Here is a 101,554-nt window from a genome sequence, read left to right as displayed (position 1 = left end):
ATTTATACATACATACATACATATACATATATATACATACATATACATATATATATATATATATATATATATATATATATATATATATATATATATATATATATTAGTGCTGTCAATCGATTAAAAAAATTAACTAATTAATCGCACCTTTTTTTTAATTATCGCGATTAATCACATTTAAAATAGTGAAACTTGTAATTTTGGCTATTCAAATGTAAAGTTAATGTAAACGAAAGACAAAAACTATTTAAATTCAAAATATAATTGTTATTAGAATTTTTGTAACATAATTTGATAGATTTCTTCATGTAAACAACATACATACAATAAACCATTAAGATCCTGGCTTGACAGCCATATTTATTACAGAAATTAAAACACAAGCATGTTAATGCCATTTGAATTTCAAAACCAATAAAAATGCCAATTTCAATGCCAATAAAAAAAAACATTGATTTCCATGTTGGATTCTAAGTGGACTGCAAAAAAAATGCCAAAATTATAATAATAAACTACTGAATACAAACTGTTGCACTCATTGTAAAGTTTTATTGCTGTGAGTTGAGAACATTAATTATAAAGTAGAAACAATTTTGCTTAATCCTCCTTTACATTCATCCAGTTGCCAAGACTAGGAGTATCCCGCATATGCACAGAGACTCCCGTGCGACTCCCTTCAAATTCAACACGCATGATCGCGTTCATCAAATTTGCTTAAACTAAGCGTCCTAAAGTATTACTGTATTTCACAAGGATTCTGACACAACAACAAGAAGCACACGCTTTCGTTGCGTTTAATGAGGAAGCACGCTAAACTTGGAGGGCTCATGCTGAAAGGCAGAGTAATGCCCTGTCTGGGACAGCTCGCAACTTCACCAGAGGCTTTCTGAGTACAAGTACATAAGACACCAACACTCCAATTTTAATATGATTAAGATTATACTCTTATTAAAATTCTACCATGTAGCCTAAGCAGTGATTTTATTACCTTAAAGGAACAACGAGTCACGAAATGTGGAGGATTTTCTTTCTGTTCGCCATGCGGTATCAACTTAAAACAGAAGTCGAAAGTTAAAAATGAAACACCCGAAATTGCATGAAACTCTGGATAACCTGTGATGCAACTAATTGTTTTATACTGGAACTTGTCAATGACTGTAAAAAATATGGACGACGTGACAGCTCCTTTTCCCATTGAACGCCTTGAGGGCAAAACGCCTGCTTGACGGGCACAAACTGTGGCAAAAGACTGCTGAAATTGGAGCCTGAACATGCGCAGAAGGACTGTCTGATGGAGCCAGAGGAGGAGCCGCGAAAATGAGCGGAGTCGAGCTTCCAACCAAACGCTTTATGTAAAATCAACCACGCCCCCCAAACTGCTCACTCGACTGCCGTTGTCTGCACTATAACAAACGCTCGCTGATGTAAATAGAAGCACTTACATTTAAAAACACAGAATAATATACGGTTTAAAACGCTGCGATGTAAGCTGTTAAACTTTAATAAACGCAATACATGCTGGACTGCAGAAATAAACAATCTTTGATACACTCTAGCCTGAACATGAGCACAAATAACATATTCTCTTATAACAGGGTTGTTGGTATTTGTTATCTTCAAAGGGGTAGAAATAACACTTGTAAAATATAAACAATAACATATAAACAACACGTACATTTTAGGAAAGGATTTTATTTTTAATTACCCAAAATAGCCTACACACCATAACGATTTACCAGGCGGGAACAATCGTGCCTTTAGAAGAAAAATACAGCAAGATTACTTAACATTAACAGGATATTTACACATCCCAACCCTGCAATTTGACAATTTGTGCAAAAAAAAAAAACTTTTTGCCTCTGTTTTCATTTGGTTTATTCGATGCCTTCATTATATCTGGCAACGAGGAATTTACATTCATTTTAATGTTTAGTTGGAGTTTTCAAATAAAACGCCAACAGTATGTAAATAAATAATGTCTAACATTTACAGCTCTAATAGACTATATAAGTATCAGTTTCAATAATGTTCAATAACAGCAAATTTAGTAGATTACTCAATAACATGCCAAAACTTAAAATGCAGAGACGTCCTGCAAAGCAAGTTCAAATAACCTTACAGGAGATCAACGTGGAGATTATTATTTTAGACACATAGAGAATTACTGCTAACGATCTCCTGTATTTTCCCCGTACTTAAATTAGTTTATTTGTCATTTATTGTGCAGTTTTATTGTCATATTTAGCCTATATTGAATTTCTTTATTCTTGTGCACTACAAAAATTATTCATTTTTATTTTTATTTAATATTTGTGCAATCGATACAGGTTTATTGTTATTTATTTTGTTCTTTATTTAAATATATGTTGTTTGCATCTTTATTCAAAGGTTAAACTAAGTGCTACACTTTGCGTTTACATAGTAGTCTGCGTTTGCTGTCATATCAACACAAATGGTTGTAATAACGTTAACAAAGGTGAGGGTTTATATAATGAAGATTCAATCGCGCCAGCTCCGGGCCCCAGCGCACATAACCTACTCGCAGCGTCGCAGGCTGATTCCGGCTCGCATGCGGCAGCGTCGGCTCGCTCGGCCGCCGAATCTGGCTTGATTGACTCGGGCTGGAATCGGGCAGTGAGTCCATAGGCATCCGGAGTAGGTCCAGCAGAGGTAGTCAGTTAGAGGTGTAAGTTTCCGGCAGGCGAGAACTGGCCCAAGTGAATTTTGCTATCTGGGTGGCTAGGCGTACGTGTATCAGCAAAATAATAAAGCCAGAAAAAAAGCCCTGACCTTAGCGAATAAACAGTGTTCCACCAGGATCATGTATGTCAGAAACTGTAGTTTACTGCTGAACTCATTTTGTCATGGTAAAATAACACAAAAATCGAATAATAACACTTCAGTCTTCTGCCGAAGCTCAGACGCGCTGCTTTGAGAAACTGTCAAACACAACTGTCAATCACGATGACATGCCCAGCATTAAATTACTGCTAAAAACAAACAAAAACATTTTACAAAAATGAAGATCTGCACCTATTTCAGCACAATAATCAGTGCCTTAATCCAGGGGTTTTCAAACTGGGGGCCGCCAGATGGCGCTAGGGGGGCCGCAAAAAAAAATTAGATAAGGGGTAATCAATGGGCCCACATGGATGAATTTTGTGACCCGCATTATTCTGAAGGTTAAAATATTTTTTATTATAATTTGAGCTCAAAAGTACTGCAAAATTTAAGCTTTATGCTTATGTCATTTAAATGCAGTTGACACTTTCGTGAAACAGGAAAAGAAGCGCAGCGGCCCGCCTCTGTGCACGGGGACTTTTATTGAATAAGCGCTTCTGGCCGGCCGCTTCCTGTGATTTTTGGCGCTTGTCTGCTGCACCTGACGGCGTTTACCTTTCACTTATGCTTACTTCTTTTACGCTAAACAACTAAATGAATGCTCAGGTCTATTTAACCGACTATATTTCAGTTAAAATACATGATCAATAAGAACATTATCGGTGGCTGAAATCACTTCCCTGTATATGGCTTGCGTTCCTAAGTAACCGATCAGCTGGGTGCTGCGGAGTGCGCACCTCTCTGCGCAGGCTTCACTCATAGGGAACAAATAGCATTTTAAAGACACGTCACAACAATGCACCTCGTCCAAAGCGTGACAGGCTTTACGCTTTGCATTGTACAAATATCAGACGGTCCTCTTTGCAGCATGGCAAACAAACATATTAAAATTGTAAAGCAAAAAGTGCTGCAATAACAATGAATGGAGCTGTCATCACATCAGCGAGTTCTCAGAGTTTCACTCCTGTTACACTAATGACAGCTGGATGAGCTCTGCAGTGGACCTTTTACTCACATTGGTTCATAACTGGATCATTAAAAAAAAACTAAATTGTATACACCCTGAGTAAAACCACTATAGCCTATAAAAATTATAATGTATCTGTTTGTGTTATGTTATAGGGCTAATTAATTATTAAAAATTAAAATGTATTAGTGCTCTATATTTAATGGAGCTCAACATATCTGATCAAACTTTAATACTCTGAATATAAATGCATTTTTTTTAAGATATTCCACTTTTTCCCATATTTATTTGTGTAATTTAAATGTAATGTTCAGTATTATTATTAATAGAACAAACTGGTATGAACATTTTAAAGTCAGCAAAGCTTCTAAAATTATGCAAAGTAAAATTTGTGGCTCTTTGAACTTGAATACCCAATTCTAGATTGCATTTAGGAAATTATTTTTTATCAGTGTAAGTCAGGATTGTCGACCTGAGTAAATTATGATGTGCACAAAAAAAAGGAATAAAAATAAACAAAACACACTGAACCACTACAGCCTCTATTGTAGTATTGCTAGTTACAACAGTACAGTTAACTGTTAACAGGCTGATGAATGACAAAACTCTTTAAAACTTTAAATCTTTAGATACATTTAGACTCTCAGCTGTAAGGGTAAATACAGAAGAGTCTAGCTGTGCATAGGCAAAAAAAGCATAAAAATGGCATAAAAAACTGTGTAAACGTGATGACTCGAACACAAAATATGGCTTGATGGAATCCAGTGAGAGCAGACCACAATAAACACTGCGCATGAAGATTTGATCAATAGATTGAAGCACTGAAACCATGTCAACTTAACTAAATTCTTACAAAAATTAATCCAGATAGTGAATAATATAAATTTATTGAATAATATATAATAATATAAATGTATTGAATAATACAATTTTAAAAAATTAAGTACAGTTGTTAATTTGACGGGGTGGCGTCATTTTTATTTTTTGGGGGTCCCCGAAAGAATTCGCCCTACACAAAGGGGCCCTCAGCTGAAAAAGTTTGAAAACCCCTGCCTTAATCGACCAGAACCATCTTTCGGGACATTTTATTGCAAGTGTAATTAATTTTTTTATTTGGGCTCAAGTCTTCTTCATTAACACGGAGGAGTTAGCCAGCCAGCCCCCAGGGGGCGATCTAACGGCCGAGACCTTCACTCAAACGCAGGCTTGCGGCACACTTGGAACTTGCCTTCAAAAAGTGCTTCCTTGGTCTTATCCACATTTCTTGCATGTTAAACACACGTCCACCACAATAGGAAATAAAAAAACCTGCAACTCTGTTAATTGCGTTAATTATTTTTAAATTTTTAACGTGTTAATTATTTAAAATTAATCGCATGCGTTAACACACTAATTTTGACAGCGCTAATATATATATTCATTTATTTTTATATATTTATTTATTTATTTTATTATTTATTTTTTATTTATATATATATATATATATATATATATATATATATATATATATATATATATATATATATATATATATATATGTATGTATTTATTTATTTTATTATTATGTAAACAATAATGGCCATGTTATTTTACATTTCATTGTTCAATTTCTGTTCTTGGATACTTGGATTTTTCCAAGATCAAGCATTCATTTATTTATTTTTTAAATTAAGAAATGAACAATATGCTGACTATAAAAGAGGTGTACTCCATTTAAAATAGTAGCAATTATTAATTTTTTCATAAAGTTTCTGCAGAAACTGAGTTCAGGCTTGTTTTTTTATTGTGGAGACTTGCTTCAGCATAAACAAAACTTTAAAGCAACTGCACTTTCCCTGAGGTGAACTATGAACAAAATGCATTTTAAAACGTACAATGCAATACGCTCCAGCTATAGTAATAGACAGAAAAAAATTTGTTCTGTGGCATCATACATCAAGTATGTTCACTTGGCCAGGCGCAGGGCGAACACCCGCACCGAGTGGACACAAATTAGAGATGGCGAACACCTGGCAAAGCTCCTCAAACACAGTACATCATCTCAAGCTCACTGTGTCCTCTCCACTGGCTCACATTTCTCATGCATGGCTCCAAAAACTCAGGGCTGACCCATTCCTAAGATCGCCACCCCTTGCAATGTGATTCAGCCCGTTTCCATCATTTCTCTGGCTGATCATGGTGGTCTGTTTTGAATTTTTTTTCTCCCTCTGATTTTCTTGGCACATTTATTCTACGCTGGAGTCTAGGAGAAGCCTCCCTTCTGGGAGAAGAAAAGAGAGCCAGAGAAAAGCCGTTAGCTCAATGAGAGAGAATTCAGGCCGGCTATACCTTCTCCATCAAGTGTGTGAGGGAGGACAAAGGAGTAAGGGAACGCTAGGGCTTTGTTTCTTCCTCACGGGGCATTGTTTTATCCATTATGGCTCTGCTTCCAAATTCAATACCCTCAAAAACAACGATTATATTGGAGCTGCCACGAGATTTCGTATCGGGGAAGGTATCTGGGGTGCTTTAATGAAATCCAAATGATAGTTGTGCCGCATTTCGATAATCAGCTATTAGTACGGCTGCGCTTAGTGTAGGGTGCACAGCAGAGGTCTGAACACGGAGGTGTAAAATTGTGCAAAACTGGCAACGTTCCAGACCGAGGTTGGTCAATGTGCTTCTTTTGGTGTACGCTAGAGCGATGAGAGAATAAGAGAAATGAAGAGCGAGTGAGCGAGCGCAGGAGATGTCGATATGTATCAGGTGATGCAGTAGCCAGAGGTGTAAAGGCCCTTGGAGACTCTCTGCTGGATGGAGCGCCCGGGGCCATTTTCAGCCTCAGCAGCCAAAGATGTTGCAAACACGGGGAGGAGCGTGTAACAGAGTAACAGAGATTTGCGCAATGATCTTAAAGTCCTGAACGAACGCATTCACAAACCTGTGATTCATCTCTGTACAGGATATCCAGTGAGAGTAGGGACCGTTCAGAGTTTGCTAACTGCATACAAAATAGCACAGAGCTGTCAAAATGTGAAAAAGTACACATTTTCATAAAAATAAAAGTATCTTACACTGTTAAAACATGGGAACGAAAGAAATAGGGCTGGGCGATTTTGCCTAAAAAACTACATTTTTATTATTTAACTTGGATTACGATTAATAAATGAATATATTATTTATTTATTTTGCCCTCATAGTTTACTGACAGGTTTTGTACAGTAAATTAGCTCACAGATTACAAGAGAGAGATGTTTGAATAAAGGGTGCATTACTTGATTTAAAAATAATTAAAGGAAACACACACTATCCACTATCTATGATTAGTTATTGAACATCAATGCTGAACAACTGAAATTAAAACACATATTGCCTAAAACTAACAGTCTTTGTTTTTCTTATTAAAAAAAAGTGAAAGTAATTGACTTGCACTTTTGGAAAAATATATATTTTCAATGTTTTTCATATTAAAAGTAGATAATAAGCAGTATCTATCTATTTTAAATAAAATAACTCTTGTATATCCAGTAAATCATATTTTAAACAGTACATTTCTTACATTTTCTGTATAGGTTTTAATTTGAAAAATTATCTTAATGTAATGGAAAGTACGCCCTCTCAAGTAATCTCTAGCGCAGCTTCTTCAATCTTCAATGTATTGCAAAGTAACACAATGGTAACAAACAAAGCAGGGTCCCATAACTCCACACACGGTAGGGCAAGTAATTGAAACTAACAGACCTGGAAAAATTTGATTGATTATTGGTTCTGAATGTTTTGATTACTTTTTTTATTAATGCATTTATGTGCATAAAAAACGGTTGATGGAAACGGCATGAAGTGCATACATTTTGAAAAGGTGCATACAAATGTACGCGGATAACTGAGTAGAATAAACTTTTTATTCAATAAGAAAAGATGAGCATAAACTACGATGGAAACACTTTTACCAAACTTTGATATACCAAATTCCAGTATGTGCATTAAAAAAGGTCATGTGATTTTGTTACAAAAGATCATGTGTTGATAAAAATGCGTGAGAATTGTCAAACCAGCAGGCTGAGCACATTGTAAAACATCTGAAATTTTGTTTTGGTTATTCTAAAATGCATGAATCATTTCAGTATTAGTGTTATTGTATTATTAATTCCCTCCATAATTGTCAAGAGCGTCTGTGCTCAGCATCTCAACTGTCTTCTGAGGTAATTCAATTTGCTGAGTAATTTATTAAATAAAGAAAAGATTCACACAGCTTCTCCTACCACAGCAAATTCCATTTTACTTTTGATATTTAGCCCCAGTTAATCAGGAAGTGACAATTTTGTTCTCTTAGACTCATTGGATGGAAACGCTGCTTTATTTGCATGTTCTACATGCGATATTCCAGATTTGCGCATAAATTTAATTTGCACCTTTGCATGGAAACTTAGCTATTTACTCAGCTTTGAGGTATTTAAAATAGGTTTGTTAAGCTTTAAGGTTTACAGATATTTCAATCAAGACATCAGAGATCTCTTCAGGATTCAGAGATTCCCTTTCAAAACTCATAAAACATTTTCAGAACAGAAAGTGATCCATTTTTCAGTATCTCTTCTCTCAATATTTTTGCTCATCCACTGAAAGTTCAAGCAAGCAAAACTTGGACATTTCAGAGCATTCAAGTGATGAGAAACTTCTTCAATTGACTTAGATTAAATTGTTTAATGATTCATGATATTGATTACTTTTGATAAATGTAAAACTTTCTGAAAAGTTTTGCTTGCCTGAACTTTCAGTGGATGAGCAAAAATACTGAGAGAAGAGATACTGAAAATAGATCACTTTTTGCTCTCAAATTGTTTTAGGAGTATGGAATGGGAATTTTAAAGTATAGCTCACCCAAAATGTTTTATTCTGTCATCGTTTACTCACCCATACACTTGTCAAACCTGTTTTTCTTTTTTGTATTTGTTGACTTCAAAAGGATGTTTTCCCTATTATAGAATTCAAAGATTGCAGGTTTCTAACATTTTTCTAAATATTCGTTTTGAAAAAAGAAACTCATAAAAGAATGGAACCACTTGAGAGTGAGTAAATATAGATTTTTTGGTCAACTATGCCTTAAACCCTTCAAAATAAATTCCACCATTTATACCAGTTCATCTGTATCATTAGCTTTTGGGATGGATATACTGCATGCATCCACATTGCACCTTTTCATAAATATAGCAGATATATCAAGAGCGCTTTAAAAAAAAATAAAAAATAAAAAACATATCAATTAGTGCTGCACAATACATCATTTTAGGAACGATATCGCAATGTGTGCATCCACAATAGTCACATCTCAAAGATATGCAATGTTGAGTTGACTTTGCAGTGTAATTTTTACATTTACATATACAAAACCATAATGTATGCACTGTTTATTTCACTTTAATCATTCTTTTGTTGCATTTATCTCTGCTTGTAGTTTGTTTATTGTATGTTCTGATTCAGTCGCCTACAGAATCATCCCAGTCAATCAAAATGAATACATTAGGTAACACTTTAGGGACCAATTCTCACTATTAACTACCAGTAGTTGCTTATTAGCATGCATGGTATTGAGATACTGGCTGCACATTAGTTCTTACAAAGCACATCTTCTGAATGATATTATTCTACCCAACACCTAAACTACCTTAATAACTATTAGTAAGGAGTTTATTAAAGCAAAAGTCAAAAGGGTTTGCAAAGAACAAGAACTGAACCTTAAAATAAAGTGGACCCTAATTCTTTTCAAGTATAACGAAGTAAATCACAATATATATTGCAATGTCAGATTTTTCCAATATCGTACAGCCCTAATCTGAATACCATATACTTGATTCACAAACACTAGTCACATCTATGCAGAGCACTAAGAATTATAACGCATTAGAACATATGTAAATTCACTCATAATGCTCCTGATAAAAGTTCATATTGTCTTCATGTTCAAGCAGCTCTCCTACATCAACAGCAAACTTTCTAGTCCAAATACTCTCATTAAACCAATAATTACACACCGGACACTGTAAGCACACATTCATTGCCTGAAAATCAACAGCAGAGATCCTAATGGATAATTGATACCAACAGAGAATCAGTTCCTGAGCCAAGCGCAATCAGGATAACCCGAAAACTGCGCAAAACTACTGACGTCGTTCAGTCACACACATGTTGTTTCAAACCTGTATGACTTTCTTTCTTCCACTGAACACAAAAGGAGATGTTAGGCACAATGACAGCCTCGGTAACCATTCGCTTTTCATTGTATGGAAGAAGCAATGAAAGCGAACAGTGACTGAGGCTGTCATTCTGCCTAACATCTCCTTTTGTGTTCCGTGGAACAGTGGGCACATTTTGGGGTTAACTAGGCTATTCCTTTAACTGTGTATCTGAGCTTCAGATAATTACACATAATTGTGAACAATTTTTATGTGTGACCCAAATTAGGGGTGGAAAAAAGCAGTGTGTTTTGACAAATTTGTAAAAACACATCCCAAATAAGTTTATTCTTTAACACCAAGCGTTATATAGTCTATATTTGGTATTTTTTCATACACCACAGCTTCTCACTGAGACGGACTTCAAGTATTAGCTTTACCTCTATATGCCAAAACTTTCTCTGTTCATATTACATAAAATATACTTTAAAATACTGAGGTAAAGTTGGTTTTATATTCGCACATTCATTCAGTGACATCTCCATACATTGTTTACCATGGTACTTTGAATATTCCGGCTGAAATCACACGTAGGCATGACTTTAAAACAACATTAGCACTATCTAATTGACTGTGAGCAATGTTGTACTTTGATAGTCTTTGGCTGCTAATATAATTTCACTATTTAGAATTTGCAATTAATATTTTTCTGAAATCATATTATTAAAGATAAAGTCTGAATGTAGAAATATTTTAAAAACTTTACATTAATTTTAAAGTCAACGGTTTGAACATCAACCATCATCTACCTTCAAAACAGTGTTTCTAACTACTGAGGTGACGTTTTTATATTTACATGAGGTTTTATATTTACATATTCAGTGGACTTGTGAGATGCTTCATATAGTGTTTCCCATGATACTTTAAATATCTGGTCTGAAATATGACTTCAAACAATATTAGCACTATTTATTGACTGGGAGCAATGTTGTACTTTGATAGTCAATAGCTGCTAATGTTTTGCCTATTTAGAAATTGCAAATACTGTTATGAATTTATATTTTTAAGGAGAAAGTCCGAAAGTGCAAATCTACAACCAACTTTAACTAAATTCTCCAAGCAGCCAGAGTCCCTAAAGTGAGGCGTGCTCCTCAAACTTTAACTTTAAAAGCTCAAACGCGTTTCTTCGGTGTAAATTTGAGAGTTGCCCGCTTGTTACTAACACTCAATGACACTTGCACACGCTACATCATGCTAACGGCAGTAAATGTTGCGCCAGTTTGTAGTAGCGTAAAACATTCTCGGGGTCCCGAAACGAGAGAGTGCCCCTCTTCATCTCGCATTCACCATCCTCATCCTCCTCTCTCACTGTAGTCCCACAGTACTTTAAAAAATAAAAGAGGAAGGACAAACCTAAAACTGCTAAGCCCTGTTGCGAAAAAGCATGAACGAGAGCGACACACATAAAAGGGGCACGACATTTTTTTCAGCCAACCATGATCTCTTACCTCCGACCCGGTACATGTTGGCTGCCATGACTCTGCCCCCGGTCCTGCCTGGCGTCTCCAGGTAGGGCTTTCTCTCTCTGCCGCCGCCGCTCAGTGCTGTGCGCTGGAAAATGGTGGATTGATCAATACGAAGCGGACCAGAGAAGGGATCTTAAAGAGACAGTGCACATATTTTGATGAAGCCGCGTTCCACGGGCCGGTGTGCGTGTTCGCGTTCGGATTCGCCCGCGTGTTTTGGAACACCTTCTCAACAAAGCGGGATCCTTCACTCCGGAGCAGAGCACAGAGTCGGGCCACGGAGCTGGAGCGCGCGCGAGAGGGAGGGGAAGGGGCTCTGTGTGGCAGCATCACTCGCCTTTCCCCGCCTACTTCCAATGGCTGAACCACTGCTGTACTACTTTGGACCCGCTAGAGGCGGAACGAAAGAAATAAACAACTGTTGCTTTTACAGGAGTTTGAAACAAAGATATAAACAAGTGATGGAACGCAGGAGCAAAAAAATAACTACATAATGTCTAATGAAACTGTGAGGCGAGCATCAGACATGTTGGACTTGCTTTCAGAGAACAAAGAGTCCATCTTTGATTTATTCAAGTGCTGATATTTTGTAATGCTGTAAGGTTGCTAGGGTAATGTGGTTGGTTGTGAGGGTGCGAGTAGAAAGTTGTTATATATTTGTAACTATAATGCACTTGTGGTGATAGGTGGTTCAGTGGTTAGCACTGTCGCCTCACAACAAGAAGGTTGCTAATTCGAGTCCCGGCTGGGTCAGTTGGCGTTTCTGTGTGGAGTTTGCCTCTCCGTGTTCGCTTGGGTTTCCTCTGGGTGCTCCGGTTTCCCCCACAGTTCTTGCGGTATAGGTAAATTGAATAAACGAAATTGGCTGTAGTATATGGTCTGATCCCAATTCTATTTTGTGCCCCTTAACAAAGACTTTTTATTTAAATTTTGTAGGGAGAAAATTAATGGGGAAATTTCTTCCAGAACCAGCAGTGTTGGCAATTGGGTTGGCCCTGATGCATTCTTTAGTGTTGCTGAATGGTTGCTTGTCGGCAGAGTCAAAAGAGCACCATCCAACATCTCTGATATGGCTATTTTCAGTTTTAAAGGGCACCTATTATACCCATTTTTCAAGATTTAAGATACATCTTTTGTATCTCCACAGTTATCTGTAAAGTTTCAGCTCAAAACACCCATCAGATTATTTATTATACCATTCAGATTATTGGGATTTTCTGCTCTGAACACTATGTAGCTGTTTTTGTTGCCTGTGCCTTTAATGCTAGTTCTCCCCGCCCACCATTCCCACATGCCTGTTAGAGTGTGCGTTAATCTCCACCTTGGCTGCGTCAGATAAACAGCACAGTGACTGACATGAAGAAAGCAGATCTCACGTAACGTTTGTAAGAAATACTACAGTAAGAACTTTTCCAATGATTATTTGATGCATTTGTTGTGAAGTTAATTCACACCTTTCTGCAATGATGAGTCAGATTTTTTAATCCTGGTTGCTTTGCGGATGTAGTGTCTTGATGATATGATTATACGCGTTACTACAGGGACATGTTACAGTTTTTCTCAGTCGCTTTGGTGCATTTCTCACAACACTATTTACATTTGCACAATAGTTAATGCAGTTCTCAAAACAATTAGTCATTTGTGCACATCATAGTAGCAGTTTCTCATTCCTTCCAACAAATGATGCTTTTGGACATGCATCAATTGCTTTCATACAACTCTCTATTTTTTTAACATTATCATTTGCTTATGTCATGTCGTTTAAAATTAACTAAACTTGTAAATGCTGAATAGTCATCCCATATAAAGCTAATAGTCCTCATTTCATTACTTGAGTGATTACATAAAAAAATGTTGAACAAGCTGTCAAAAATATGTCAAGCAAATTTAAAAAAAAATTAATCTTTATTTTCTTGAAAATGTCTTCTAAATTGAACAATTTCATGAATTATTTACAGACCTGTGTATGTTGTAGGCTCAGTTCCAATATGTCCTGCAATATAGTTTACAGTTGTGCCCAGCTTTAACCAAAGAAAGCTTATGCTTGTTGTAAATAAGGGTGTGTTTACTTTTGCACAATGCTGTGAACAAATTAGAATTGCAACGAGCAAATGCAGTAAACATGTGAAACATACATATTCAGTGTCTTGTACTCAGATACCCCACTAAATGCAGTGATGTCTAACTTTGCTGCAGTTTTCAAATGGCTGTGCTAATAGTATATAGTGCTGTCTTGAGCATTTTCAGCAAGTGTCACCACAAACTGACTTTTTTGCATGTGAAAACATGACTATTGACTAGCCATTTGACTATCTTGTTCATAAATGATGGTGACAGGACTTTTCACTTTGATGATACTGACACTTTGATTGACATCAATACTTGCTTTTGAGGATTGAACTATCCATTCTGAGCATGTGACGCGCTTTTGCAGGTTATCAGCAAGGTTTTGCAGTTTGTACTAATTGTTTTGAGAAATGCATAAACTTTTGTGCAGAAATGCACTGGTGTTGTGAGAAACGCACCAAAGCGGCTGAGGAAAAACTGTAATACATGGCTGTCAATCAATTCAGTGGCTGGGAAAACTGCACCCCTATGTCATGTTGCGGTGGGCCTCAAAATGGGAGGGATTTGGATCCTATTTTAACGTCAGGAAATTTAAAAAAGAGACTTATTGTGTTTCTATCACTCCAATATGACTGTGGACACATTATACCTACACACCGTTCTGTCCAAACAGCTTACAGAAGATGATTTTAATCATAGGTGCCCTGTAAATCAGTTAAATCAGTTATTTTTCTTCACTTTGTTTTCTGTTTAGTTTTGTTTACTTTGCTCTGCTTTGTTTCCATTTTTTTATCCATCCATCCATTTTTGTTTCCATCAGGTTTTATCTAGAAAATGAACATTACATTTATGAAATTCCAAAAATACCCTATATGCCAAACAATATTATTGTTCATATGTTTGCATCCCTATACAGTAAGGCAAGGCAAGGTAATTTATTTATATAGCAGATTTCATACACAGTGGCAAATCAAAGTTCTTTACGTAAACAGGAATAAAAGAGACAAGTATAAAAAAATCATAAAAATGATAAAAAAATGATAAAACAAATTAAAAAATGTGTTAAAACAGGTTATAAAAGAATGAAAAAGAAGAAAAAAAATGAAAGTTAATAAAAAATGAAAAAGGCCTATGTTAATATTATTCACTAATCTCTAAGCAAATATTTAGGATCGAATTATGCATCAGAAAAAAATATTCTTAAAAATATCTCCACTATCTCCACAAGTTGACCACAGATATTTCACGCTTGACATATTAACCCACAGTCCTTTTAAACTTGAGCTAAAATAATCCTATAAACTAGAAGATCATGCACAACTTAAATTCTGCGTGAACCTGCTGCTGACTTGTTTCTGTAAGGTGACACATTTAAAGCTGAAACAATATAATTATTGAGCTGAATTTTATTCTTTCACTTCTCCACTCATGCTTCATTCACAGCAAACTATTGGTTTAAGGTGTGTGGCTAAGCATTTTTATCGCATTTTTTTATAGCATGTTATCAGAGAAGGGCTGCCATTCCAGAGCAAAAGAACACGGTCAGATTGTGATTAAAGATTACCTAAACAAACTTTTAAATCAGTGGATTAACTTGGATTGATTTATTGTTCACCTTCAGACTAACAATGTGTGCTAAATTAACATTCTTAGTTTTACTTTCATGCAAACTTTAAAGTTTTGTTCACACATTAGACATTTGTTTTGAGCTTTACTCAGCATTTTAAAAACATGAAGCTCAGGCAAAAAAAAATCTTGAGTTTTCTCTCATTCCCAGCCCATGTCATTGTGCATTTTAAAAGCTTATTTTGTGTGACAGCTCCCCTGGTGATGCGAAAAGGGTGCCTCTGTGCTTTCTGGGACACCTGGACAGTATGAACAGACCATATGTGCAAAATGGCACACCTTATATCTCTTTCAGTAAAGTTCTGCTTCAGGCCCCATTATAGATTAAGTTGTACCCCCTTTTTAATCAGGACCCTTAAAACTAGTACCACAAAAATTTCACTCATAGAATATAAAGTATATAGACCATTTTCTTAGAATGCAAAATTACCCATTATGCTTTGCGTGTATGTGCAAGGAGAATGCTAGGAACTTCCAGTCGGCAGCTGATGCGTATAAACATTCACATTTGGACAGCTTTGAAACTATAGTTTTAATCTATTTTCCCTGCTTTTATCATCTTTGAACTAATACTGCTGTTGATCAGCACCACCTCCTGGACTGATCATTTAAGAAATGTAATCTAATGGGATGGAAAACAGCTGCTGTTAGGCGTTTTCCCCTCGTTGTCAGACGGCATCTTCTGCAGTTTAAATGGAGCCCCGTCATCGCTGAAGTAAACATTATCTCTTATTTTCAAATATATAACCAGCCTAAACACATTTACTTCACCAAAATGTTTGACACACACAGCCTACTGTACTGTCCCACTGACACACAGATTTAATAACTGTGGCAATGTGAAAATATAGGCTATAGTCATTTTGAATTGACAAAAAAACAAACCGTCGTAAAAACAACACACAAAATGAAACATAAACGGCTCGCGATTAGAATGAACAGCAAATCAGCAGCAGAGTATCAGTAACAGACTTTTATTGGTCATTTTTGTAAATTGCATGACTTATACACCTGTTAAGTTTCATGCCAGTAATCTGGTTTGCTCTATAATGCAGTGTGTGTGTGTGTGTGTGTGTGTGTGTGTGTGTGTGTGTGTGTGTGCGTGCGTGCGTGCGTGCGTGCGTGCGTGCGTGCGTGCGTGTGTGTGTTGAAGAGCCGCTGACAGGCTGGGGAAACACACACTGTATTTCTGAACTAGAAGAATGTTTTTCTCTCGTGCTTGAACCACATCTGACAGATTATAACGGCTTTAACACACACCTTTCTAAGTTGTATGTCACAAAACAACTCTGTAATCCATTCAAAACGCTATTGAAACCCATTTTTGGTGCGCAAATTACCTATTGTAAACGATGTAAAAGGAAGTTCTAACTATTCTACCGCAAGACGCTCGTCGCTATGGCAACCTCCATGCAGCAGCCAAGAAAAAAGTCTATATAATTTCAAACACAGGTTTTTAATGGTCAAAAAGCAACTTCATATTCAAGAGGCAGTTCACCCAAAAATGAATCTTCTGGCATGATCTACTCATCCTCCACTAGTTTTAAACATGTTTGAGTTCGTTTATTCTGATATACTGAATAAATGTTGGGGAAAAAACAGCATTGAATTGTAGTTTTTGTTAATTCTATGGATGTCAATGGCTGTTTTTTCCCCCAACGTTCTTCAGAATATCTTGTTTTGCGTTCAAAAGAAGAAAGAAATCAATACAAGTTTCGAATCACTTGAGTGAGAGTAAATTGTTAGCATTTTTGAGTGAACTATCCCTTTAAAACATTTTCAGACCAAGCTTATTCATTCATTCATTCATTTTCCTTCGGTGTAGTCACTTACTAATCAAGGGTAGACCAAGCTAAACAATGTATTAATCATATGTTATGCATGATAATATTTTTTATAATGAATAGTTAAGTGTTTATAACGTCAGGCAGTTAGCCCATTGTAATCACTTTCAGGGACAATTCCCAGAGAACCTGTGAGAATGTGAGAATAGAGGAAAAACTCAAGGCCTCAAGATTATCTTAGAGCTCCATGTTCATAGAATGCTTTATCTTTTGTCAGATGCTGCAAGATACTCGGGATCTCAGTGTAAAGCAGCCGCAAAGCAACAAGCGACCGCTCATTTCAACAGAGAGTGAACGACTTCCGGCGATCTCCATCTACGTGATCGACAGCGACCTTTGGCAACCAGGTGGATGTGTCGAGCAATATGTCAAAGTTGATAATTCTTCAACATTATGCAAATGAAGAGCAACTTTCTTGAGCGACTGCCAATAGAGTTCCAGGACTCTTCCTCAGCTTGCTCGGGTGCCAGTTGTATTCTCTGTGATGTAGACCTACACAGACCTGCGTTTGCAGTAGATCGCCACCCTGAGCGACAGGCAGATACAAGGTCACTGCCATTGTGAATGAGGCATAAAAGTCAAACAAGTCAATCCAGCAAGTGTTAAATGGGACGTATTATGCCCTTTTTTAAAATAAGTCTCTGATGTCCATAGAGTGTGTATGTAAAGTTTCAATATACTACACAAATAATGTTTCATAACTCTTTAAAACTGCCCTTTTAAGGCTTTAAAGACTGTTGCTTTAAATTCAAATCAGATTGATTCAATCTTTTTAAAAGAGGGCGAAGCTACAAATGCCCATGTGTCAGCATAGCGACAAATCAAAAATCAAAGCTAACGTCCCATGCTAATGAGGGAGAGATCATCACTAATGGGTGGGGCTTTCCCCCTCTTATGACATCATACAATGGGAGAATGTCAATCAAAGTGTTTTTGCAGACTGTTTTTATTATGTGTGATTATAAAAATAGAATTAATAAATCTTTACTATTAGAAGCTGGTAATATTCACAGACTGTTGCCACAGAACTGTGTTAAAACCCCTTATAAAAGTGATTTTTGCATAATATGTCCCCTTTAAAAAGCAATGGGAAAGTACCATCATGGATTGAAAAAAATGTGTTGTGTGCTTGAACTTAAAAAGTGTTCATGTGATATGTGTGGAACTAGACAATCTATATGATTATGTCAGCCCAGAAAGGACACTGGGTTAAAATGTCTAATGTAAAAGCCTATTGGTCATTTTGTGGACCTAGCAAAGATGTTTTTAATGACTACACCAAAAGATTATACAAAAGCTGCCTTTCAGCCTGAAGTGTCTTGTGCTACATAATAAAGAAATGTGGTAGTTTTTCGGTGTCTGTTTAAGTTCTGAGCGAGCAGTCTAAACACTGGTTGACAGTTACTAAACCAGATTTTTATAAACTGAAGTCTAAATCCTGTTTTATTTATTTGTTCACTTGCCTTGGAATAAGCTCAAAGTCTCAAAGGCCAGTTTATAATTATACTTTCCCCGCATACACAACTACAAAGATTTAGCCTCTTCTAAGTTTGGTCTGAGGGAAACGTGAAACACTGCGCTTCAGAAAGGCATTGTGGGTGGCACGTTACAGTATTTTTATGCTCTGAGTGAGTCAACATGCAAAAAAACATGAGCGATAGACACTTAAATCAGCAGGAGACTGTGAGAACTTTAAGCATTCTGATGCTAAGGATGGTGTCACATGAAGTATAACTATTTGGAAACCAATTGCTCTTTCTCTCACTCTATTATACACATTTACCAGCCACTTTATTAGGCACACCTGTCCAACTGTTTGTTAACGTAATTGTCTATTCAGCCAATCACATGGCAGCAGCTCAATGCATTTAGGCGTGTAGACATGATCAAGATGATCTGCTGCAGTTCAAACCGAGCATCAGAATGGGGAAGAAATGTGACTTAAGAGACTTTGAACATGGCATGGTTGTTGGTGCCAGATAGGCTATTCTGAGCATTTCAGAAACTGCTGATCAACTGAGATTTTCAGGCACAATCATGCTAGGATATAAAGAATGGTCCGAAAAAAAGAAAACCAGTGAGCGGCAGTTCTGTGGATGCAAATTTCTTGTTGATGCCAGAGGTCAGAGGAGAATGGCCAGACTGGTTCAAGATAATAGAAAGGCAACAGTAATGCAAATAAACACTCATTACAACCGAGGAGTGCAGATGAGCATCTCTGAATGCACACCACATCCAACCTTGAGGCAGATGGGCTACAGCAACAGAAAACCACACAGAGTGCCACTCCTGTCAGCTAAGAAGAGGAAACTGAGGCTACAATTCCCATAGGCTCAACAAAATTATACAATAGAAGATTAGAAAAACGATGCCTGGTCTGATGAGTCTCGATTTCTGCTGCGACATTCAGATGGTAGGATCAGAATTTGGCATCAACACCATGAAAGCATGGATCCATCCTGCCTTGTATCAGCAATTCTGGGGGATGGTGTGGGGGATATTTTCTTGGCACTTTGGGCCAATTGAGCATTGTTTCAATGCCACAGCCTACCTGAGTATTGTTGAATCGTCTCAGACTGGTTTCTCCAACATGACTGTGAGTTCACTGTATTAAAATGGCCTCCACAGTCACCAGGGGCCTCATGTACGAAGACTTGCGTGGAAATCTTACTAAAACATTGCGTACGCACAAAGCTGTAAATGTGCGTACGCAGAAAAAAATTCAGATGTATGAAACACTGCGTACGCCGAATCTCACGCATATTCTTTTGTACATCTGAATGAACGTGAAACTGAGCGCAACATGCACGAGCACAAAAACCCCTCCCTGCCTCCTCTCCCGTATGAATATGCTAATGACTATGCTAATGGGAAAACCCAACAAAAAAGCAATGGCAAAATCAAGCAAAAAGAGAAACTTTGAACAGAATGTGAATTGGAGGTGCTGCTTTCGGAGGTAGACCGGAGAAAAGCGGTGTTATTTGCAAGTTTGTTCTCCGGAATTAACAACAAAAGAAAAAAATAGAGCGGGAGAGTTTAGCTGATGCGGTTAACACAGTTGGGTCTGAACATCGCACTGTGCATTAAAGATAGAAATAGTGTGGTTTATATCTGTAAAATGTTGCAGTACCCTTAGCAGTCTCAGTGGCGCACCTTGTGAGACGCATGTGATCATGAATTGATTCGTTCGAGCATGAACTCGGCTCGAATCCAGCGTCTGATGAATTCTTTCTTGTTTTTTCCCCCGCTACATATCAGATTTTGCCAACTATTTATCACGAGAAAGACAAGTAGGAATCATCAATAAGTTCATATCAATAAGCATTATATTTTATTTGCACATTTATTGAATGGAAATGTTTCTGATTCACGTATGCAAATTCATCTTCAGATAGTGTCTTTATAGCAATGTGCGTGCGGTAGATTGCTCAGATTACATTGGGAAAACAGGCGACTGCTGCAAATTGTGCTTTAATGTTTAGCTGGTCAACTGTATGGTATGGAAACCTTATATACCTGCTGAACCCGTCTCATACAGCTGCCATTGCAAGGCTCAGACACTTTGTAGAGAGGAATTTAACACAACTGCCTCTAGGAGTCGCCAATGGAAATAAAACAGACACGCACAAAAAATGTGCGTACGCCTGCCAGAAAGCTGCCGTGAAGCTGCGCACATTCCCACGTTCAGTTCATTGTTAGTAAATCCAAACGTGAGCGATTCTGAGCGTGAAACCTGGCGTACGCAAAGTTTTTGTGCATACGCAGCGTTGATACTTGAGGCCCCAGATCTGAATCCAATAGAGCACCTTTGGGATGTGGTGGAACGGGAGATTCGCATCATGGATGTGCAGCCGACAAATCTGCAGCAACTGCATGATGCTTCGGACCAAAATCTCAAAAGAATACTTCCTGTACCTTTATAAATCTATGCCATGAATGATTGAGGCAAGGGTAAAGTGGGTCCAAACCGGTACTACTAAAGTGTACCTAATAAAGTGGCGGTGAGTGTATATTTATATATAATAAAAAATCAGAACATAACCGAATAAATACTGGCAGCTTATTCAATACGCAGGTTTTGAACCCTAATGACCAACCCATAATGTTATTTTAAACTCTAAATGTGTCAATAAAAGTCATTTTGTTAAACTGAAAACTTACATGGCAGTTCATCCCACCGTGGCGACCCTTGATAAATAAGGAACTAAGCCAAAGAATAATGAATGAATGAATGAACGAATTAAAATTTAAGTTTTCAACATTAAAAATAAAATCAAATACATAAGTCTAAAGTTATTTAGACTTATTTGTTATCAGGTCCCATAATGTTATTTAAAACCATAAATAAACACAACTGGGTCTGAACATAGCACTGTGAACAAATAAAAAAAGAGATGGTCTAATGTAAAGGTACAGGTTAAGAGGATAACAGCGGCGCATCGTCAAAGTGTGGAGCGAAATGGCGGGGGAACAGGGCATGCTGAACTAACACCCAATCACAAACTATGGACTATGCTAAAATACACTAGGGCTGGGCGATATGGCAAAAATGTAATCTCGATAATTATTTTCCACACTGAACGATAACAATATATATATTTTGATATCAGTGGTTAATGTTTCCAGATTTAAAAGAGTACCCCAGCAATGACTGAAGCCACAAAAATTAGGGGTTCTTTAAATAGCATTATATTTTCTGCAGATAAATTTTCGGTGGACGATTTGCACGAATTGTTGCACATTTCTGTGGTGTGATTGGCTCTTAGATCAATATAGAGTAAAACATTTCCAGAGCTTAAAAAAATATTGTTTATCGGCCCAGCCATAAAATACACATAGTATCCATTGCCTTAATTTAATTTAATTTAATTTAATTTAATTTAATTTAATTTAATTTAATTTAATTTAATTTAATTTAATTTAATTTAATTTAATTTAATTTATTTTTAATTAATTATGTTTAATTTTAACATTTTTGCTTCATGTCTTTTATTTTATGTAGAGTTTCTTGTATTCTTAATATTTTATTATCGCTACAATCAATACAGGATTTATAAAAAAAATGTAATCTCTGTATAAATAAGAATGTTTCTACTTGACATAAAAATCAAGCACAATGAGCATTTACACAACTGGTACGGTACATTAAACCCAGTTGATTGCTGCTGATCATGATTAACTGATATGTTTTAGTCAAAACAAAAAAATTGCCAAAATAAATTTATAACGTGAAACGAATAATTGAACAAATAATGTAAAACACAAAAAAATCATATTAATTCATATTAAAATAAGATAGAGATTAAATTAATCAATTTGTTTGTGCAAATATCAATATATTGAATTAGATATCACATGTTTACAGGACATCCATTTAAATCCATTTCATTTTTACTTCAACATAAATTAGTTTAAATTTTTTCTAAATCAGCACTTTGTTGCCTGTTGTTATTGTCACAAAATTTACAAACAAAACATTTAACCAAATCACTCCATTCAAATCTCTGTTCAAAGAATATAAACTCACATTAGTACACAGATATGTGACATACAAAAAAAGGTCATTGTTTGGAGGCGAGCGCCCATAGTAAATCACATAACCCACTCACTGGGCCAGTCTAAAAGAGGGGAAACCCCATAAACATAACCAAACCAAGATACAATATCCATCAAATGCCCACACTCCAGACTATTTAGACAATATGTGACGCATTACAAAGTCTTAATAATGTATTTTGGATCTAGAAGATAGAGTGGGCTTTCGTGAGCGCTGGTTTTGGTAAAGCACCTCATGTTTGGTGCGTGTTGTTAGTGAAGGCAGAGAGGAATGCTGTGGTGAGCAGCTGATTTACACCATATGAAAACCTTACAAACTGAGCTCTGCCTCGAGCTGTAATCTGCAGTCACCTGACCGGCCTCAACCAATGGCAGGCTTCGACTTACCCTCGGTGGGGACACACAACAAAAGCAAGTCCGTACTGCTGATTTGTGTGTTTCTATAAGTATTTGTTCACAAATATGCTGGTTTTTGTGTGTCTGAGTCTAAAATAAAGCAATCAGATGAATATTTACATAGTGAGGCTGAAGCAGTTGTAATGTGATGATGATGTGTAATGAAGTTGTAGTGTTAATTTGCTTTAGTGTGTCTTTTACCCAGCATTAAAAGCCTCTGACAGTCAGTCGTACAGGCTTCGAGATTCTTGTACTCAGTCTCTGGATCTTCCTGGTTTTCGGCAGAGCCCCAGCTGGCCCTCTCCCAGGGCCTTTGCTCCAGCACAGCAGGCGACTGCTAGAGAAACAGAGGAAATCAATTAAGGCGTGTGGCCCGATCAAGCCTAGTCTTTTCTTGTGTTCTTTTTTATTACAGACTTAATTACAGCTAAACACGGCCCACAAATAATGTCACCATTGTCTTGCTTTCGTGGATGGGACTGGAGTTCTTAGAATATGGAGAAATAGTATGTAGAAACAAAGCCCATAGGACTATATATATATATATATATATATATATATATATATATATATATATATATATATATATATATATATATATATATATATATATATATATATATATATATATATATAGTGTATAAAATATCTATTAAATATATGCAAAATACATTTGTTACTTTGATGCTCAATAAAATTTAGCAATGTATTTCAGGGTCAAGAATATATATTTACAACCACAACAGAGATAAAATGGAGATCTAAAGTATTGCTTAAAAAAAAAAAATATATATATATATATATATATATATATATATATATATATATATATATATATATATATATATATATATATATATATACACACACACACACACACACACACACACACACACACACACACACACCACACACCACCGATCAAAGTTTGGGGTCAGTAGGATTTTAAATGTTTTAAAATAAGCTTCTCCTGCTCACAAATGCTGCCTTTATTTCATCAAAAATACAGTTCACATTGTGAAAGTTATTGCACTATAAAATAACTGTTCAAAATTACTGTATAATTTAATTTGATAATTTATTTCAGTGATTTTAATGATGAATTTTCAGCTTCAATATTTCAGTCTTCAGAGTCAGATGATCCTTCAGAAATCACTGTATCATCATCATAATAATAATAAAAATAATACAAAATAATAGTGACTGGAGTTAAAATTTTGTTTTGAAACTACATACAAAATGAAAGCAGTTATTTAAAACTGTAATAAATATTAAACTTTTTTTATTTTATTTAATAAATGCCGCTTTGATAAACAAAATATTTTCCTAAAAAATGTATATACAAATTTTATAATATTTATATATTATACATATATATTATAATATATATAATATTATAATATACATATATTTTTTAATATTAAAGTGATTTCTGAAGGATCTGAAGGAAGGATCTGTAATGAAACTGAAATTTCATCATTGAAATTGCTGGAATAAATGATTAAATTAAATTATAAACTAATTTTGATAAACTAAGTTATTTTATAGTGCAATAATATTTCACAATTTTACAATTTGTACTGTATTTTTGATTAAATAAATGCAGCCTTGGTGAGCAGGAGAAGCTTATTTTATAACATTTAAAAATCGTACTGAACCCAAACTTTTGACCGGTAGTGTTTAAATAAATAAATATATATATATATATATATATATATATATATATATATATATATATATATATATATATATATATATATATATATATATATATATATATATATATATATACACACACACACACACAAACACACACACAGTTTAGGTCAGAATTATAAGCCCCCTTTGATGATGTTTAACAAAGGAAGGAAATTTTCACAGTATGTCTAATAATATTTTTTCTTCTGCAGAAAGTCTTATTTGTTTTATTTCGGCTAGAATAGAATCCGTTTTTAATAATAATAATAATAAAGAAACATTTTAAGGTCAATAATAGTCTATGTAACAAACCATCATTATACAATAACTTGCCTAATTACCCTAACCTGCCTAGTTAATGTAATTAACCTAGATAAACCTTTAAATGTCACTTTAAGCTGTATAGAAGTGTCCTAAAAATATCTAGTCAAAAATTATTTACTGACATCATGGCAAAGATAAAAGTAATCAGTTATTAGAGATGAGTTATGAAAACTATTATGTTTAGAAATGTGTTGAAGAAATCTTATTTTCTATTAAGCAATTTCTTAAAATGTATATAAAATATCTTAACAAACCTATTTTTGTATCTTTTTTGCATATTTTTGAACATTTCTTAAAGCTGATTTAAAATGCATTTTTTAAACCATATGAAAATCACTCAAAGTAATGAAATCTCTACATGGATCAATTGTAATAGGGGCTTTTATAAAAACAACCAGAAAATATCATTCAAAGGCACAAGTGCTTCTATAATAGACATCAAACCAAAGTCGGAAAAATCTAATCAAAACAAAAACACTTGAGCAGATCAAATGAAAAGACATCTGATCTTAAAAGTCATGCTCCACATAAAACAGGAAATGACATGGGACACTCACATTATTGTCTATTTGTCTGAAAGCCATCAAAGCAGAAGTAGCATTCATCAGTACGATCAGTCTGAGGCCATTCATTTGCCCTATTTTGTTCTTAATAAATATCAGTGTACAAATATATCTAAAGCATTGGGATGAACAAAATTCTAAAAAGTTAGGAATTAATTAATTAATTCTCAAAGGCTGAATGATGCTTGGGCAGCACGGAGGCTCAGTGTTTAGCACTGTCACAATTCTGTGTGTTCATGTTCTCTCTGTGTTCACCTGGGTTTCCTCTGGGTGTTCCGGTTTCCCTCACAGTCCAAAGACGTGGCATAAGTGAATTGGGTAAACTAAACTGTATGAATGTGTGTAAATGTGAAAGTGTATGGGTGTTTCCCAGTACTGGATAGCGGTTTTAAAGGGCATCTGCTGTGTAAAACATATGCTGGAAGAGTTGGTGGTTCATTCCGCTGTGGCAACCCCTGATAAATAAGGGACTAAGCCGAAGAAAAATGAATGAATGAATGATGCTTGTGAACATCTGTCTTTTGAATTGTGTCTTATGGTGTTAATTAAAAAAACAGGCGAAGCAGTGGCGCAGTAGGTAGTGCTGTCCCCTCACAGCAAGAAGGTCGCTGGTTCGAGCCTCGGCTCAGTTGGCATTTCTGTGAGGAGTTTGCATGTTCTCCCTGCGTTCGCGTGGGTTTCCTCCGGGTGCTCCGGTTTCCCCCACAGTCCAAAGACATGCTACATTGGGTAGGCTAAATTGTCCGTAGTGTATGAGTGTATGAGGGTGACAGGCCCAGACGACAGGCCGGCCGGAAGGTGTAAAAAAGTCGTTTTTTTTACTTGACTAAGGCCAAAGAAGAAGAAGAAGAAGAGTGTAAATTAAAAAGACAGTTCACCAGAAACAAAAAAATCTGTCCTCATTTACTCACCCTCCACTTCTTCCAAACCTATTCAGCTTCTTTCTTTTGCTCAAGATAAATGAAGATATTTTGAAAAATGCTGAAAACCTGTAACCATTGACTTGTACAGTATTAGTTTTTTCCTACAATGGAAGTAAATGGTTATTAATTTCTGATGATGTCTAACATTTTTAAGAATATGTTATTTTGTGTTCAACATAAAAGAATAACTCATTCGAGACTGGAACCATTTGAGGATGGGTAAGTAACGAGGACATTGACTCTACTGTGCCTTTAAGAAATATCAAATAATAAGTTTACACTTAAACTGCAATCGAAAAAAATTTTTTTGTAGAAATAGAAAAATCATTAGGGTTACCCAAAGAGCAGTTCTTAAATGAACCATTTTATTACTTAATGTGAAGAACATTTTAAAAATCTTAATAACCTTTTGTGCAATGGAAACAATCTTTGGATGTTTAAGGTTGTTCATGGAATCACCAATGCCAGTAAAGAAACTTTATTCTTAAGAATCTTAGTATTTTAGTAGTATAGTGGTAATTTACAGAAGTTTTGCATTATAAAATAGGCAGTGCAGGGTAGTTTAGTGAAAATTGTACTCTGTTACTGATTACAAATTACATGCTGAATATTCTAATTGGTAGGCTAATATAATGTTTTTTGGTATATCATTCATTCATTCATTTATTTATTCATTTTCCTTTCGGCTTAGTCCCTTTATTTATCCAGTATCGCCACAGCGGAATGAACCACCAACTTATCCAGCACATGTTTTACGCAGCGGATGCCCTTCCAGCTGCGACCCATCTCTGGGAAACATTCATACACACTTATTCACACTCATACAGTATGGACATTTTAGCTTACCCAATTCGCATGTCTTTGGACTGTGGGGCAAACCGGAGCACCCGGAGGAAACCCATGCGAACCAGCGACCTTCTTACTGTGAGGCGTCAGCACTACCTACTGTGCCACTGTGTTGCCCTTTTTTGGTATAATGTAATATAATTTTGTAATACTTTAGTTACTTTCGACTTTACTTGCCTATAACACTTATTAAATCTCATAGGGACAAATATAGTCAATCAAATAACTAAATATTGTCAGCAAAATAGCTTTAAAAAGATTTGGAATCAAAAATGAATAGCAGCTTTAAGGTTATCGATGTCATGTATTAATAGGCAGTTAGTTTAGTACATTAGATTGACGTACTGGCAAAGTGGGCGACACAGTGGCTCAGTGGTTAGCACTGTTGTCTCACAGCAAGAAAGTTGCTGGTTCAATTCCAGGCTGGTTCAGTTTGCATTTCTGTGTGGAGTTTGCATGTTCTCCCCATGTTCGTGTGGGTTTCCTCCAGGTGCTTCAGTTTCCCCCACAGTCCAAAGACATGCAGTAAATGTTAACATAGGTGAATTGAATAAACTAAATTGTTCGTAGTGTATGTCTGTGTATATGTATGTAGGACTAAGCTGAAGGAAAATGAATAAATGCTGGCAAAGTTAGCCTATCGCTTGAAGCATTATTGTTTCTAGTCCAAATATCTAAAAAAAATCCTAAATGAAAAGCATTTTCTGGACATGTAAAAAATATTGTTTTGTTTTCAGAATTAATAAGTCGAAATTAAGTGAGTTTTTTCTTGAAACAAAACAAAATATATATTTTTTTTAAAATCTGCAAATTGAATTAAGTAAACAATCTTATTTCAAACATAAAACAAGATAACTTACTCCTTTGGCAGCTTATATTGTTGTTGTTTTTTTGTGATCAATTTTTTTTTTTAATTTACATGTGAGTGGTCACAGCATCTTTAAAATTTTCTTTCCAATAATAATTCAACTCCCCCAGCCCACTCAGAAAAAACACCCACCCCACCCCCCAATATATGTATGTATTGTATATATATATATATATATATATATATATATATATATATATATATATATATATATATATATATATATATATATATATATATATATATTTATGCTTAGATATGTATATACATATATAAACATAATATACACATATCTTAAACATAAACATAATAAATACAGGGTATATGTACAATATACTATATTATTTATAATAGCTAATATTTATAATATAGAATATTATAGAAATAATACATATATACACATACATGTATGTATATATACCTGCCCATACATATACATATCTCTACAATTATATCTACATACATGCACATACATGTACATACATCCATACACACATGGTAATACACTAACAAAAGTAAGTAGAAATCCATAGTCTATAAGAGATTCATAAATGCAGGTTGTTGCACATTAAACTTAAACCCACTTAATTTTGATGTGTATTTTTCTAAAAACAAAGCAATACATTTGCTTGTCTAGAAAATTCTTCTTGAAGTTTTTTACTTGTATTTGGACTAGGAACAAGACTCAAAAATCATGTAAAAGTGTAGTTAGATAGGTAGTTAGTTCAGTGAGATAATGAAATCTCTTTCATTTATATAATATGTAAAAATATAAGGTATAAGGGCACAGCGTGGTTGATTTAAAGTTGCTAGTAGTCACCATGTCTAAAGGATACCATAAAAAGTGTTACTTACCCATCCGAAAAACGATAATGAGCTTTAAAATGTCACATTAACATTTGCGTTCGTGTCTAGGAGGACAATACTTCAGTTTTATTCATCAGTACAGATTGTTTCCGAGTTCATCGTGTCTCTGGTGCACATTGTACTACTGACCAACAGGGGCCGCTGGTTACCCATCTTTAACCTCATGTCTTTGTCCTCAACGCTTTCACTACAGAACAAAGTGTACAATGAGGGTCGTCAGAAGAGCAGCGCTCGCTCGCACCGCAGACTGAGGAAATGACACCCAATTAATTGGCCCATCTCACCACTTTCATAACACATCTGTAGATTAGATTCGAGACTGATGACAGAAATGTTGTCACAGCAACCCCGACTCTGACCTCATCGCATGCATTTTCTGATACAAAGATTTTCTTTCCAGAACTATCGTTTTCCTCTTCCTGCTCTCCGTGTTGTGGCGGATTAGATTAGAAGAGAAAATTGTGTGGTGGAGGAGAAGTGATAAGTGTGTTCGTGTTTAACTGTGTATTTGTGTGTCGGGCCACATTCATAGTTTACAATCAGAGTCATGGCTACTGAAGAAATAGCTCGATAAACGTGACAGAAGTTTAAGTATAAGCCAGAGATTTATTGTTTCTTTTTCCCATAGTTTTTGTTTATTTTTTTAGTCCATGTCAATCGAATTAAACTAAAAGAAAACAATTTTACTTTTTTCTTTCTATTTGTTTTTGTTTTTTCATTTTAATTTTGTTAGGAAAAAACTTCCATACTTAGTCATTTTCTCTCCTTTTTAAAAATGTCCTTTTTATATACAAAAGTTGGCACAGTATGGAAAACGAAAATAAAAAAAGAAAGTGATTTCTAAATATACTTTGACTTGTATTTCATTACAGGCAACTGAACAAACATTATTAAAATTTGTTCCTCATGATTTTTTTATTGCTTTTATTTTTAAAATCACATGTTCCAATTTTGAATCTTGAGATATGTTTAAAAAAAAAAAAGTCAAACAATAAAGCATTTACCACTTTGTAATGTTGCCATTCCTTTACACAACACTTACAAGACGTTCGGAGACTGAAGACATCATTTTTGTCCCATTCCTCCCGCAATCAAGTCAACAATACAGGGTCTTCATTGTTGCATTTTGCGGTTCAAAATGCGCCCCACATTCTCTATTGGAGACAGGTCGGGACTGCAGGCAGGCCAGTCAAGTACCTGTATCCTCTTCCTCCACAGCCAGAATTTAATTTTGCATTGTCTTGTTGAAATATGCATGCGCGTCCCTGTAAAAGAAGGCAGCATATTGTGCTCCAAAATCTCTATGTACTTTTCAGCATTAATGGAGCCATTACAGAAGTGCAAGTTACCTTTGCCAGGGGCACTGACACAGCTCCATACCATGACAGACCCTGGCTTTCAGAGTTGTTGCTGGTAACAGTCTGGATCATTGTTTTCTTCTTTGGTCCGGAGTACACGGCGTTCATTTCTCCCCAAAAACACCTGAAACGCTACTATTGTGTGATGGTTCATCCCAGATGCTTCATTTAATCTCTCTTTGTGCTTTCGTTTTGTATTGTTCTCTCATGTTTATTGTTAGACCTGCTGTATTTATGCAAAACCATTTCCTGTCATTTTGTAGTCATTTTGTCTTTTCTTTTCTCTTGTCCTACTTTTGTCTTTGTTGAAAAGCAAAATAAAATCCTTTTCAATGGAAGTTTCTCAAACCATGATTTAAAATGTAGTAGTCACATGCAGGAAAAGGTGGCTATACCCCAGTATTTTCTTGAGTATGTACATGTTAACTACACACACTGTATATTCATTCATTCAATTTTTTTTCCTTCGGCTTAGTTCCTTATTTATCAGGGGTCACCACAGTGAAATGAACCGCCAACTTATCCAGCATGTTTTACATAGCGGATGCCCTTCCAGCCACAACCCAGTACTGGGAAACATCCATACACTCTCACATTCACACTCATGCACTACGGCCAATTTTAGTTCATCCAATTCACCTACAGAGCATGTCTTTGGACTGTGGGGGACACCGGAGCATGGAGGAAACCCACGCCAACACAGAGAGAACATGTAAACTCCACACTGGGCCACCACTGAGCCACCACATCACTCGTTTATTTACTGTAATAAAGTAAACAAAAATAAAAGTAACTGAAACAGTTATGACAAAGTGAATGAAAGAAAGATGAAAATAAAAAACACTATAGTCAGCTCTGGCCAGAAACAACAGTATTTTCACTCCGTCAGCTGCTCTGGATTGGCATGAGCGGCGTCTCCATCTGCCCTGCCCTGCTGGAGAATCACACCAGCCTCTTTCACCGAAACCCACAGAACGCCAGACATCAAGGATCGAAGGCCTGCAAGAGGCCAGCTGTCCATGTTTCAGCCTGCTATCTGTCCAACAGGCCGTGGACATTTGGCAAGAGAAGAAAAGTCATCAGTATGCCAAATATCTTGAGAAAAGAAGCAGCTGACCATCAGTATTGAGACCAGGTTACTGGCCCCATGCGTAGATGTATGTATGCAAATAGACAATATCTGAATGTTTAGGTGTCTGTTTTAATAATGTGTCACTCATTGCCATCGATTGCAAGGTGTTATCTAGCAATATATTATATGAAGGGTTTAGATGCAAAAACCTCTACATGCCGACTGAAATTTTATTCTAAAAGGAGCATTTTCAGCAGACTCCTGTGTGTGTTTAGTAATATCACTTTTATGGCAAAGGATAAGTTCTTGTCACGGTCTTTAAAGTGAAATAACTCAACATAAACAAAGAAGGCTGAGAAAAATGTTAATTTTCTATGGAAATTTCAGACGGCACTAAGAGGTTTTTGTATCTGCACTCCTCATTTTCTATCTTTCATGTTTTTTAAATTGATAAAAATCCTGATTTATTTGGTATGAGCTTATGTGATTTTCAGCCTAATGTATTATTAAAATATTTTATTTAATATATTATTTATAAAAGTCCAAATGGCAATTTTAAAACATTAAATAGTAAAAAAAAATGGTTTTATCTCATAAAAATGTGTCTTCATAAATTGTGTATCAATTTTGTTACAAAACAAAAACAAAGATTTGAAATTGCTTTAAAAATGCGAGAAGATCTATTGCTTTTAAAGCAATAGTTACCTTAGAAAAAAAATGAGACTGTGAATAAACCTGTTGCCTTAAAATTCTGAAATAAATGTTGCATAATTATAAGTAGGTTAAGCAAACTGTTGACCAGTTGCAACGGGTTTACTAATTTTTTAAGTGACTAATCGCTTTTTTGCAGAGAAGCATTTTTTTTTTTAACTAAGCGAATTATCTCACAACTATGTTAAATACAGGAACCGTTGTCAACTCTGTTAATGCCAATATCTTAAACAGAACAGAGTTGACAATACTAAAAAGTCCCTTTTTAAAGTTATAATTAAAAAAAGGAACACTGCAAAATGCTTTTCTTACCTAGATTGTTTGTCTTGTTTCTAGTCCAAATATCTATAAAATCTTAAATCAAGAAGCATTTTCTAAAAATTTTCCAAAAATGAATGTCTTGTTTTAAGAAATAATATGCCAGAATTAAAGGAGTTTTTTCCCTAAAACAAGCAAAATAGTCTGCCAATAGGGTAAACAAAATAATTTTGTTTTTCCTTTTGACATAAGATTTTTTTTACCCCATTAGCAGATTATTTTGCTTGTTTTAAGGAAAAACTCACTTTATTTTGGCATGTTATTTCTTAAAACAAGAAATTATGTTTTGTTTGTCTAAAAAATTCTTCTTGATTTAATCATGTTTAGGTATTTAGACTAGAAACAAGACAAAAAATCTAAGTAATTTTTTGCAGTGAAGTGACTTGTGTTGGCAAACATTGAATTATTAGAACTGAATGGGTTTTTACTAAGATTCTTGAAAAATAATATTTTTTAAATCCAAAAATATATCTTCAGTTATAGAATCATCCATGTACATATGCTGATTGAAAATGTTCAAGTGTTTCCTGTTCAGAGTGATATACACACTGCAAAAAATGCTTTTCTAAAAAACTATCATTTGATGGGACACTGACAGCAGGGGTGCGGATCCAAATGCAGTTTTTTTAGCAGAATGGTCAGGCAAGCAACGGTTAACACAGGAACAAACAGTTATACAGGCAAATCCAGATTCATAGTCAAAATAACAGGCGAGTAGTCAGAAGGCAGGCAACAAACAGGGATAAACAATAAAACAAACAAAAAAGCAAGGCTCAAAACCGGCGAGACAAGGCAAGGAAAACGCATTGTAATGTCACAGAAACAGATAACAAGACTCAGCAACAATGTGTGTGTTTGTGCTGTATAAATAGTCCAACTTATCAGTCTTTGGCTATTCTCTGGCTGTGTGTTGGCAATTAGTCAGGATCAGGAACTGGTGTATGTGAGTGTGTGTGGTGCATGACTGGATCTTGTAGTCCATATAATGATGGATTTGTAGTTTTATGTGATCTGTGCGTTTGAACATAACAAAGATTTTTATTTTACCCTTCACAAAAGACTTGAATTACTAGCCGATGGACGATTATATTAATAGATGGCTGTATTATCGTATATGATGGCATGAGACATCCATCCACTGTTTTGTCATTGCAAATCTTTAAAAACATGTTTTAAAATAAATTAATAAAATAAGTTAAAACAACATAAAAAAAGCTTTTTTTTTACTTTAATATTTGTCTTGTGATCACCAGCTGTGTTTTCGGTATCCCTACCAAACTACAATTCCCAGAACTCTGCACCAATCAACCCCTGCCACAGCTGACGATGATCCAGACTCTCACACACAGGCGCAACAGTAGCCAATCTCCATTGAATAAATGGACCATACAGTATATACCACTCACTTTCACTAACACTTGACTGAGTCTTGTTTCTCCCACATATATTATGAAGCAGTTTTCCTTGTTTGTTTTCGCATGCTTTAATTATTGCCTTGTTTTGATTCTTTGCATCCTAACCTGACCGCTTGCCTGTATTTTTGACCACTTTTTTTGGATTACCTTTAAGCTCCTTTTTGACCACTGCCTGCAGATCTTGCCTGTACTGCCTGTACTGCATGTAAACTGCATTGCTAGTTCAAATATTTAAACAATCTTAAATCAAGAAGCATTTCCTAGAAAAGCAAAAATATTTTCTTGTTTTAAGAAATAAAATGGTAAAATTAAGCGAATTAGATAGCAAAATATCTAAAATGTCACAACGAATAACATGATTATTTTGCTTACCCCATTGGCAGATTATTTAGCTTGTTTTAAGGAAGAACCCACTTAATTTTGCCATATTGTTACTTAAAATAACACATTCTAGATCGTACTGCACGGCAAAAAAATTATTTTCTTACTTAGATTTTTAGATATTTGGACTAGAAACATCTACAAATCTAAATAAGAAAAGCATTTTTGCAGTGCAGTTTGATCTAGCTAAAAGTAGGGCAGTGAGAGCTATGAGTGACGCTTTTCCCCAGGCCAGACTGTCAGTTTAACAGGACTAGACAGCTTTATGCATCATTTTTATATGGTACATGCATGAACTCTCATGTATGCTCGGATACACACATGTACAAATTGTTAATCTTGTCATTTACGATCACCGTGGTTGTGGTTGGTTATATAATGTTGTAAATGAGAGCCTACATGTTCTTATAACCTTTAAATCAATCACAGCATCTTTCTTAAAACTCATTTGGTTCCCTGAATACTGCAAAACCCTTCATTCCGCGCCAGGCAAAATTACAAGCATGTAGGTCGTAACCTTCATTTAGAGCACCCAAATTATATTGTAGGGAGAATTACTTGCTTTATTTAGTTAAAAAGATTTTACAGCTTAAAAAGAACGTTTTATGTATGCCTGTATATTACCTACATGGAAGCTTATGTAAAAATAAAATAAAATAAAATAAAATAAAATAAAATAAAATAAAATAAAATAAAACAAAACAAAACAAAATAAAATAAAATAAAATAAAACAAAATAAAACAAAATAAAATAAAATAAAGTAAAATAAAATAGTGATTGAATTGTTGATTAATATTAATAAAATAATTTAAATAATTGTACACTCACCGGCCACTTTATTAGGTGTACCTGAAGGTGATTTAAGTGTCTTTGCATGTGGCATGGCCTCCACAGTCACCAGAGCTCATTCCAATAAAGCACCTTTGGGAAGTGGTGAAATGGTGATTCCCATCATGGATGTACAGCCGACAAATCTGCAGCAACAGCGTGATGCTATCATATCAATCTGGACCAAAATCTCAGGAATATTTCCAGCACCTTGTTGAATCTATGATCTTAATTAGATTAAGGCAGTTCTGAAGGCAAAAGGGGGTCCCACCCGGTAGTAGTAAGGTGTACCTAATAAAGTGGGCAGTGTTTGTGTATATATATATAAATATATATATATATATATATATATATATATATATATATATATATATATATATATATATATATATATATATATATATACATACATACAGTATATATATACAGTATATATATATATATATATATATATATATATATATATATATATATATATATATATATATATATATATATATATATAGTTTTTTATTGTTAGTACTTTTTCTTTTGCTGTACTGGTCTATTCAAACTTTTTCCCACTGAGTTAAATGCTTCTGTATGTTTCTGAGTTCTGTGAGTTATATGTTTCTTCAAAGGCAAAATTACAGATGTGAACCGTGATGTACTCTCTTAAACCAAACCCGAAGACTGTACACTGTTTGTCCTGCGTAGAGACAAATGTGACTCTGGCGTCTGTGTGTTTGAGGGAAAGACCTGTTATTCCTCTGTTTGGTTTGAATATGTCTAGTTTCGGGACTCTTGTGTAGGCGTTCGCATGCTTCTTTGACAAAGTGCATCTCTGGACAGGTTCAGTCTGAGACATGGTGGAAGTGATCTCATATCCCGTATGAGAAGAAAGAACAGTTGCCTCAACTGTGGAAAAAAGCAATATTGTTCTTAGTTATCTCTGCGGGAAGCTTTTTAGCCAAAGTCTCATTTGGAAAAGAAAAAATCAGAACTGGCATCTAAAGAGGAAAAAGGTCATTTGCCATTTTATTTCATTTACTTTATGGATGGTAGGATGGATGGATAGATATATTTTTTTAAATACTTCAAGTTATGGAAGTGAACAGGTTTTTGACAGCATGCATGCACTTGCATTTAAAGAATGAAAATGGTAACAGTAGCTTTTTTGAAACTCTCATAATTCTGACTTTTTCTTGCAATTATTAAAAAAACAAGTCAGAAGTGTGACATATAAATTCTGATTTGGAACATACAACTTCTGAGGAAATACTGTAAACATGGAATTGAAAGAAAAGTCAGTATTCTAAGTGTATCTTATAGAATTTATTCTTTGTAATTCTAAGTTTTGACTCTCACTGTCTGATTTCTTTCCTCAGAAGAATCAATACCATTGATTACTGGCAGATACAACCATGCAATTTTTGAGGGGAAAACTGAAAGGCAGAATGTTACCACATAATTTTAAGACATACTTTTGTTTTATAATTCCAACAAACTTTTAATGACCCATTTTGATGGCCGGAGGGCACATGAAAAAGAGTAACAAGTTGCATTTTATTTGAATCTATCATTTTATTACTCAGTAGGTGTTCCTTTTCATTTCAGAAACCAATGGTTTCACATAAAGTGTACACTATAACAACAGCTAAAACATACTGAATAGCTGCTTACTACGCAAATAATACGATTTGTACCATTCATTAGAGAAATGCCAAAACTTACCACAATTTCAAAAAAGAAAAAAAATTATCTCTGATCATACAGTGGCTCGTTTTTATAGTCGTTTAATCATAATGCCATTAGTGTCATGTTCTCTTAGTATTTAAAGATAAAACATTTCAACTCTGTAACTCTGGTAAAATATTACTCTGTTATCCTGTTAAATGTAACAGAGTTTACAAACGATACCATACAGCTGCTTTTTTTAAGAAAGAAAGTGTATAACAAAGCAAACAGACAGACAGACAGACAGACAGACAGACAGACAGACAGACAGACAGACAGACAGACAGACAGACAGACAGACAGACAGACAGACAGACAGACAGACAGACAGACAGATAGATAGATAGATAGATAGATAGATAGATAGATAGATAGATAGATAGATAGATAGATAGATAGATAGATAGATAGATAGAGATGATATAAAGATGATAGATAGATAATAATATTCCAATAAATAAATAAATATACTGTGCTATGTAGAATAAAAAAATTAATTGAGCTAGGAATGAATTGTGTGTAATCTGCCTTTTTAAGCATGTGTTATAACTAACCCCCTGTCTGTTACAACTTGCCCCACAGGTGGGGTAAATAGTAACATTTTACTCCTGGCACTTTTGGCAAGACTGCACAGAAACCATAGGTCTGGCGATCATACTTTTAGGGCCTACTCACACTATGTCATCCGTACCGTGCCCAAGCCCGTTTCCCAGATCATTTTAGAAGTGTGAGTGCGCTGAATCGGGCTCAAGCACGGTTCACTTGGCCGGCCCTGGCCCGGTTGGAAGAGGTGGGCCTGAGCGCAGTTTATTTGGGCTTTGGCGCGGTTTGTTTGCAGTGTGAGTGCAAAACGCGCCTAAGCCCGAAACTGAAAGCGAGACGTGACTTTTAAGGGACTGTTTCATATGGATTTATTAATCATTCTTACTGTTCAGTGAACGCAAACTGCCGTAGCTTATTAAAGACGAAAACCCCTCACTGCATGACAGCTGCGCGCCTTCAGCAGACCTCCTTATTCCTGCAGCACGAGGGCTTCATGATTGTTTATGAGCGCCAAAAGTGGCGGATCTGTTCGGCGAAATATCTGACTGTGTGTCCCCGCATTCCTACTGTTTCCTGGACTGTTTGGCGAAATATTATTAAGGTGTTATTAAATGTTTCGGATTGGGCTACTGACCAGCCGCCGTTGTCTCAATAAATACATACTCCTTAGTTCAAGGTAAAGATGGAAAAGAAAAAGGGAAGGTGAATGAAAGATGGAGGAAACGAGCGAGAGGCGCCGCGATAGGACGCAAAGACAGGAAAGGGAAAGAGAAAACTAGCTCTCACAATTACAAAAACCAGCATATGAACTGTGACAATCCACATATTGCATCGTCAAAATAAAAATCAAAATTGCACCTGCTCAGAGAATGTTATTGTGATTTAGACAGATCGCCAGCTTCAGCTCATAGCATTAAATACACACTGTCAACAAAAATAACATTCTACACTATAACAAATAGTTTTTACATCAGTAAATACAACAAATGATTAAACTTAAATATGTATTTGTTTGTGTTAATTATGACCGGTGCTATGTTCAAAATGGAACAGGTAGAGCATACCTCCTTAGTTCAGGGTAAAGGTGGAAAAGACCGCTCAAACAATAGTGGAACAGGTATGGCTGCTTGGACTATACCACCTTGAAGTTAACCCAAAGGGGGAAAGAGGTGAAATCACTGTTACTTTACAGACTCTTTTTACATTTATATTGTAAACACATAACTATTTTAAATGAACAGTAATTAAACAGGAGGAAAATATAGTGAAATCAATAAGCTTGAAATAATCCTGTTACACTTGCATACATATGTTTGCTCCTGATTGTGACCGTTGCTTGTCAGACCATTCTGTTAAATAAACCTGCATTTGGATCAGCACTCCTTTGTCAGCCCGTTCACAACACACACACACAGACACACAAACCAAATAAAAAAATTTAGTCAAAGAATTCCCTCTTAAACACAGTTTGAAGGCTTATATTATCTTGTTAGTTGCTGGAAAATACTTTTGATCATCAAAATAAGATGAGGATCTTTTCCTAACTCTTCTCCTTTGACTTTTTGCATTAATACTACCCATTCAGTTGACCGAAAGCATTCATTTTCCACTTGAACTTAGAAAAACAATGATTTAGCAAAGGCCTGAACAATGCGTAAGCACACCGGCTAAATAAAGTAGCTCTGATTAGATAAAACAAATATACTTCAGAGAGGAGGAAAGTCTCTGAGGAGGAGCGCTGGAAAACTGAGCACATCTTCCCATCACTGCGCTCTGTGTGTGTGTATGTGTGTGTGGAGGTCAGTGCTCTGTTATCTTAGGCCGAAAGTCAAGTCAGATACCAAGGGATGATTTTGACATTCCTCACAATCCATTTCGAGTGAAGCTGAAGTATGACAAGTGGCTTTTGCGGTTACGCTCTTTCTTAATTTGGCATCTGTGAAGAAGGAAATACCATCCATCAGATTTTTCCAGAGCACAAAAGGTTCTTGGGATAAAGGCTGTAATAACTGCCACTGTGGACAAGTTTTATTTTGTTTTTACTTATTCCTCGATATTTGGTATTTGTGATGCTGTGTTTGTTGTTAGGACGTCGTTCATTCATTTCCTTCAACTTAGTCCCTTTATTCATCAGTGGTCACCAAAGTGGAATGAACCGTCAACTTATCCAGCATATGTTTTACGCAGCAAATGCCCTTCCAGCTGCAACCCAGAGGAAACCCATGTAAACACGGGGAGAACATGCAAACTCCACACAGAAATGCCAACTGGCCCAGTCGGGATTTGAACCAGCGACTTTTATTCTGTGAGGTGACAGTGCTAATCACTGAGCCACCGGTTCGCCCTGTTAGGATGTCAAATTTTTTTTTAAGTCACATTTTTTGTCTGTTCTGCTTTTAGGTAGTTTAACTACACTCAGTGAATGAAATGACCAATCAAATCAAAGAAAGAAGGTGACTGTTCTCCGGCACCAAACATAAAGTGCAGCATGAAGATTAGTTTTTAATGGAGAGAACGTTAATGTAGTGTGAATGAGGAGGCTAACAAGGGAGTGCAGATCCAAATGCAGGTTTAATGAGAATGATCAAGTGAGCAACGATCACAATCATGAAAATATACATGAAATATACAAACACGTTTGTAAATCTTGGATGAGTTACAATGTAATCACAATGTAATTACAAGGTATTGACACAGTAATTACATCCAAAAGAAAAGTTTGCAGTTACATATGTACTCCGTATATTTACGTATAAACACAAAAATACTGTAGATGAAATATTCACCTTATTCTTCGCCGACGAGCGGGCGCAGCCATTTGAATCTTTTTGGCACGAGACTTCCAGTCTCATTCACTTCCATTCATTTTTAGACATTAAAAACTGCTCGTTTCGCTGTTTGATGTTGCAAACTGATATTTCCTTGTTATATTATTCTACTTGGTCTGTATAGTCATGCAAACGTTTGTTTGTAGAGCAAGTAGTTTGACCGTTTTTTACCGTTTATTATTCCTAGTAATTTCTTCCATAGGCGACTGAAACGGAAGTTCTATGACAATCGCGAAAACAGGCGCACTTCCGCATTTTAGAATAAGGTCAATACAAAGTAATTATACACAGTACGCATGCAATTATAAACCTAATTACTATGTTATTACATTGTTATTACATTGCTATTTCATAGTATTTACATCCTAGATAATATTTATAAACTTAAATGTTTCTTTGTATATTTTATCTACAGTATTTGTGTATTTATTCGCAAGTACACGGAGTACATATGTAACTACAACATTTTATTTTGGATGTAATTACTATGTCATTACATTGTTGTTACTATGTAACAATACTGTAATTACATTGTTAAAACATTGTAATTACATCCATGATGATATTGTAAATGTGTTTTCAGATATTTCATATACTGTATTTGTGTGTTATAGTTATATACATATTCACAGTACACATTCAATATGTAATTATAAACTTTAAATTTGGATGTATATACTATGTCATTACATCATATGTGCAATGTAATAACATTGTATTAACATTGTAATTACATTGTATTTACATTGTAGTTACACTGTTTAAACATCTTTATAACATTTATGCGTATTTCAAGTATTCAAACTACTTGTTTAAAATCAACTGAAACACAGTTATTGAGGTATTTTGAGACAACTTTATCTTTTTATGTTCAATCAAATCAGCAATAGTTAACAAGTTAATTTTATTCCTTTAAGTTATCCCAACACAAATCAATTGTGTGGAAACAGCATTTTTTTACAGTGAATAAACTGCTGGGTTCCGCACAATTCCTTCATGTTGTACCAACACAAATCAATTACATTAACTTTATAGTTTTCTTTTTTCAGCAGATACAGCATAAAACAATTAAGTTGTCCCAAAAATACCTTAAGAATTGGGTCGATTCAGCTCTTTTAAATAAGTAGTTTGAACAAGCAGCAAAAATCAGTATAGGGTATGCAGTACATAGATTGTTCAAAACGTGGCAAATTTACAAGACCACAATCCAATAAAAGTTCAGACGGGAGTGGAAAGTTCTGAAAGTGATCGACTGACAATAAAAAAACACGAAAATGCACAAGCTGCAGCTCATTTCCATAATGAATTGTGTAAATCTGGTTGCAAACAGAGATGATGATAATCAAGCGCAGGTGATCTGTTAACAACACAGCCACAAAATGAGTCAACACTTTTTCTTGTAAATAATGGCGCTAATGCCAGTAAACTGACTACAGCAAACTTTAATAAATCTTTAAGACTTTCCTCCCATTAATTTAGCGTGTGAAAGAGAAGCATGTTAAGGTCAGCCACAAAAATAACTGTCCACACCTTTTCAGTGCTAATGTTTCACTGTGTTTCTTTAGTAAATCCTTACAATAAATTGCTAAAAGAGTGTTTTGTCTAACATGTGCTGTTAGAAAACATTTTGTATTTTTGACATTTTTAATTTAAACATTTTCACACAAATTGACAAAGGTTTCACAATTTCAGATTAGCAAAAAAATACAAGAAGAAGAATATGTAAACTCAAAATAACTTAATACACTTTGAAAGAAAAACAAATTATAATAATAAATAATACAGCAACAACTGGACAAATTTCTGTGTGGAGTTTGCATGTTCTCCGTGTCCGTGTGGGTTTCCTCCAGGTGCTCCAGTTTTCCCCACAGTCCAAAGACATGCGCTATAGGTAAATTGAGTAAACTAAATTGGCCATAGTATATGTGTGTGAATGAGTGTGTATGGATGTTTTCCAGTACTGGGTTGCAGCTAGAAGGGCATACGCTGTGTTAAACATGTGCTGGATAAGTTAGAGGTTCATTCTGCTGTAGCAACCCGTGATCAATACTGGGACTAAGCTGAATGAAAATGAATAAATGAATAACATCAATAACATATTTGTCTAATCTATATACTTGTCCAGCAGTGCAGTTAGTAATTTTTTCTTTATTTGCCATTTGTGTATGAAAGTTCGAGTTCATCTCTTGCTCCTGTTCTGGCCTGCAAATGTCTGATAGTAAAGTTTGGTTGAGTCGCTTGGAGACTAATGGGAGATAATATAGAGTCTGTTTTCTTGTCTGCCTTATCGGTCACCGCAGACACCTGCAGTTCTTTTCCCTGTTTAACTGTAGACACTGTTTAAGAGGCCTGATATCCAGCGCTCTCCTTCGGTCTAAGGGACCAGCAGTCAATGATATCCACAACCACTTTAATACAATAATAGACAAGTTCTGCTTCAGTACTTCCAGATTTTTATTCGCATTTGCATATGCTATAGTAGTTATGCCAGTGGTTGCACTTAAGTCTTGAATTTGCTCTCAGGATATATTGCATTTGCTGTGGAATTACACCATATTAAGAACCAGTTATTTTTTTAGCTAGATATGCAGGAGAAGAGACTCATTTCATTCATTCATTTTTTTTCCTTCAGCTTAGTCCCTTTATTGATCACGGGTCGCAACAGAGGAATACACCGCCAATTTATCTAGCATTTGTTTTGCACAGCTGATGCCCTTCCAGCTGCAGTTACTTGGAAACATCCATACAATGTTAAACCCAACAGTCAACTTTATCAAATGAAATGAGTGTAGTTAACTCAAAATTGACTGAAAGTTAATTCCAATCATTTGAAAAAAAAATTGAATTCAGTGTCGAAGGTACCTATAAATACCTCATTATTTCAACTTAAATAGAGTAAGTTGACAGTACTCATATAGATTAGTTTTTTAACTCAAATGGTTTGTAGCAATCGGTTTCCTCAAATAGTTTGAGTTGCCTTAACTTATTGGGTTTTACAGTACTCAGTTGGTTTGAGTTTTTTTTCATTTATTGGGTTTTACTGTGCTCAAATTGCTTCGTTTACTCAAATTGATTAAGTTCACAGTACTCATTAGGTACAGTTTGGAACTTAACTGATTTGTTGCAATCGGTTTTCCCAAATGGTTTGAGTTAACTTCACACCTCTAAGAGACTAATTTAAACAAGCTAATACCAGAAAACCAGCTTACAATGTAAAAAAAATGCTATTTATTTATTTAATTAAATTAAGTTACAGTAACTATTAACGATTAAGTGGATTGAGCATAAAACAATTAAGTTGTCTCAAAAGAAATCTTAAGAATCGTGCTGCTTTAGCTCATTTTAAATAAGTAATTTAAATGAGCAGCAAACATCTCATTTTTTGTGTAGATTTTAGTTGTTGTTTATGGGCAGATTTTTAAAGGAGAATACCATCGAGTTTTTCTTTACTAGCCACCCTGAAATAGCAACCACCTTTAAAAAAACAAATAACCAGCAGTATTTTAGCATTGTTTTTCACTATACAATATATATTTTAATTGACAGTTGTACATATGGGATGCATGATTATTTTCATTATTAAATGTTTAAATTCATTATGAAACCTTGAACCGACAATAATCTCAAAGTACTAAAAATGCTAAGAATAAATAAATAAAAAAAAAAAATTTTTTTTTAGGAAGTGTTTTTATTAGTTTTACATTTTTCAATAATTACCAAACAACACAACAACAATAAAAATACACGATATAAGCATGGCAATACAAAGAAAATAATGGTAATAAGAATAATTAAAATAAAAACTATATATAAAAATTAAGTTACCGTATTATTAAAAAACCAATTGAGGCATATAAATGGTGTCAATGAAAATACAAAGAGGCAGTCAGTAGAAGTAGTGAGCACTACACTGCTGCTCAGAATTAGCAATATATTGATCCAGGTGATCGGGGAATGGTTGCCATATATTGTAAAACTTATCAAGATTATTAATAACTCTATACCGGACTCTATACCAGACTCTTTTGATGTGCAATATTTAAGTGAGATAAGTTAACCATGTCTTAAATTGAGGAATATAATCTGATTCCCACAGTTTTAGAATGACACTCTTAGCATTAAACAATCCATAAATTATGTTGCTTTGTATGAAATATAAAAAGTTTTTTTTTTTTTTATCAAAGATCAAGGTCCCAAGAATTCAAGAGCGTAAATAAAAGAGAAACAGATGTGAATAATAAAATTACAATACACTTTTAATTAGTTGTTTTCAATATTCGGCATTAGCTTACATTGTTTACTTAATCATTTTATTTTGGAAAAGGCTTTAGTTAATTTAATTTAATTTTAAAATATTTACTATATTAAAATATATACTTTCATGTTTTTAATAACAATCATTTATATTTCAATTACTAATAAAAGTATATTTTAGCTTTTTGCCAAGCAAGTTCTTAATCCAATGTTAATTCTAATTTCATTTTAGATTTATTTTTGTTAAAAAAACATATCAAATGTTTTCAGCAACTATATGGTGGTGACATAGAGGTGAAACAGCATTCATATTTTATTCATAAATATACATTTTCAAGGAAAATCCTCTAATCTCCTAATTAGGAGCATAAATGCTTCACCACACCTAGAATATGTCATGAAAATCCGCAGTCATCTTGAAAAAGCGTTTAATAATGCAGATGTTCCCACATGAATCACTCAAGCACGTGTTTGATGGCCTGGTTTGGGCGTGTTTGATGGGTGGAGTGTGGACTGAGGGTGACACACGTGCTTTTGGGCCAACATGCGGCTCTGAATTCATCCTTTGGGAGACGGGTGTGAATGGGAGACGGGATATTTATGGATGGCGAGCCCCTTGAGCACCTGTTTACCACTTGCCTGCTGGATTAGCACAGACCTGAGGTAAAAGGAATTTAAAAGATTAAAGAGTTACAAGATTGGGGTTGGTTTTTGATCAAAAACACATTTAAAAGATGTCCCTTTATTAAAATGGGGGTTTGCCACAGTGGAATGAACCGCCAACTTATCCAGCATATATTTTATGCAGCACGACATGTACTCACATCAGCGCATTCTAGATATGAACACGCTCTTTCTGGCAATTTTCCTTCTGCGTTCACACAGAGCAACATTCCGCCAAATTACTGGTAATGCTACAACTTCTCTTTCCAAAAATTTGCCAGAACAAATTTGCCGGTATTTTCAAAAAGGGCCTGTTCACAGATTCAGACCTTCTGGCAATTTTCCGGTGAGGTTTGTATGTGTGATAGGGGCTAAAGTCTCTTTAAGGTAAGTCATTTTTGTCAGCGGTCATCTTTGAAATGCCTCTTGAGCAGTATGCGTTCTGTTTGAAAGGGGAAACATTAAATTCTCCAAAATTGCTTGCCAAGCCTATGATTAAATTTCATATTATTGAATAATAACATTAAACAACAATAGTCTCTTTAGTTTCATTTCTAAAAATTCAAATCACAAAATCTGCAGAAACTCACATCTAGGCCGAGCTCCTTCCCCAGAGAATTGTCGGTCTATATCGATCAATAATTGACTCCTTTACTAAAAGATGGGGCTTCATTCGCCATATTGACGTTACACTTTTCCCCTTTCAAAATATATACGAGTGACATGTCTTGTGTATTATATGTGATTTCAGACGCAGCCTCCTTCTCTTCTTTGAATTGAAGTTTGATGTGTTGCCGTGGAACCTAAAACCAAATACAGTGTACAAATTATATATATTATAGCAAAACAGGCTAGGAACAAATATTTTCTGCCATCATTTAAAAAGTACGATTCAAATATAATAAATACATGCATACAGTTTACTCACAGCAGGAAGGTTGCTGGTTTGAGCCTCGGCTGGGTCAGTTGGCATTTCTGTGTGGAGTTTGCATGTTCTCCTCGTGTTCGAGTGGGTTTCCTCATGGTGCTCTGGTTTCGCTTACAGTCCAAAAACATGTGCTATGGGGGAATTGAATAAACTAAATTGGCCGTAGTGTATGAGTGTGTGTGAATGAGTGTGTATGGATGTTTCCCAGTTCTGGGTTGCTGTTGGAAGGACATCCGCTGTTTTAAATATATGCTGGATAAGTTGACGGTTCATTCTGCTGTGGCGACCCCTTATTAATAAAGGAACTAAGCCAAAGGAAAATTAATGAAATATTACTCACCCCAAACAGTAGTTAAGCCTATGTAAGAAGAGTTTGGGGATTTTGTCATTCATTCATTCAATAATTTTTTTTTGGCTTAGTCCCTTTATTAATCTTGGGTCGCCACAGCGGAATGAACCGCCAACTTATCCAGCACGTTTTTACGCAACGGATGCCCTTCCAGCCGCAACTCATCAATGGGAAAAGCTTGTTGTCATACTTTTAACAAATAAAAAGTTAAAACAAATATTTTTAATACATCTCAGGTTGAGATTATTTGTGAAATTGCATCTCTTACAATTATGTACAACACAAGGGTGAGAAATTAATGAGAGAATAAAATTTTTTGGTGAACTTTCCTTTTAAATCCTTGTATACAAAAAGATACTGGATATTTTCTCTGTACCGTCAAAGAAAAACTGAGGGATTATTTACAAATAATGATTAGAAATATATTTGTTAAATTCACTTTTAGCAGCATAAAATGTCTTTATTCTATACACAAATGCTTATAAATTACAGAATAGAAACACATAAAGATGATAAAAAAAATAGTCGGTATGGCACCGAAAAGATTTAAAACTCCAGATTTACAAGACAGAATAAGTAAAAAGTACATTTAAATCATTTTAAAAGGCTCTAAAACTTTTTAAATTTCACTCTTGACACTAAAACAAAAGCCAACTACCATCATCATGTATTGTAAAGACAACTGAACCAATCACAGCAGTCTCACCTACAGTGTGCAGGTTTTTAATGCGATGACTCTTCATTATTCCCCACTTTTAAGTAGTTAAAAGCATCACTTTACAGCAAGTGAACACAGCAAGTCCCTGCAATGCAGCTGTGTAAATGTGCAAATACAGCAAACACATGAAGCTGAATAAACCTGACCCTGCAAGACTCACATTCCTCTCTCTGAAATCAGATAGACTGGCAAAAAGAGTCAATATTCAGTTAGGTATCGGGAGTCACTTTCACGACACTACTAGCCAGGGCTCTGTTTGACTAGTTGACTAAGCAGATTGAGAGATTTATGGAGGACAGCAGGACTTGGTGGTTGTGCCGACTGTGGAAAAAGGCACATTTGCTCTGCTGACTGATCAAAATGAGGGTGAAATGGCGTGAAGGCAACACAGGATTGAGTCTAAAATAAAAGACGCGGTGACAGACATTTTTGGGTGAGTGGAACAGTGACGTAAGGGACAAAAAATAGTCAAAAACCTAATTCCGCTGCCAATGCCATAGAGTGACCTCAACACAAACAAAAAGAGAAGTGTTGTAAGCATGACTGGGACCTGCCAATATCATTCTCCCTCTGATTTCTCCACTAGTAACGGTCTGGCAAGGGCTGAAAAATCTCTATTCATGAGAACTGAAAGGAGCTTTTGTTGGACGCCTTTCACATTCCCAGTGAAGGATGTAAAAAGGAAGAGCCAGTGGCAGTAAGTAAGCAGACAGAAGCCGCTGCTGCTAGCAGACGGACACGCCTACTTGATGACTGGCATGTAGGCTGACCAATGAAAGGAGCGAAAGAGCGAAGCCGTCTAAAAATGACCCACGAGAGAAGGCGGGGTTATGCAAATCAGGAGCGACGCTTTGAGCAGGATGCGCTCCCGCTCTCAGCCATTCATTGGTCGGCTTGCGCGCGTGAAAGACAAACCTGACGCTGAGTGAGTGAGAGGGGATCCCGTTTGAATTCAAATACAAGGCTTCACGATGGCTTCAAAGTGTCCCAAATGCGAAAAGACAGTTTATTTTGGTAAGTTTGCGTTTAGTTTTTGTCTTATATTGTAGTCTACCTCTGTTTAAAGGAACGTTATGTTTTGATATAGTGCATGAGCACATCCATGCTGTGTTATGAAGGAAAGCAGTGATTTGTTTACACAGGTGCTGATAAAACTGATTTAAACAACTGAGGGATTCGTAAAAGTCGTACAATTCATTTAAATGCAGATATATTACTCACTTTATCGCTAGAAACCCAGTTATACTTTCTTGTGTCTTTTTTCCCCTGCAAAATATAAGCAGCTTACTTGATTGTATTTATTGAATAATGCACCAGTTTTATAGTTTCATTAAGCATTGGAGAGATGCATTCAAATAAAAAATGCAATAGAAAAAGAATTATTGTTACATAAAATTATTTGTATGTATAAAAAGTAACTACTTATAACTACAAGGCAAGTTTATTTATATTATAGCACATTTCATGCACAATGATAATTCAAAGGGCTTTACATAAACAAGAATAAAGAGACAAGTATAAGAACATAGAATAAAATTACTAAAACAGATTAAAAAGTTTAAAACAGGTTTTTAAAAAAGAAAAAAAGAAAATAAATTAATAAATTGGTAAATAAACTATGATGAAATGTCTGTATTTGCTCTCCTTAAACTGGTGATTGGCATTTCCACTTCAGAGGTCATGATCTTCTTGATTGTTTAAATGTCATAATTTATTCAACTGATATTCAGTTCAAAGCAGTAACACTGTTAAATTATTAACTCATTTTAATGATCAGTCGAACAATTAAACTGTTACCTTTTTGTTGCATTAGTGTTGTAGGAAAATTATAAACACATTTAGTATTTGCACTTATTTTTTATTATATTTGGAAAATAGTCTTTTTAAACATTTTAAATAATGTATGCTAAATTATGAATTAGACTTTTTTTGTTTTATTAATTTAATGTTGATATTTTTATTTTATGTCTTCAGTTTATGCAGAAAATGGCAAAACTTTTCAAATAATAGATTTGAACTATATTTAGAGACTTTCATTTATAAAGTTTAGTTTATTATTATTATTATATTTTTTTTACAGGGTTCATGGAAAACCTGGAAAAGTCATGAAATTTTGACATGGCATTTTCCAGGCCTGGAAAAGTTTTGAAAAAACTTTTTTAAAAGGTTTTGGAAAAGTCATGGAAATTACATTTACATTTAGTTATTTAGCAGTTGTTTCTGTCCAAAGCGACTTAAGCAGCGGTCACACTAGAGCTTGTTTTTGCGAAATTCTGTCGTATGTTGCTGTGAAAAGGGGTGGAATTTTGAATTAACTTCTATTCAAAACATGCTTGCGTTTTTGGTCTGCCGTATTTACATGCCTATGAATGGAAGTCTATAGAGCGAAAAGTGCAGCGTGATCGTGGCTTTACAATAGAAGTAGTTTTACCTACTATTACTAGTTTAAATAACTATTAAGATTATCTCAAATTAGACTAAATTATCTCAAATTTAAAACTAAAGAGATTGTTGCATGTTTTATGATATGCTGTTATCAAATTAAATGTTCATTGTTTTTCTTATGATTTACCTTGTATATGTAGACATTACATGAAACATTAGGTCATAAAAATTGACTTCAACGTTCTGGAAAAGTCATAAAATTTTGGTAGCAAAAATGAACGGTTTTTAACTTTTGATCAAAGTTTGCTGAAATCCATGCACATCATTTCCTTCAGCATTTGTTAAGAAAAGAAAACAATTTAAAAGCTAGTCTGCCTCTATTTTGCATTGCATTTTCGGAAAGTACCATACGCAGAAATAAATATGTAAAGATGCATTTTGAATGTCAGCATTTTAATTTCAGACTGCTGGGTGCAATGACAGCCGGTTTACATTCGCAGAATTTTATTGCCCACTTCTGTAACACTAATAATAAACAGTTGTGTCTAAGTCTTGTCTGTAGTTACATTACAATCACCCTTTTCTCTTATATTTTAACATAAACAATATGCTCCACTCTCTCTCGACCAGCTATTTTTATAATCTCTCAAATGAAAGAAACTTCCTGCACTTTGCTTTCATGGACATGACTGTTTTCTTTAATAATACAGCATGTGGCTCTTGGTGTGGACGTTTTGTGAGCTGAAAGATCACAGCGAACGCTTTACCTCTTCTCTTCATTTATATCCATTCTCTGGCCAGCACAGATATACTTCTCAAGCCATCAAACAGTTGAATAGGCTTTCTGCCACTTGACCTTATCATCCCTGCTCTCATATTTATAATGCTATTCATCAGTGCATCAGAGACCCTGTGCTTGAAACCGAGATGATTATTCAGCTCTTATTTATGTTGTATTATTCTGTATGTCAACTGACAAGCTATAATATACAACTAATAATGCTGTTGGGTGCTTTTAAATCAATGGTGTGAGCGAGGGGCTGTTATATAAAAGCAAGTGCAGCTCTTTGCATGACTGTGTGTCTAGTGGGTGGGCAGAAATATCTCTTGCTTGAGTGTTTTCAGCTTGTTCACATTCATTTTTGGCACAGCAATATCCAAACAGAACATACAAATTGATGCAGTATTTGCTACATTATAGCCTTATTAACTAGGGATGGGCACTGTTATTTTCAATATAGCGATAAAAGTTCTTAGTCAGCTGCAATAATATTTACACCTACAATAAGTCTGTGTGATGAATAAATGTACAACAGCAACATATGTGCGAGATGTATTTTGTGTGCGTATGAGCCTGTTTATAGATTGCCTACGATTATAGATTTTGGTTGTACGATTAAAGTCTGAGGAATAATTACGGTTATCATGATTTTTATGCATTTATTGATTTTAAAACACTAATAGTTTAGAAAATCACATGAAAACTCCTTATATTTTAAAGTGTTATTTATTGCTGCACAGAAACCAAATATTATAGCACACAAAAAAAAACCAATAATAATAAAATAATAATAATTATAAACAATAAGTCAATTTCTCTTTGGACTTAAAAATAAGTGAAAAGTTTTTGACATTTAAACAATAATTTTATACTGAAAATAAATGACAGAACAATGAATAAATAAATAAAAATAAGAATATTTTTAAAAACTTGCAGAGCGTGTCGTGTCACTTCGCTCTGAATATGGACGCTTTGTCTCCATTGGAAATAACGAACTTGCACACACAAAATATGCAAACGGCCCTTATTTAATAGCCTCAGCCATAGTTAATCCAGTTTGCATATTAGCCTTGGTGTACAAACTCGGAACTTTAAACTAGCGGACATTTTACTTAAACTTTAAACTAGCACGCATAACCTCAGTCGAGTGTTTGAAACAAATTTTTGGGACCAGACGTGGTTTCATATCACAGAATGAGTTAAGGTCGCAAGTTCTGTTGTTACAAACATAGTTGGTTGATTTGGTGTTTCCCTAATCTATCGTGGCAACAAACATTCGCAAACTGCGTTGCAAACTTGTATGCATGCAATTACACCTTTGGAGCTGTAGTTAGAAACAGTTCTTGGCAGTGTTCTATTTCCAGTTATCCCACCTATTCCCTATTCCCTTAAAACATTCTAACATTTAAATTTGGAATAATTTAAAAAGCACTGAAGTCATCACTCTTAGGTGTCATTTGCTTTCAAAGTATTTTTACCGTTCTGTTTTAGCGATCTTCATATTGACAATCGTGCTCCCTTAGCAGTGCACTTTGAAAACACTGATGTCATTTTGAACACAGCCATGGCTCATGACGAAAGCTATAGTTGACTATTTTTTAAAAGCGGAATTAATGTTACGTCTCTAAAGCTTGTGAAAACATAAAATTTTAATTTTAATTTATAATAGTTATTTAGTTATTTAAGTATCTGTACTGTATATGACACGAGCCTGCTGGTTATAACATTTCTGCAGTGGATTGCATGTATCAAATTGTAAATGTAGACTTTTCAAAATAAATAAACAATATCCTACTTAATAAAAATAATCGTCATAATCATCATCATAATCATCATTAACATTAACCTAATTATGTATTTATTTATATGATTTATATATGAGATTAGAATACGTGTTAGCTTTTGTAAGGGATTTTATTTTTTAGAATATAATATGTAATGTTCTCAATATTATTTGTAAAGGAAACACAAAACCCTGTGTTCCATTTACATATATTTCAATTAATATGGAAAACGAGTGCATGTTACCATTAGTTACCAAAACTAATATTGGATTTTTTAGATGCATGTGTGTGTAAAACAATATAATTTGCACAAAGAAATTATGAGGCTCTTCTCTAAAGAAGTAGTTACTCCACCATGTTTAGAGCATCATTATGGGCATTTTGCGTTATAACTAACGTGGTTCAAACAATGAATCTGCGACAGAGAAACTACGGGTTTTGGGAAACACTTGTCATCACATCGTTCTTTTGCTAAACGATGCATCGTACTAGTTCAGCCGCGAGTTACGTCATTGTTCGGGAAACGCATCCCAGATTATTTATTTACTTTTGTAATACGCAGATGTGGAGTTTATGCGTGAGGGTGCCCTGTAGTGTCCAGTATGAATTAAACATTTTGATTTTGTAAAAATGAATAAATAAATAAATAAAAATCAGCAAAGTAATAAAAATTGTTTTTGTCACTGATATTATAACACATTTTTACGTCCATGTCACCAGTCCTTACTGTTTATTTCTGACATTTAAGAGGCTTTTTGGATGACCAAATTTCATAAATTATTTTATGTACACAGACATTCCAACACAATCTCTCAGTTATTCGTAACTTTTTGATTCAGTGGCTAATTCGTATGAATTTGTACAATTTCATTCATACAATTTAGTACAATTTGCTCATCCCCCAATGGGTTTAGGGGTGGGGTTGGATGCCACGCCTCATATTTTAAATTGTACATTTTCATACAACTAAACTGGTACAAATTTGTGCGAACTAGCAACTAAACTGACAAAACGCTAAATAGTTATATAGATGGGTCTGTGAGTTGTTTTTTTCAGATTTTTCAAATTGCAAATTATGTTTTAGCTGTTTTACATATGAACGTGAAACGATCGAAAATTATTACATTAAGCTTTTTGCTTTTAAGCCAAATCTTGCTATTTCAGATGGCAAAGTTTAACTCTCATCTGGCCGAAGAGCTTCAACAACACTAATTAAATCTAATTTAATCTAATTTAATTATTACACCTGAGCATATAGACTATAAAAGTAATCTAAATACCCCATTTAGACCCACATTTGGCATTTTCCACTTGATCAGAGTTGACCACTACAGTGATCAGATTGACAAGTGTAATTTTTAATATCAAGTGTAGACAAGAAACAAGTTGGTGGTGTCACGGCAAGTGTTATTGGATTATGATGCAATAGTGCAGAATAAAGGACAATGCAGGGTTTCACCAATACGTCATGAGGGTGTTGGTCGAGATGGTCACTGAGCTTTTAATAGACTCAAGTTGAGGTTGAGAAATTCCATACAGCTGTGGAAGAACAGGGGTGCGGTTGGTCCTCAGAGTCACTGCTTTCCTCTGAATATGAAAATGTCACCAAGTGGAATATTTGAGGGTGAATTTGTGTGTTGCATCTACAGCACAGTCTAGACAAAAAACCTGAGTGGATCATAATGGAACTTAAAATTGTTAATATTTATATATTTTACATTTTATCATATACATCTATTATTTCATTTATATTTTCTGCTATATAATATAGAATACAGTTAAGATAATAAATTATCAAAACAGCAAAATATGAACAAATAGTTTTTTGGTTCTGGCTTCTCCAGATGGCATTTCCAAATTGAGTTTGTGGGAGTTGTGTGTTCCTGTAAATTCCTTTCTGACTATATCCTGTTTCAGACTTAAGTGGTAAGCCACCGCATTCAGTGGAAACTTATCAAACTTTTGGCTGAAGCTTTTATGCATTTATTGAACAGCTGTTAGCAGATGCTGTGTATTTCTTGCCCACAAGCAAACATAAAAGCTTCTTCCACAAGCGTGAAAACTCTAAACGTGGAATCAGTGCTTTTATGATTTATTTATAGTTTGTTTCTATTTCAGATCAGTTGGACATCCAATTTTGAGCTTTTTGCGTATAAACAGAAAATGTTTTATGTGTTCTGACTGCTCATTTGAACAACATAAACGTTTTGTGGACATGGAAATTCAAACATTTGAGAAGCAATACATTTTCAACTCTGTACAAACTACTAAAACTAAAAATTAGTCATGTCGCATAAATAGTGCTGGACTACAGGATCACAGAATGCCTGTAAATGCTAAACTGACATGTGTAGTACAACTTTATTGTCATTTTCATTTGACAATGTTGTCATGTATATGTCAATGTTTTTAAAAATGCAAAAAAAAGAGAGAACAAATGTGTTTTAATCTGAAAAAGATTATGTATGCAATATTATAATTTCATAAGCAATATTTGCACTTCAAAACATCATTATTGTTTATAAAAATGAACATAAACAAATAGTGTCAGTCAAAACTTGCTTCTTTCTTCAAAATTGAGAGATGCTTAAGAATAATTCGGAAAAACAGATTATTTTGCCATCACTTTCCTTTTTCACTGCTCTCCCTTCAAGGCACACACTCATTCCTGAATAGTAGGATTTTCTTTCTTAGATGTCCCACCACAATCAGATGTCGTCATGTCATCCTTTGGTTTCAGATGCAGACAGAAGTCATTGTTCTTTCTGCTGCTCTACCTGAGGGTTCTCCAAAATCTCTCTCTCTGTCCTCTTCTCAAATGTACTTTTCTTGTCTGTAACCATTATAAAAGTCCATATCTTCTACATGGCTGCTCTGCAAGCTGTTTGATTGTGTAGTATCTGTTATATAATGCCACTTCTTGATTTTTTTTTTTTTCGTACTACTGTTCACGGGCATTGCGTAACCCTGGGAGTCAAAATGGGGATGATTCCCCTTGTGTGTCAAGATTCTCAGCAGGCATGAACCTCCACCATAGTTACAAGATGTTTTTTTTTTTTGCTCTTGTTGCAAGGTTAGCATTAAAACAGGCCTGGCCAATCATGTAAGTACTTGTGTTTTATAAGACTTGTCTTTAAAGTAACATTATTCTAATTCGACCTGAAGCCCTGGAGACATTGTCTCCACAAATTTGTTCTACTTGGAAATACATTAAGGACAAATTAATGCTGCATTTATTATAGTCTATTAAAATAAAAATTCTGAATTCTGTCGTATTGCATTTAACAGAAATGCATGACTAGTTTACATTTCAGAATAAATAAATGTGCATCGTAATTAAGATGCCTGTTATTTTAGAAACAATAAAGTTTATTATATAGAGATTTTTTTCATCACTATATAATAATGTGTGTGGGGATGGCAGCATAATAATAATTGAACCTTCTATAAATCTGCTTTAAAGCTGAATTACTTTAATTATTTATTGTCCAATTTTCCAACAGTAACTGTTATTTTCCCGGTTATAAATGTGAAGCTGCTTTAAATCAAGTATAAAGTGGTATATAAATAACAGGAAAACAGATTCTTTATAGTATCACATTAAAAATGAATAATAATAATTGATTATTTAATCAGCATAAAAGTTAGTACATCAAAGAATAGATACTGTGGACAGACAGACAGATAGACAGACAGACAGACATGGATGGATGGATGGATGGATGGATGGATGGATGGATGGACGGACAGACAGACAGACAGACAGACACAGATAGATGGACAGAGATAGACAGACAGACAGACAGACAGACAGACAGCATGATAGATAGATACACAGACAGATTGTGTGATGGATGGATGGATAGATAGATAGACAGACAGGCACACAGATAGATAGACAGAGGTAGATGGATGGATGATAGATAGATAGACAGACAGACAGACACAGATAGATAGACAGACATACTGCATGATAGATAGATAGACAGACAGATTGTGTGATGGATGGATAGATAGACAGACAGGCACACAGGTAGATAGACAGAGGGAGATGGATGATAGATAGATAGATAGATAGATAGATAGATGGATGGATGGATGGATGGATGGATGGATGGATGGATGGATGGATGGATGGATGGACAGATAAACTTAAATTACAGATACAACTCTTAAATTGATATTTCAGTTTTTATTTGTGTTGTTATCAAATAATGGTAATTATAGTTATATGAATAGGAGGACAAAATACATCAATCTCACAGTTTGGTTTTTAAAGACACATGATCACGTTGTGATTTGCAATAGGTTTCATGATATTTGCCCAAGCGCTGAAATCTGTGGACCAGTAAATGCTCAAATTGACTACTGGGAGGCTGAGCTCCATGCGGCAGCATTGATTTATACTGACAGCCGCGGGCACAGCAGAAGCAGCCCACAGCGCACATGCACATGCAGCTCTCATTCAAGCCAGACAACTGACAATCACGTGGATGCTTAATTTATATCAAGAGGAAGCTGCTCTAGACTGAACAGACAGACATCTTGCCGTGCCTTGCATCAGCAGAGCCACATCTGTGCAGCACAGGCCTGCACCACACCCAGGCTTTTTCCGCACAACTGGAAGGAAATTCACAAGCCATTGCAAATTGGAAAACCAAGCTCACAATCAGACGCCTGCTTGAGATTTGTTTTGAGAAGGAACTGCCACACAGTCTCGTAGAAAGGCAGCGCTTGCCATATTGAAGAGCAGGGTCATTAACAGAACTACTGCAGAGCCTGTGCGCTATTTATAGTCTGAAAAAGCTGAGGATCATGGGAACTAACCACCGCAATCATCTCCCTCTACTTATTGGAGGCAGGAAGTGCATGTAATGATTTTGTGTACGTTATTTCACCCTGTTTTTAACTTGGTTTGTGATTTGTCCATGTTTTGCTATGGCCTGCGGGTACTCAGGTGCAAAGCTAGTAGGTCAGTGTAATCAGTGACTTGAAGCAACGTGCCATGTTGGGCCCAGATGGTGTGCATATTGCTTTTGCGGTATGTGAAGATACAGTCAGCCAGAGAACAGTATCACAGTAGCGCTCTGAACAGATGGGGTCACATTAATGGTTGCTGAAGTGGAAGCAAATCTGTCCTTGCTTTTTAAATTAATTTGCATGTGCACGATTACAGAGAGTGGACGAATATATAACATGTTTTTTGGATACCTGATTTGTTAGGGACATGCATAACTAATATAATCTTAATGCCAAGTCAGTGCCACTCAATAAGGTAATAGGTTTTGTGAATTCCTTTTTAACTTGCAGAAAGTATGCCATGAGGATAATGGAGTAGGTATCAGAACACATTCCTGCTGCTGTGCTTTAGGGTGTTCAGCTGTGTAAATGTTGGTGAGGCCTAGTGTTGTTTATTTGTGATTACATCTCAGTCAGGGTCAGCGTAAAGCAGACCTTACTTATCATTTTCTTGTTGTTGTTAGCGCAGGATTGAGCAGCATCAGATATAAAATTACATGAAACCTGAATCTGTTTACACAGCATTTTAAAGGAAATGTAATCATAAGCCTTAATCCTGCACATAGGTAAACTTGCTTTCATATAGAAGAAAACCAGAAACCTGAAAGTCATTTTAATTACTAGCCAAACAGTTATTGAGTTATTCATTGTTTAGGTGATTCAACTTTTCTGATACTTAAAGGGTTGCATTTTGTAACAATTTAACATTATGTTAAATAAATCACATTTACCAAGAATGTGTCTTTGATGTTCCAGCTCAGGATTACTTAAGGATCATTTATTTTACCATGGTTTGAATTCCCCTTTTTGGCTGAACAATAAAACGTGCTGTTTTTGTGTCTTTTTAAATCAAATAAGCTGCTTCTTTCCGCCCCTTTTCAGAAGAGGGTGGGGCCTTTACAGCCTTTACTCTCAGTTAGGTATAAATGGAAGTTGGAGTCTCCGAGTAAGTCGGGTAAAAAATGGGTGGGACTTGAATTCCAAGTTGTACATCCTGGAGCTTTTGACTAATTTATTTAAAGGGCCACGAAACCCCCCTGCTTCAGTAGGGTGTTTTCACACCTCTAGTTTAGAAAAAGTCAGGAAAGTGGGCATGTCCAGCTCTGTTTAGGGGGTGTGTCAGGGGAGGGAAAAAGGGAAGGTGCATAAAAATGGGAGTTTCTGTTTGGGCACACACTGATTTTTACAGAGGCAAAACAAACACACAGGCGCAGGGCAGAAAGACAGTGACTGTGTTTACATGGACATCAGTAATTGAAATATTTGACAAATTATTGAATGGACTTTAACTGCAGTTTGGCACTTTCATTCAGGAATTTCATTCATGCCTCCTGTGACAAACAAGATATTTAATCAGTGGAACTGCTGTAAGCCTGTATTTTTTGATGCAATGTTTGATACCGCACAGCGAATGAGAGAAAAAAACCCTCCGCATTTCTCTGTAACTTAGATGCACTCGGTAGGTATCGTCAGAAAGCAGTGTATGTTATTCCGATCACAAAATGCGGGGAAATCCTACACGACGCCGGTAATAGTTTGATTGCGATGTTTACACTTGGAGAGCCGCATTTACAGCGGATCTTTCAGTCTATCATATTGTAGTGATATTAACATACTGTAAACTTTAGTAACTTAGAAATCATTTGACTAAGGTCTGTCTTTAAACACTGAAAGAGTTCTGCTGATCATACAAACTAACTTTGCCATCTGAATAAACGAATACCACTGATTGCTTACTTACCAAATCTTTAAAGACAGGACAATTAACACCAACTGGAACCGCGTCTTTATTTAAAGGAGAAGAGCTGCAAATCCAGATTTCACCATTTTCAGATGAGAAAAGCTCTCGGGTAAAAACTGTTCCTTACACACATAATTTGAGTGTTGCGTGCACTAATCCACATATGAGTCCAGCTGCGCTCTTATAGCAGCAAAAGGAAAACAAAAACCTTTCTTGCAGCAAATTAAAAACTGACTGGTTTGAACCAAGTCTTTCTCATAATTCAATGCAGCACACTCTGAGACGTCACAAAGTACTCCCAGGTACAGACAGCTAGTCTACATGCTGGTATACACACAAGTACCTTATCGGCATGACGCAGCTTCAAAAATTCGTTTCAAACCGAAAGAGTGAATTTGCTCAAAATAACGCAAAAACAACCAACTTTCACTTTTTTGTGTAATAAATGTGTCCTAATAGTGTTTTTAGCAGCGTGGGACACATATATGACTGTCAACAGGCAAAAAAATGTGTTTTGGTCTTTCGTGACCTTTTAAGGTCATGTATTTGACATGGAGTTTGACCTGTTGTGTTTAATTAATGTCTATACCTTCTTCAATCCTCAATTTACACCTTACAGAAACCTACTCTTTATTAACGTTCACGCTTACCCCAAACTTCGAGTCTTCTGTACTCTTCTGTTCGACTTTACTGTAGCCTATTGTGTTTTATTAACATCTACACCTACTCCAACCCTAAACCTACACCTCACAGTAATATACTGTTTTTTTATTGCCCACATGTACCCTGTCTTCTTAAACCCACACTGTACAGTAACCTATTGTGTTTTATTAACATCTACACCTACCCCAACCCTAAACCTGCATCTTGCAGTAACCTACTGCTTCACCTACCCTAACCCTAGACCTACCCTTTACAGTAACCTACTGGGTTTTAGTAACCTCTACACTTACCCCAACCTAACCATAACCCAACCTATTAGTAGCGGAAGTCCCTGCTACTTGGAGGTGTCTTGGAGGTCTCTGAGCTGCAGTGAAATATACTCCGCACAAAAAGTCTCTAATTGTTGCCATGTACGTTTCAATAGTGAAAAACATTAAAAAGCCTTGTTTTTGTTTATCCTACAGCTCTTTTTATAGTAGAGTGATGATTTGTAAAGCTTGTCTGAATTGGCAGCAGTGACCTTGGGTGTGTAAAGAAGCCTCAAACATAAACCATGTTAGAGAGTTAGGTACAAATGGAGGTCTGAGCAAGTCAAACTTCGACCTACACGTTACAGTATTAACGTCAACACCTACCCCAACCCTAAACCTACACCTTGCAGTAACTTAGTTTTTTTTTAATCGTCTACTTGTACCCTGACCCTAGACCTACTTTTTAAAGTAGGCTTTTGTTTCATTACATCTACACCTACCCCAACCTTAAACTTACACTTCACAGTAACCTACTGTGTTTTATTAGTCTAAACCTACCCCAACCTTAAACCTACACCTCGCAGTAGCCTACTGTTTTATAAGTCTACAGCTACCCCTACTCTAAACCTACACCTCACAGTATTGTACTGCTTTTTTTATACCGTCTACACCTACCCCTACCCTAAACATACCCTTTACAATAGACTATTGTTTTATTAGCATCTACACCTAAACCTACACCTCACATTAACCTACTGTGTGTTATTAAAATCTACATCCACCCTAACCCTAGACCTACGCTTTACAGTAACCCGTTGTGTTTTATTTACCTCTACACTTGCCCCAACCTAGCCATAACCCAACCCAACCGACTTGTGGTGGAAGTCCCTCCTACTTGGAGGTCTCTGAGCTGCAGTGATGTATACTTTGCACAAAATGTCTCCCACTGTTGCCAGGTACGATTTAATAGTGACAAACGATAAAAGCCTTATTTTAGTTTATCTTACAGCTCTTTTTACAGTAGAGAGATTATTTGTAATATGTGTCTGAATTGGCAGCAGTGACCTTGTGAGTGGAGCTTAGAGAAGCCTCAAAAATAAACCATGTTAGAGAAACACTTGAATAATTAAATACCCAAAGTTCCAGAGTGATGGATGATTTTGTTGTGCCATGACAAACTTGATAAGAGCGATTATACATCTTTCTTGTGGCTTGAGTTTTTTTGGCACAGTTTGACTCTTTGAGAGACTCTTGTATTCTGGGACAACCCTAGGATATTGTGCATGACATGTTTACAGAGAAACTTATTTATGCAATATCAGGTTGATAAATCTTGTTTTGTAATGTTGACATTAAATCTTCTGACTCTTGTTGGATAGAGAGAGTCGTTTGTTGTGACTGAAATTAGAGTTCATAGTCCATTAGCCCACATCCAGAGCTGCATCAGTTCTGCTGAGATGGCCCATGCTCATTCATGTGAAGGTGCTGAGGGTTTCATTTACCCTCCCATCACACCTAAACCAGAATGCATTAAACACGCATCTGTGTTGCTCACGGATCAGTTGACCCGGTGTTTGTGGTGTTATTGTCTGATTTAATTGTGGGGTTAACTGAGGGGAAAACACACCGGCGAAACCTAATGGCTGATTGGAGATGTTACCTCTAAAGACAGCACCAGCAAGACTTAAGGGATTATCTCCACAGCTCAAAACAAAGTGCTAAGCTGCTTATCTGCGATCAGGTGTACGTATTGCACTCTTACTTCTATGTGTGCTCATTAGAGCCAGACATTGGGAGGTATTGCAACCTCTCATATAATCTTTCACAATCATCCATTGCAGCTATGCAGCAGGTAACCTGACTCCCTAATGAAACCCTCTCTCATCTCCCTTGTTTTCCCTCTCCAGTCGAATGGATCCCCTTAGGGACATACAAGATGACAGTCCTGTTAGGAGATCGCTATAGCTGCACCATTTCTATTGGAAACAAGAAACCGAGCTTGCAATTTTGTCTGCAGACAAAGCTGCTTGTAAATATACCACCCAAGACTGATTTTCTTTGGCTGCTGTAAAAGAATGTGTGTTAGAGTGTGATTGGAGGTCATCCAGGGGTCTATTCAGCTTGATGAGCGATTAGCGATTCCCTCCTCCCACGCAAAACAACACCAATAACTGAAACGGCTCCCCAGCAACCTACACTGGGCAACAACAGATCCCCTTTTAATGGAGGCTCTGTTCATCTGCACTTTGTCAACTACCATGTATACACACTTACCGCTTTATAGTACACTCCGGCATTGGCATCTTCCCTCGCATACACAGTTGGGCCATTGACTGTGAAATCACACTTATCTTGGATTAGCCTCTTGCATTAATACTGACGATTTATGCTGTCTGGGTCTTTATGTCTCTCCAGTGTGGGATAATAATTCATTTGGATATGATGCCTGTGTTACTAATAGGGCTGCGTTTATAGAACTGGTCACATTTTCTTTTCTTTTTTTTCTGCAAAGCTAATCGTCGTATGTTACATTTCTGCATGAAACCATTCTGCATTATTTCAGAGATGTAAAATCATGTGTCTGGGTAAACAGGGCCTTTTCCCAGAGGGCCACTTTCCTGCAGAGTTGAGCTTTTTCTGTAATTAAACATAGCTTAACCAACTAATTAAGGTCTTCATTGGAGCTAAAATTGTCCAGACAGTGGCCATCCAGGAGCAGGATTGAATGTTCCTTGGGATAAAGGCAGTTGTATTAAAGTTTATTTAAATTACAATAAAATGTAAAAGATGGCATGGTGGCGCAGTCGTTAGCGCTGTCATCTCATGGCAAGATGGTTGCTGGTTCGAGTCTCGGCTGGGTCAGTTGGCATTTCCCGGTGGAGTTTGCATGGTCTCCCCATGTTGGCATGGGTTTACTCTGGGGGCTCTGGTTTCCCCCACAGTAAGGAGAAACCACAGTTAGGAGAACGATCATGTTGCCTTAGTTTATTGTATCACCTGGCTGATCATAACATGGGCAAATTTGTAATTTGTCTCACTGATTGCAAAGATAAGTTAATAATTAATGTAACCATGTACATTTTGCATGCTAACTGATCACTTGCCTTTATTTCCTATAATGTATAAACTTATTGTACATTTATATTTTTATAATGGCCATTAATGATTATTAAAACTGATATTCAGCAAAAGGGCGGCACAGCTCGGCTTGACTCAGTTGGCGTTTCTGTGTGGAGTTTGCATATTCTCCCTGCGTTCGCGTGGGTGTCCTCAAAGGTGCTCCAGTTTCCCCCACAGTCCAAAGACGTGGTACAGACGTGGTACGTGGTACAGGGTCGGCTGAATTATCCGTGGTGTATGTTTCCCAGAGATGGGTTGCGGCTGGAAGGGCATCCGCTGTGTAAAAATGTGCTGGATAAGTTGCCGGTTCATTCCGCTGTGGCGACCCCAGATTAATAAAGGGACTACGCCAACAAGAAAATGAATGAATGAATAATCAGCTAAGGAGAGGGTCTGTTTTGTATTTTCAATGAAAATGAAAGGAGGCATTAATGTTTTAGTTTTGTTATAAAATATCCAATACAGTGAAGATGACGCTAATAAATGCAGCACTCTGTTAGGTTGTTAATATCAAAATGAAAATAGCAGTTCTTTAAATCATGTTTTCATTTTATTGTTGAGAAAGTTAAACAACATAGCCTGGGTGATTAGAATGAGCTTATAAAGTACACGGTCCCCTTTGGAGATTTACGAACATGTTTGGAAGTCTGTTTTTTCATATCAAATTTATGTAGTCTGAAGTTACAAGGAGAGGATGCAGGACAGAACTGTGTGTAGGCTACCTAATATAATGAGGTAAAGGCCCAATCAGAGAGGTGAATGTCTGCAGCCCTGCCTCCATTTTTAGATGTCTCCGTTTTCCCCCATCCACACTGAGACGGAGCAGCAGCATTTTAGAATGAAAACGGCCTCTCCAGCATTTCCAAAATGCTCCATTTTTGCCGCTTGAAAACTCCGGCATAGTGTGGATGGATGGCATAACTGTAGCAAAACTTGTGCGTTTTAAAATGAAAACACAGTGTAAACACAGCCTGAGAGTATATGGGTGTTTCCCTAATAATGGGTCACAGCTGGAAGAGAATCCCCTGCATAAATGTATGCTGGGTGAATTGGCGGCTCATTCCGCTGTGGTTACCCCTTGTTTATAAAGGGAGTAAATTGAAAAGAAAATGAATGAAAGAATAAAATATAAAAAGATTTAAAAGCCATTATATATTATGTGGGATGATAGGGTTTGGCATGGTTTTGCTCAGCTTGGATTGCATTTCCATGGGATTCTCACTTTAGTTATACCATCTATACTGCCATGACAAAAATTCCATTTTGGTTAATCTTTTCTAGCTCTCACTGAATTCTTTGTTTGGATCCAACGAGCAGAACATCTTGACACTGGTAATGACAAGAGCTGAAGAGGGTAGACTCTTTACTATTTGTGTCAGTAAGCAACCATTTAAAGCCCATAACCATGTAACTATGCTTTAAAATCTACACCAACATAGCTTCCATACAACCATAGCTTCGCCCTTGACAAGCATCAACAGTACCCCTGCATTGTGTTTTTGTTTGAGAAAGCAGAGAACACCTTTCCTAACATTTAAAAATGTAGTTATGCCCAACTGTTTAAACATTCATCCCTAAAGATTGTCATACTTTTTAAACATTTATGCCCACACACCTAAAATCGTTCCTTCGCCTCCGTGTTTGATTATAGTTGTGTCTCAGTGGCATAACAGTCTTTCCTTAATTAAGCAATATAAATTCTCCTCATCTGGTTGTGAAACTGATTTCTGCTGTACTGACCTCTAGATACCCTGGGAGACAAACTAAAAGGGCTCCAAAACTGACAAAACGAAAACAATACTTCTTCAAGCTGGAAAGCAAGGAAGTAGGGGAGAGCAGAAGGAAATGGATTGTTCTCTAGCTGATTGTGCCGTTTTGATAAGCAAAGGTGCTTCCTCCAGAGTAAGAGAGTTGTCCCAGCAGGCCTGTGTTATGCATTGTTTTGAGTGTGAGGTATATAAATGGAAAGAGTAATATTAGGACTGGGGATGTCTCTTGAGACCTCCTGAAGAAACAGGACCGAAGGGGAAATAAAGAAGTGGGTCTCTGTACTGGACGTAGCTTTGCGGCTGTAATTAGTCTCTGCCACTGCATTTCCTTGTGTTGTATGTCAACACATCCCTGCTATGAACCACTGTGACCCCTCACCATTGGCAGGTCTTCTTCATTTTTGGGGGGGGTAATACAGTCTCACATTGATTGTCAAAAGGAAAATGCACAAACTATATCACTTCCTCAGAACATTAAGCAAGACTGCATTTGTAAACTGCAAATCAATAAAGTTATGCAGTAACTAGCACACTGTTGCCTTCATCGTCTTATGACAGAGAGGAGTCTCTTTGTTTTTAACCTCTTGAGGAAATGCAATGCATACTTTGGTTACCCTCTCAGGATCTTGGATTCTCAGATAGGAAGTTTCCATGGTGCATTCATAATTAATCAGGAGGTGCAGGCATCAAGATTTGAGTGAAAGGGAAACTTGGGGTGTCAAACTGCAATCAAAATCTCCCATATTTAAAGTTTTTGGCATGTGTATTATGGGAAGGTCCAATACTGGCAGCTTCACTATTGTTGGACTTAGAGAATGCATCTTGAATTCACTTTGTGCCTCATTCACTCACCGTTCTAAAGAACAAATTTGTTCTTTAACCCCATTTGTGTACTTTTCACAAAGATTGTGACATCTGCGAACACTCCAGACCAGTTGTACACATGTGTGTGATGATGTTTTACCCAGAATGATCAATTATTGCAGATTAAGTCATTATTCATTTGCATGTTCAATAAAATATATAGTTTCTGTTAACGAAATATGATTTGCACATTGATCTATTTAACATCACAACTCTCCTCTATGCTAATTTGGAAAAACTGGCAGTTTCAATTAAGGACACTTTCAACCTGGAACCTTTGCAAACCATTCTGCTGTTTAAGAACATGTCATGATTTCAGTATAGTATGTTTCTGAGGAACAAATTAAGAGTATATTGATGAATGGAGTCCTATAATTTGTTGATTAGGTACTTATTTTTTATTAAATTATAATATATTTTAGAAATTAAAAGTTTATGTAGTCAGGACAAGTGAAGTTTATTTATAAACTAATTTTCAGAGGATCAGGTGCTTGTGATTGACCACAGCTGGTCCTGCATTAGCAAGGCAGGACTCACCAATTGGATGATTCCTAACCGACTATAAATAGTCAGAGTTTGTTACCTTAGTTATCTTTGTCTTAAATAATTCCCTGTCCACCCCTGTTCCTCTCTCCTTTTCCTTGGGTGGCATGGTGGCCAAGTGATTAGCACTGTTGCCTCACAGCAAGAATGTCATTGATTCAAATCCTTACTTGGCCAGTAGACATTTCTGTTTAGAGTTTACAGGTTCTCCCTATACTCGCATGGGTTTCCCTCAGGTTCTCCAGTTTTCTCCCACAGTTCAAAGACATGCGACATAGGTGAAATGACCAAAGCAAATTAGCACCATTGATGAGCTCTTAGTCAGCAATTCCTAATTGCCATTAGCCATATAAAAAGCAGGGGAGTTCTCGAGACCTACCTGAGCTCAAACTCCCCTCATGCCTTACTAACGGGAGAGAGCCCCGGGCTCGTGGATCTAATAAACTCCGGGCTCTCTCTCGGGACAGCATGCCAAACACGCTTTATAATCGATCATCAGCTAAGTGTGAACTTTTGAAATGGTATTATGTGACCTTTCTAAATAACAGTAAACAATAAAGAAATCATATGTAACACCTACAGCATGTGAGATAGCAAAGGAGTCAGAATGTAAGTGGTGTTGACAAAGGCAATTATTGAGAATTAAAAAAAACACCTAGTCCTACATTTTAACCATTTGTGCTTTTAGAGATACTGTAAATTAGAACATGCCAAAACAATGCCTAGTTACTTTGGTTTACACCTAGCATTGCTGTGCCAACCATAAAAACCTAACAAGGGGGTGTCCGGTTCTGCTCCTGGTAGGTCAACATTCTGCAGATTTTAGCTCAACACACTTGCCTACAGGTTTTTAGTTTGTCAGAAGACCTTAAAAACTTAGTTCAGGTTTATTTACTTTAGGTTGAAGCTAACCCTCCATGCATGTCAGTGGCTCTCCAGGAGCAATCTTGGATATCTCTGACCTAACAATTACCTAGCATGAGGCAATGGGTTTTCCATGTTCAAACGCTTTTCTTTTTTTATGAAGTGCAAGTATAAAAATCTATATTTGTCTTTTTTTTCTCATCCCCCAGCTGAGAAAGTGTCATCACTGGGGAAGGATTGGCACAAGTTCTGTCTGAAGTGCGAGCGCTGCAGTAAGACCCTGACGGCAGGTGGCCATGCCGAGGTGAGTAAAACAGAGATCACACACTACCTCTCTCCAGTCTAGTAGGAGAAACTCAAACTCCAACAGCTGAGTATTGACTTTATGACAATCTGAGTTTGCATCAGAGGATTGATGTGAGGAGTCCAGCGCCAGTAGAAATGCGTGTTGGGTGGCATTGGCATACATTTTAAGTGGTAAATACAACCGTGAAAATACAAAGGCATTGTGAACAATCACAAAACTTATGGCAAAACTTAACAAGCATATCTTGTTTTTCATTATATTGGCTAGCTGTGTGTTATCAGGTCTCATGATGCTCATCTTCAGTGTTTTGTTTATAGCTTGCTGGCCTGCTTTTTATGTCCCAAGTGTTCCTGTGTGCATGACCACGAGCCAAATGAAATTCTCCACGACCTTTCCAGAATCCTATTACATCACACTGTGACGACTGTGCTAGATTGGTATGGCAGCAGAGGGCAAAGGACAGGGCAATGTGGTTTTAGGGCCAGAGGAATTGTTGTCATTAATCATCACGCACACTCGAGCGCGTATTCCATAAGGGGAACACTAGGAAATACCTGAGTCTGGCATTTACTCCAGGAAGAGAGTCACAAATAGAAGGAATTCTCACTCTCTAATCTCTGTGTAAGCATATTAACATCGTCAACACTCACATCAACCTAAATCTGGATGTAGGTCAGGTTGCTATGGTGAGATTTCTGTTAAGTGTTGCATGGCACTGGAATGAGGGTGAGTTTGTGAAGATGGGTAAATCAGGCGTGTACATTTCTCTTCGAGACCATTGACTGAACAAGAACTCTGTTTAGATTAGATGAACATTCTTTGGTGTCCACTATAGATTCTAGCAGGGTAAAGGAGTTTATGGGAATAAGGGTATTTGGTAGAGGCAGAAAGATTCATGCACCATGATGTGAAAGATTCTGGGAAAAGTGTGGGCCGCTGAACTGCTCGTTGACAGTGAGAACTGTAATGGGAGCTAAAGAACTTTGGGCTGTGTCTGGCTTAGTTATCACACCCACTGACTATTCACAATTACACACTAAAATGGCAAGAGTTTTCCCAAAACTGCAAGAGCTTTCAGGGGTCATTGGGTGCATAACTGAGAATTATTTATGGAGAAATAAGTAATCAGATGTTGGTCAGCTGACGTGACCTAAACCTCACTGATCTCACTATTAAATGAGTGACTTGCTTTGTTTACCAAACAAGTGGTTCTAATTGTATTTGTACTGTAAACCTCAAAAAGCTAATTTCACGGGTTAAATGTAATTACAATAGTACAATATCCTCAAAATCATTCTGCATAAAGCCACAGATTTAGTTTTTACAAAGTTCTGTGCAGAAATAGCAAAACAAATTGCTGCAGATACTGTCTGTCCCTGACTTATTAATATTGGAAGAGAACTCATGTGATCTGCTTTCTAATGTAATGTGTATTCATATAGCGCATTTATTGTTTATGGCCATACACCCAAAGTGCTTCACGATAATGGGGGTGGGGGGTGCTCTTTATGAGAAGTGCCATGGGATTTTTAATGACCACAGAGAGTCAGGACCTCAGTTTAACATCTCATCATAAAGACAGAGCTAACAGTATAGTGTCCCCTTCACTGTACTGGGGCATTAGGACTCACACAGACCACAGGTTTAGCGCCTTCTAATGGCCTCACCTACACCACTTCCAACGTACTGACCAGGCTCAGCCCTGTTTAGCTTCAGTGAGTGACCGGTCTTGGGCTGCAGGGTGATATGGCTGTGTCTAGTGCAGTTTGATCCTGTTGACCTCCAGTGATTAGTTCAGGTTGGTCCATAAGGTTCTAGAGGGGCTTTTTCAGTCTGCCACTACCAAGAAATCGAAAATCTGATGCATAAAACACACAACAGAGATAACACTTTCAGAGTGTCTTCCCCATATAACTGGCTGAATCCACAGGAATTTTGGGATATGTGCATTTGTGTTCTTAAACAGTCCTCTTGGGGGCTAAGCTGCTGTGACTCCAACCCCCATTATGGAAGAAAACGGTTATGTCTACAACTGTGATGCTTATTATAATCAGTTAAACTCTGTGTTTTCTAAATGATATGAAGTTCACAGGTAGACCATTGATGGCTGATCTTGAATAAATCGTTTATTGATTGCATGTCAGTCTGACATTCTAGGGACATTGATCTTCACATGTTGGTCAGGTCAGGTTGGCTCTTTTGGGCTCTTCGTATAGTGAAAGCTGTAAAGCAGTTTGAACTTTCTTCCATCAGTCTAAACGCCTGGCTAAAGCAGAGGATCCACAGAAGAACTAGTCGTTGGATTTAATGCGTTTGTGATGTTCATGGCATTTAAACTTTGGGAAAAACTTGTAAAGCTGACCGGCCTGTATGAATATGTCTAAACTTGGGATGTCCTAAAATTCCCTTCTTCGTGGTCTGGCTGGGCAACCACTTTAAGATCCTGTCTGAACTTTGCCTTTTTTAGAAGTATTGACATGTTACAACATCATCAAGTTTTCCAGTCATGGGAATTGAGGTAGGAAGGTGTCTGCTTTGTTGGAATGTGGGGCTCATTACACACTTTTTTCCCCCCTCGCATATTTCTTTGCTGGCATAAGGCCACTGTTCTCTGGCCCTTCCGCTCCCTTATCCTGCCCTGCGCAGCTGTAACGGTCACACAGTTGCCGTCTGACGGTTCCCATGGCAACCCTTTCCCGCCATTAGCCCTGACCAAAGGGCTCTGGGAGCAGCTGCCATTGAAGTATGTTCTGTTTTTCACATCCTTCTATGTGCACACACAAGGACACACACAGGACGTATTGGGTGTCCTTTTCCATCAACATAGACTCTTCTGAGAGATATCAGGGAGTGAGTGCCAAGATATGCACAGTCTGTGGCCTTCAGACATTTAGGGTGACAGCAGGTTAAATTCAAAATTTAAGCCAACAAACACTCTTTCAATTATTGGGTGAATATGAGCCTGGAATGACTGAGTTTTTTCTTTTGTTTTACATCCTAACAGCATGATGGGAAACCGTACTGCCACAAGCCATGCTATGCTGCCCTCTTTGGGCCAAAAGGTGAGATGAGATGACCAGAGTTTCTGCAGGTTTCAAGTCAAATTTAAGCCTTTTTAAGACTATTATGAATAAGATTTTAGACTTATACAGGGCTAAACACTAAGGATTTTTTGTAATTGCTTTGTAAATGGAATTAGAAAAAAATAATTGTACTTATTTATTATGTTATATGTAAAAACGAGGAAACTCTAGTTGTATAGACTTTTTTTCAACATAATATTTGTTTTTTAATGTCAAGTTTAGCATTATTAAAAGTATATTTATGATGAAGAAAACTACAAGAATAATCCAAAATATATATTAGTTTGCTTTTGGTCCAAATGAATTGGGTATAACTCCTAATCAACAATGTGTTTCTGTTATAACCTAAAGTTTCATGCCTATTGAAAAATATTATATTTCCACTCACACTTTCTTCTGTTAATAGTTTTTGTGTAAATGGAAGGTTATGTAAAGTTATTTATTGCTGTTATTATCATAAGGGAATTGTGTAATTGTTTTCAGTTTTCTTTTCCTGATTAGGGAATTTAATTAGGAAGATTTGCTGTAAAATGTTCAACAGCTGTTTTGAAATAAATGTCTCTTTTAATAAAAAATGTATATAAAAACACAAATTATTTAGATACAGTTGAAGTCAGAATTATTCTTAAAAAATTGTATTCTCTTTTAAATATTTCCTAAATGATGTTTAACAGAGCAAATTTTCATAGTATGTCTGATAATATTTGTTTTTTTGGAGAAAGTCTTTTTTTTATTTTGGCTAGAATAAAAGCAGATTTACATTTTTTTTTTATTTATAAAAGAATATAACGTCATTTTAAGGTGAGAATTATCAGCCCCTTTTGGTTATTTTTCTTTCGATAGTCTACAGAACAAACCATCATTATATAATGACTTGCCTAATTAATCTAACCTGCCTAGTTAACCTAGTTAACCTAGTTAAGCCTTAAAAATTTCACTTTGAGCTGTAAAGTGTCTTAAAAAATATCTAGTAAATATTATTTACTGTCATCATGGCAAAGATAAGATAAATCAGTTATTAGAAAGGAGTTATTGAAACTATTATATTTAGAAATGTATTGAAAAAATCTCCGTTAAACAGAAATTGGGGAAAAAAATAAACATGTGGGGCTAATAAATGTAATTAATAAAGTTGGTGATTGGATGAGTTGGGTTAATTGGGTATCTTAACTTCAACATAGTTAAAATTAAAACCTGTTTAAAATTATTAAAGACCTACAACACAATATTTCTGTGAATTTAAGACTTTTTAAGGCCTAAAATTTAGTTTTTGAAATGAAAGACATTTTAAGATCCAAAGAACACCCTGGGTGACGCCAAATTAAGTTGAATGTAGCATCAACAGTGTCATGGATGGAGCTGTCTGATTTTATGTTTTCGTCATGTCTATATGCTGTGTTGACATAGGAAATTGTGCATGACAAACGTGGAGAAATTAGTTCACATAAACTATTGTGTTATGAAATTGAAGAGTGCCCTCTGCTGGGCATTAGGGGCAATTATTTGCAAACACACTAATAATGATTAATGTAAATTTATTAACAAATGTAAATATAAAAATTGTTCATAATGTATTGATATTGCTTTAAAGCATTGTACGTTTTATGTGCCTAATCTTAATTTACACTCTAAAAATGCTTGGTTATCATAACTGATCGTTGGGTCAAATATGGATAAACCCAGCCATTGGGTTTACTGTAATTAAAATTTTACTGAAAAAAATTAATCAATGTTGCGTTTGTCCATTCTTTTTGACACATTTTTTTAAAATTTACTATTGAATGTTTCTTATTATGAATTTTGCATCATGTTGGCACTTACAAGATGTACAGTTGGTTAGAGAAACCTATTTGTAACTTGTGTAATAATATTTTGACAATAAACATATTTTATTAGAGTATATATTTTTACATGATTTAAAATATTCAGGAAATATTTTAAAAGGTGTCTTCTCAAGTAGTATCAAACTGAAAGATCATTTTGTCAGTGTTGTTTTTCCTTTACTATGCATGATGATTAAGAAACGGTTATGACTATAGCCAAGAATATAGCCAATGCTTTGGCATTAAAACATACATCTGCACGATGTCGGCACATTTTCACGAATATCTGGTGAATATGTAGGTGTGAACATCGGTGGAGCAGGTTCTTATGTGTACGAAGCTCCCACAAACACTTCCCCACCACCAAACAACGGAGACTCTGCGCCCAAAGCTCAGGAGAAATGGGTCCCAGTGTCTTCAAGGCCACCTTCGAAAGGTACAAACACCAGCAGGGATCCGATCAGAAGCTGCTAACTTCTTAACTTTAAATAGGCTAAATGAGTAATGCCATCAATTTAAAAAACTAGCAACTAAAAAAAAAAAAAACAGCCGAATCACAACATATAGCGACTGTAGGTTGTAAGCATATTCCTTAAGCTACAAATCAATTGTGTTATGTTTTATAATGTGACTTGTGACCGAATGCCTGATGTTTATTTGCATGCACCTCTCATTACAGCTGGAAGCATCACCACCTTCTCTGGGGAAGCCAACCTGTGCCCCAGATGCAGCAAGAAGGTCTATTTCGGTATGAATTTCTCCATTTTAGGGATTTAAGATACACTGTAAAACCCAAAAAGTTAAGGTAACTCAAACCGTTTGAGGAAACTGATTGTAACAAACCATTTAAGTTCAAAAACTAATCATAATGAGTACTGTAAACTTGATCCATTAGAGTAAACAAAGCAATTTGTGCACAGTAAAACCCAATAAACAAAGAGAACTCAAACCAACTGAGTACTGTAAAATATAAGAAGTTAAGGGAACTCAAATTGTTTGAAGAAACAAATTGCTACAAACCATTTGAGTTGAAAAAACGAATCTATATGAGTACTGTCAACTTCATTTAAGTTGAGGTAATGAGTTATTTAATTAACTAATTACGTTCAACGCTGAGTTTAAAACTCTTTCTAAATAAGTAGAATTAACAGTCAATTTTGAGTTAACTACCCTCATTTCATTTAATAGAGTTGACTGTTGGGTTTTACAGTGTAGGAAATGCAGAAGCATATATGTGGCCGAGCTAGTGTAATGACACATACTCATGCTTACCCATGGCAGCTGAGAAGGTGACGTCTCTGGGGAAGGACTGGCATCGGCCGTGTCTCCGCTGCGAGAGGTGCAGTAAGACCCTGGCAGCAGGAAGCCACGCAGAGGTGAGAGAAATCTTTAGGTTGCTTATAGCGGAAGCGAATAGATTTCGGCGATGATTGTGTCATAAATTTTTTTTAGAGTTAATCAAGAGTCATTTTTTCCATTAAAAGTCTTAAATAAGCTGCAGGGCATCAGTGGGTCATTAAAATTATTAAAGACCCAAAAATAAAAGATTTATTCATTTACCTTCAGGCAATTCAAGATGAAGGTAACTTTTTTTTTTCCTTCTGCTTCAGTACAACTAGGCCTGCCACTATAATCAATGTATCGACTTATCGCACAACACATGGACATGACCTCAATCATTTTTGGTGATTTAATATACAGTTGAAGTCAGAATTATTAGCCCCCCTGTTTATTTTTTTCCCAATTTCTGTTTAACGGAGAGAAGATTTTTTTCAGCACATTTCTAAACATAATAGTTTTAATAACTCATTTCTAATAACTGATTTATTTTATCTTTGCCATGATGACAGTAAATAATATTTTACCTGATAGTTTTCAAGACACTTCTATACAGTTTAAAGTGACATTTAAAGGCTTAACAAGGTTAATCAGGTTAACTAGGCAGATTAGGGGAATAAGGCAAGTTATTCTATGGTTTGTTCTGTAAACTATCAGAAAAATATATCTTAAAGGGGCTAATAATATTGACCCTAAAATGGTTTTTTAAAAAAATAAAAACTGCTTTTATTCTAGCTGAAATAAAACAAATAAGACTTTCTCCAGAAGAAAAAAATATTATCAGACATTCCCTTGCTCTGTTGACCATCATTTGAGAAATATTTAAGAAAAGAAAAAAAAAATCAAAAGGGGGCAAAAAAACCTGACTTTAACTGTATATTGCCCATACATGAAAAACAATTCTACCAACATGCTAATTGTGCAACCTCTCTATCTCTATCGGAGGTGTCAGTATAGTTAAAACACTATAGTATTCACTATAAATTGCTATAGTATATTTTCATGTAGGTGTCTGACAACTAAAAATAGATCTGGTAGCAGATATCAGAGCCTCTGTTTACCTTGCTCCTTACCTTACTTTTTTTGTTAACATTTATTATTTCTTTGTTCTGGCTAAGTGTTTTTAAGTTCTGATTGCAATGACTAATAATTAAATTGTTAAAATTTAAATGACTATAATTAAATGAAATATTCTTAAGAATAAAATATGATGTGTTCTTTGGAATAGTGTGCTTGCATTGTGATGCTATTATACTGTCGTTCTGGCATTTTTTAATGATGAGTGGCAGAAAATAGTCTTAAAATGACAATAATATTGTTTATTGCAATATATTTTGGTGCAATATTTCGTATATTAAAAAATTATATTGTGACAGGCCTAAGTACAATATTAGCGATGAAATTTTTTTTTCTTTCTTTTTTTTGTTGAAGCCAGAGGTTTAGTTGAAGTCAACAGCTACTGGCACAACTACGTACATATAGAGGCAAAACAAAAATGAATACTCTTAATACATTAAGATCTTATGCAGCAAATCAGTTTGTCTCTGCAAGAAGCTGAACATTTTTACAATATTCAAAAAATAAACACAGCTTAATGCATGAACGTATTCCAGACATGTATTTATTTATTTTTGTCTTGTGTTGTAGCATGATGGTCAGCCCTACTGCCATAAACCATGCTATGCTGTCCTCTTCGGCCCAAAAGGTACATGTCGGAGTTTCCACTCTAGGAGGAGCTATTGCTTCATTTTCAGACAAAAATCTAACATTGTTATTATTAGTGATACTATAGACCAGGGTTGACCAAACTCAGTCCTAGAAGGCCGGTGTCCAGCATATTACCTGAATCAGGTAATCAAGCTCTTTGTAGGTATACTAGAAACTTCCAGGAAGGTGTGTTGAAGAAAGTTGGAGCTAAACTATACAGGACACTGGCCCTCCAGGACCGAGTTTGGACAACCCAGCTATAGACCATTTCAATGTGGAGATTTCACTGGCCCATGAACATTTCTTGTTGTGAAACTATTTCATAACTGTAATTTAATCATATCTTAATATTAAAACAGCTATCATAACATTATTTATCAATATGTGGGCATTGTTGGATTCTTGAAAGCTTTGGAAATTAAAAATGTAATACAGGAAATAGGTTAGCACCATTTTTATTGTTTACATCCCGCATAATGGTCTATAGTTCTTATGTATCATTAAGTTTTTTTATCATAAAGAATGCTTTCTCTAAGGGTTATACTAGTTGTTAACCAATGTACTCTTTTAAACCTCTAGGTGTAAACACTGGTGGTGTTGGCAGCTACATCTACGACAAGGAGCCCAACGCTGAGGCTCAGCCTTGACTTTTCTTTACCTCCTTTCTTACTTCCTTCCTTCTTTTTTTTTTTTTTTTGAAGTCCTTGGGAAGCCTGAATTTATTATAATAACAGCCACTACAAGGACCTCACGCACTTTCACATATGCCCCACTTCTTGCCTTATCACAGGTACCCTGTGCCAGCTTGGATCTTTCACAAAAATGCCGCCACGTACTACAACAAATGCCTCCAGCTCCAGCTGCACCATTGACAATCCCTCTTATTTCTCCACTTTCAAGTCCTCCACCCCAAATCCTGCATGGTTAATTCCGACCATATCATTCGATTGAATTTAAAAGTAATTTATTTAACCCTATTTAGTCTCTTTGTGTGTGTGTACAATCATTAAATTGTTGCATACCCAAAGGAAAATCTTCCACAATACTGCATGTACAGTAGGATGTGCGTGAAATGTGTGTTCTAGTAGCCGATAAAACAACAGAAGTTCACTGAGGGAGCTTTGTTTTATGCGTCCGTTTGAATCGCCTGCCGACAGAGAGATGAATTTCACCTCAGAGGCTCTCCGTGCAGGTGCGTTCGGGAGCACATCACCATAAATCTGAGAAATATTGTCAAACCCAGATTTGCTCTTTTGGCCGTATGGAAGCATTCCTAAGTTAAACATTAAAAGGAGGTCTGCAGGACATACTGTATGCAGACTGTAAAGCCAAACGGCTAAGCTGTTATTTATTTTAACGGGAGGACAGAACTTGCTCCCGGTGGGCCGCTGTCTTGCTGAGTTTAGCTCCAGCTTTTTATTGAACGCACATGAACCGGCTAATCAAGTCTTCCAGATTACTACATACTTCCAGGCTGGTGTGTCGGGAAAGGATGGAGCTGAAAACCCACAGGAGCCCTTCAGGAGCAGGCTTGGACACCCCCTGATTTATGAGGTTGCTACAGTGCTACATTGTATAGTGCACATGGGAACAAGGGTGTTTGTGACTGGTGCTGGGTGAGCAAGTATCTGCAGCTAATGTTTTTGATGCCAATCTAGTTCTGTTACATGACACTTGGAAACGGATAAAGGAAAAGATTTGACTAAGCTTTTGTATCGTTTGTGTTTTCAGTATTTTAGACGAACCCCAGTTTCTCAAAGTGTTGAAACTGAAGTATTATGTTTCTCTTTAGTTGATTAGCGAGTAGTTTGTTCGACTTCATTCTCACTGAATGTGTATTTAGTTTTTTTGCTGTATCAGGCCTTTGTTCTTTTGAGAACTTTCTTATGCAGAGCCTGCATGTCAAGTCCTGCTGCTTCTGTATGTTTAATCCCATAATAAAGTTTACATAACACTTAGTCCTTAGTCTTCTTTAAAGTCCAGCTGAATGTGACTGCTGTAAACATACATGCTCTTACAAGACTGGGACAATATGGGTGTGGAGGTAAATTGATATAGAATCCCCTGCCACTTTATTAGGTACAGTTTAGTACTCTCTCATACTTGTTTTTACCTTCCAAACTGCTTTAAATCTCAATGGCATAGATTCAACAAGGTGCTTGGAATTTCAGCAGATCATCTTGATGAGCGGTGCCCAAACTTTATCTTATAAACTTGATTGAGGGTGGTGGGCTGGAGTTAAATATACTAAACTGTTAAGTTGTCATTGTAATTACCTAATTTATTATTATTATTTATTATATAATTTAATTAATACTATAATTTATTACATTTAAAATAGTTTAATTGTGTAAGAATTATACATTTTGTATGTTTTTAAATGAACATCTTACAATAAAAACATGAGAAATCTAATTTATAACGCTAAAAAATACACTTTGCCTTGATTCAATTGCTGGTTTCTTCTGCAATGTCCGCTATCCATCAAGTAACTGTATTTAATTTATTTTTTTAATCTAATTCATTCACAACATTTAACTAAGACATTTAATTTATGTTTGCTTTTTTTGTAGGTCAACAGTTAAAAAAACAAAAGTTATGTAAAATTAGAAACGACAATCTCTGTTAAAGGATCAAAACAAACAAATTCCCCATCTTTCTCCTTCTCTTCTCAGATGGGATGGAGGGCCAAATTAAAGGTTATCGTGAGCCAACTTTGGCATAAATGTATTGAGTTGTTTGCATTAACCCTATAACCATATATGGTAACTTCAATGCCATTTATTCATTCGTTCATTTTCTTTCGGCTTAGTCCCTTTTTCACCAGAGGTCTCCACAGCGGAATGAACTGCCAACTTTTACACAGCGGATGCCCTTCCATCTGCAACTCAGTACTGTGAGAGTACTCATACACTCTCATTCACACACATACACTACGGACAAGTTTGTTTATTTAGTTCACCTATCAAGCATGTTTTTAGACTGGGGGAAACTGGAGTACCCGCATGAAAACCCACGAGAACATGGAGAGAACATGCAAACTCCATACAGAAACGCCAATTGATCCAGCCAAGGCTCAAACCAGCAACCTTTTTGCTGTGAGGCAACAGTGCTAACCACTGATGTTCAAAAAGTCTTGTGATAAACTCCAGTAACACTCACTTTCAATGAGTTAAGAGTTAAAGGGTTAGTTCACCCAAAGATGGAAATTGTTATTAATTACTCACTCTCATTTGTGATCTTTGTTCATCTTCAGAACACAAATGAAGATAATTTAGGTGAAGTTTTAGCTCCTTCATCTTTCATAGACCAAGTCCAGAAAGCTACCAAAAAAACAGCCTTCATTGGTTTAATCAGGATATTATCAAGCTACAAGAACACTGCGCACATTAAATAAAAATAACAACTTTAAATCTAGTAAAGCGTTTCGACCACTCTCGCAAGGTGAAGTAGTGAGATTGGCAACTTCCAAAGGTCATGATCGAATTGGACTTGTTTAAAAAACTTTTGGACGAACCAAGGTCATATCTTGTGGAATCAGAAGGAAGAGAATACAGACGAAACCGAAAACACATTCTTCCAGTCACAGAACCACCACCACAACCGTTTGAGCAGTGTGATGTCACTTACCTAGTTTCAGACCACCTCTGTCGAGTCTAAACACGAAGATCCCATTCCAGAGGAAATCAGAGAACATTGCACCTCACAAGAAACCAAGAAGAAACCGTTTAATGCACATTCAACAAAAGTTCTTTCCAAAACTCCTTACGTGACCAGAGTTGGTCATCTTTGCAAACCTACAAATACAAGGACTGAGATGAGAAAGAGAAAACACTCAGTTGCTGAGTAACAATACTAAACGTATAGAAGTTTGATTAATGCTTAAAATCTGAGCCGTTAAAAGTGTTATATCCTCTCTCTAAGCTCAGTTTACCTTTTAAAGACATTTCTCAAAAAAACTTAAATTTTAATTTAGTTTGCTAAGCAATAATCTTTAGTTAAGAAGAAACTGTCACGGTTAAAGGAGGTTGTAGAATATGTTCTGTCATGCTCTGTACATGCATGTACAACAGTGTAATGGCAGAAAGAAAAAGCCATCATGTAAAGGTATGTGAACTGTCTGCTGTGCACAAGTAAAGCTTCTAAATGTTATCATGGTCTCCTGACTCGTCGTCTAAAAGTGTCAGTATAGGGAGCGCATTCACACGTCAGCCACCTGGTCGCACCACCTGGTTGTGCCACTGACATATTACCTAAAATGCCCAATAGTATGCAGCCTTGGTGCAAGCTGAAACTGCATATAACAGTGATGCAATGTCAGACACGATGCAATCAACAGAGCTAGTGACGTCACTGTGAGAGGTAGGGTAAGTTAGATGAGCACATTTAAAAGCATTGGATACAGCTCAGATTACACTAGCTCGGCATCCAGACCCCTCTAAGAATGCGCCAGTGGTTTGATTTGCGCCAGTCCAGTGCACAATATACAGACGAAACTGTTGAATAAAGTCATTATTTTTGTTTTGTGTGTGCACAAGAGCATTCTTTTTTCAAACATCATTCTGAGGTCACATAAACTGTTCATTTAGCTAAAAAAAAACACATAGTAATACTTGAAAACGCTGTGTGGACATAATGATTTATTGAGCTTTAACCTATCCTATAGACTGATTTCACGAGACCACTATTTTTAAAAGCGAAAACAAGGCTGCAGTGGGAAGACACCCGGAAGTATCATTGAGAGTTACATAGGAATGTTGTGTCGCTGGCTGTAAATCTTATCAGCGAAAAGAAAGTGACACAAATTTATCATTTCACCGCCTTCCAAGTGACCCGAAGGTCCGTTCTGAATGAATGTTAAAAATAAAAAGGGACGTCAGAGCTCATTTTCAGCTAAGTTAAGGGAAATGGCACTAGCTAACGTTTTCTTTCCCAAACACACGTTTTAGATGCCATTTATTAAACTCAAGTTATTGATCTGATTATTTCACTATATTACTTGTCACGATACTGAATTAAAAGAAAAATGTACACAGCAAAATATGGGGACCCAAAACAACTCTATGGGTGTTAATTTCAACACTTTGAAAGTGTCTCATGGGGTCCACTCAAAACAGAGTTAAATCAACACTTTCAAAAGGGTTGGCACATTGACACCGAAGTAAGGGTTAATTTTAACTCTGGGCAGAGTTAAAAAATGTAACTATATTTAACACCGCCTGGTGTAATATATTATTTTATTCAACTCTCTTGAGTGTAAATATGGTAAAAAACTCAAATAGACTGTAAATTACAAAAGAAAAAACATTTTATTTGAAAAAATTCACCACTTCAACAATTCATTCAGTTTTTAAAATGCAACAATGTCAAATATGCTTTAAATGTTTTATTAGTACAGACAGTATCAACAAAATATGTATGACCAGTGCTCAAAAAGGCTGTTTCAGTCCTTTGGTCCAAACTTGATGTTTCATCAGTTTTCTTCTGAACGCATAGTTTTCTTCTGAAATTACATTTTAAACAACTTGGCGTGCAAATCTTTCACTTCGGGTGTTTCCTTGGTCCTCCATATCAAACACAGCAGTTTAAATGAAGGTATAAATGCTGGAAACTTGTGTGAAAACAAACTGGAGCTAGGAAATCTCATCAAGCATGTCCTGTGAATGAAGTGCTTCCCAGCCACAGGATGACCTTTTTATCCATGACGATGTAGTAGCTGCTGATCGCTCGTCTGGTGGTTCCTGATGCACGGATATAGGGTGATGCTCATCTAAGAACTCTTCAAGACTCCAGCATGACTAAGATAAATGTTTGAAAACAAATTGCAATCAAATTCTATGAAATATTTAAAAGAACATTTAAAGTAAATAAAACATTCAAGAAATCTAAACTCACCTTTTGAAAATTTTCATGATGATCCACAACTTGACTCTCCCAGCTGGTTGAGGTGACAGGATATGGAAAAGTAGAAAAAACACACACATCACTGTTGGATCTCCAAAAACAATAAGGTTAATCACTATGACTAGAACTGGAAAAACAGGCAGCTGTCTGTCCAGAATCCTGAATTTAACACAACACTTAGAGCAAAATTTAGAGGAGCTTAAAATCTTTTATATCATTTAGTGATGCTGACTTCCCCAAAATACTGGCCACAGTGTAAAAAATATTCATAAACTTACAGTTTTCTGTAAGCGTGTGCGTGTGTGTGTGTGTGTGTGTGTGTGTGTGTGTGTGTGAGCGTGCGTGCGTGTTTCTTTACCAGATTCAACTTGTTGGGCCCTTTCAGGACCAGTATTGACGCCACCTTTCCTGGAGTCTAGCAGATGTTTCAGGTCCAAATATAATCTTAACTATTAGGATAAGCAGAAGAGAAGTGCAGAGCAAAGAGCAAAACATTATTTAAGTAATATTTCACCCACAATACAAAACTTATCACCTTCATGTCATTTGTTATTCTCTAATGCTCTAATACCCTCTCAGCTTATTGTGAAACAAATACAGAACTTTATCAAACATACCTTCATTATTATCACCACATATGACCAAGAAGGTGTGCTTGGTCATTTCACCAACTCTGGAAATACACCATCCGTCTCTAATCAGCCAATCGTCACAGGGTCTTGTGTTATTGTATAGAGAACTGTGGGTGTTAAAAAACAACAAAACATTAGTATCTAACACATATGCATAACCTTCAGATAAAAAAAGAGAGATGAACATCACAAAGTATGCCTCACACTTTTTCAGATATCTTTTGATTCAGATGTTGATTATTGATAATAAATCTACAAATCAAACCTGTATCATCATTAGGCTGATCAAATATGAATCAGTTGATTAATTTTACAGACAGGTGGCTGTTTACAACGCACTAAATTGTCTTTAATAAAACGGAAATGTTGTGTACAGTACATGCTAAGTTTAGCCTAGTTTTAAGCACAATATCATGCGTAAGAAAAAGCTTGACTAAGATGTTCCTAACTACAGAAATAGCCTAACTTACTAACGTCAGACATCCCGAGTTGGGAAAAGTCATTTTCGGGGGATACAGAGTTGATTTGCGGGAGGTAGCGGGAGAGATGAGTACCTGAAGAGCGGTGGGGTGACTTGCGCGCGACGTACCTGAAGAGCTGGGAGGGATGCGGGGGAGAGGGGTGTGCAAAGTGTTTAATGACCGGGCGGGAGACGCGCGATTTCCGGGAGATTATCATTCATTTGCGGGCATCTACTTAGGCATCTGGGAGTCTCTGTGCATTTGCGGGATAACGTTAACGTTAGTCCCGCAACTTCCGGGAGACTTCTGTAACGTCAAATGTCTGAGAAAGTGCAAACGCGGTCATTTAAAGACATTAATGTTAACATTCCGACTTTAATGGTTGTCAACACTTAATATAATTCAAGCGTACGTTATCACGCGAGTCTATGGACTAACGATATGGACGGCCACGAATGAACCAGTTTAAAAGGACTGCGGTGTTTAAAATAACCAAATTAACATACACGGATAACAAACAATCATATATTTTAATCAGGAAGCCTTTAACAAGTAAGCATATGTTCATTTACTCACCAGATATGTTTTAGAAACTCTCCAGAGCTTATGGAAACCGTCCTGTGTTGTCGTTAGCATCCGGGCAGAGTAGGCTAGCGCTCCGGGGATTCCCTCGCTAGTTTGCTTAGAATTAAAGGAGAAGTGTCGATTTTATTTTACAGATGGGTAACAACGCACAAAATGGCATTAAGCGTGACAGAAATGTGTTGAACATGTACATTTGATGTTTTTATGCACTATGTATGCGTGAGCACATATAAAAACATTCTTGAAAAGAAGTCGATAGTAATGCAGTTAAGCTAGATACACAAACGACCATGAATGAACCGCAGAAGATTAAAATTGTCACTACATTCTAAAGTTATTAACTTAACAATATGTTTACAACTGTATTTCCTTAAAGAAAGTCAGTAAAATACCAACATTTAGGTAGTTTGACTCACCAGTTGCTGTTCTAAACTTCAGATGGAAAATGGCGTCTGGAAAATTCTTCAGTGACTGGGGCTGCATGAATTCCCGGATGTTGGAAATAACACCACCAAGTGTAAAAAAGATAACTCCTTGATTTCGCACTGAATAAAATCAATTCTAACTCTTATTATATTCATTTATCAAAATCTAATTCTTTAACGTCAACACTTTACTCTGAAATGCTTCAACACCGAGAATTTAACTCTGATGAATTTGCTGTGTAAATTTCCCGCTAACAAGTATTGGCTTTCTTAAAACAGCACTGATTTGCCATTGTGTTCACATGCTCAAAGGAAATTGGCGATTTGGCCGAGAAATTCATCAGTTCACCCTCCGCTAAAATCTTAAAGCGAAAGTCGATGACATCACGGACCCGATACCGGGTACAGATACAGAGTTTAAGTAGTTAAATTCCCATAACTTTTCTCCACATAAAACATTTTTATGGAACAACACTAATATTAAAGTTGAGTAAATCCTTATTGTTTTCTAATTGGTATGACAGAGATATATTACATTTATTTTCCTTATTTGATGACTAGGGGAACTTGTTAACTTATGAACAGTTTATGAAAATTCATCAATTTCCAATCCCATTCAAGAAATTACACATTATTGTAAATGCTATCCCAAAAGAATCAATACATCTAACAAAAAATCATATTTTATATATAAACAAAAAAACATAAAACCCTCATTATTAGAAGGTGTTAGTGTATATGATAAGAAATGCAACAACAAACTTATCTTTCGAATTCTCCAACAAAAAAATCAAATTGCTCCAAGAGGGAAATCATATTGGTCAGCATTAATAGAGGATGTTGATTGGAAAAGAACATGGCTTCTCCCATATAAATATGTAATCCCAAACAAAGCAAAGGAAATCCATTTTAAAATTCTACACAAAATATATCCGGTCAATGCATTTATCTTTAAATTTACTGATATTGCAGATCCTTGTTCCTTTTGTCAGGAAAATAAGGAAACTTTGATTCATGGTTTTTTTACATGTAAAATCTCACAAAAGTTTTGGTCTGATCTATATAATTATTTGAATAAATGCCAATCAAAAAAACAAATCTTTAAACTGAAAGATATTATTTGTTATTATTCTAATCCCAAGAACAAAAATGAAGAATATATATATAACTTTTTTATATTATATGCAAAATTCTTTATCCACAAACAAAAATTTCTTAAATCGTCTCCCTCGTTTGCCCATTTTTTAATTGAAATTGATTCCATGCTTAAAGCTATAGGTCTATCTAACAACAAAAAATTCTGGAAGTTAATAGAAACTCATGAAAATATCATGCTTCCAGTATGTTAGTAATTAATGCTTTCTATATTTTTAATTTAATTTAATTTCTATTACTCTTTTCTTTTTACGTATTGTTCTTATAACTTTGTAATTGTATATTCTTGTATTGCATACTTCTACAGATTACTTCCTGATTTATATTGTAAATTTTTTCTTTTCTAAATAAAGATTCTGTTTGTTAAAAAAGAAAAAAGAGTTCAAGTCGTTAAAATGGCGGCCGCGTGAAATAAGCGTATTAATGGCTTAATCAATCAGAATCAAGGACAACACTTATCATAAACACCACCTCGAACATTTAACAGCCTGCTTAGTACACAAATGTTGCCACATTAAAAAGTTAACATCTCCATAAACTATGACACCACCTTCAAACTATCCACCTAAACATTTCCCATCTGACAGAGCGATTGCTTTACAGGATTTATTTATTAATTGTCTGATATTTACAATTCAGTTTGCTCAAAACAAATCATGCAATATATTAGGAATGGCTTCAAATTCCCACAACTCAGCCTGACAAGTGTGTGAAATATAGGCATCCATGACGGCGCCCGACAGCAAATATAAGGTGTGTATTTCTTTAGAGAATATCATGTTGTAACAGGAGACTCTCTTTGTAGATAGTATTCTTTTCTAAGCATTTTCTGAGAGCAAAAGAGCACGGCTATCCGATCCCAATGCAAACAGAGGAGCAGATAACTTCTACAAACATATCAGAGGTGTAGAATAGAAGATTTATGATGCCGTGATTACTGTACATTCATATTCAGCGTGTTTACAGCTGGTGAATGTAACACTTGTTTGTCTTCAGATTTTCACATCTTTATCCTTTCATGCCATAAAACAGTCACTTTTAAAATGCTGTTAATGACTTTTACGTGCAATTTACGTAAATGCATTGTAAACTGAACGTGTTGCTATTCTTTGTTATACAAACATTTAATATATACACTACCTGACAAAACTCTTGGTGTAAGAGCAACAAATAACTTCTAGTTGATCATTTGGAAAAGTGGCAGAAGGTCGATTTTTTTTTTTTGATGAATCATCTGTTGAACTGCATCCCAATCACCACAAATACTGCAGAAGACCTGCTGGAACCCACATAGACCCAAGATTCCTACAGAAATTAGTCAAATTTGGTGAAGGAAAAATCATGGTTTGGGGTTACATTCAGTATGGGGACGTGCAAGAGATCTGTAAAGTAAAAGGCAACAGCCTGAGCTATCAAGACATTTGTGCTGCCCATTACATTACAAACCACAGGAGAGGGCAAATTCTTTAGCAGGATAGCACTCCTCATATTTAAGCCTCCACATTAAGTTCCTGAAAGCAAAGAAGGTCAAGGTTTCAGGATTGGCCAGCCCAGTCACCAGACATGAACATTATTGAGCATTTCTGGGTTAAGATGAAGGAGGTGGCATTGAAGATGAATCTAATCTTAATGAACTCTGGGAGTCCTGCAAGAACGCTTTCTTTGCCATTCCAGATGACTTTATTAATAAGGTATTTAAGTCATTGCAGAAATGTATGGATGCAGTCGTGCAAGATCATGGGAGTCATACACAATATTAATTCTTTTTCCACTGCACCATGACTCTATATTCTATGACGTTTTTCTAAGCAAAGTCTTTACTGCCCTAATTAATTAAAAATCAAGGCATCATCATATATTTTTTTTGCTAAAATAAGCGTAATCTAAAGACATTTGTCTCTCAAATAAGCCACTTTTTTATGATCATAGGATCAACTAGAAGTCAAGTTATTATTTGTTGTTCATAAAACTTGGATAGGCGACAAGACTTTAGTTAGGTAGTGTATATATTTCAGGCAGACATATATACACACATTAAAATAAATTACAGATAGGCTAATGAAAGTTGTTGTAGCCGTGTTCACTCATTCATTAATCCCTATATAGTAATGGACAATGTTACGACCCTGGTCTAAGTTCAAGGACGTAACATAAATAAAACACTCGACAAATAAATTCACTTTTATAAAACCTACAGTCCAATTATTTTGCTGCATCCCAATGCATACTATCCGTCCTAAATAGTATTTGAAAATAGAATTAGTATTTCCCAAACCATAGTATGTTGAAAAGAGTATGCCAAAGGTTCCCGGATGGTTTACTATTTCCTGTCAAAGTTTTAAGTGTAGAAGTGTAACGACCGGGGAGGGAGTGACAGATACAACTGAAGGTAAGATTTAATATGCAGGTTTATTCAGCGTCAGGCAAGCAGTGGTCAAATCAGGTGTAAACAGGTATGTGCAGGCAAATCCAGAATCGTAGTCAATACACAGGCAATAGGTCATAAGGCAGGCGGCTAAACAGGCTAACAGGGAATACAAGGCTAGGGTCTTACACAGAGAAACAAGACAGGGAGAAACGCTTCATAATGCTACTGAAACGGCTAACAAGACTCGGCCAACTGGATGGGTTCATGAATGGCTTAAGTAAGGTGTGTTATCAGTCTTTGACAAGGTTCAGCTGGTGAGTGTAATCAAGCGAGATGAATGAGCAGGCGTGCTTGTTTGGAAGAAGTGCATGTATGAATATGTAGTCCTGGGAAATGCGGAAGTGAAGTTCATGATTATAGTGGAAACCAGCGATCTCCGGAGAACGATCGCTGGTTATCGTAACATAGCCCCCCCTCTAAAGAGCGGCTTCCAGACGCTCCAAATACAGTTCAGGCGGGAGGTGGAGCGGAGGCGGAGCAGGGGGAGGGATGGAGGGCCAGGACCATGCAGCTGGCGCGTACTTGGGGCGTGAAGCCGAGGCGGGCCTGGAGCGTAGAGCTGCGGAGGACCCGGAGAGTGGAGTTGCAGTGGACCCGGAGCGTGAGACAACGGAGGGCTTGTAGCGAGGAGTCTGGATGGTGCCGGCAGGGAGAGGAGCCGGGCTGGGACCGGCAAAGCGAGGAACTGTGACCGTTCGGGAAGCTCAGGCGGCGGCCGTTTGGGAAGCTCAGGCGGCGGCCGTTCGGGAAGCTCAGGCTGCGGCCACTTGGGAAGCTCAGGCGGCGGCCGTTTGGGAAGCTCAGGCGGCGGCCACTCGGGAAAACAAAAAACAAGCTTTATAGAATTATTCATTGTGTGTTGTCTTAGGCAGACTCATGGCCAAGAATTAAGTTTATTAAGTCTGTTCTCCCTGACTCATCATCCCTCTTTTTAGCTTCATGCAAAAAAATCTATCAGGAGGCAACGAGGCATGCTTAGTCTAAATAAGATCACCATCATATTATCAAAACTTTTTTTTGTCAACTTGCAAAACTCACTATGTGTCGACACCTCTGCAAAAAAGGCTATTACGCCGGCTTCACAACGCATGAGCGGCGCGTAAGCGGTTCGACTATATTTTCGACGTCCATGTCCATATATCTATTCATTCTTGGGCTGGCCCGCATGGGCCCCACCTGGGCTTACCCGCCTGGGCCACACCTGGGCTGGCCCGTGTGGGTCCCACCTTGGCTGGCCCGCTTGGGGCCCACCTGGGCTTGCACGCGTAGGCCCCACCTGGGCTGGCCGGCGTGTACATTTAAGTACAGCAGTTTTCTTTTAACTTTTTAAGAACAGTGCCACTTTTCATTAACTTTTAAAATCACATTTTAATTTAAACGTTGACATTTTTTTTTTACCTGTAAGTGTGTTATTGTACAAACTATTTATTATGTTTAAAGTAGCTGACAATAATAAATATTCATAATAATTAGAATTAATCTGCCACGTTTGTGAACTGTGCAGAGCTGTAGCCGCTTAGTCATTATGGTGGTACTTGGAGAGACCATTTTTTCTGAGGTGGTACTTGATGAAAAAGGTTTGAGAACCGATGCTCTAGCCAATCACAGGGCACATCGTCTGCGTAAGTTTGCAGCTGGAAGGACATCCGCTACGGTAAAACATATGCTGGATAAGTTGGTTGTTCATTCCACTGTGGCGACCCCAGATTAATGAAAGGGCTAAGTTGAAAAGAAAATGAATGAGTGAATAAGTTTGAACAACCTGTAAACTTAATTATTTGAGCACAAACATAACTATCATTGGGGCCATGAAAAGTCATACAAAAATATATGAATGAGATTTTAAAAATTCAAACAAATTAGAAAGAAGTTATGAAATATCCATTGATGTCTTCAGAAATAAATAGTGACTTTTTCCATGTCGAAAATCTTTCAAGCATTAAAACCCCTGGTGAACAGCTCATATCTAATCATGCTCTCGAGTCTGTGACTCCTCTAAACGCTTTAGCAGGGATCTGTGAAATAATTCTGCTCGGCCTCAGGCAATCCTATAAGATGATATGTTTTTGATGCTGATTTTAGAGCTGGATGTAATTTAGTGACCTGCTCAGCCTTCGCATTCAGTCCATTTATTAAGGTGGAAACCATCTGCTGGATAAATCTATGGGCTTTTTCACTGGGCAGGAAAATCTGTTTCAGAAATAAGACTAAGCAAACACTCAGTCAGAGCATGATGAAAGATAATATTAAGAATAGGTGCAAATTCTTCCATATTCACTTTTTTTCTTAGCGTTTCCTCCCATTTATGCCCAACAGTCTGGCCTTCATTGCTGTGTGATGATGCTGTGATGTGATGATAAACTGTCCTGTCAAACTGTTCCAACTCCAAAAGTGAAATGCGCAGCAGACATTGACCATCTGCTGGATGGATTTATTCTCTTTCCCCCGACAGAATCAAGAAGACATTACAGCATTTTTTAGAATCATGAGTGCTGTCGCCTCCCAGCAAGAAGGTTGCTGGTTCAAGCCTCTGCTGGGTCATTTGACGTTTCTTTGTGGAGTTTGCACGTTCTTCCCGCATTCACGTGGGTTTCCTCTGAGTGCTCTGGTTTCCCCCACAGTCCAAGACACGCGGTACAGGTGAATTGGGTATGCTAAAATGGTCCTCAGTGTATGTGTGTGAATGAGAGTGTATGGACGTTTCCCAGTGATGGATTGCAGCTGTAAGGGTATCCTCTGCATAAATCATATGCTGGATAAGTTGGTGGTTCATTCCACTGTGGCAACCCCAGATTAATTAAGAGACTAAGCTGACAATAGAATGAATGATTGAATGAATAACTTCTGCAGTCCAGTTATTTGTAGTAAATACAAAATGTTTCCTTATTTATCAGGGGTCGTCACAGCGAAATGAACTGCCAACTATTCCATCATATGTTTTACCCAGTGGATGCCCTTCCAGCCACAACCCAGTACTCTAAAACCACATGTCTTTGGGTTGTGGGGGAAACCGGAGCACCCTGAGGAAACCCACACCAACATGAGGAGAACATACAAAAAGAAATGCCAACTGTAAAAGCCGGGGCTCGAACCAGTGACCTTCTTGCTGTAAGGTGGCAGCGCTAACCACTGAGCCACCATGCCAGCGTTTTTTTAACAGTAATATAGTAAAGTGTATAATACAGTATTTATGACACTTTGTTAATGAATGTCACAGCATACTCTGGCGTTTACAGTAAACAGATCAACTGTAACGAATACTGTGGTACACGGTAAGAAAAAATCCACATGAATTAATTGTCCTCAAAATAACGTAAGAATCGTGCTGTTCCAGCTAACTTTAATGAAGTAGTTTGTTAGTAATAAGTAGTTATTAAGAAAATCAGTAGAGCGTATACTTTTTTAAACAGTAAACTGTGGTGTATTGTAGTATATTCTACCCTATAGTTGTGGAAAACTATTGGGTAATGAGTATATGTTACTGTATAATACAGTATAAACATTAATTATAGAATTACCACAGCAGATTAATTCAAATGCTTTACAATATTATGCTTCAAAAACAATGTTGTTTACTATAAATTACTAGTGTTTTTCAGATTTTTTTGAAGCTGAAAAAAAATTGTTTTACTTCTAAAGAAGCGAGTCGTCCTTGTTAATTATGTACCATATTCTTAATATATCAATTACACTTAATAATGTATAATTAATATAAGTATGCATAGTTAAATAGGCGATGCAGTGGCACAGTAGGTAGTGCTGTCGCCTCACAGCAAGAAGGTCGCTGCCTCGACTGGGTCAGTTGGCGTTTCTGTGTGGAGTTTGCATGTTCTCCCCGTGTTCGTGTGGGTTTCCTTCGGGTGCTTTGGTTTCCCCCTCAAGTCCAAAGACATGCGGTACAGGTGAATTGGGTAAGCTAAATTGTCTGTAATGTATGTGTGTGAATGAGTGTGTATGGATGTTTTCCAGAGAAGAGTTGCAGCTGGAAGAGCATCCGCTGTGTAAAACAGATGCTGGATAAGTTGGTGGTTAGATTCGCTGTGACGACCACGGATTAATAAAGGGACTAAGCCGAATAGAAAATGAATGAATGAATAATTAAATGTTATTACTATAGTTAATTACAATTAATTACTTACATTGAGCAGGGCACAGCAGAAATTCCTTACATGGTGTTTGATAACAGCCAAAAAGCTGCAATTATTGCACTGGAAATATGTTTATCCTACAACCGCTAAACTATGGCTTGAAGAATTGATATCTACTCTGCACTTGGAACAACTATAGATATCTTTTAAAAGGCAACAATTTCACAAGATTGGATCTTCTGTCACTTCAGGGGGAATTCTTTTCTGCAAAGTTGTTTTGGTTATCACTGTAATGTATACTTACAGGCTGGGGTTGGGGTGTTTTTTGTGTGCAAGTTTATACATTTCAGAAAATGTATTATTTTGTGATTATTGCAAGTCTATTCAATGACCAAATAAAACTTATTTGACCATAACATTATGCATAATAACATTCAACTAACCATAAAGTAAGAACATGTAATTAGTCAATATTACTCAGTAGTGAGATGAATATTTACACTGTGACAAATTGTAACCATTGATTTAAATGATTATATAACTATAGACTGTGTTGCCAATTTGTCCATTTATATTTATTTTTACTTCACGGAGGCTGTTTTTTTTTAGATGTTTGCTTCCAGTTTTGGAGTTCAGAGAGTTTGAAGAGTTTGGGAAAGGACCGGAAGTGTATCCTGGAAACTAAATTGCTCCCTTGTGTCGGGCCGGAGCCGCCGTTCAGTCATGTTAGCCTGAGCTGCAGTTGCATTTCACCAAATTTGGAATATTAATTTGACCTTTTTAAACAGTGTTACATAATCTGTTGAAAGTGGAAACTTCACACAAATGAAGTTTCGACAGAGAAAACAGAAAAATGCTTACAGGAATTTACTACAGTGTTTTGATTAGTGAGGAGATGATGGACCAGCCCCGGGGAGGATTCTTTTTTTTTTTACATCAGCTCAACATTATGGAAATAATGTGGGTTTACCTGTTTAGAAGTTTCTGGCAGAAACTTGTGATTTTGCTGCTTTAAAACGGTTATGTTAAGGGTGAAACTTGCTCTCAACCAAACACCATGTGTGGAGCATTATTACCCCTGCTGTGCTCTTGTACAGTTGCCCCCAAAATAATTGTGTGATGACTGACTATATATGTATATATAGCCAGAAACATATATGTCCATATATGTAAAACACTTATTTATCCACAAATATGCCAGAAACATATATATCTATTTATGTAAAACACATATGTCCATTATATATAATGTGCCTGATATATGCCAAAAACCTATTCATTCACTTTCTTTTCTGCTTAGTCTTTTTATTAATCTCAGGGTTTCTGCAATTTAGGACTTTTTAAGACCTTTTTAATACCATTAAGTATTAAATTTAAGACCTATATCACAATTTACAACACGCATATACACAAAGAGAAAATGCTAAATGACAAAATTAGTGGTAAAAAAAAATGTATTAGTAAAATAAATTGAACAGTACTAAAGACAGGTTAGATGCACCATTAAACTACAGGAAAAACAAACAAACACCTCACGAAACGGACAAGGCTTCTATACTTGACGTGTTGGCCATTGATATATTCTTTTAAATGACAGGGCGCAGTCAAAAGAAACTGACAGTAAAATCAGACGGATAAACAGAGAAGTGACAAGGTTCCGGTACTACGTCATTTCATTAATATCACTGAAGATTTTTAAACTAATTGTTTAAAAATAATAAATGTTTTATTATTTTTGCAATTTATTATAATGATTCTAAAGATTTTTATAACCTTTCAAAAATTTTTAATCAAACTTTGATGCATCACTTGCTTTTGTTTATATTTCGGACAGTTCTACTTATTAAAGTTACATAATAATGACAACAGATCATGGTTTGCTCTACTATTATATTTTTTATCATCGCAAGAATGAAGAAAAAAAAAAAAAAGTACACCTACTAAAATACTGATGTTTTTTTTTTTTTTTTTGCCCACTCAACAATTCACACATTACTGCCTGGCTAGTTTCTGTCCTCTACAGATAAGATAAAAAGACAATAATGGTCCAACATTCCTGACTATTATCAGCAATAAAGCCTAGAAAAACAGGGCATCAATATATTGTAAACTGATAGGTTCATATACTCCTTTCCAGTTATCAAAGAAATAATTTGTTCCCTAATTATAGTTTTGTAACTATTAAATTGTTTTAAATTCAAAATAGTAATATGTCCTACATATGGCAGAAACATATGTCCACACAAAGTGGCAGTTCTATTTATTTAATGCATGGAAAACAATTACACAAAATCACTGGGATTTATGTCCTATTTTAACCTCAGGAAATTTTCAAAAAGACACTTGTTGGGTTTATATCACTCTAATATGACAGTGGACACAGTATACATACACACAGTTCTATCCAAACAGCTTACAAAAGTTGATTTTCATCATTGGTGCCCTTTACTACTGGCCTTGAAACACAAAGTCTTCCTTATGAATTTAATTTCAGTGCCATATATTTGTTTGGTGTTTATATCATATCTAAAATATTTTTTTGTTGGTCATACCACATCATTAATAATTGCTTTATGTTTATGAGGCTTATTCGTTATATAACCATGACATATTTGTCATTTTGCACCCCAAAAAAACTCTAATTTATATTTAGCTTTAATGACAGTCTTGAAGCTGTTTTAGTCTAACGGATGTTCCCTGTCCTGAATGAAGTCATTGTTTGACTCCTGCAGAATCCACACATTAACTAACGGCATGTGTTTATCCCACATAATTAAATTGTTGAATGTCAAGAGTAGGGTGATTGCAATGTCTGTTTTTAATAAAACATCTCTGGCTCCCTGTAAAGTAGCTGAGTCAACATTTTACTTGACAAAAAAAAAAAACTCCAAATAAAATCATTCAACAGCTCAGACTGCAAAATCAATACAGTGTCAATATCTCCATCCATCACAGTCACGCACTAAAACAGTCGTTATTCTTTTAAATATCCAAAGCCTCATTCTCTTTCTTTCCTCTCGTAACGATACACAGATGCGCATTCACAAACACTTCATGTTTAGAACTCCTATTTATTTCTTAATCTGCAAGCACAGCCTTGATTCCACATGTGTTGCTGGGACCTAAAAGTTGCAGGAAATCCCCCAATCTTTGTGTCCGTCTCATTTCAGCCTGTAGGGAAAAACACATTTCTGATGTTTAGCACTGAAAGCCTTTATTTTCATAATGCGAGTGGGATGAAAGAGAGCCAAATGCAAGTTAAATAGTCCTAAAAGAACACCGCATTTTGGCAAATAGTCTCATTTTACAAGTCATCTGGAGTTAAACCGTTTAGTTTTAGTTTTTTTTAATTATTATTATTTTTTAATTATTAAGTTAATTATTATTAGCTTTTAAAACCATTGTTACATCAGTTCCTCCAGTTTTATACATAGGTTAACAATGTTACACATTTTTCTAGGCCAGTGGGCACAGGCAATATGGTGATCTTGCCTGAGATAGGAAGTTACAAAGTACTATAACCAAGTAGCGAAGTACTGCAGAGAGCGGCTTTTTAAATCAAGATTATCACGAGCCATATGTAGGCTTGTTTATGAAGATTACTATGAGAAAGACAAGGATGACTTCACAGATGAGACAGAGGAAGATGATGAATTTCACATGACTGATGCTGTCCTGTTTGCACTGTAATAAGACCCATTTTGCTTGATCAGATCACAAGTAAACAAGAGAGACACGTTCAAGTTCAAAAATATGCAATTTAAATGCTTAAAGTTGGAGTCTTGTCCACTGCCAATCATACTGCATGAGATTTCTCTGGTCTTTCCATCTAAAAACACAAAACAAGTGCTATTTTATAAAGATTTTGTTCTAAAACTATATTTGATAAAAACTTTATGCATTCAGATTTATTTCCTTTATTTTATATCTAGTTCATATTTCCTAATACAGAATTTATACTGTTTAACAGTTTTTAATAGATTTTTTTATTGACTATATGATTTTACATATAGGTCTATAGTGTTGTCTTTAATTAATTTCCAAAAAAATCTAATTAAATATATTTTCAATAAATAAATAAAAAATCAAATATAAAATTAAAAAAATCAATATATTTTGGACAGAATTTGATGTAAAACATAAAACACTAATTATAAATATATACAGGCCAACATAATTATTTTAAGAGTGTATGAACATGAATGGCAGCTGTTGATTTTGATCTAACAGTCGCAAAACTACATGATGATGACCGCTGTGAGTTTGATGATACATGGGATGACTTTTTGAGCAATGTTGTTCCCATATTCCAGAGTGTGATAATGCTTGGCTATTTCAGAAAAAAGGATGTGTGGTCTTTCTATCTACCTATCATCTCTCACTATTCTTTAGCTTAGTCCCTGATTGTAACAGCCTAATGAACCACCAATTAATCCAGCTCATGTTTTACGCAGCGGATGCCCTTACAGCCACAACCCAGTACTGGCAAACACCCATACACTCTCGCTTTCACACATGCACTTATACACTAGGCCCTAATTTAATCTATTCACCCATTCCGCATGTTTTGGGACTGTGGGGGAGACCAGTTGTTTACTTACCTAGTGAAACTAAAACATGTATGGGTACTTTTTACTGAAGTACTTTTTTGAGGCCGTGCTTCTTTACTTTTACCTAAGTACAAAAGTGTATTCAGTACATCCAACTTTTACCAGAGTCATTTTTAACCTGAGTATCTGTACTTCTACTTGAGTAAAGGGTTTGTGTACTTTTGCCATCTCTGAATCTTGCAAACAATGGCAAGGTCTTACCTTTAAACTATTATCCCATATGACAGATAATTAAAGTGTTGTGTCTAAGGCCCAATCCCAATTCCACCCCTTAGCCCTTCACCTTACCTTTTGCGTGTGTACATGAAGGGGTAGGGGTGTCCCAAATCTTTTTAGCTTGAAGGCATAGGGCTAAGGGGAAGGGCTATATAGCCCTTGAAATTGAGTTTTTTAGGAGCACACTCGAAACCAAGGGGTAAGAATATTACCCAGAATACACCAGCCACAACGGCGGTATAGCTGCACCCGGAAGTAAGGAGATCCACAAATGAGTATTTTTTTTTTGTCATTATTACGAATTGTTACAACAAACAAGTGATTTAATATATGCATTACCGTTTACGTGTTTTACTGTAATGCTTTTAAAAAAAAAAAGCTAAAATAAAAACAGATAAATTTCGCTATCTATAATCCATAATAACATTCTGACACTGGAATCCCCAGTCAGACAACTGGCTGGGAATGAGCTTTTTTTCAGTGACTGCTACAGTATAATGTTAATGGTGTTTTTGGTGTGTTTACATTGATGAATATGGCCACTGTGTAAATGTGAAGTATAGTTACGATCTTATTGCCACATTATATAGTTATGATAACATTTGCCTTCAGTGATTTCCTGAAGATAAATACCAATAAATAACACAACTGGAATAACTACAGCAGTCACGATCATCTGATCTTATATGAAGCAAGAGATTGCTATGACATATGATGATCTGTGCATGTCCTGCAGTGTTGTCCCATTTCTTAGGGGTATATTTTGACGCTCTTATACCCTTCACACTCAGTTTTAAGGGCCAAAGGGAAAGGGGAAGGGGTAGGGGTACAAAAATAGAATTGGGGTTGGGCCTAAGTCTCTCTAAATGTAAAGTCCTTGAGAATTCTGAAGCTAGGACTTAAAAATTGGCTTATATGCCTTTTTCAATTCACAAAGAATAACCTTTGTCCTATAACCTATATATATATATATATATATATATATATATATATATATATATATATATATATATATATATATGTATATATATATATATATATATAATAACCTATATATACACCATCTCTAGGACCCCATCTCACGAGCATGTCACACCACTCCTCTATCAGCTTCATTGGTTTCCAGTAAAGTATCGAATTGATTTTAAAATATTACTTCTAACTTTCAAGGCACTTCATAATCTCGCTCCTCAATATCTCACTGAACTTCTCCATATCTACACCCCTTCTCGTACCCTTAGGTCAGCTAACAACTTCACTCTGGCACTCGACTGAGCAAAATGGGAGACAGATCTTTTACCTCTATGGCTCCTAGGCTATGGAACTCACTTCCAGTAGTCCTTAGGAGCAATGATAGTCTTTACAATTTTTAATCACGTCTAAAGACCCATCTTTTTAAGCAGGCTTTTACTTAACAATTTTTTTATCATGTTTTTATTATGTTCTTTTATATTCGCTATTGCGTTTTAACTTGTTTGGTCAATGATTGTTTTTAGTAATGTTTAAGTTGTTTAGCATGTCTGCTGATGCTTACTGTAAGGCGACCTTGGGTGTCCAGAAAGGCGCCATTTATAAATAAAATGAATTATTATTATTATTATATATCATGTTCATTTGTTAAAACTGTTTAGTTTTACCATTTTTGAATCCCTTCAGCCAATCTCAGTGTCTGATGGGAGCACTTTTAGCCTAGCTTAGCACAGATTGTTGAATCAGATCAGACCATTAGCATCTCATTCGAATATAAAAAAAAGAGTTTTGAATTTTTTACTTTTAAAGGTTGTCACATCTGTACCATGCACTGAGACTGACGGGAAATAAAAAGGTGCTATTTTCAAGGTTGATATGTCTAGGAACTATACTTTTATTCTGACGTAATAATCAAGGATCTTTGCTGCTATGCTGCAGAGTACAGTTCCTATCGACATAGAAAAGCTACTTTTTATTTTCTGTCTGTGCACGATGTAACTACAGAAGACTCAAGCTTTAAAAAAGACAATTCTAAATATTTTTGTTTTAATTTTGTGAATGAGATGCTAATGATCTAATCCGATTCAATGATTTCTTTTAAGCTAAGCTAAAAATGCTCCTGCCAGAAATCAGCCGAAAAGATTCAAGAATGCTAAAACTAATCTATTTAACTGTAGGCGACTTGTAAAATGAGCCTATTTCCAAAAGAAAACGTGCAGTGTTCCTTTAAAAGCCCCTGACAGCATTACCTAAACACTGAACCCCTATCTCACGTTTCCACCATCAGCGGCTTATAATTGTGATGAAGTTGCGCAGGTGAGCTGGCAGACACATGAAGAGGAGAGAGATTGAAGAAGATGGCACCCTGCCATGATAAAAGACTGAAGGCCAGAGGGTTTGCACATTTCTTCTTTTGTTCAGGGTTGAATGAGCTCAACCACATTTTTTCATCACCACTTTGTGGAATTTGAGGACACATATAATCCTGTCAGGGTTTATTTTGCATTAGGACCAGGCTATATAATAGCTTGTAGAAGAACTTACATCTGACTCATGAAGCTTGTTTCTCTGCAGTGGATTAAAAAAACAGGACAAAAAAATTATAGTGACTTTTTCATTGTGAGTTTTTTATTATTTTGAGAGTACATCAGGGTTGTTGATGTGATGCTGGATTTATGAGACCGGACAATGAAATGGGGAAACACTGTAACTTAAATACACACAGACTAATGAACCTAATTGGAAACACAGATGAGACTGATAACTAATAAACAAGAGGGAGAAACTGGGTCAAGGAGCCCATGGGGAGCGAAAACACTAGTAAAACACATTCAGGGAAACAGTCCTGATACATTGCTGTCCACCAATTTGCTTTGTAAACTTGACCTACAGTAAGCTTTTAAATTGTACTTTAAGTTGAAAAGTATCTTATAAGATAACTAGTAGAATAGTATGTACTCCCATGGCAAAGACAATAAAAATAGATAATTGTTTAAAAATAAGTTGGAAAAATCTTAGTTTTGTAAAACAGCACTTAATATAACAAATAAAATACTTGAAAAGAAGAAAAATTTTATAAGAGCTAATAATTTGGTCTTTGACTGTATCTTAATATTTTCTGTAATATTTGCCAGCACTAAAATCCCAATTATCAGGAAAAAGATTGAATAGAAAAATATTAAAAGAAAGATCAGTATGATTTGTGAAATTGTCTACAAACCTGAAATTGTGGATAAACAAATCTGAAATATGAGAAATGTCATCAGGAAAAACGAACTGTGCGATCATATTGAATCTTGCAATTGTAAGAATTAAATCGTAAATCTTTTAAAACAGTCAGAATTGCAAGATATAAACTCAGAATTGTGAAGAAGAGTCAGAATTGCATTAAATTGCTTCACAGTTCTAAGAAAAAGTCAGAATTGCAAAATGAAAAACAGGAATTGTGAAAATTTTCTGAACTCCAAGATCAACTGCCGAAAACTTTGAAATTGTGGTGAAAAAAAGGAAAAAAGTCACATTTCAGAGTACAATTAATCAGACCTTAGACATTTCCTATAAACTTGCAATTCTGAGAAATCACGAATATGCAGGATTCAAACTTAAGGGTAAGAACTCTACAGCTCCACATTTCTCGACTTATTCTTTTTCATTTTCAAAAAAAGTCCCTTCATTTAGGTTTATTAAAATGAAATCACAATATTTTCCAATGCTCCCTAGGATACACATATCCTATCTGTCTTGGGAATCGCTGATATAATTGATTGTCTCATGGAAAATCACTTAGAATGGCCACACTGCGAGATGTGACAGTAATGCTGAACCCTTCTGTACAGTAACGCCAAACATAAGACTCCTCCATATGCTGAGTTCTTTGTCTTTTCTTCCCCCGAGTTAGAATTGTCTGACTATTGTCAACCTTAGGAAGTCAGACTTTAAAAAAAAAACTATGGACAAAACAACATTCACAAGAATGAGGGATAGAAAAACAGAATCACGAAAAAAAAAATCAATAGAAAGATAAATTTATCCCAAACTAAAAACATGTCTGTATTATAAAAAAGGTACTTTGCTGTTTTTTTAAACGGCGGTGCTCTGTTTTCACTTGTGAGATTATATGCTTTGAGATTTACAATTGTCATAATCACTTTTTGCATATTTCTAACTTCATAATCACAAAAACAACCATATTTCTAATATCTACTTTTCTATTAAAAACACTCCTCTAATGCAGTAAAATAAGTCATGGGACTGTATTTGGATTTGGATACAAGTGTATTTGGATTGGTGTTGGCAAAGTTGAATTTTCACTGTCACACGACGAGACAAAAATGAATTTAATTAGTTTTGTCATCATTTAAAATGCAGTAAATGATGAAACATTTCTTTTTCTTACATGGATCCCATTATAAAACTATTATAATGTGTTATTAAATATTTAAAACTTTTTAACCAAACCTTAAAACTGACTGTCTTAAGAATTCTTTAATCAACTAAAGCTCTTAAAAAGAACATGATAAAATCGTTAATAAATACCTAATTTAAGGCCTAATTTAAGGGTGCTTTCACACCAAGACTTTTGTTTCGGAACTTGTCTCAATTCCCCAGTTAGCGCGGTTCATTTGGCATATGTAAAAACCAGCAATCACGATTGGATCTGCGCCAAAACAATCGGTCCGGGATTGCCTGAATGAGGTGGTCTCAGCTCGATTACAACAAATTCTGGAGCAGAATGGTTGTAGTGAGAAAGCGATACGATCTGAAGGCTATGAAGAGAGAATGATGAGTAGGGTGGGAGGTCATTCCTACCGGTAAATGTGCGTTAGTGCGGTAAAATATGAAAGTGAAAGCATGCTAAACTATTAACAAGAGCTGTTTATCCGTTGTTTAGTTGTTTAGCTGTTTATCCCCGTTTAGTCTGGGATGTTGGCTTAGGTTCGGGGGTGAGGTGTCTGAAAAACACAGTTGAGAACCGAGTACTGTGTACTGTGGTGTTAGTAAGTTAACACCGGCAGCCGCTCCAGTTGGATCCTATGCCAATGTTGGCGACCCGGGGGTTTCACAGACAGTACCAACATGCTGAGGACCGGGGGAGGGGCTGGTTGAAATTACGGGAATTTTCCAGGATAATTAACAAAATGGGTGGGGGTCTGAAATACAGGAGACTCCCGGGAAAAACAGGAGTGTTGGCAGGTGAAAAGGTTTTTGACCTTGCATGCATATCAGCCTTTTGTTGGAGACCCTTGAAACCCAAATATGACCCTTTTTAATGTATAATAGGGGCTCTTTAAGTCTTGTTTTTCTTAGTTTTTCAGTAAAAATTGATTCGAAAAGAATTGATAAAGTTAGTAACTCCTTATATTTTTTCAAAATTAGACTACAGACTACATAAGCATGACTAGTTTTTCTTTACCCATTTATGGATATGCTTTGCAGAATCATTTATATGACCTGTTTTGTCCTGAAATACAAAACTATTTTTTAAAATAGAGCTAAGAGTGGCTGGCCTTCAAGGTCCACTGAAGCATACTGTACTTACACAACAAAACCAAAAACAACTTTCAGATTGAATTTGCATGACTTTGACTCAGGACATTGGAAACTTCACGTCCAAAACTACAAAGCCAACCAGGATTTAACATTAAAACAATCCAGGTGAAGACAACCAGCATATCGTAACTTCCTCCTTTCATTGAAGAAATGTTATTAAATGGATTTATTTCTGGCCTTTTCTCATGTCTCCCACAATCTTTCCTTTCTTTTGTCACTGAACTTCCTGTTATGCGCTTACAGCATCTAAAACCTGGGCTTCATTCCCACCATTAATCCGACCCAGACACTTTTCCGTTCCTGCAGTCTTTTATTTTGATGCTCCTCATCTGTTCGTTACGCAA

At 36.0% G+C, this 101,554-nt stretch overlaps 2 protein-coding genes and 1 long non-coding RNA gene across 4 annotated transcripts in view; 1 reads left to right on the top strand and 2 right to left on the bottom strand.

The window, feature by feature from the left end:
* The window catches only part of mta1 (metastasis associated 1), a 107,874-nt gene extending 96,090 nt beyond the window's left edge, over positions 1–11,784 (bottom strand). For both annotated transcript variants that reach the window (XM_005158860.5, XM_001333237.8), the window contains exon 1: positions 11,466–11,784. In XM_005158860.5, coding sequence (XP_005158917.1) covers positions 11,466–11,493 — 28 coding nt within the window. In that variant the 5' untranslated portion in view covers positions 11,494–11,784. The remainder of the gene's footprint in view (positions 1–11,465) is intronic.
* A 36,247-nt stretch (positions 11,785–48,031) lies between these two features.
* crip2 (cysteine-rich protein 2) lies at positions 48,032–77,144 on the top strand. Its single transcript, NM_213497.2, has 8 exons — positions 48,032–48,158; positions 67,138–67,232; positions 70,240–70,297; positions 72,443–72,577; positions 72,821–72,889; positions 73,423–73,517; positions 75,127–75,184; positions 75,766–77,144. The coding sequence occupies exons 1-8, from the start codon at positions 48,116–48,118 to the stop codon at positions 75,831–75,833; spliced, it is 621 nt and encodes a 206-aa protein (NP_998662.2). The 5' UTR covers positions 48,032–48,115; the 3' UTR covers positions 75,834–77,144.
* Positions 77,145–80,559: 3,415 nt separating this feature from the next.
* Positions 80,560–83,244, bottom strand: LOC137488130 (uncharacterized). The gene is made up of 6 exons (XR_012393060.1): positions 83,185–83,244; positions 82,760–82,864; positions 81,708–81,829; positions 81,449–81,539; positions 81,082–81,124; positions 80,560–80,984 (listed from the first exon to the last, which is right to left on the bottom strand). It is a non-coding gene; the product is annotated as an uncharacterized lncRNA (long non-coding RNA).
* Between the last annotated feature and the right edge of the window lie 18,310 nt (positions 83,245–101,554).

Source organism: Danio rerio, chromosome 17 (genome assembly GCF_049306965.1).
Source record: "Danio rerio strain Tuebingen ecotype United States chromosome 17, GRCz12tu, whole genome shotgun sequence".
Classification (NCBI taxonomy): Eukaryota; Metazoa; Chordata; class Actinopteri; order Cypriniformes; family Danionidae; genus Danio; species Danio rerio.
Note: the sequence above shows the minus strand (reverse complement) of the source record. Positions and strands in the feature narration are given on the sequence as shown.

What these genes read in the sequence shown, in the direction of transcription:
- crip2 (NM_213497.2), top strand. Translation starts at nt 48,116, where the DNA reads ATGGCTTCAAAGTGTCCCAAATGCGAAAAGACAGTTTATTTTG. An exon ending in CGAAAAGACAGTTTATTTTG is followed by an intron (nt 48,159 to 67,137) that starts GTAAGTTTGCGT and finishes CTCATCCCCCAG; the next exon opens with CTGAGAAAGTGTCATCACTG. An exon ending in TGCCCTCTTTGGGCCAAAAG is followed by an intron (nt 70,298 to 72,442) that starts GTGAGATGAGAT and finishes GTGAATATGTAG; the next exon opens with GTGTGAACATCGGTGGAGCA.